At 45.5% G+C, this 127,125-nt stretch overlaps 2 protein-coding genes and 1 long non-coding RNA gene across 7 annotated transcripts; all 3 read left to right on the top strand.

Moving 5' to 3' along the window:
* Positions 1-72,044: 72,044 nt before the first annotated feature.
* On the top strand, positions 72,045-80,016 carry LOC309518228. Its single transcript, XR_014213386.1, has 3 exons — positions 72,045-72,247; positions 78,676-78,755; positions 79,958-80,016. It is a non-coding gene; the product is annotated as an uncharacterized lncRNA (long non-coding RNA).
* Positions 80,017-80,019: 3 nt separating this feature from the next.
* LOC309518198 (transient receptor potential cation channel subfamily M member 1-like) lies at positions 80,020-104,893 on the top strand (the record flags this gene model as incomplete). Of its 3 annotated transcripts, XM_082198072.1 has the most annotated exons (13): positions 80,020-80,156; positions 81,725-81,938; positions 83,343-83,467; positions 87,267-87,438; positions 90,023-90,197; positions 93,313-93,436; positions 95,204-95,276; positions 96,491-96,591; positions 97,172-97,345; positions 98,713-98,847; positions 99,679-99,729; positions 103,283-103,423; positions 104,225-104,893. In XM_082198072.1, the coding sequence occupies exons 1-13, from the start codon at positions 80,154-80,156 to the stop codon at positions 104,387-104,389; spliced, it is 1,653 nt and encodes a 550-aa protein (XP_082054198.1). In that variant the 5' UTR covers positions 80,020-80,153. The 3 variants fall into 3 exon arrangements, 2 of the variants coding, with proteins under 2 accessions (XP_082054198.1, XP_082054199.1); XR_014213385.1 differs by lacking the exon at positions 104,225-104,893 and having other exon boundaries at positions 99,679-100,828; positions 100,861-103,418; XM_082198073.1 differs by lacking the exons at positions 93,313-93,436; positions 95,204-95,276; positions 96,491-96,591; ... (3 more) ...; positions 103,283-103,423; positions 104,225-104,893 and having other exon boundaries at positions 90,023-90,201.
* An 11-nt stretch (positions 104,894-104,904) lies between these two features.
* Positions 104,905-126,003, top strand: TRPM1 (transient receptor potential cation channel subfamily M member 1). 3 transcript variants are annotated; one of them, XM_082198029.1, is made up of 12 exons: positions 104,905-107,140; positions 108,239-108,531; positions 109,116-109,344; positions 109,652-109,774; positions 110,673-110,804; positions 111,171-111,299; positions 111,562-111,813; positions 112,694-112,886; positions 115,913-116,057; positions 119,926-120,128; positions 121,339-121,404; positions 123,926-124,085. In XM_082198029.1, the coding sequence occupies exons 2-12, from the start codon at positions 108,356-108,358 to the stop codon at positions 123,943-123,945; spliced, it is 1,668 nt and encodes a 555-aa protein (XP_082054155.1). In that variant the 5' UTR covers positions 104,905-107,140; positions 108,239-108,355; the 3' UTR covers positions 123,946-124,085. The 3 variants fall into 3 exon arrangements, with proteins under 3 accessions (XP_082054155.1, XP_082054154.1, XP_082054153.1); XM_082198028.1 differs by lacking the exon at positions 121,339-121,404 and adding an exon at positions 121,174-121,306 and having other exon boundaries at positions 107,084-107,140; positions 112,694-112,868; positions 123,926-126,003; XM_082198027.1 differs by lacking the exon at positions 121,339-121,404 and adding an exon at positions 121,174-121,306 and having other exon boundaries at positions 107,084-107,140; positions 123,926-126,003.
* Positions 126,004-127,125: the final 1,122 nt, after the last annotated feature.

The raw sequence follows: 127,125 nt of genomic DNA, 5'->3' as shown, positions 1-127,125 counted from the left end.
ACATCATTTTGTCACCCGCCTTGGAGGTGACACCTGGGGCGGCCGGCACCCACCACAGCCACCTTGCTCCATCCCTGCCTGACCAGTCTGGGATAGGCAGGCAGATCTCGGTTTGAGAAATCAGGCTTGGAATCACAGAGGGCTGAATAATGACTTTTCACCAGCACATCCTTGCCATCCAATTCATTGCTGAGGAAGCTGGTGGAGAAAACAGTAGTGGCATTGCAGCTTTTTGGCTCAGAGAATGGGTGGATGTGGATAGCACTGAGTGGGCTTGGGAAAAGGGGTGGGGAATCTTCTCATCTCTCCTCCTGCATGAAACACAACTGACCACTAGCTAATAACTAAAGAAAAGATGAACTTATCCCTGTTGTTCTGAAGCAGCTTCAAATAATGAATAGACCATTCCATTCAGCAGAGAAACCAGCAATGGGTGTTAGATATTTGCAAATATATACCCAGGCTCAAGAGCAGTTTACAGGAGCAACCATGACAGAAAACAAAGGCCCTGGAACTGGCTCCAATGTGATCCTTAGCCAGTAAACTCCTCAACGGCTACTGTGAACTGGGACACAAAGAAGACCCAGGGCCCTCATGGCATCCTCCCCCCTCCCTCCTCCAATCCTGGCCAAACACCCCCACAACCATCTGCATAGCCCTGGCATAAGCTTCAATATACAAAGTCCCCATTGTATTCCACATGCAAGTAATACCTATGTATATTTCAACAGACGTAATGTACTGTGGTAAGTCAATGGGGCAATTACAGGCAATGCGCGCAGAGCAGATCAAAGGGGGTGGTTGGGTTTCTTTCCTCATGTCTGAAAGAATTGGATTTTGCCTACTTAAAAATATTTCAGGACACTGCAACATTTCACTGCTCATTAGCATTTTCCATGCTTCATCTGACGGGGTTTCAGATTTTATATATATTTATTATTTTTTCAGTTACCTTACAGTGGGACAAAAACCAGCCTTTTGTTTTACTTTGATTGTACTTAATTTCATTTTATTTATTTACTTAGATGACTTGCTCCCTCAATCCCCAGGACTTAGGGCTTTATGAAAACAGACACATAAAATACAAAGAAAGAAAGAAAGAAAGAAAGAAAGAAAGAAAGAAAGAAAGAAAGAAAGAAAGAAATGTAAAATGTAAGCCAGTTAAAAGCTTAACTCCCTATATGAAAAGTAAGTCCAAATAGAAAGTCTTGCCAAAGGGTTGGAGCTTCTTGGCACATGTCTGAGGAGGGAAAAGGAGTCCCACAGCCTTCAAGAACACCAATGGACCCTGATCGTCCATAATGAGTGCCGGGCAAATCAACCATATTCTAAGAAATTACAGTGTAGCAGGAATATGTCACTGCCCAGTGGAGTGCACTTGCCCAAGCCTCTTGGTTTCCAGAATCTGCAGGTGGTACTGGACATCAGTTTGTGGGATCAGAAGCAAGCAGCATTGTCCAGTGTGAGCATGGATCAACTTCCAGAGGGAACAGTCTGAGGTCAATAAGGCCAGAGGCAAATAACACAGTCAAAGGCCAGCAAGATGCCAAGTTCCAAAGACAGAAACCAAAGGTTTGATGGTGCAGAGGCAGGTAGCATAATCAAAGGTGGCATTACAAGGGGAAAGAGCAATATCTTACCTACTGCAAGGTTTGGGGTGAGACAAATTGCTCCGATTGAGGAAACTTTATACAGTCTAGTGAGCAGGGATTGGACAGCAGAGTCAGGTGACTGAGTGGTCAGGCAGACAAGAAGGTCTGTTCTGCAGTTTGGGAAGGGTCCTTGAATCATCAAGCTCAATCTGCAAAATGTGTGGCTGATACAAGGAGGTGATGTTGCCAACAGTCAAGTGAGGGAAGTTGGCTGCTGGACACAGACTCTTGGGCCTGTGTGTATATGGGCATTTGTGTTCACACACGGGCACTACAGAATGTGCAGAACTGTCCCAGTGATTACTGATGAAAAGGGATATGACACTTAGGAACACTTATTTAAAAAATAACAAGTGAGACATACATTTTCATGAGGGGTTCTTATTTTTTGTATATCAGTCTGGATCCCAGCTGACGTAAGAGGGCCAGGCTGGCTTGCTCTTTTTTATTCTTGCTGCAAATGATATTATTATCCCCAGTTTGAGAATTGGCTTAATTACACAATTCCATGTACAAGAAGTTACCACACAGCTACTTTTGTATCATGCCCTTGGGTAGGAATTGTGTGTGTGTGTGTCTTTCTACGAAAGGACGAAGACAGAATAACAAAACGTTAGTGCTCAGAATGGCAGGATTAGACAATGCATCGCTACCATTTTTAATTCTGTTTCAATAGCTCAGCACACGAAGGCCATTGTCTAGGCCCAGCCTCTCTGCGTTTCTTCAGCAGAGAGAGACAGTGAATAGAGGCAATTATTTTGGGTTCTGGCTTTGTTCCACACAGTTAGCAATTCATAAGTCTTCACTTTCGTTCTAAAATTTACTCTTGGCTGAAATGCAAATGTACAGTACAAGTTATGCTTTCTCATGCACTGCACTTTTTCCACAAAATGGGCTGTAACACAGTCTCATATTTGCTCTTCTGGTCTAACTTCAATAAATTCATTGGCAGTTGAGATTTCAGAGGCATGTTTGCCAGAGACACCAACACACACGCACATCCACGTATAGCGCGTCCATCTCCAACGTACGTGTGAGCTGTGTCCTGCACACTGGAACAAGGCTGCCTGGAGCAATGCTTTTAACACTGGTTTGGTCTCTGTAAAAATTTTCAGGAAAGCTATTATAGCATTCAATTCCAAATGCAAAACATTTTTTAATATCATCTAGGGCCATGCTAAATCCTAGCAAGAACTGGACTCGAGAAATGCTTCCAACAAGGTGGGAAAAGTCAGGCTGACAGAACCATTCTGTGCTTCTCCTCTGTACTGTCTCTCACTGCCTGATGACAAACTCAGTCCCGGGTTTCGGGTTCTGCCCAACTGTTCAGTGTATGAATCTGGCACAACAAGGGCAAAAGGCACAACAGGTGGATTGCATGGCTTCCTACAAGGTGCGTCCTCTTGCCTCTTCCTTTTGGAGAGTTGGGTACAGGGGTGTCAACTTGAACAAAATATTGGGGGGGAGTAAACCTCACCCCACATAATCAATCACAAGACACAGCACATGCGCACCATTTGAATGGCAATTCCCCATCAACTTGGGGGGGCAGGATCCTCAGATATTTTATTGGGGGGACCTCAGCCCCTAGTAGTAGGCTCCTGTGATCAGGTGGGCACAAGCCTTAAGGTGGCAAAGAGGATGCATTTCTGCTATATGGGCAAGCAAACGGGTACTCTGGCGAGTGGACGAGGTCTGTAAAGTTTGTTCAAGTTGGCACTGGCAACTCCATGTCCTTGGTGATGGAGGTGCCTGCCCAATATCCGACTTACTCTCAGATGCCTCCCCCAGAAGAGGCGCCTTATGGACAGGAATGGCAGGAGGGTCCAGTGACAGCAGCTTTTTCTGAGGTGCCTGGCTAGAGGTGCCTGGCCTGATAATCATGGGGTGGGCACCACTCTGACAGCCTTCCTGAGCCTTCCTCAGGATCCAGCTCCTGACCCACTTGACGCCTGACCCCCTTCGACACTTCTTGAGGCCCCAATTCCACCTCACTTATTCTGCTTGGGCCTTCCCATGGACCATCTATCTCCCATTCCCATATCTCTTCCCCCACTTCTTTGGAATAGGACCATCCCCTCCATGGTATCTCCAGGGGACTCAGGGCATCCTCCTCCTTCAACCTCGGAGAAGTCACAGTAATTGTGAGGTAGATGACTAAACTCTAAGGGGTCATTACAGTGGTACCTCAGGTTACTTACGCTTCAGGTTACATACGCTTCAGGTTACAGACTCCGCTAACCCAGAAATAGTACCTCAGGTTAAGAACTTTGCTTCAGGATTAGAACAGAAATCGTGCTCCGGCGGCGCAGCAGCAGCAGGAGACCCCATTAGCTTAAGTGGTGCTTCAGGTTAAGAACAGTTTCAGGTTAAGTACGGACCTCTGGAACGAATTAAGTACTTAACCCGAGGTACCACTGTATTCTGTAAAGTCTCTGAAACAACCACTGATTTGTTGTGGACTCCCTCCAGCATTTGGGGGGGGGGGGGGATTTGAAGACAGCCATAAGTGTGGAAGAAGCTGGATGGCTGAGTCAGGCCTGAGATTGCCATTTGCCTCCTTGTTGTCTGCCTTTCTCTGGGTGTGATGCAGGCATGGGCAGGATCCACATGAAGGTCATCCAAGAGAGTTTCCCTCACCCACCCACCTCCCTGATATTTGGACCAGACCACAGGCTTCAAGTTCAAAAGCAGTTTGCCGAGACTTGCTTGCCAAAGGCTGCAAAGCTAACAGAGGTTGCTCCCACGTCCTCCTGTGGCAGGCCTGCAAGTCCCAGTCAGCAGGAAAAAAATTGTAATGGGACTTACGAGAAAAAGGAGTGGAGGGCAACCTGGTAGGATTTATTTGCAGGCACCGTCCCATGTGAGCTAAGCAGAGGCAGGCAAAGAGCTACTTAAGCACCTCCCCCCGCCCCCAGCAGGAGCAGGAGCAGAAGCTGGTTCAGAGTCTGCCTTCTGAGGAGTAGCCACAGCCCATTGGTAAAGCAGCCATTTCTCAGGTTCAGGTTCAGGTTCAATCTCTAGCATCAAAAGGATCAGTTAGCAGGTGATGAGGAAGACTTGCCTCTGGTTGGGGCTCTGGAGAGCTGCTGCCCTCAAAAGCACTCCTGTGACAGGTGGACCAGTTTCCTGTGTGTGTTGCAAACCTCACTCCCTCTGGCCTGGCTTAGGCAGAGGTGTAATATGAAGCTACGGGTGTGAAGCTCAGAGTGTGCCTGCTCTTGCCATGTGCAGAAGTCTGGCTGATCCATTAGATGGCTTTGAGTCTCTCTTTCTTTCCATGTCTGTGTGTAAATGTTGCAATTGAGAAAGGCTGGGCAGAGCTATGGGGGAAATGTCACCAGCTGCAAAAAAAACAAAAAAACCAGAGATGTTTTTCTGTTCTTGTGGTTACCATACAGAGTTAGGCAATATTTCATTTCCCAGCAGAAGTGCTTGACGCCTCTTATGCCTAGCAAGTGTCAACACCACAAAAGGAGAGCGTATGTCAGGAATCCTGAGCAAACCCAAGTGGTTAAATTTCCCCCTCTTCTTAAGGTTAATTGATTTTAGACTTTCACAGAGGCTGGGGTTAGCAGGGTTAGGGAGGAGGAGATCTGCTAGGTGGGAACTACAAGATTGTGAGTGGCATGTCCTCAGTACTGAAGGGCCCTGCAGTTGTGTTCTGGGAAGAAGCTCTGCAAAACATCTGCTGATTCCAAGTGCAATAGGGTCAAGTTTCCCTGTACCCACCACACTACTGAAATGAGTGGGGAGCTCTGCAAGAACTTGGTGGAGCTTGCTCAAGGAAGCTTGTGGTCAGAACTGGAGGGCTTCTTTCCTCCAGAAACAGACAGAGTGACATCCGGATCATCTTCTAGGACAGCTAGAAAGATGCAGCTTGGCACAGGTTGCTTTGCAGATGAAAAAAAAAAAGCCAAATGCCACCCAAGAGAAATAGACCCAACAGATCTTTTAATAATGAGCACAGAATCCAGAGTGGGGATCCTATTTTTAAAAAATAAAAAATTATTACATTTAAATCCCGCCTTTCCTCCAAGAAGTTCAAGGAAGCATATGTAAATGGACCATGGTGCTTCTCCCCACCACCACCACTCTCACAACATGCTTGCGAGGTAGATCAGGCTGAGAGAATGTGAGTGGTCCTTGGGATTTCAACGTGCCAACACTCTGACCTCCATACCACACTGGCTATGACTAAATGCAAATGGCTTCATACTCTTCAGCCATATGAGAGAATTGGCCTGACCACCAACACCCCTTCCTGCTCTAATATTGCAGTTTCTGAAGTTTCTCCCATCTGCCAAATGCTCTGCACTGCTAGAACAGTCAAAGTGGTGTTTTCTTCTGTAGAGCAAAGATCTACTATGGGGAAAAATAACTGCCCTACAGTCTGTTATCAGTTGTCCAAAATGACCTTGGGCAGCATGTGAAATGACAGACTCTGCATTGCGTTTCAGCATTCATGCATGTACTTGTTATATGTACGTTCATTGCAGGTGAGATGCATCCGTCCTCTCAATTCAACTGAACTTTTCTAAAATCCGCAGACTTGAGGAATGCAGGTCTGGCAATTCCAACCATTTAACAACAGGGCATCTCTAAAACTTGGAACTCTGATTTAGCAGGGATAAAGGGCAAAAAACAGGAGTTGCCCTTGGGTTGGAGCTAGTGCAATATTGTAGTCGCTTTGCTGTTTCCCCCTTAAAGGTCATCGCATGTCTCAAAGTTAGCCATGGCCTGAGGGGGTGACTTCCAGGTCTGCATGCTAGAGCGCTTTTATGGCCTGACAGCACAGGCTGCAGCATAGAGGAGAATCAAAGAGGTGGAAGGGACCATGAGGATTATCTAGTCCAAACCCTACAATGTAAGAATATTTTGCCCAATATGGGGTTTGAACCCATGACCCTAAGATTAAAGGTCTCATGCTCTACCAACTGAGCCATCCCAGCTTCAGCACAGTGGTGGCCCCATGTGCCTTTAGACCATGAAGTCTCCAGAATATCCCTGTCTCTTAGGCAGCGCATTGGCTCTTCCTGGCCTGCTGTCCAGGTTCAGCCTTGCCTAGACTTGGGGCCTGTGGTCTCCTTGGAGGAGGAGCAAGAAGAGCAGTTTTCCAAGCTGCCAGTGACCCTGAAGAGTTGTTGGATCGAGGTGTCCCTTCCCCAGGGCTGGAGGTTTTTGGGTGGCCTGCCTAAGTTAGGCCTGCCTAACTGCCTAGGCTTTTGGGTGGCTTTCAGACCTACCCATCCGCATTTCCCACAGGGCCACAGGAGCAGAAGAGACAGCCAGGGCTGTTGCTGAACTGCCCACGACGTTACTCAGGAGGAGGGGAAAGCAAAATAATCCTGCCGCCTTCTCCTGTCTTCCTGTTTCTTCTGCACACTGCAGGAAAGGTTCACCAAGCACTGGAAGGAATCCTGAGTGGGGGAGAGTGACCCACCAGCAGCTCCTGCTTCAAGGGACATCTGTGCTTCCACTCATTTATTCATTCTTTCCCTGACCACTTGACTGAGTTAGGCTTCTTCTTCAGTTTTCTATGAGATTCTCTGGACTAATTGTCCCTGCTCAGAACTGTGCTGCAAGCGCCTTTGACTAGGCAATTAATTAACAGGTTAAAGTGCACTTGCCACCCCACCCACCGCCAAGCTCTGCCCGCAGGTGAGCTGCAAAATTCACCTCCATTCTCCCATTCTGCAAGTCAATTATTCCTACCTCTTTTCCCATTTAGCCACTTACTGACCCATGAAAGGTGAAAAGTGCCCGTTCTTATCAGCTCCACTTGCCAGAGAGCCATTGATTGGCAAGCGACTGGGACAAGGCATGTCTCAGCATAATGAGCCATCTTTGTCCTTGAGCAGTTTAGGCAGCCCCTGACCCCAGAGCCACCCACAAGTCCAAACAAGCGGGGGGGGGAGAGACATTTGTAGCCCAGGGGCCACTTTACCTTCTAGGGGCCACATGCTGGTGGTGCACGAGGGTCAGAGGCAAAACTGTACTTTTGTACCTTGGGGTACACTCTATCCACCACACTTTCCAGCCAAGCAAAACCACATGGAAGGTGAAGTGTGGGCAGCCAGGGCATGACTGGTAGAAATGGGGAGGTGGCCTGAGGGTCAAAACTGACATCTCCCCCCCAAAAAAATATGGTTCCTATCATTCCTACAGCTGCACCCCTCCTTCCAATGACCTGGGTGTACAGGGAACACCCTGTGGAGATAGAATGATGCTATAAATGGCGGGGAATCATTCTTAATGCCCGGGACTTTCCTCCCACTCTGAGCCTTTAGTGCTTTGTGTAGCTCAGGGAGTTTTGGCAGGCGCAACTTGTTGTGGCATGGGGCGAGGGGGCAGGGCTGAGAAGCCTATCCAAGAGTCCCTCCACTGCACAGGTACTGGAAGTGGAGGAGGCCTGCGTTCTGTTGTATCAGCTCACCCTCCAGCCTGCAGAGCCAGCTGTTCAGGGGAGACTGGAGACTGGGGGCAGGACTATTGTGGGAAAAGTGGCTTTAGCAGAACTTCTCAAGGAAAGAAGCTTCAGTTGTGCTCTTCCATAGAGCTCTGGTTGTGGGGGCCCCACAAGCCTCAGGAAGGCCAGAGGCTAAGTCATTAAAGCCTCCAGATTTTCAGTGCAAGACAGCTGCATGCGGGCTGTGTTTGAATGAGAAGTGAGCCCTGTGTGCGACTGGGTAGGGGAACCGTAGCCCTTTTAAGTACTGTGTTTTCAGCTGCAGCTGCTGCTGTCCTTAGGTGACCCTGCTGCTGAGTAGCTCCTCCATACTCCATGGAGCTATTAATACTCACACAAGGGGGAGGGCTTGCTCGCTGCTAAGCACGCAATGGGCGCTCCCCACTCAGCTTCAAGACACAGAGAGCTATCACTTGCCGGAAAACCCAACCCTAAGCAGCCCTTTTCTGAGCCAGCCTCCCACTGCACATAACTGGCTGTCAGAAAAGGCTTGAGAATTAAATCGCCCCACACTGCCAGCTTAGGAATCCTGAGAGGGGGACTGTTACGGAAGGGGGGGGCATGTCTTCTTCACTACAATATATTTGCTCAATTTCTCTAGGACTCCATCACCCCTCCCCTGTCCTCCATAATCTCTCAAGTAATCCAGTCAAAATCACTCTGCCAAACCCTTCCTCCAGGCGATGCCAGGTGACAGACTATGCAAACATGGACCATTGCCTTCTCAGGATGTGCTTATCTGCGCATATCTCCAGCTCTGCATATTCACCCCTCCCTCCTCCATATGTTAATCTGTGTAACCCAACCTCTTCTTAATGTATTCATGATGTAACTGGGATGTATTTTGCACTGTATTCTGGGATATGGAGGGAAATTTCAAAAGTTCATGTCACCCCTTTCTCTGGGTTCAATCTCGCCTTGAACCTGTTGCGCAATAAACTTGGATCTTCTGCAGTTTGCTCCTGCGTCCGGCTGAGCTCATTTTCTTCCGCAGGGACCCACGGACTTAGTCCGATGAGCTGGGTGGCAGAGTAACCCCGCACCCAGATTTTAGCCGTAACAGGGACAAACTTGTGTGGTTGTGAGATTAATTCTTAGCATTAATATACTGTACAGTATATCTTTAGAACAATCAAAATTGGAGTAGTAGAGCAAAATTGGGCTGTAGTAGAGCAAAATGGTTTGCATGCAGAAGCTCCTAGGTTCAGTTCCTTGCCATTGCCAGGGTCACCCCCCCCCCTTAAAGGACCAGGGGGCAGGACCTCAGCCTGAAACTTTGGGGGTCTCCTGCCAGTCAGAGTAAGGAACACTGGGCCAGATGGAGAAATACTTTGTCCTAGCCAGCTTCCTAAAACATTTTGCATACATTATTGTGCTCTAATCTTTACAACACTGTTTGGTGCACATTGCAGATGGAGGAGTGGGGTAGCAGGGTGTAAGCTGAGAGATTGTAGCCAATAGAAGGCTGCCTTATTAATTCATGAAAGAGTTTAGACTTAAGCTGGGGACTTCCAGATATCATAGGTTGCTCACTTAGTCTCCAGGCTATACAAACACTCTTTGAGTCAGTGGCAGAGGAAAGGGTGTGCGGGGCGCCCTGGGTGTCATCACTGCTTTGAGTAAAGTAAAAGGTATCCATTTCAATGCAACCTTAATTCCAGCAAAGTTCTGTGAGAGAAGACTCGGTGGTTGCTGGGTGTAGGAACAGGGCGGCTGCAATTGCTGATTGGAGGTGCAATTCAAATATCTGGAGGGCACCATATTGGCAAAAGCTGAAGTAAGTAATTGGAGCTGAAGCAGCAATTCTTGGTATGAAAGCAGGAGTGTTCCAAACAATGGTGGGCCCTAAGGTCTCAAATTTCAGTGGTGCCTTGTGCAGTGGCAAAAGTTTGGTGCCCCCTGCCTCTTGCACTCTGTAATAATAGTTGTGGAATCCCCTGCAGCACCCCTGAGGCTCCACACCCAGTGTGACCAAACTGGTTGCGCTCCCCTAAATCCACCTCTGGTTCCAAGCATGTCTCTATTTTCGTTTGTGCAACGTTGATATGTAGTCTTGATGGGGAAGCCTCTGACTGCAACCTTCTGAGCTCATGCAATGCTATGGAATGTGCACCAACATCTCCCAAGGGAATAGAATATCCATGATGAAACCAGTTTCTGTAATGGGAAGTTGGCCAACTTGTCTGAGATAACCCCTCATATGGAGTCGTCCTGTGGACAGTGATTGTCAAGCTAAGCAGGAACGGGGGGCAGGAGGAAGGCAACAGAAGGGACACAGTAGCTTATGAGAAGGGGCCAGGAGGCTCAGCCGTCTGGGAAACAGCAAGGGGGTTGGGAGGGATTGATGGAGGAAGAGGGGGGAGGAAAAGAACAGAGAAGGCAACTGAGGAAAGGAGGAGGCAAATGAGAAAAGGCAACTGTGGGAGAATCTTACCTGTCCTTCAGAAGTGGGTGGGTGCTAGTGAGAAGTATGCTAAGAGGACTGGGAGAGTGGCCAAGATAACTCAAGAAAGTGGGATGGATGATGCAGTGGGCTTGAAATCAGAGGTGTGAATAAATCCTGCCTATAAGGGTAGAAGAGGATGAGGTTGGGAAGGGGGCTGACAAGCAAAGTATGAAAGTAAGGGAGCTTTGGAGGCCAAGAAACCAAGAGGCTGCACCCCAAGAGCTGAATGCTCAAGGTTTGCATAGAGAAACATCCCACCAGGAACAACTTCTCAGGTCCCTGCAGTGCAAGATGCTCACCCATCTGTTAGCTAGAGGCATAGGCAGGAAGGACAGAGAATTCTGATGTAAACAGAAACAGGAGAAGAAATTCCCAATATTCACTTCCTGGAGCTGAAATCCATCCAGCAAATATAATCTGTATTCACTATTGCTCCTTTCAGTTCACAAATGATGTAGAATTAATTGTATTTCCCACCCATTTGCACTGAAATTAATGGGGTGAAACAATGTAATGACAATGCACCTTGCAAAAGTTATTTAATTAATCACATAACAAGTTACGTATTTTCTCCACAGCAAACGAGGTGAATAACATAGTTTTGGGTGGAAGGTGAACTGCAGTAGAATGGAAAAGGCGCTGTGTGCAATGAATACAGGTTGTGAGGTGAAACAGGGCCTTCTTAAATTCCTAAGCAATAGGGAGCAAATCTCAGGGATGGTTTGAAATAGGCACAGAGAAGGGGGGAACCCTGAGGTGTACAGTGGTACCAGGGGGCCACTAGGGGCGCATTGGAAGATGGCCGACAATAACATCTCTCCGACCCACACGAGGTAATTAAGAGGCTGTAATGGGAGTATGCAGCCTCCCTGCCCCCCCAAGGGAATGGGGGGGCTGCCTTTGCCTGCTGTGCCCATAAATCACACCCGGATTCGAGGGGGTGAGGGCACTAGGCAGAACACCCTTGTGCGGAATTCGGCTCTCCTGGACGCTGTCTCTGATCGCGCCACTAGCTGCAGCAACTTGAAAATAAACCATTAGGAAGAAGCAAATGCACATATTTCAAGTGAAGAATGGGGAGTAAAGACTGCTAATTGAAGGGACCTCTGTGAAAGAAGACGGGTCAGATAAACAGGAATATATCATGAGAAGACACATCAAGGCTCGGTATGTCGGCAGCGAGACTGGATGGGGGAGGGGGAAAAACTTTTCTTTCTTTCTTCTATGTGATTAACCAATAATCCCCACACACACAAGTCAGAAATGCCGATTAAATGACCTAAGCTGGATGATTTAAGACTGTGTGAAAATAAACTTTAACGAAAAGCATGTTTTAAGGAGACCGAGGAAAGTACAAGAGCTTTGGGATGACGCAGTAAAAAACAGCGTCGCCATTTTGGCAAGTTCTGTCAAAAGATTTATGTCTGGGAGGAGGAATGGATCTGTTTTTATACTGCGGGCAAACCTCCTCAGAGGACTAAAGAAGGCAACAGATTTGTGAAGATTAATGATGGAAAGAGTGCTTTTATCTATGGAAGTGATGATATATGGAAACCATCTCGATATGGCTATTGGACGAACGGAAAAATTCACACAGGATTACAACTTGTTTTTACCTGCTTAAGGAGATTATCAGAAGAGGTCGCAAAGAGAAAGGAAAAATATACGAAAATAACAAGATGAGATGTGGGAAACAGCAAGATAGGATTGGATAGAATTATGAACATTATTTGGACAGATTTGTGGACATTAAGGCAGCAGCAAGAAGATGATTGGACCCCCCTTCGGAACTTGAAATATGGGTACCCCCAACAAAAATTTAAAAATTCGGCTTTGTAATTTGGAATTTATGTGATGTGATTTGATTTGATTTGATTGGTCGGTTAATAAAAAAATTTTAAAAAAAGAGAGAGAGAGAGATGTACAGTGGTACCTCTGGTTACGTACTTAATTTGTTCCGGAGGTCCGTTCTTAACCTGAAACTTTTCTTAGCCTGAGGTACCACTTTAGCTAATGGGACCTTCTGCTGCCACCGCACAATTTCTGTTCTCATCCTGGGGCAAAGTTCTTAACCTGAGGTACTACTTCCAGGTTAGCAGAGTCTGTAACCTGCAGTGTTTGTAACCCGAGGTACCACTGTACTGCTCCAGGCAAAGGTGTATGGATGACTCCAGTTTAGAAGTGGCACAGTGAGAGCCAGTCACAGCTCTGGTGGAACCCTGCAGTTTACCAGGCTGTTTTTATCCAGGCTGTCAACTCAAACAATGGGGCATGGTGACAGCAGAAAAATGTTTCCTAGGCTCAAAGCTTGTGAGGACAAAAGGAAAGGAATACCCCAGTCATTGTTCAGCCTGAAGGAGTGGGAGGGAGGGGAAGGTGAGAGCTGGGAAGAAATCCAGACTACCATGTGAGTACAAATCTCAGCCACCATTCCTAAGGGAAGGGCCATAGTTCTGTGGCAGAGCATCTGCTCTGCATGCAGAAGGTCCTGGGTTCAATCCCCAGCATCTTCAGGTAGGAATGAGAATGTCCCCTGCCTGAAAGAGCCACTGCCAACCAGTGTAGACAGCTTTGAGCTAGATGGGCCTATGGTCTGACCTAGTATAATGCAGCTCTCCCCTTGAGTACCTTCACATGCACTGTGGCAGTGGCTCTGAAGCTCTTGCTTGGCTTGCTGGATTGTCTGCTTCTGTGGCCCTGGGAAGGTGGAGGGGAGATGAGAGCTGGCCAGGAATCTAGCGTCAGTGATAAGGTGGAGATGTGCTGGAGACTCTTGCTCCCTTTGCTCCTCCTCCTCTGAAACCTTGGTTTTGAGGGCTGGGCAGGGCAGAACCCAGAGAGCAGTCAAGCATCTGCTTTACATGCATCTCCAAGTGGAAAAAAGAATCAGGAAGCAGCAGATGATGCTGAAGGCCCTTCTCTGGATGAGCCTTTAGAGAACCTTTTTTTTTTTTTTTATAAAATTTTTATTGGGTTTTCACATTTTATATAGACAAAAACAAAAACACAAAAAACAAATAAACACATAAACAAAGAAAAAAAAAGAAAACAACAACAAACATATATAGTTTCCCGAAGATATTATTTCCTAACCCTGGTCATTGACTTCCCCCTACCCCCTCCCTTGCATCCCCATTTCCAAATTTATGTCAGCAAATTGGTATTTCCCTGTCCTAATATTAGTCCTTTTATAAAAGCAAACAAAATTAATTTTTTCTAAGTTGGACCTCAATTCCCTTCCATCGATTTCCCATTTTGTCTTGAATAATAATCTTTTTAACCAAATCGCATAATCATGAGTGTTGTTAGAACTTAATTTTTCCCTCCCTCCCATCCCCGGTTTGCGTCCCTTCCCGAAGCATGTCCAAAATAACAGTTCTTAGCCCGGGTTCCTCACGTCCGAGGCCCTCCAGTCTCTTTCAGTCCCTCTCCGCCGGTCTTGTTGGTAACCCTTTATACCAGTCGTCACATCTCGAAAGAGTTCTTTCACCATCAATCCAAAGTCTCTTCCCATATTTGCAAACAGCTGCTGAAGAGTTTCCACAAGGCATGAATCTTGAAGGTAATCAAAGTCAGAGTCTATGTGGAGGCCCCAATTATATTTCTTTATTTTAAATTCCTTAATTTCATAGACTCCCAGGGCCTCCACTTTCGTCTTCTGCATCTTTCGTGGATTTATAGTAGATTTACTCCAATAATCTCCTTGTTTGTATTCCACAAGCGTCAGCTTCTGCTCAATATTTTCCCACATCACTTCTTCTCTTTCTTGTTTTGTCTTCTCCTCTACTTTTATTATCATTTCTGGTTCAGCTGTGGATTCTTTCTCATTGAGGTCCTCTTTACATTCAGCAGGACTACTTGTTTCAGAAGTCAAGGTCATCAATTGTTCACTCATAGCCGTAGTCTGCTCTTGTAAGATTCCAACCAAATAAAACATCCTTTCGATTTCTCCCAGTATCTTTCCATCCACAGCCATTGTAATTCCACAGAATTCCCTCTAGAGGGAATCTGGTTGCTTAGTATTCTTTTCCCCAACAGTCCTCTGTCTTGTTATTGTTTCTTTATTTCCAACAATTTTAGATCAATTGTAACTCTTTTTAATCCAGAGGTAACTTAGGTAGCAATTTTCCACTATTAACAGTCCGTTTGACAGCTTTGACAGCTGTCAAACTCTGCACTTCTTAAACCAGCTCCAAAGCAGGACGCTCCCGGGCCCGGGAGGGGGGGTTGTTTACAACAGAACATAAAACATCCAACACTCCTCTCTCCTGCTCAAAATTTCCAAATCTTGGAAGTTACTGTCTTTTTTAAAACTCACCCTTTACAGGGTAGGCACTCCAGCTTAGTTCTTTTTTCGTTGCTCTAGATCGTCTGCAAGGTAGGGGGTGCGGACTTCCTTTTAGCACATCCCCCGATCGTCTCAAATTCAGTGGATAAATTTCTTAAAAGCCAAGTCCAAATTACTCACGGGTTGTTTTTTCAGCCGAATTTCAAGGAAGGAAGTCAGCGCTCTCCGGTCATGGCTCGCGGCTTCGCTCAGCAGAGGTAGCGATGGACTCTCAGTGCCGCGCCACCCCCCGTATCCCCTCCGCAGCCTTTAAAAAGGCTCTTCGCGAATCAGGGGGGGCGTTTAAGGCACCCGCCGAGTCTTCAGTCCGCAGGCATTCCGCGCCTGCGGTTTTAAGGGTCCCCGTGTCGCCGGCACGGCAAAGACCCGTCCCCTGCTGAGCCGATTCCCTCCGGAGCCTTTAGAGAACCTTGACAATGCTGGGCTGGGTGGGTGTCTGCAAAAGAAGTCTCACCTGGTCTAGGGCAGCTTCCTGTGCTCTTAAACACTGAATTACAAAGTGTGTGTGTGTGTGTTTAGAAAAGGGAAACTATTATGGCTGGATCACTAGGACACATGTTTCACAAGCCAGTACTGGACAGATGATTCCAGAGTAAAGAAAAGCTACCAGAGAGGAAGAAGGTGCAATGGTAGCGAGGCATTCAGGCTGTGAGCCCTGGTGTGTTTGTGTGTGAAAATAAGTGCCCGAAGGGTACAGGACTGTCCTAAATTGGGGGGGATGAGGCAGGCAGCACATTCAGCACCAGCTGATCATTGCATGTGCATAATCAGATTTCTCGCAGGTGTGATGCGGCTATCATGGACCATCTATCACAGATCCCTCCTCCCTCATCACCTTAGCCAATTATCTAACTGTGAGAGTCATGCTGGAAGGTGATCTAAGCCAGTGTTTCCCAACCGGTGTTCCGCGGCACACTAGTGTGCCGCCGGACGTCGCCTGGTGTGTCGTGGGAGGGAGGCGGGCGAGGCAGGCTAATCCTCCGACGAGCTCCACCTCCAGACCCATTGCTCAAATCCTTTAACCCAGGAAGGCAGGAGGGCGGGGGGGGGGAGAAAGAGAAAAAAGAAAGGGTGGGAAAAAAGAAGGGGAAGAGAAAATATTTTTTTTAAAAAAAGGAAAGAGAGGGAAAAAAGCGAGGGATGGAGGAAGGGGAAGGGGGAAGAAGATGGGGGGTCTTTGCGTATAAACAGAAGGGGAGGACAATGAAGAGGGGCGGGGCTTGGCAGGCAGCAGATAACTGGGGAGGGGGCGCGGCTGGCGGCGGCTCAAGGCAGGAAGGGAGGAGCTGCCTTGCGGAGAGTCTTGGGCTGCAGAGATTTCCCGTTCAGGAGCACGGGAGGCCACGCCGTGGATGGGAATCTCCTCCTCCTCTTCCTCCTCCTCCTCCAGGAGAGAGGGTGGTTCGCCCCACCGAGTCGGGCCTGCTCAAGCGTGGGAGCCTATAGTTAGAGCTCAGCTCCTTTTCTTGCCTTCCTTGCCCCCCCCCACGGAGCACATTTTCCTCGCCCCCCCAACCCCCGCATGTAGAATAGAAGCCCTCCAGCCTCCACGGTGCACAAACTCTCCCCTCTGCAATGAAGCGCTTTGTTGCATATCTTTGGTGAGGTTTTTAGGCAGTCTTGGTGCACCTTAAATCAGCGCTAATTGCGCCTGGATGCAGTATTTACTTCCGAGTAGGCCCCCTTCTCCCCCCCCCCCCGGTAGCACCTGACGTTGCTATTCATATCATCAGGTTTGTTTGTTGATAATTTAATTGTTTTAAAAGCATCATGCTAAAGAGCTCTCTCCCACCCCCAGACCCTTGGGCAAAACAGAAACACACACATACACAAAGACGGAGATTGAGCCCTGCAGGTTTTATGAAATGAATGGATTCTAAATGCCTGTTTCAGTGGCTTAGAATCATAGAATCATAGAATCATAGAATCATAGAATCATAGAATCATAGAGTTGGAAGAGACCACAAGGGCCATCGAGTCCAACCCCCTGCCAAGCAGGAAACACCATCAGAGCACTCCTGACATATGGTTGTCAAGCCTCTGCTTAAAGACCTCCAAAGTAGGAGACTCCACCACACTCCTTGGCAGCAAATTCCACTGTCGAACAGCTCTTACTGTCAGGAAGTTCTTCCTAATGTTTAGGTGGAATCTTCTTTCTTGTAGTTTGGATCCATTGCTCCGTGTCCGCTTCTCCGGAGCAGCAGAAAACAACCTTTCTCCCTCCTCTATGTGACATCCTTTTATATATTTGAACATGGCTATCATATCACCCCTTAACCTCCTCTTCTCCAGGCTAAACATGCCCAGCTCCCTTAGCCGTTCCTCATAAGGCATCATTTCCAGGCCTTTGACCATTTTGGTTGCCCTCCTCTGGACACGTTCCAGTTTGTCAGTGTCCTTCTTGAATTGTGGTGCCCAGAACTGGACACAGTACTCCAGGTGTGGTCTGACCAGAGCAGAATACAGTGGCACTATTACTTCCCTTGATCTAGATGCTATACTCCTATTGATGCAGCCCAGAATTGCATTGGCTTTTTTAGCTGCCGCGTCACACTGTTGGCTCATGTCAAGTTTGTGGTCAACCAAGACTCCTAGATCCTTTTCACATGTACTGCTCTCAAGCCAGGTGTCACCCATCTTGTATTTGTGCCTCTCATTTTTTTTGCCCAAGTGCAATACTTTACATTTCTCCCTGTTAAAATTCATCTTGTTTATTTTTGCCCAGTTCTCTAATCTGTCAAGGTCGTTTTGAAGTGTGATCCTGTCCTCTGGGGTGTTAGCCACCCCTCCCAGTTTGGTGTCATCTGCAAATTTGATCAGGATGCCCTTGAGTCCATCATCCAAGTCGTTGATAAAGATGTTGAATAAGACCGGGCCCAAGACAGAACCCTGTGGCACCCCACTAGTCACTCTTCTCCAGGATGAAGAGGAACCATTGATGAGCACCCTTTGGGTTCGGTCAGTCAGCCAGTTACAAATCCACTGAGTGGTAGCATAGTCAAGACCGCATTTTACCAGCTTCTTTACAAGAATATCATGGGGCACCTTGTCAAATGCCTTGCTGAAATCAAGGTAGGCTACATCCACTGCGTTCCCTTCATCTACCAGGCTTGTAATTCTGTCAAAAAACGAGATCAGGTTAGTCTGACATGACTTATTTTTCAGAAATCCATGCTGACTATTGGTGATCACAGCATTCCTTTCTAGGTGCTCACAGACTGTTTGCTTCATGATCTGCTCCAGAATCTTCCCTGCTATTGATGTCAGACTGACTGGGCGGTAATTATTTGGGTCCTCTCTTTTCCCCTTTTTGAAAATAGGAACAACATTTGCCCTCCTCCAGTCTGCCGGGACTTCGCCTGTTCTCCAGGAATTCTCAAAGATGACTGCCAGTGGTTCTGAGATCACATCTGCCAGTTCTTTTAATACTCTTGGATGCAGTTCATCTGGCCCTGGAGACTTGAATACATCTAAACTAGCCAAATATTCTTGTACTATCTCCTTAGTTATTCTGGGCTGTGTTTCCTTTGCTGAATCATTTGCTCCAAATTCTTCAGGTCGGGCATTGTTTTCTTTATCAGAGAAGACTGAGGCAAAGAAGGCATTGAGGAGTTTAGCCCTTTCTATGTCCCCTGTTTGCATTTCACCATCTTCTCCTCTGAGTGACCCCATTGTTTCTTTGTTCTTCCTTTTGCTACGAACATACCCATAAAAGCCTTTTTTGTTGCTTTTAACCTCTCTAGCAAGCCTGAGTTCATTCTGTGCTTTAGCCTTTCTGACTTTGTGTCTACACGTGGTGGCTATTTGTTTGAATTCCTCTTTGGTGGTTTCCCCCCTTTTCCATTTTTTGTACACATCCTTTTTTAATCTTAATTCAGTTAAAAGTTCTTTAGATAGCCACCCTGTCTTCTTTAGGCACCTTCCATGTTTCCGTCTCATTGGTATTGCCTGACGTTGTGCTTTTAGTATCTCCCTCTTAACAAACTCCCAGCCATCATGAACTCCCTTTCCTTTTAGTATTGTTGTCCATGGGATCTCACCCAGCACTTCCCTAAGTTTTATGAAGTCGGCTTTCTTAAAGTCAAGAAATTGAGTCCTAGTATGCTTGGCTGCTCCTTTCCGCTGTATAGTAAACTTCAGAAGAGCATGATCACTCGTGCCTAATGATCCTTCCACTTCTACCCCACTAACCAGGTCATCAACATTGGTTAGGACCAGATCTAAAATGGCTGTTCCTCTTGTTGCTTCTCCCACTTTCTGGACAATGAAGTTGTCTGCAAGGCCAGTGAGGAATCTGTTTGACCTTATGCTCTTGGCTGAGTTTGACGTCCAACAAATATCCGGGTAATTGAAGTCCCCCATTACTACTATCTCCCTTCCTTTTGCATGCTTGGCCATCTGTTCCAGGAAGGCATCATCTATGTCCTCCGTTTGGCTTGGGGATCTATAGTAAACTCCCACAATGAGGTCTTTGTTATTCTTCTCTCCCTTAATTTTGACCCAAATGCTCTCACTTTGGCTTTGAGGATCTAAATCTTGGATCTCTTCACAGGTATACACATCCCTGACATATAACGCCACTCCTCCTCCTTTCTTGACTGGTCTGTTTCTCTGAAAAAGATTGTATCCCCCCATTATTACATTCCAATCGTGGGACTTATCCCACCAGGTTTCAGTGATGCCTATTATGTCATATTTAGTTTGCTGTACCAAGAGCTCAAGCTCATCTTGTTTATTTCCCATGCTTTGCGCATTAGTGTACAGACATTGAAGTCCATTAATCATTCCCCCGTGTCTCTTATTTAAGGATTTTTTCCTCCCACCACTAGGTCCGCGTGCTGTTTGCTCCATTTGGTCTATGACATTTAGATGATCATCTTCATTAATTGATAGACTCCTACCTTCAGGAGCACTGTCTCCCTCCCCCACATTAGTCAGTTTAAAGCCCTCCTGATGAGGTTTCTGAGATTTTTGGCAAAAACATTTCTCCCAACCGTTGTGAGGTGCAGCCCATCACTTGCCAGAAGTCCATCTTCAAGAAACTGCAGTCCGTGATCTAAGAATCCAAACCGTTCCTGTTTACACCATTTGCGAAGCCAGCTGTTCACTTCCACTATTTTCCCCTCTCTCCCTGGGCCACGTCGTTCAACTGGGAGGACAGATGAGATGACAATTTGTGCATTTAGTTGCTTCAATTTCCTGCCGAGAGCCTCGTAGTCTCTTTTGATCTTCTGGAGGCTATTGCTTGCAGTGTCATTGGTTCCCACATGAACCAAGAGGAAGGGGTATTTGTCAGTGGGTTTTATGATTCCTTGCAGTCGTTCAGTTACATCTTGGATCTTAGCCCCGGGGAGACAGCACACTTCCTTGTCCGCCTTAGGCTGCTGGGCCAGACACCTGTTACACGGTGCAGTCCGTAAACTGTGAGCGCTGCTACCTGCCGCCGAGACCACGTAACGACAGTCTTGAAAGACCTACATTGGCTCCCAGTACCTTTCCGAGCACAATTCAAAGTGTTGGTGCTGACCTTTAAAGCCCTAAGCAGTTTCGGTCCAGTATACCTGAAGTAGCGTCTCCGCCACCATCGTTCAGCCCAGACACTGAGATCCAGTGCCAAGGGCCTTCTGGCAATTCCCTCACTGTGAAAAGTGAGGTTACAGGGAACCAGGCAGAGGGCCTTCTCGGTAGTGGCGCCCGCCCTGTGGAATGCCCTCCCATCAGACATCAAAGAGATAAACCAGTGTTTCCCAACCGGTGCGAGACGTTGCCTGGTGTGCCGTGGGAGGGAGGCGGGCGAGTCGGGCGGCGAGAGGCGGGGCGGCGGCGGCGAGGAGAGGCCGCCCAGCACGGGGCTCTCGCCGTCTGCCTGCCTGGCTGCCTGCGTGGCGCTGACGTCACGGGGCTGTAACGTGCCCCACATAGGCACACGCGGGGCGGTGAGCGAGCTCCCTCCCACATCCCATCGCCGCTCGCTTCGGCCGGCCTACTGGGCTGTCGCAGGCAGAAGGCCTGCGCATGCGCGAGGTTTTCGTGCCTTCGGGATTCCCTTCACGCCTTCCTCCTCCCGGGTCCTTGAGAGCGCGGGAAGCGGCAGCGCGAGACCGGCGTTGAGCCTGGTAGGTATTGCGCTTGCCAAGGCAGTCATTTGGGAAATGAAAACTTGCAAAGCAAGCAACCAGTTCAATCTGAAGTACGTGTATGCTTAATATCCTGTATCTGAAACCTGTTCTGCCCCCTCCCCCACACTTGGTGCCATTTTCATCTACACATGCAGCAGAGTAAGTTGACCCAGAATAGTACCAATTCAGATGGCAGATGGGAGAATGACAGTGCTGAATGCTTTCCCATGTAGAACAGTCCCTGCAAATAAAAACCTAGCATATTTGGAAGAGGGATGCTAGCCTAACCATTACCTTCTATGCTGTTACTATTTTTTTATTTTTATTTTACATAAGTAAAAAGTGACCTTTCCCCATCTGGCATGGTGGTGTGCCTCGAGATTTTTTTCATGAAACAAGTGTGCCTTTGCCCAAAAAAGGTTGGGAAACACTGATCTAAGCCTATCATGAGCTTCCCATGGCTTAAGCAGATGGTGTGAATGTACCTGGAGGCAGCTCAGCCTTGGCTTTGTTGTATTGTGGTGAGCCTTAGCACAGACAATTCATGCCCACTTTGTTCTTTGAGCTGGCAAGGTCTGGGGAAGTAAAACCACTCCAACAAGGAGGGGCAACATGGCCCTGCCTCCCCCCTTTAAATAAAAAAAGTTTTAGCACAAATTGTAAGCAGACACAAGAGGCAATGCTTGTCCAGAGCCTTTGAAACAAAAGCCTGCTTGCCTGGAAGGATTGTCTGCGCAGAGTCTGGAAAGTCCGCGGTACAAAACTCACCTTTGCCTTGAACTCACTAAGGCCAGGGACTTAGGCGAGTTGGAAAATTGTGTGACTGAGGCAGTCATACCTGCATATTTTTTTCTGTAAAAAATGTACCTAGCATTTATATAGCACTTCAGAATATTCAGGAAGAGACCATAGCTCAGTGGTCAGAGCACAATGAGGAAGGTCCTCAGCAATCCGTTGCAATCTATTCAAAATAGATCAGATAGGAACTGATGGGAAAGATCCCCGGCTGAGACCTAGAGAGCTGCTGCCAGTCAAAGTAGGCTATAAAGGACTAGATGGACAAATAGTCTGAATTGCTATGAGGCAGCTTTCTCTTTAAATACATCTTGCACACGATTAACTTGCACGATTCCAACCTTACATGGTTGAAAACTGGCTGGCTGGCTGAAATCCTGCAAATTAATTGCATGCAAAGTAGAGAACTGAAAGGCTCCTCGCATGGAAAGAGCTTGTAAGCTCTCCGACTTGCTTACCGGGCTCTGAAAGGCTCTTGCAGGAACTCAAATGGTCCCCTGAGGAGCTTAAAAGCTCTCTGGCTTGCATGGGGTTTCAGGTTAGACTCATTCGGCACACCAAATGCAAGATCGCTCGCATGGCACCAGTTCAGGTATACACATTTTTTCAAATATGAAATGTAAGCCCTGCACAAGACATGACTGTACTGTATTTACATGGATAGTGTCATTGCGCGGACAGGCGGAGTCCCCAGATCCTGCACGGTCCCCCCGTCATGTGGAATAACGACTCAAGACAACGTGCTATGGGATTAAATTGGCCACAACTTTATTAAATTTCAAATGTGGGTAGACCTTGGCTCAGGCATTGGGCGTTCTCCCTCCCCGGTCCCCAGCCGTGGACCTAGGGAGCTTCAGGGTTATCCAGTGTGGGGGGGGGATGGGCCAGCTCTGGAGAACATATGTTCAAGCAGAGATAGCCGCCCCCATTACGCCGCCGCAGGGGAGAGCAATGACGACCTTTCGGTGTACGGTCAAAGCCTCCCTTCAGAAACCCCTTTAACGGGGAACCCTGATATCGCCACCACAAAGAGGAAGATGGACAAAAGGATTCCGCCCAAGGCCTGATACCGCCAAAGTTGTGACGTTTTGCTACGGGAAAGGCAAAACCTGCCAATGCAGGGAAATTCCTTTCCGGCCCTTTAACAGCGACCTTAACATAGCAGCACCCGCATACCTGTGAAGAAAAGTTAACCTGCAAAACCTGTGAAGAAAAGTTAACCTGCAAAATAAGACATTAACTGAGGGTGGGTAGGGTGGGAGAAGCTCTGGAGCCAAGTGAGGATTCCCAGGTAAGATCCTTCCTCTATTGTGTGGGCAGGTAATCCCTCCCCTACCTGGCCTGGTCTCCTTGGCAACGCTTCCCCCAGGTGGGATTGGACAACTGACTGAGGTAGGCGGAGACCTCCAGGTATCCCACCTGAGGGAAGGCAAAGCCAAGCCTATGCTGTTGGGGCCGCTCCAGATCTAGGGGCTGCACGCATCCACACAAAGGGCGCCCCCCGTTTTAAGCGGGGAGCGGTCATTATGCAGTTGAGTCACTAGGAGACACTGGTCTTAGCAGAATCTGGCTAGAGTCAGGAACTTCCCATGTCTGCCCTTTTCTTGTTCAAGAGAGAACTTGTTCAATGAATTTCTCATCTAGCTACTGACTGGTGTGTCCTCTGAGCCTTCCGCTACACATGTGCCCATGTGAGCATTCCATGCGGCTTCTTTAAAATGATTTTCAAAGTTGATTTCCTTGAAATATTTCTACCCCAACTTCCAACAATCCAGCATTCAAGGTGGTTAATATCACCTTTAAAGTGTTTTGTTTGAATGGTGTTTGTTATCTAATGAACCTTCTATCTTGTTTGTGAAGGATTGCAATTTTCCTGGGAAGCAAACGGTCAGCATTGCACATTGGGCCCAGCTAGTGAACGTCACCCCCTGTGCTCATTTCCTCAAGGATGGGGTGTTCATTGACCCTGCTCCCCCAAGTATTTCTCTTCTTGATCTCCTCCTCCACAACAGCGCAGGTCACGCTCATGCTGGGCACCAGCATAATCGCAGATCAGCAGCTGCCAGAGAGCGCCTGATGTTCCTTTAACTTAACACCCATCCCTTTCTTCCTAGGTTGGCAGAGCAGTACTAATGTGTAAGGTGCATGAGTCACTAAGAGTGAACTGGGAGTGTTGTTCATCTTGAGCTTAACTTTCTGGGGTGGGAGTAATCATAAAAATGTTGTTGTTTAAATCAGTGCTGCTGATATAGAGAGCAGACCCCATTTTCCATCAGGGCTTTCATCCCCATCCACACACTTTCCCTTCTGTCTCCTGACATTCTCGGTGTGCAGCAAATCAGTCTGTGGTAGCAACAGTTTATGTTAACAGGGCAGAAGTAATCTTCTAAGTGCAGCGACGCCCTCGGCCCACTGAACTGCCAGCGTCAAAGTAGGAACCTCAAGCGTGCATTCATAATGTGCTGCCCTTTGCACTTGGCAGACGTGAGTCAGTTTGCAAAAGGCTTTATGAACCCCTAGAGACCTTAGTGCCATGATATTCTTCCAAAGTGTCTACCAGCAAATTCCCTGTGTGTTATAAACAAGGGCTTTCTGTCAGGACCTGTTAAAGGATCATGCAAACAAGGGGCCCCAGTCTTTCTAACAGAACTTGATCAGCCCCAGGGAAAAGGGAGGGGTCAGCACTGCAGCCTCACAGCCGAGAACTAAAGCAGGAGAGGATCAAGCAGATGGGAAGTGGGAGGAGACAGTGAAATCCATCCTTTAGGGGAGAAATAAGTACCATGGCCACACACAGACAAATGAGGATGTCATGGGGGAGGGAAGGTTATGGCACATGTGGGTATCCAGGGTATGTGGGGTGGATCTTTGCTTAGTAAGATGTACAAACATGCCTTTGACTTTTATATGACTTTGCGATCTGACCCCTGCATAATAATAATGCTTGTGTCTTCTTAAAACCGATGCCTTACATACATTTTGTTACTCATCCTAACAAGGTCCTGTAAGTCAGGCTCATTATTACAAATTCCAACTCTACAATTCTGTGATAAGTATGTTGTCCAGGAAGACAAGGCAGGAACATACTCAGCTAGTGTTGAGATCCTGGGCTCAATTAAAGGCTTCAGTGTTGATTTTACAGTCTGCATATCTCAGGAAACATTTCTTCCTGCCCTGGAGACAGGTGAGAACATCACTGAGCACAAGCAGAGCTTTTATGGTGGCTGTCCCAGAATCTGGAATGGTCTGTCAGAGGCTGTCTGGTTATTGTCTTTCCCTCTTGGTTTCTTAGGAAGCACATATTTCCAGTTTGTCTTAGGGAACCTCTTGCCACTAGACATTTTTGTGTGTGTCTCATTTACTTATTCATATTTTTGCCAGATACTTGATGTGATTTCTTCCTCTATGATTAGCTATTTCAAACATTAGGAGTAGAGGTGAGCAGAAATTTCTCAGAAGACATTTCTCACCATTTATTTATTTATTTAGGCCAGCCATTATTCCTCCACCACCAGCAGCTCCATCATGTCCTATGATGTCGGTGGCTCTAGGGCATTGTGAGGGATGCAAAATGGTGTCCACCAGGCTGCCAACAGAGTTGCTCCTGCCTTTTGCCACTGCTGATGATGAGTCCCACCCCTGACGAGCCACTGAAGAATTTGTCAGTTTTGAAAAATGCCACGTTTGTGGTACACGCACACACACACACACACCCGATTGAATTTTACAGTTCAGTCTGTCATGGGGCAAGCTCATTGTGAAATGTCCTCTTTTTAAATGGTCTGATTCTGTTAGTGTCTTCCAGAAAAAGCTTTGTTGTGCTGAGTTGGGTGCATATAGACAGGTGGTGCTGATTGTATGGCTGCCTATGACACCACAAACAAAGAGGGATCTGCCTGCTGGGTCTGCCAAAGTTTCCTCAATTCTCAGAGGGCAGCGCTTGCTTATCAGGACAGCTGGGGGGGGGGCAGGCAGGAAGATGCTCCCCCTAGATCAAGTAAAGCAATAGAAATACTTAACTAACTGACCAATCATGTCGGTTCTGCCCTGCCCGCAACAAAAATCCTGGCTACACCTCTGTCTTTCCCAGAGCCAGGGGCTTGGAGTTGCTCACCTATTCAGCATCCTTTCAGTGTGGCAGCCCTCTGGTTCCTGCCTTGATGTGTCTCCTGCAGGAAAACAATGTCTGGATGGTCCCTCTGCTGGGTTGCCTCCACTCCACTCTGAATGGTAATCGGAGCCCTCTAATGTTGGAGAGAAGCTTTATAGTTTGGTTTTGAGGAATCATAGTAATGTTGGTAGAGATATGGATAGGAGAGAGTTAATTTTTAGGGAAGCAGCTCTATTAAAGATGGTGTTTTCCAAGAAACTAATTTTTTTCTGCTAGACTTCTAACTTGAAAATCGAACAACACACTGAAAACAATGTACAAAAATCCTAGGGTGGGCTTCCCTGCTTGTCTGCAAGAACATGGGAGTGGTGGAGATCCCTCCAATGGAACCCAGGATCGATTAAGGGGGCAGGCGGGGGCTTGCTGCTAATCTCCATGCTTTCTCCTCCCACCCTGGGACAAAGGCTCTTCCAACTTACTGCTGCACTTGTTAATGGAGTCCAGATCCTTTTCATGCACAAGGAATGAAAATAAAACAATTTCTTACTTTCTAGTTGCAGTTGCCTGGTTTCTTTCTGCCTTTTTTTTGTTGAGCAGCCTGAGAGGGTCTCTTGCCTGCTTGAGCTGGGGAGAGGCGCTGCAGAGAGTCATCTGCTGCTTGGAGCTGGAGCTCTTGGAGCATGTGGTCAGCCAGCTGGTAATTACCCACAATCCAGGTTCTGCCTTTGTGCTGGACAATCAACTTAAAAGGGAAGTCCCAGCAATATGCTATACCTGCTTCTTTTAGTCCTGGTGTATAAGGCCAGAGAGCCCTCCAATGCCCCAGTGTGGCCGGGCTGATACCTTGGAATATTTCAATGGTGGCTTTGCCATATTTTAGCTTTCTAACATTCCATAATGCTCTGAAAATTGAGTGTTTGAGCCTATAGTGTTCAAAGCAAACACTATAGGAAGCCATCTCTCGGGGCTTCCCCAGATCTGCTTCTGCTGCCTGGAACTCGATGGGCTCTTTCTGTGTCATTGAGGGATAGTGGTATGTTTAAATTCAGGGAGAGTATCCAGTCAATAATAAATTGCACCATCCCCCCCACCCCGCTTCATCTTTCTCTGGTAGGTGAAAAAAATACCTCTTATCCCTTTCTCATTTTTCCTCCAGCTTCACAGTGAAAAGTTCAGTCATTTGTAAGAGCTGGATCTCAGACTGGTTGTTTAGATCAAAATTGTGTACATCATTTGCTACTTTAGAAATATCTGATAGTTAGAAAGCATATCAAATTTCTGCTCAAATGGAGCTAGGGCTGCTCTCCAGTCCAAGGCCAGTGCCTTTATGAAGGTACTCATCTGAGTCTATGTCATCCTCCATAATGGCAGATAATTTCCTGCCTTTTAGGACCTTCATGTTGCCTTTAGTGTCTGAGGCCTCCTCTGAAGCCTAAGGCAGAGCTTCCTCTATTTCTTCATGAAGAACCTTGCAAATTTGCTTTTAGTTCCCCGTATTTGTTGGATCATCATCTTGCTGAGTCTGTATAAAACTTTTTGTTTAGATGTCAATAGGATCCACTCTGCTTAGATTTTCGTCCCAGGGCGATTGCAGACACAGAATTATGCTGCCATTTAGCTTTCCAGGGAGCCCCCCCAAATCGTAATTAACTGGAGCCTCGGAAGCTGCCTCATCTCACGTCAGGGTTTTTTGTCCATCCAGCTCAGCATTGCCCACTTGGGCACCAACTCTTCAGAGTCTAAGCTAGAGAAGGTGCCTTCCCATTATCCGGTAACCTAACCCTTATAACAAGTGATGAGAAAAAAATTCCTGGGGTGGGGGTTTACTCTGCTGCCCAGCTTGTCAGGGTGCCACTCCCCACAGGTTGCTCTGGTCAGCAAAAGAAGGCATCTCCAGCCGAGTTAAAGAAGCAAAATGGCAGTCAGTTGGTTTATTGTTGCAACAAGGTTCAAAGACGCAAAGAGTAGGAACCTCAAACATGGGGTTACATGCTTTTAAGACTACCCCCCCTTTTCCCATAATACATTTCCAGTAGCATCATCAATACATCACAGATATGTCACAGCAGAGGAGTGGTTGGCATGAAGAAACATGAAACTGTCCCCCCACCCCTGTCAATCACTCCAGTTCCCAACACCCTTTAAGTACTTGCTTCCCCAAAAACAATAAAATTATTTACACATTTCTCTGGCCTTCAGGCTTTCCTGTTTGTGCGCTTTGAAAGGATCTGGTCTCAATCCACTCTACCAATGGATATCTGCTGGAACATTGTTGCTCATGAACACCTCCTGCCCCCCACTGTGGGGTTTGATTTCACACCTCGTGGAGGAGTGAGGGGTATGTGACCATATGCTCAAGGGATTATGGAGGAAGGCAGGAGCTTGGATCTGCCTTCCCTTTAGGAGCAATATGCCATTGGAATGGAGAGAATCAGACCAACCATTGATTTCTTGTGAATTGTTGAAGGTTTGGTATGTTATACAGTGTAAGGCAGGGGTCCTCAAACTACGGCCTGTGGGCCAGATCTGGCCCGCCAGGGTCCTGAACCTGGCCCTTCCGGCAATTGCAGAACCCACCGCTGTCTAAGGCGAAAGGAAGTATGGCATCCCGTGCGCAAGCGCAACCTAAAGCCTTATTGCAAGCAATATCAGCAATGTGGGAGCAGTTGCAAAGCATGAAGCAGCAGCAGAGGTGGTGAGAGAGCGCAGGACTGTCAACTGTGCACCTCGCTGGGCTGTGCAAAGGTGGCCCCGGGGGTCTCCGATGACCCGGCTCTGATCGTGGGTATGGCAAAGGCACGGGAGCCAAAGCAAGCAGCCTTTGAGGTGGCAACGACCTGCACCTGCTCACGTTCAGCTGCCCGTGGGAAGCTGCCACTGCTGCTGCCCCTGCCGTGGGCATCTCCGGGAGAGAGAAGCGCCATCCTGCCCTGGGGGTGAGGGGCGGCTGTATGTGGCAGCGGCAGCAGATTCCCTCCCAGCGCCAGTGAGGAGGCAAGAGTTCTGACTGCTGATATGTAGGTCAGGCTGAGCCTCACAGGAGCAGCTGATCCACTTTGGGGTGTGTGTGTGTGTGAGAGAGAGAGAGAGAGAGAGAGAGAGAGAGAGAATGAATCGCGTTTATCCATCGTTAATTTAGCTATCCGTGGGCAGCTGCCCTCCCCACCTAAATCAAGTAAATCAACCAAAATATTTAACTGAGGTCCTGCCGCCCCCCCCCCCATGAAGCCTGCCCTCCCTTCCATAAATCCTGGCTATGCCCCTGTAGCTATCCCTCCCTTGGAAACACCTTTTCTTCCTGTTCAGTCCATCCCTACAGCAATGATGTTTGTGATATAAAATATCATATGTGCAGTGTGCACAGGAATTGGTTCATATTTTTTTTCAAACAATAGTCCAGCCCCCAGCAGTGTCTGAGGGACAGTGAACTGGCCCCCTGTTTAAAAAGTTTGAGGAACCCTGGTTTAAGGGAACGGTCAGGCTCATCATCCTGGCCTTAGTTCAAGGCTGCGATGGGGACTTTGGATTTTCAAGGTATTGCAACTGCCCCGCCCTGGTTTTAACACTTGTGTTGGTAGGAATTGAACCGGGGAGCCTTCAGCATGTGAAACAGGCTATGTGCCCACTGAGCTCTGGTCTTTCCCCAGAGATTGCAGGCTGATGGCGAGTCCCCCCCCCCCTTGCACTGATCTATGCACGCATGGTCTGGTTTTATAGCCTCTGGCTGTTTGTTTAATCTTATTTTACATTGTACATGACTGTGGCCCCACCACCTTTTAACAGTTGTACTGTATGCCACCTTGCAAGTCTTTAGATGGAAAAGTAGGGTATGCACATGTTAAATGAACAAATAAAAGGAAGACCAACAAACATCAGCCTGCGGCCAGGGATGAACATTAAGCCTTGCTGCCACCACCCTTATTTACTCCACTTGCTTGTAAAAGGCAAACATTACAGCATGGAAGAGGGGAAACTTTCTCAGACTGTCCACCCCTGAAATTTGTCAGTCCTGAGCTTTCCCCTCCTTTCAAACAGGGCATCATTCCATGAAGACAGGGCTGTTCTCTTTTTCTTGCTTCTCCTTTGAAAGATCTCTGCTTTGGGCTTATTATAGACTCCTCCCTGGCAAGCAGACAGCTCTCAGGCTGCCAAAGGCCCAGAAAAGAAAAAACAACAACTCAGCTCAGACCTTTTCCTGTGTAGTCAAGACTTCCATTCCATCTCTGGGATGCATTGCCATATTCACTTCTTGTATTATGGAAGGATCCAGCTCCTTAAACACTCTCAATTAAGACGTGGAACACAAATCACTTGTTCTACCTTTTGGGGGGGAGAGGGGGGGTGCATGCCTCCTCCTCCCCTATCACGTTCTCTGTGTTTCCTGAGGCTGCCCACCCCCATCTGCCACACGCCTCCACAGCAGAAAAGAGGAGAGGTTATGAGTCATGTCAGCGCCACAGCAGCAGCCCGGCTTAGCAAAACAGAGCCCCACCCACCCCAGCAGGAACAAAGATTTCGATCTGCACAGCACCTGTTGTACAGTCAGGGTGTGTTTATTCTAGGGTTCCAGTGCTGAATGCAAAGAGGAAAAGTAGGTCAACCCTCAGGATTTGAATGGCAGAAGTGTTGTTTTTGGGGCTGGGCTTCGGGAGAGATAGATTTTGCATTCAGGCATCCGTTCCTTTTTCAGAATGACAAAGGAAAGAGCAGGAGGCAGAGAACGCACTGGATCCCCATCTGAATCTGCCAGAGGGGTTGTTGTTGTTTTAAGGTCACTCTTTTAGGGAAAGTGTGTTGTGCTAACAAATACGGAAGCCTCACCAGGAGAAGGTTGCTCCTGACATCACCCTCACCCTTGACTCTAGGCTTGCTTCTTATGGGCAGGTCCAGGGTGGATGGAGCATCCTCAGGCTGCACACAGAGGTGTGTCCCGCTCAGCAGTCAGCTGCACTCTCCACACCCAGTTCCAAGTACAGCAGGTTTGGTGAGTTCCCCAGAAGGTCCCAAGGGTGGGGGAAAGACACCTTCCGCTCACAGTTCTTCCTCCAGCCTCTGCCCACTTGTCCTTCAGCTGCCGAGCTCAGGGGGTGGCTGTGAATGGGCTAGGGAGGAGAACCGTGTTAATGCCTGTTTGCTGCCTAGGAGGAAAGACATTATAGGAATGTAATAGAGAAGAAATAGAATTCCCTGCTTGAGTCTTTCCCATTACATAGGCCCAAGAGGGAAGAGGTCCATCCCTCACCCCGCCCCAGCTTCCCATCACTCTTCTAGTGAGACACTTAATGGATGCAAATTCAGCATGGACAGTCATCCTGCTTCAGGCAGACTTTAAACAAACACACACACAGTTCCTGGCATGTTTAGTCATGTAAATGTCTATGCAGTAGCTCAAAACAAAAAGTGAATTTAAAAAATGAATTCAGGGTGGGAGGGACTTTGTGATTGCCGCAAAAGTCAGCCACTTAGGATTGGGCAGCTTCTCCTGGAAACAGGAAGGACTAAACTGGTTGTTCCTGGGCTCACTTCACTTTTGAAATGCTTCCATCTTCCCCTGAAGTGATGGCAACAAATCCAAAGCAAAATTACTCCTTAAGGTTCTGATGTTGTATGTCCTGAATAGCGCTGCCCCCACCAATAGCCTCTAATGATATGGAGCTGTTCTCCTCTTTCCTGCATACTTTTGGGGGAAGAGCTGTTCCTCAGGGATAGAACATCTGCTTGGCCCACAGAAAGTCCCAGGTTCAACCCCTGATTGGACAGGGAATGCCCCTTTGTGGCACTTTGTGACTTGAGTGACACTGTGGTCTAAACCACTGAGCCTCTTGGGCTTGCCAATCGGAAGGTCAGTGGTTCGAATCTCCGCAACGGGGTGCGCTCCCATTGCTTTGACCCAGCTCCTGCCAACCTAGCACTTTGAAAGCATGCCAGTGCAAGTAGATAAATAGATACCACTGTGGCAGGAAGGGAAACAGCATTTCCATGCACTCCGGTTTCTCTCACGGTGTTCCTTGCATCAGAAGCAGTTTAAGTACTGCTGGCCACATGACCCGGAAAGCTGTCTGTGGACAAACACCGGCTTCCTCAGCCTGACAGCGAGATGAGCACTGCAACCCCATAGTTGCCTTTGATTGGACTTCACTGTCCAGGGCTCCTTTACCTTTTTTACCTGCCCCTTTGTCTGAAACTCTGCCACTCAGCACTGCCCGTCATGAGCTAGGTGGACTAGGATAGCGGTGGAAGGGAGCTTCCTCTGGGCATTTTTTTAAAATAAAAAAGCAAAGTTTTGAGATTTCAGAGTACTCAAAGTTTGCAGAGTACATACAAAGTTCAAAGTAAATAAACAAAACAAAAAAACTCCTCCAGCCTGTGGGATTTGGAATTCTGTAAAGAGAACCTTGACCTATATGCACAGCACGGTTTCTTTTATATTTAAGTCTCATGCAGGATGGGGTTGGAGTGGGGGGGCGGATTCCTGCTTCCCAGAGGTGCCTGGTGCAGAATCTCTTATCCAGCTATATGTGAAGGTCACCAAACAAGCATTAGACTTTGTGCAGTAATAATAATGCCTATATATAAAATCAGAAACTGTTCAGAACTGCTACGACTTGTCCTAAACTGTGGCAGCCAGTAGCTTGCTAGCTCCGTCAGGTGGTGAGAAAAGGCATGGTAGTTAGAGGCTTCATGGGATTTGCCGATTTCCCATAAAAACACCTCAGTGCTCAACAACTTTTCTGTCTGCATTTTCACTATTTGAAATATGGCAACTCTACCTAATGTCATGTATGAAATGCCACCAGAATGAGGGCTTAATTTGTGCTAGAATTCAGCAGGATGCACTCTGGCACCTGTTTGTAGCTCAGTCCGAGACAGGTGAATTAATCTGTCCTCTTAATGCAGTTAACTACGTATCAGAGACTGGACTGAAGAGGGGGGCTGGGGATCACCCCCTCCTTCTCCTCTGCTTCCGTCGGAGGAGGGGGAGTGGGGGGGTCGCTCCCCCTTCTCCAGTAGTTTCAAGAGAAGAGGGAGACAGGATTGAATTATAGCAGAACCCAGAGCTGCCAAGCTATGAGGTGTTAGGAGAAGGAGGGGGAGAGGGAGAACTGCTAGCAGAGACATCCTTGGAAAGCATAGCAGCGCCACCATCCCCGCATACTTGCCACTCAATTAGAATTCAAGAGCAAAGGGCTCTTAATTTAGTTAACTACACCATTTAAAGCAACCAGTCCATAAGATTTAAAATCATTAAATCAGCATAACAAAAAAGACATAGCAGCATCAACAGATCACTAGCAACCACAGCAGCCACTCAGAGAGTAAAAAGTATGGCTGAAACAAGTTGTTTTCTAAAATACAATTTGGAAAGTGGAGAAGGAATGCTGCAGCTCACCCCAAGGGAGGTATTCAACAAACTAGGTGCCACCACAGAAAGGACCCTGTTCTTTATTCCTACTCACAGTAGAAAAGACTCTGATCTCAGGGTTCAGGCAGGTCCATTTGAGAGCAGGTGGTTCTTAAGGCATTCTGGTTGCAGGCCACTGAGGATTTTAAAAGGTTAACAGTGCCACGTTGAACTGAGCCAGGAAACAAGTAGGTGGAGCCGGAGGTGATAATGGAAAATCTGAGAAGAGGAAGCACTTAGGCACATGCAGTTGGCTCAACAAAGCTTTATTTTGATGCTTTAAGCATGTACAGGGAATCTAACAAGTGAATTACATAAATTTTAGTGCTGTGCATAGCCCCCACTTCTGATTCCATACCCAATCCTGCACCTTAGAGCAGCTCCAGTCTAACCCAGAATCATCCAACCTAGATTGGGGCCCCCAAACCAATTCAGGGGTCTTTCGCAGGGTTTAATTAGGGTTTTGAACCGCCTACATATGTCTCCTCCCTCCACCTCCTAGTCACCAAACAGCCCTACCTTTTGACAGCCACTGATAACTCCAGGTGGACCTGATCCGGGGCTGCCTCAGCCCATCCTGGCTAAATCCCAGGTTAACCCAAATCTATGCAAAAGCATAGTAATGTCCTCTTAACTAGCAACTGTTTGCATCTTCTAAAGGAGGTCTCTTCCTACTGAGAACTATGGAACTGGATTCTTGACTCTTCGAGCTATGACCAAGTTTGACAGCCAGCTGAACTCTCCCTAGCTGGGTTGCTTTGGGACTGAATTCACATCTGGCCACAGTAGACCAGGAGAATCCAGACCCCATAGGCTGAGGAGCCCATAGGTTGCTGTCCCTCCCAGTGTAAGAGAGGACCCTGTAGCAGAGGGACCAGACAAAAGGATTCTGGGGGTTTTCTCCTCGGTGAAAAAAATAATGTGATGTGTTAAATCAAAGGTGAGGTCTTGGAGCCTCCACCCCAGCTCTCGTCACTCTTCTGATCACCTCTGTTGTGAGTAAGGATGTGGCTGGGTGGGTGGGACTTTCATTCAGCTTCCATATAAGGACAACACAATACTAATTTCTCCAAATTCCTAAATGCAGTTTTCCAGCCAAGTAATGTGTAAAATAAATAAATAAATAACCATATACAAGAGTGAAGTTTGCATAAAAATACAAATATTATTGAAAATAACATGCAAAAGCACATTATATCAAGGGAAATTACTTTGCCAAAATGTGTATACAAGGCAAAATTTCATACTAAAAATCTATACTAAAATGCTGGTGAATTTTCACGAGAACTTATTTTGTTGAAAAAGCTAATTTGCAACTGAGTTGGAGAGCTGAACTTAAGCTTCAGAAAATGACAAACTGAGAATCAGAACTTGACAAGGTTCACCCACCCCGGTCCTGACCCAGCTCTGCTGTTTCAGGCAATGAGCGAATCTCTCTGTGTAGAGTGGTCCTTAGCAGCAGGAAGGCTTAACAAAGGGAATTAGGAATTAGCATTACCCTAATACCCCCATTTGGAAAGTTGCAGCTCCTCCCCAGCCTCTCTGCCCTATGAGCTCTAGGAAGCAGTCTAGAGCAAAGAACCATGGAGACTTTGGGATGTCCACATTCTCTCCATATATAAAGCAGATGAGCTCCAGGGAAATGTTGCTGTCCTTATGTCTGATAAGGTAGGATGTTGCCTTTTCCCTATGAATTTGAACCAGGTGGCAGTTGAAAATGTAATGATGTAGAGGCTGTCAGGATGGAGGGAATCAGGATGTTGCCCTGCTTTCAAAGATATCAGCTCTAAACCAGATGCCCAGGGCAAGCTCAGGACATTGTCGGAAGGGTTTCCTGGTGCTGCAGTGGACAGGATGAAATGCAAGCATAAAACATTCTTCTTTGTGGCAAAGTGTGAGTCCATGCAATGCTTTTCTCAGCTGCACAAGTGTGTAGTTTTGTGGCACAGGCACTTAGTATACAACATTTGTGAAGCCATTTCACGTCATAATCTGCAGGCATGTGGCACACTGCTGCCTATTCAAAATTCCTTTCTGTAGAGGAATACTGGCACATTTGAAGCAGCTTCAAGAACATATTTTTAAGTCTGGAATGTGTTGCTTGTGATATCAGGAAGGCACCTTCATTTTGCGCTTTTTGGCACCTGCTCAAACCATGTTTGTTTGGAAGCTTACCCAACTGCTGGTGCGCTTTTCAGTTTATTGCTGGTTTTAATTTTTTGAAAGTTTGAATTGTTTTTACTTTTGTTATTTTTGAAAACTGCTTTGAGGTTTTTTACAATCAAGCTGTATATAAATTTTATGAAATAAGTACATAAAATAAATTGAGAGATATCCTGTCAAATGTACACACCAATCAATGCAGCTGCAGGGAATACACACAGTCCTTAGAGACATTTGAGAGCTCAGCCTAACCACTCTCAGGGAGTCAGCTGCCCCAGCCAGCCAAAAAGCAGGACCTCCACGTGGACATTCCTTGCTGAACTGTGTGCTCAAAGAGATGCTCCATGTGAGGAAATGTAAGGAAATGTAAGGAAACTGAAGGTACATTCTTTCACCTATGGTGGACGTGCCCAAGGATTAAGGCTTTCTGGGAGATGATTTATAATGAATTTAAAAAGGTATTTAAATATACCTTCTTGAAGAAACCAGAGGCCTTTCTTAGTCGGCCAATCAGTGTTAAAGAAGGACAGAACTTTCTTTATGTATGCTACAACAGCAGCAAGAATACTCATTGCAAAGTATTGGAAGACACAAGATCTACCCACTCTGGAAGAATGGCAGATGAAACTGATGGATTATATGGAATTGGCAGAAATGACTGGCAGAATCCGGGACCAGGGAGAAGAGTCGGTGGAAGAAGATTGGAAGAAATTTAAAGACTATTTACAGAAATATTGTAAAATTAATGAATGTTAGAATGATGTTGGATTGAAGTTAAGGGGTTTCTAGCTGTAATGGTATAAAAGAATATGAAAAAAATGGATTCTTAACAGGTAAATTTAGGTTACAATATATCAAGATTAAAGATCAGGATAAAATAAGGAGGGAAAGGAATTGCTGAACTAATAAATTGAACTGGAATACAAAAAGGGGAGGTATGAGGAGGTCCGGGAAACAAGTAAATGAAAGATAAGTGATGAAAAGATTGAATTGTTTTTAATTATTTTTATTTTGTATTTTTTCTTTTCTCTTTTTCTTTTTGTAACATTGTAAAAACCTTAATAAATATTTATATTTTTTTTAAAAAAGAGATGCTCCATCCAGAGCTCTCCAGCCCATACTGCTGGGCGCATGTAATTTCAGTCACATATTCCATGGTAGCAACAACTAGGTGGACAGAAAGGAGGTGGCAAGTGCCGGGGGCAGAGAGGTGCTGCAAGGCAGAGAGATGTGTTTGTGCCCCTTAAAGATGCCCTGAAGATGCCATGCTATTTCCCCTGTCAAAGGAAGATCCAGCTGCCAGCTTGGTTGGCTTCTGTACTTGGACTTGGGGTTGTCACCTTGTCTCTTGGCAGCCATGGGCTGGCCCTCCTCAAACGGGGTTGCATTTTGCATTCTGCAAATCTCTGGGAAACATTATATATGTGTTTATCATATAGCACTTCTTCTCCAAAAATCCTATGCAGTTTCCCACCCAAGGCAGCTTTGAGATTCAGACCTGCAGAGGTTCAAGTGCTGTCAGACCACCAGGTAGTGGCCAAGTTCAAAACTTGCATCTGACATAATCTCCCAGATCAAATCAGGCAGCAAATCTTCTAGAGCTCCCAGTCCCATGTATACAAGATAGGGATTTAAATACTGACCTACTGTGCAGGACTGTTGTAATCATTAGTGAACCACTTAAGAATGCTCTTAAGTACTATATGGTGGTGGTTATCCTATACTATACAATACGATACTATATGGTGGTGGTTATCCTACAGTATCTGAAAGGGACATAAAGAAATCATGTTGGGATATTTCTTTTCTTCTGGAAAGCTATGAGTATATGTGAGCCTCTTATTAGAGGCAAATTTATATCTTGACATATTCTTAGCCTTTCTTGCTTCCTACTAAGATAGAGTCAGGCCTCAAAGATGCACTGGCAGTAAGACGTCATGCCAGGTGACTATGGTCAGGATGACAAACCAGAGGATCAGCTGGAAGGAAGGGCTGGAGCAGTAAGAAACTCCCTTGGCAGCCTGGCGAAGCAAAGGAGGAGATGTTTGCCACCAGGACGGAGGTCAAGGGGCAGGTAAGAGACCAAGAGCTGGGCCTTCCTATGCAGGCACAATGAAGTCAGTTCCAATCTATGTCACTGGCTAATCCTGGCACAATCCTATTAGAGCAAGGTCAGGGGTGTTTGGAATGACGACGATGATGATGATGATTAAAGGTTGTTGCTTTACTTCTCTCACCTCAGTTAGTGAATGGGCATATTTGGCATGTGCCTGCTTATCTTGGCACAACCCCTAGGGACTTCTCTTAAATCCCAGGAGAAGGTCTCTCTCTCTCTCTCTCTCTCTCCTCCCTAGCAATATGCCTAGAAAAGGCCCTGACATTAACCACATCATCAAACACTTAGCAGAAGGTGAAGAAATGTTTGGCATCAGTTTAGAGGTTGGCAGTGGAGAAGGTTGAATAATAGGAAATATTATGTGGCTTTACAAGGACAGCTTCAGATGGTGGAGCTCAAACAAGTGAAAAGAGCTAGCCATGTTCCAGCCCAGGGGCTAATGGACCACTGCCAGTGCAGTAAATATAGCCATGATAGTCAATGGTGATTTACAGTCTCATTGGAAGATGATGGATTAAAGGGAGTGATGGAACAGTCTGGGCAAAGCCACAAGGTCAGGGCGTTCCTGGGCGTGACCCAGGTGGTATGTGGTCAGCCAAATAGCTAAGAATTTGTGTTCAAACATACATGTTTCCTTACATACAATGGCATGTTGATTCCGGACATAAAGAATGTACAGTAATTATATATAGCATTTGGCTCTCAGAACAAGATCAAGGGCTCTGAGGATTCTGCATGATATGAAGTCTTAAATATTCCAGATGTAACTGGCTGTGCAAATTGGCTGCATATGCTTCCGTCACAATATCATATTATTCTTATATTGTGTTATGTTGTGTTTGTGGGGATTTTGCAAATGTGGGAATAGCTCTTGTGTGTCTGCTTGCCTGGAAAAGTAACATGCAAAACAATAATTACCAGGTCACATCTGTGGCGAAAACACCATAATTAAACAGTGATTTTGATATCCAGACCTGGCAGAGGAAGAGAAATTTGTATGCTCACTGCCCCAGTCCTCAAAGTAGCAGACTGCTCTGGATGTTCCTTCTTGCACTTACATTGTTTTCTGGAGATAGTTTTTTATATTTCCAAACAACCCATCGGTGGGGGGGGGGGTCATGCTAACTGCTAGAGGCTTTAATTTACCTACAGAAGGTGCCAGGTTCAGTCTCTGTGAATCTCTAGCTAAAAAGATCTCATGTTGTGCTGCGAAGGTCCTGTACTTTGGAGAGCCATTGCCAAAGAGAGGAGGCAGCTCTGGGTTCAATGCACTCGGTATAAGGAGCTTCATTTATCAATATGCACTCACCGTGGACCACTTTATTTCAGGGACATTTGGCACCAATGACAGCTTACCTTCCAAAGTGAGCCTCAGCTTTGGGGAATGGAGGGTGGTTGCATGACCATGGCACAGCAGAAAAGGCTAAACCCGATTGTGAAGGGAGGGGAGGCGGCTCTGTACCTGCTAGTGAAAGAATAATTCAAAAACAGATCACACATTTCACATATGATCTAGATTGGTGCTAACCGAAGTCTGCCGGGACTTCACCTGTTCTCCAGGAATTCTCAAAGATGACTGCCAGTGGTTCTGAGATCACATCTGCCAGTTCTTTTAATACTCTTGGATGCAGTTCATCTGGCCCTGGAGACTTGAATACATCTAAACTAGCCAAATATTCTTGTACTATCTCCTTAGTTATTCTGGGCTGTGTTTCCTTTGCTGAATCATTTGCTCCAAATTCTTCAGGTCGGGCATTGTTTTCTTTATCGGAGAAGACTGAGGCAAAGAAGGCATTGAGTAGTTCAGCCCTTTCTGTGTCCCCTGTTTGCATTTCACCATCTTCTCCTCTGAGTGACCCCACAGTTTCTTTGTTCTTCCTTTTGCTACGAACATACCCATAAAAGCCTTTTTTGTTGCTTTTAACCTCTCTAGCAAGCCTGAGTTCATTCTGTGCTTTAGCTTTTCTGACTTTGTGTCTACATGTGCTGGCTATTTGTTTGAATTCCTCTTTGGTGGTTTCCCCCCTTTTCCATTTTTTGTACACATCCTTTTTTAATCTTAATTCAGTTAAAAGTTCTTTAGATAGCCACCCTGGCTTCTTTAGGCACCTTCCATGTTTCCGTCTCATTGGTATTGCCTGACGTTGTGCTTTTAGTATCTCCCTCTTAACAAACTCCCAGCCATCATGAACTCCCTTTCCTTTTAGTATTGTTGTCCATGGGATCTCACCCAGCACTTCCCTAAGTTTTATGAAGTCGGCTTTCTTAAAGTCAAGAAATTGAGTCCTAGTATGCTTGGCTGCTCCTTTCCGCTGTATAGTAAACTTCAGAAGAGCATGATCACTCGCGCCTAATGATCCTTCCACTTCTACCCCACTAACCAGGTCATCAACATTGGTTAGGACCAGATCTAAAATGGCTGTTCCTCTTGTTGCTTCTCCCACTTTCTGGACAATGAAGTTGTCTGCAAGGCCAGTGAGGAATCTGTTTGACCTTATGCTCTTGGCTGAGTTTGACATCCAACAAATATCCGGGTAATTGAAGTCCCCCATTACTACTATCTCCCTTCCTTTTGCATGCTTGGCCATCTGTTCCAGGAAGGCATCATCTATGTCCTCCGTTTGGCTTGGGGATCTATAGTAAACTCCCACAATGAGGTCTCTGTTATTCTTCTCTCCCTTAATTTTGACCCAAATGCTCTCACTTTGGCTTTGAGGATCTAAATCTTGGATCTCTTCACATCCCTGACATATAACGCCACTCCTCCTCCTTTCTTGTCTGGTCTGTTTCTCTGAAATAGATTGTATCCCCCCATTATTACATTCCAATCGTGGGACTTAACCCACCAGGTTTCAGTGATGCCTATTATGTCATATTTAGTTTGCTGTACCAAGAGCTCAAGCTCATCTTGTTTATTTCCCATGCTTTGCGCATTAGTGTACAGACATTGAAGTCCATTAATCATTCCCCCGTGTCTCTTATTTAAGGATTTTTTCCTCCCACCACTATGTCCGTGTGCTGTTTGCTCCATTTGGTCTATGACATTTGGATGATCATCTTCATTAATTGATAGGCTCCTACCTTCAGGAGCACTGTCTCCCTCCCCCACATTAGTCAGTTTAAAGCCCTCCTGATGAGGTTTCTGAGATTTTTGGCAAAAACATTTCTCCCAACCGTTGTGAGGTGCAGCCCATCACTTGCCAGAAGTCCATCTTCAAGAAACTGCAGTCCGTGATCTAAGAATCCAAACCGTTCCTGTTTACACCATTTGCGAAGCCAGCTGTTCACTTCCACTATTTTCCCCTCTCTCCCTGGGCCACGTCGTTCAACTGGGAGGACAGATGAGATGACAATTTGTGCATTTAGTTGCTTCAATTTCCTGCCAAGAGCCTCGTAGTCTCTTTTGATCTTCTGGAGGCTATTGCTTGCAGTGTCATTGGTTCCCACATGAACCAAGAGGAAGGGGTATTTGTCAGTGGGTTTTATGATTCCTTGCAGTCGTTCAGTTACATCTTGGATCTTAGCCCCGGGGAGACAGCACACTTCCCGAGACATCTTGTCAGGCCCACAGATCACTGCTTCTGTTCCCCTCAGTAGGGAATCCCCTATCACCACTACACGCCTCCTCTTGGGTTTGGTGGGGGTTCTTCCGTGAGCTGTCCGTTCCAGGGTCGCCTGCACATTCCCTGAGGACTGACTTTGCTGCTTGTCTTCATATACCTGATCGACTGTAATGAGGGAGAGATCCTCAAATGGAGTCTGCTCTTCGTCTTCCATGCTAGGGGAGAGGACCTCAAAGCGATTGTGTATTTCTAAGCAATCAGAGTGAACCCTGGGCCTCCTACTTCTTTGAGTCACGTTTCTCCATATATCTGGCTCCTGTGTTGGTGAACTAGACTCCTTCTCAGGGGAGTCCCCTGTCTCCTCCTTGGTGGAGACGGTGTGCTCTGTTGCTTCCAAGAAGAGCTCCAGCTCTCTAATTCTTTGGAGCGTAGCTACACGTTCCTCCAGTTGCTGGACTTTGTCTTTTAAGAGAGCAATCAACATGCAATTGCTGCAGGTAAAGCTGCCTGCAACCTTTGGCAAGATGGCAAACATTGCGCAGGAATCGCAGGCGACTGCAGCTGTTCCCTCCCCTTCCATCTTGAGATCGTGTCGTTGGGGTTGGCTACAGAGGTCCTCCATCATAAAAAGCTTGAAGACAGGACAGTAAGAGTCTGGTTGGACTCTGATGGTGTTTCCTGCTTGGCAGGGGGTTGGACTCGATGGCCCTTGTGGTCTCTTCCAACTCTATGATTCTATGATTCTATGATTCTAACTATGCCTCTCTGACTTGGGCAGGATGGTACTGGGAGAGGTACTATTTCAGAGAGTTGGACCCCAAAGGGATTAGGCCTTCCCAACCTTAGACTTAGCGTCTTATTTATTGGTGAGGGGAGATCACCCAAGGGCTACGCCTTCATGCATGTGAAATGAAAATGCGCCCGTGGTGTACAGCTCATAATTTGTCTAAGACAGCTAAACCAAGAGCCCAGATTTAGACAACATGCTAAGCCAAACCACAGTTTACTTCAGCGCAGCAACAAAATGACTAGAGATTATTATTATTATTATTATTATTATTATTACCCTGCCCATCTGGCCTGGCCTCCCCAGCTACTCTGGGCAGCTCTCAACAGAATATTAAAAACACAGTAAAACATCAAACTTTAAAAACTTCCCTAAACAGTGCTTTAAAGTAAAAAAATAAAATTCCTTCCAGCAGCACCTTAAAGACCAACTAAGTTAGTTCTTGGTATGAGCTTTCGTGTGCATGCACACTTCTTCAGATACACTGAAACAGAAGTTGCCAGATCCTTCTATATAGTGAGAAGGTGGGGAGGGTTATTACTCAGAAGGGTGGTGGGAATGGGAGATTGGCAGATAGCTGAGATGAGCCTGTTGACGACTCTTAACGATTGTAATAGGTCTTACAGGAAAAGGCAATGGGTGAGAAGGTGAAAAATGGCTTAGTCATGTATAATGAGATAAGAATCCAATGTCTTTGTTCAGACCAGGTCTCTCCATGGTTTTAAGTTTGGTAAAGTAAAGGTAAAGGTACCCCTGCCCGAACGGGCCAGTCTTGACAGACTCTGGGGTTTGTGCGCCCATCTCACATTTATTGGCCGGGGGCCAGCGCTGTCCGGAGACACTTCCGGGTCACGTGGCCAGCTTGACAACGCTGCTCTGGTGAGCCAGAGCCGCACACGGAACGCCGTTTACCTTCCCGCTGGTAAGCGGTACCTATTTATCTACTTGCCCCCGGGGGTGCTTTCGAACTGCTAGGTTGGCAGGCGCTGGGACCGAGCAGCGGGAGCGCACCCCGCCGCGGGGATTCGAACCGCCGACCTTTCGATCGGCAAGCCCTAGGCGCTGAGGCTTTAGCCCACAGCGCCACCCGCGTCCCAAGGTTTAAGTTTGGTAATGAGTTGCAATTCAGCAGCTTCTCTTTCCTTTGTAGTAAAACAGCTACTTTGAGATCTTGTATAGAATGTCTTAAAGTATGTCAACAGGCTCATCTCAGCTCATACCAAGTACTAACTTAGTTGGTCTTTAAGGTGCTACTGGAAGGAATTTTTTTATTTTGACTATGGCAGACCAACACGGCTACCTATCTGTAACAGGGCTTTAAAGGTCAGCATCAATTGTGCTCGGAAACATACTGGGACCCAATGTAGGCCTTTCAGGGCCGGTGTTATATGGTCTTGGCGGCCGCCCCCAGTCACCAGTCTAGCTGTGCATTGCAGTAGTCCAAGCAGGAGATAAGCAGAACGTGCACCACTCTGGCGAGACAGGTAGGGTCTCAGCCTGCGTACCAGATGGAGCTGGGAGACAGCTGCCCTGGACACAGAATTGACCTGTGCCTCCATGGACACCTGTGAGTCCAGAATGACTCTCAGGCTGCGCACCTGGTCCTTCAGGGGCACAGTTACCCCATTCAGGACCAGGGTGTCCTCCACATCTGCCTGCACCCTGCCCCCCATACAGTACAGTGGTACCTTGGTTTACAACCATAATCCGCTCCAGAGGTCCATTTGTAAACCAAAACAGGTGAGGCCTCCAAAACATTTTTTTCGTGATCCTACTAAAAGGGTTGTAATTCAAATAAAGGTTGCAAACCGGGACACACACTTCTGGGTTTGACGTGTTTGTAATCCAAAACGTGTGCAAACCAAGTTGTATGCAAACCAAGGTACCACTGTACTTGTGTCTTGTCAGAATTCAATCTGTTAGCCACCATCCATCCTCCAACCGCCTCCAGGCACTCACACAGGACCTTCACCTCCTTCACTGGTTCTGATTTGAAAGAGAGGTAGAGCTGGGTATCATCCGCATACTGATGAGCACCCAGCCCACACCCCCTGATGATCTCTCCCAGCAGCTGCATGTAGATGTTGAAAAGCAGGGCGGGAGGACAGAACCCTGAGGCACCCCACAAGTGAGGGCCCAGTGGCATGAACACTTATCCCTCACCACCACTTTCTGGACACGGCCCAGGAGGAAGGGGCAGAGCCACTCTGTAACAGGGGCCCCAGCTCCAAGCCCCTCTAGACGGTCCAGGGAAGGGCAAAGTAGTAATGAACTCTTCTCAGGGAGTCCACATTTTTTGCTCATGCTAAACTATGGCTTAGAGTTGCATGCGAACAATCCCAGCATCTGAATGCCTCTCTTTTGCTTGGGGAAGAGAATTATTTTGTTATTTGTTGACTTGCATCATTTAGTCACTGTTTTGTGTATGTGTATGTACCGTGGTCTGTGTATATAGATAGAATCTTCTCATGTGTTAATTCCATTTCCTACCAGAAGTCTGCCATTGCTGGCAGAAAATGTAATATGGGATTGTTATAGGCCCAAAGGGTGTAAACCCAAGCAAATGTATGATAGCTCTTGCCATGCTACCACACAAGTTAATGAATAAATATATCAAATAAATATAAGAAATAAATACACAGAATAACCATTCTCTGCTTTTCTTGTTTCATCTTAGCACAAATCAGTGTGCAAACTCCAGTATCATTCCTTGTAACCCCGTGAGGTAGTTTGGAGGTATAGCATTTCAAAATGCTGGCCAATTGTATGGCTCCATGGATTCCTCACCTTGCAAGTAGAAAAAAGTGCATTCGGGAGATGGCTTCTAAAGCTGAATAAGATGTGTACAAGAAGTCTACGACACAACCATGTGATTCCTCCCCTACTGCTTCCTGCTTTCTGTGAGATATTCCGGCAATCTCGTATCAAGAGGACAGATTGCCACACCCTCAGCAGAGATGCAGAGCTGAATCCCGATGATGATGATGATCACTTATCAGCTTCAAGGTGCAAAGTCATTATGAGATTAGACCAGGCATGTCCAATTAGCATCTGGCAATCAATAGGATAGAGAATCGCAGTTGTCTCTGAGGCAATTAAAGATCTTGAGGAAAAGATAAGAATCATCTGAGGAACAGTGAGACATATGGCGGAAGATTTGTGTTTACCAATTTTTAACTTATCTGAGCAAAACTCCAGAAAAAAACTTATTAATGAAAAATGATGTAAGACTACTGTCCATAGGAATTAATGATGTACTAAATTATTGACCTAAACATTTTCAGGGTGAACGTGTGTTATTTGCCAGCAGGGGTGCCAACTTAAATAAAGTATTGGGGGGACAGGTAAGCCCCACCCTGCATAATTGATCACATGATGCGGTGCATGCACACCATTTGAATGTCCCCCTCAAATATTTTTGGGTGGGGCGAAGGCCCCTCGGCCCCTAGAAGTTGTCTCCCATGTTTGCCAGCATCCTCCACTTTTCTCCACATCTTCTTTTCTCTCCTATTTGCAATCTGATCCACCCCTGCCTTGGTGCCATGGCCCTAGGTCCTGAGCCCCCAGAAGCAGGGTCACCAAGCAGTAGTAGCTCCACAGAAGAGAGAGACCAGCTCCTCATCCCCAGCAGACCCGCTGGCACCAGAATTCACACTGTCATTTAAACTGAGAAAATTCCTTCCAGTAGCACCTTAAAGACCAGCTAAGTTAGTTCTTGGTATGAGCTTTCGTGTGCATGCACACTTCTTCAGAAGTGTGCATGCACACGAAAGCTCATACCAAGAACTAACTTAGTTGGTCTTTAAGGTGCTACTGGAAGGAATTTTTTTATTTTGACTATGGCAGAACCAACACGGCTACCTATCTGTAATTTAAACTGAGAGTTAGAGTTAAGGACTCTAAGGCTGCAGTACTGACTCCAGGATCAAGGAGGCCCTACAGAGTATCTATGGAGCAAAGTCCCACCACCAACAGGCACCAAAATACACTGAGCCATTAACTAACAGGCTGCAGCAACCAGAAGATCGGGCTTTAGCCTGGATCCTGCAGACCACATCCTGCAGGCAGTTGCAACAGGCCAGGGCTGAGACAATGTGCACCCTCCCGCTCTGCACTGCAGGATTGCTGCCTGTGGCCCTGACGCTCTGACTCCGCACCATTTGTCCCCACTTTGCTCCAGTTCAAAACTGGCTTGGGCATTTCTGAGGCCTCTTCCACCACCTTTTATGGACTCTTACTCCTGTGGGATGATGGAGATTGCTATGGATCAGGAGCCTTGGCTGAATTTCTCCACCCTGCCTGAAGGTTTTTTTTCCTTATCCAATTTCAGTTGTTTCCCAGCCTTGGGATCTATCTATTCTGGAGTAGAGCACTGTCATTGCTTAGCTCCCATCTCAGCCATTTCTGGCCTAATCTCTCTCTCCATGTCTCTGCTGTTGAGTTGTAAATTCTCCCTTAGTTAGCAGTTGTATTCTTGGTAGTTTCGAGTTAGTTTTTCTTAGCTCTAATTATTCAGCTCCAATAGAGAAAGGGGCAGAGAAGCACTAACTACAGAGGAGCCTCTGCCTAGAGATGGGACTCCATCGCCATCTGGGCTCCTTCCTTTTCTTCCATATTACTGTATGTGATCCTATTCTTTTAGAAATCACATGTCATAGTGTCTCTTGGAGAGCATAGCATGGTGCTGGGGAATGGTGGTTTGGCACACTATTTTTCCACTATAACACCACCCCCACCACCTAGCCTATGTTCATATTGTAAAGAGAAATATACTTTCCTGGAATTTAGGATAAACAGGAAGTAAATGAGCATAATTGGTCCTTTCATTCTTGCCTGACAGCTTTCATTCTTGCCTGACAAAGAAGAAAGTGCTGTAATATTGTATATCCCTTAGCAAAGATAAAATATATTGCCAGCTGATGTGTACCCAAGAAGAACCAAACCATCTGGCACCTCAGTCAGAGTTGTTGCTGAAATGTGCATTTCCTGGCTCAAAAATGCAAATATTGGATGGTTCATGATCAGGATTGGCTCAAGACACTTTGCTGCCGGATACAAAGGATAAGACAGAGCCCTCCCCCGAGGCGCATACAGAAGCCAGTTGGATTGGCGGTTGAATCCTACTCCAATACTGGTGAAAAGAAAGTATAGTGGTACCTTGGTTCTCAAACTTAATCCATTCCGGGATTCCATTTGACTCCTGAAACCATTCAAGAACCAAGGCGCAGCTTCCAATTGGCTGCAGGAGCTTCTGAAAAACGTTCGCAAACCAGAACACTCACTTCCGGGTTTGCGGCATTCGGAAGCCGAATTGTTCGACAACTAAGCCGTTCAAGAACCAAGGTCCCACTGTATCTTCCACTGCCCTTGAGGGCAGCAGTCTAGCAAGGAGGCACAGGGCAAGCCACATGGCACTCACAGCTCCATCCCCACCCCCCAACATCTACCGCCTGGGACAGCTGCCTCCCCTGTCTCATCATAGGGCCAGCCTTGCTTATGGTGGTTGCCTCAAATACGCAGTGAATATTATGGTCCACAAAGTCCTTCTCTGACTTGAAGAGAAGCTTAAGCCATGTCTGCTGCCGTGCGCCTTGGCAGAAGAGTGGGATAAAGCCCACATTCAATATTCGGTCCTCACTAAGCATGCTCAGTTCTCATTGGTCTGTTCTGAGCTCCCCCCTTGGGGTTGTTTTCCTTTCTTTTTGGGGTAGTTCTGCTGATCTTGAGGTTCACCTGAGCTTGCTGGTTCCTCCCTCTTGTGGTGCTTGGCTACATTCAGTGCCTCAGCACCAGAAATAGAGAGGGTGATATTTCAGTTTGGCAATACATCAATATGTGAATATAGAGAAGGAGATAGGGTGGCAGGTCTTCAAGTACAAACCCATAATTGTCAGAAATAATAAGCTACAGATTGAGAGAGAAAAAGATTACTGGAGGCCTGTGAAAGTAACATCAGAATGAGAGGAGGTGGTGAAAGGAAAGTAGATTACAGAATTAATCCTAATTTTCCCCCACCACACACACACACACACACACACATGTTTAGTGTGTGGGTACTTGTTCCATATGGCCAATCTTGTTTTGGCTACATGTATCTCTTTCCTAGAAGCTCACAGCATTGTTTCTGGGACTTTTGTTCAGTCACTATACTCCACCATGATGAGCATCATTTGATCAAACTGAGGATGAGCAAATCCAGAATTTTTTGTTTCTCTGTTTCTCATTTGTCCAATCTTAATATTGGTTCTCCACATTTCCATGTCAGTTTGCAAATATTTGGGTTTTCTTAAGTCCTCAGTGAAAATTCATTTTGTCTTATATACATTTTTGCAAAGCAATTTCCCCGAAATCTATTGCATGTTTGTATGTTATTTTCTTGATCAGAGGCATTGTGAAGAAGATTTTGTTATCTCCCAAATATGAACCTTGAGGGTGGTCCAGCAACACTTCTTGGCATGCATACCAGCTCACTTGCATAGCACAGCTTAAGTGTTGAAAGGATCAAGTTGCCCACGGCTGATGGCAATAAAACACTCATGGAAGCAGTAAAGCTCAGTCAGACATTGTTTACTTGAAAGGTAGAAAACTATTTACTACCACACAGATAGTAAGGCGCACTTCAATCCTACATGCTGCCTGCACACAGCTCAGCAGTCTCTTGCCTGTAGGAATCCTGCAAGGCCATAGCTAAGTGCTCCACACTTACTGCTGCTGTAGACTAAACAATCTTGCATGATGCTTCAAGAATCTTCAAGAATCTTCTCACAGTTTGTGGAAACGAATGGTTCTTTCTCACTTTAACACATTGCTATGAATGCTTTACCCTGGTATATGCATGTTGGTACACATTACATAGTTGGAGAACTGCATTACAAAATTTGGGAAAGTGCACATTTTGAAGAGGGGCTGCATTTGAGTTTATGTTATTGTTTCAGAAAGTACAAGTTAGGTAAGTTTGCATTCAAATAGGAACTGAATGGACTTCTCCACCAGCGCTAGTTCAAACACCCCCATTGAAGCAAATGGGTGTAAATGATGTGTGGAAGCTGCTTAATTCCAATCTCCTATCTATCCATTTCATCTGCACAATGCGTTTTTTACACACTTCTGTCAAGCACAGGAGATAATCTCACTCTGCTAAACAGCTGCTTCATAGATAACACACCCACCTCCTAAAATTCCCTTTATGCAGGGGTGCAAAAGAAGGCCATGGAAATAGGTGAGAGAGGAGAGAAGTGGTGGGCGGGAATATATTACTATTTGCAGCAAGAGTTATTGTAATGGTATTGGAAATACATGAAAGGTCTGGAATCTGATACTTGTTGAGAAACTCATGAATAAATTTAGGATGGTGCAAGTTATAAAATAAAAGGACTCATTTGCAGTAGAGTGGTACAGTTTTATTATGCATACAGTAATGAATCACTATAAAGGTCCTCATACTTCATATAAGCAGTGTATGTGTGGTTTTATCCTTCGTGGGCCTTTAGGACCCAGATATATGATATGGACGATAATAGACTTCAGGTTTGGATGCAAATTTCATCTCTTTCTTTTTTAAAAAATTACCAGATATCTTTATTGGAAGTTAAAAAGTACATAATTATATGTGCACTAAATATGGTGAGACATAAATAAAAGAGAGAAAAAGAGAAAACAGCACCCGTGTAGAAGGGAAAGTATAAGGGGGGGGGACCCAAAACTGTATACTTTACAAAGTTGTTATTGTACTTCACCAGATCTTAACCTCCTTCAGTATTTGTAAGAATGGATTCCAAATATCATTGAATTTGTCCACGACAAATCTGCGTTCATATGTTATGAGTTTGTATAAGGCTTCAATCCAATCATAGAAGGGGGCCACATTTTTATTTTCCCAATTCATCAGTATTAGTCTTTTTGTTGTGGTCATGTGCTAGGCATATAATTCAAAAGGATATTTTGATCTGTAAATGTAAGGTAAATGTACAGTTCTGTTGTTTCAGCTACCTTCTGCCAAAAATCTTTCAATATAGGACAATGAAAAAACCAAACGTTTTAGAGAAACATCATCCATGTTGCATCTCTAACAGATACCTTAGATAGCCCATTTTAAAATGAAAGTTATGGGGTCCAGTAATTCTAAATATATATATATATTTGTATTAGCCTCAATTTAAGGACCAGAGACACTCTTATTATAGCACTTAAAACAGTTTCCCACTGTGTGGTCAAAATGATCTCTAATTCTTTATTCCTCCCTCAATACCTGTACAGTATATCAAATTGGTTTGCTAGTAACAAAGATTTATATATGTTGATGGCCTTTTTTTCTCCTTCCTTTTTTTGCATAGGAATTAATAAACTGCTTCAATATCTCTGGGGTCTCTGAGGCCGTAAAAGCTGCTATAGTAAGGTTAAAGCTTACTGGGAAATGATATATAATGAACTGAAAAAGATGTACAGTGGTACCTTGGGTTACATACGCTTCAGGTTACTTACACTTCAGGTTACAGACTCTGCTAACCCAGAAATAGTGCTTCAGGTTAAGAACTTTGCTTCAGGATGAGAACAGAAATTGTGCTCCGGTGGCGCGGCAGGAGCAGGAGGCCCCATTAGCTAAAGTGGTGCTTCAGGTTAAGAACAGTTTCAGGTTAAGTACGGACCTCCAGAACAAATTAAGTACTTAACCCGAGGTACCACTGTATGATGTTGGTAAATAAATCCAGAAGCTTTCCTTTTGGGAATTATAGGGAAAGAACAACCCAAACTGTATAGAAATTCCTTCTATTCTTTGGAATCTCTCAGCCCTTTCACATTTAAACTAACTAACTTCATATCGTATATTATTAATTTCCTTCTGGCCCCTCTTATTTTGGTCATAAATCCAATATTCCTTGTTACAATGTTTCTTGCATATGCATACATATATATCACCTGCCATTCATATATCTCATATACAATTTGGCTTTGTATACAATAATAGTCATAACCAAGCAATTTCACTATTATTGTAGTTGAAAGGAGAGGTGGGGAAATAAAGAATAAAAAGTGAAGACAAAAAACAGAACAAACATAAGAAGAGACAGAAAAAAGTCCCCTACCACATGAATGTTACATAATGAAAACAAAAAACAGATTATCCAACTTAACCAGTTTTGAAAATATAAGAAAAATAAAAAGAGAAAAAAGAATCCAAATAGAAAAAGAAATATCCTGCCCTCCAGAGTGGGCTGAGTTTGCAGTTTCCTCCTCCTCCTTTCCTATCAGTTTGACTCTGACTTGCTAATATTTTTATTCAAAAAGGGGTGGTGATTTTTGCTGCTTCACGTTGATAAACAGGTGATATGAAACATTCTCTTGTTGCTTTTCACTTCTGTTTGCACTCCAATCTCTTGGCGGAGCAGCCAGACTGGCAAAATAATACCTTCAACAGTGTATCCTCTGTAGTTAGTTAAGCTTCGGTTCCAGGGTGTTCACCGATTTTAGTGAGGAATGCCTCTGCAAAATCCGGCTGGTCGAGTTTGTGAGTTTGACCTGAATATTGAATACAAAACTTTGCCGGGAACTGAATGTAGTATTTCATGTTCTTTGCCTTAGCAAGTGCTTTTGCTTAAACAAATTTAGAGCATGCTTGAATCACATCCTTGGAGAAGTCTGGAGAGAGAAACATTCTTTTGATTTTGGGTGGAATTTGCGTCAAAACTCATCTCTATCTCTAACTTGAACACACACTAACTTGACAATTACTGTATTTGAGGGAGCCTCCATCCTTCGCCCTTTCACTGGGCTTTTGAAAACGTGTTCTATGTCAAATTGACTTTGAACGGGCAGAGAGAACACCTCTTTGAATACCTGTTGCAGGTGGTCTGCCAGATCTATTTGGCTTGACTAGTTTTCAAGGCTGAAATTTTCAGGTTCTTTCATCTTTGCTGAGATTCTAAATTGTTAAGGCGACAATGGAGAATACTGTGAGAGGATTAAAAATGTCTCAAATGAGCCCAATCTGCCGTCACAATTCGCCAATTTGTTACTCTACAAAACTCATTACAGTATTAGAGTTTTCAACTGGACTTGTATATGGTTTAGGGTTTGAAGCTGGGCTAGGATATTTGGTAAAATAGCTGTATTTGGGTCTGCCTGTTTATGCTTGGTAGCCTCTGAGCTGCTGCTGCTTCTTCTTCTTTTGTATCAGCCGTGTTTCCCGCCCCAGCTTCTGCCACTTTCCTTCCTTCAGCAGCTCTCCTGTTGGTAGACATGGTTATTTATCTTAATTTGTCTTGTAAAGAGACAGTAGAAAGTTTATTTACCCTTTGATGTTAATCTTTTGGTGGAGCTGCTTTCCAAAGCATTTTAGTTGGGGAGATCAGAAGGGCGTCCCTCACGGCTCCATTCCCAGACCAGGAATTTCATCTCTTAAGGAAGGTGGCGGAGGAAATTTTTCGTTTCCATTTTCAGTGTGTTTGGCAGCAAAGAGAAACCTCATGGCCAATTGGGAGGACAAATGCTGTTATTATTTATTAGACTTAGATGCTTGCTACACAGAGGTTTCCAAGCAACCAATGTATTTTTAAAATAAACATAAATTCAATGTAATATTGACACATGCTTTAAAAAATAATGCAGTTCAAAAAATATATATGTATAAGATGTGTCTAGGAAGCCTTTCGAAAGCACCCCGGGTGCAAGTAGATAAATAGGGACCGCATACCAGCGGGAAGGTAAACGGCGTTCCGTGTGCTGTGCTGGCTCGCCAGATGCAGCTTTGTCACGCTGGCCACGTGACCCGGAAGTGTCTCCGGACAGCGCTGGCCCCCGGCCATTAGATGTGAGATGGGCGCACAAACCCCAGAGTCTGTCAAGACTGGCCCGTTCGGGCAGGGGTACCTTTACCTTTACCTTTAGGAAGCAGGGAGAAAAGGATGGGGTGTGTGTGTGTGTGTGTGTGTGTGTGTGTGTGTGTGTGAATAATGGAGACAGCGTTGTGGTGGGGGGCTGGGCGATTTCCCCCAAAGCCCTTTGCTTTCAGTTTTGAACCTTCAGTAAAACTACTTGTAGCTCGTAAGAGAAGTCATGGTACAAATAGACGCGCATCTTTTATTAGAGCCATATACTGCAATTCTTACTTTCGAATGTTAAAAAGAAGCAACCATGTATCAGACCTCCATAAATTGCAAAATATGAATTTAAACTTTACAAGAGTGAAAAACATTCTGTGCTAACTACCTGGCTTTGGATCCATTAGCATATTTGCTATCAGAAGCAAACCCTGAGGGCCAGATACTTGCATTATCTTTAACCGAACATTTGCTTTCTTGGGATTTGAGCTTGCAAGCCATACCAAATAAATTGCTCAGAGGGCCGGCTGTTGCAAGCTCCCTGCTACCTCCAAATCCCCTTTCTGGAGCCTTTCCTCATCACCTGTCTGCTGCATCCCACCAAGTTTCCAGTCCTTTGCATCCCATCTGCTCCTTTCCATTTCCTTTCTGTTTGGCAAGCCAGAAAGATTTCCATCCATTCGCTCTGTGCTTTATGTGAATAAAAAACCTTTTGGGTCTGCTGCTTTCTAAAGTAGATTTACCTTCAATCACCATTTATTAAATCTCCATCCATTAGAAACCATCGCTTGCAAGAACTGTGTGCATTAAGCCTGATTATAGCGAGGCTGGGGGAGGCGGGGGGAGAGCTGTTTGTGCCAGTCCATTTGCTCATTTCCCCACTTGCCTCCTGTGGGTCGCTCTGTCTTCAGACTGAGGCAGGCATGTCCCTTTTCCTACTCCCTCAAATGGGCATTTGCCAGCCCTTGGCTTCCGTGGACCGCTGCATGGAATACGCCTGAAGGAAACCTGGTCTGGCCTTGACAGCTGGGGTCTAGGCTGTGCATGGAAGGCAAAGGGCAGGGTACCAAAAAGGGCCTCGGAGGGAAGTTCAGTGGCTCCCTCCGGAGGATGAGCGGCTCCTTCAAACGCACTTCGCTGAAGGGCTCGGCATCAGGATCCCAGAAGGTAAGCCAGTAAAATTTCCGAGTGATCCGAGAGGGAGAGCAAGGGCTCCCACAATGAGCTAAGTCAAGCTGGTGGGCAGACTTGGTAGCAGGCATTGCAGTAGAGACATACAAAACAGGACAATGGTGTGGTGTTGCTATATCATGCCAAGGTTAGGATTTGGACCTGTTAAGTGGGCTCTGAAGGTGATGGCTCTTCCTTCTGGCCACAGCTTTGTGTTATGAAACTGAGCTCCATGTGTGCAAGGAATCCTCACCATTCATTTCAGTGGAGGAAAGAGAGCTTTTAAACCCTAACCAGCTTGGGACCTGCGTACTCAAAGGACCTCCTTCTCTCCAAAATCTGAGACCTGCTTTGGAAGTTCTGCAAGTTAGGGGGTGATGACTAGGGCAATGGATTTTTGTGATAGCTATGGAGTGCTGTCCCCAGACAGGTTCAGCTGGAAGCAACACCTCTGTCATCTAGGAAATAAGTTCAGGCCTTTTTGTTATCTGCAGCTTTTAATGAGGAATTGGTGGCTACTAATTTTATTGTCTCTCTGTATTTCTGTATTATTTTATTGGTTTTTCTTTAAAGTTGAAGCTACTGCAAACTCTTTCAGAGCTATTTTAATAATAATAATAATAATAATAATAATAATAATAATAATGCTGCAATGCATAAATCCCTCTAAACCTATAGAGCTATCCACTTCATTGAAACAAATGGGGGAATCTTTGTTCGTGGGGAATTTTGTGCACACTGAAATTCTCACTCCTGCAATAAATTACTGGGCTGGGTGAGAGAGCAAAGCTGATAGCCATTGTCTCTATCTACAGGAAGCTTTGCTGCTGCTCTTCCTCTCCTCACAGCTGCCTTTGTGACTGGAAGGAACCCCAGTGGAACCATGCCAGGGAGCACAGTTGATTTCCTGCTTTCAGCAAGGAGGCATTTCATGGGAATATTGATCTGGGACCTTGTGTTGTGTCATCCAGTCAGGAGTAGGCAGAGCTGCTGCATTTATCAAGCCTTGTCCTCAAACTTTTGCCTTGGAGGGTGGATACAGCCCTCACCTCCTACCCAACCCCCTCAAAGTGCTCCCATCTGAGATGTGCACATAGGTACACATGGTCATCTGAACAGTGTACCTTGGCCAGCTGAGGGTGGACAGCTGAGTAGCTGAAGGGAAGCAAGGAAAAGCCTTGCAATATGTTTGGGGGCAATGGGGTGTGAAAGCTCTCTTACCCATCTCAGTTAACTGGAAAGCAGTGAGTTACTTAGGACAACCCTTTACACAACAGGGAGGGGACAACACAAGGAGATAAACAGGGAACCTACCGCTACCTAATTTGAGTGCTTAAATATTGATGGAAATGGATTATATCTAGATGCAGATATAATGATATGATGCAGAGTTCTGAGTTTTTAGCATTCATTTTCAATGTCATTCAAAATTAAATCACCTTGGTACTTAAACCCATGAATTGTGCCTCAGAGAAATTTGACCATCTAGCGAGCACCGTCTTTGCCAAGTGGCAGTGGGTGGCTCTTAGGAGGGGGTGGGCAGAGCCAGACTGAGGCAGGCATGTCTAGCCTAATATTCTATAGCTGGAGGTAAACTCTGAATGGAACCTAGGACCTTGTGCTCACCGGAAGGGACCTGACCACTGGAGCCATGGGCACACGAAGCCCTGACCATTTGGCAAGGCTTCCATCACCTTCCATCCAAGAAGGACTTTAAAACAGCTGTTTTGCATGTTCACTTGGAATCAGCACAAAAAGGTGGCCTCTCTGTACAAAAGATTAATCTCTGATAATAGCACAGTAAAAGATGCAACAGCTGGTGTGGATTAATATCCTGAAATATCTGCTTTCATGTGATTAATAGCTGTATGGATAAAAAATAAGGAAAAACCCCTCCAGCACCAGTGAAAGCAAGCAGAAGTTCCTAAGCCCTGAACAATTTGCCAGCACAATGTTTACATCCCTCTGTCTGCCCACCCTGCCATCTTAGTTAGTTCACATTTTTTTATATTTTAAAAAAGTGCAATGATATGAGATACAGAGAGATATAGATATGGGAAGATACTTTCTTCATTTTTAGATTACTAAGCACTCTAGGTCAAGTGTCAAAAAGTCAAAAAGTCGGAAACAAAGGTTAACCCCAAATATCAGAGTGTCCAAGTTTCTTTAGCAGTCTGATCCTACAGATCAACTGGGGGCTAAAATTTTGTGACCGCCACCACAATTACGTAGAAAGGCAGAAGCAGGGTCTGATTTTAACAGCAAAGGTGACCTCTATGATGAGTGCAGGGGGTGGTTGAATCTGTCTGAGAGCTCTCAGTTTCTCACTCTAGGTTCCATCCTCCACATTTCCACACCAACTTGCAAATTTTGAAACAAAGTCTTACCATGAAAATCTGTCAGCGTTTTAGTACAAATTTCTCCTAATATGCAAATTATTTATGCAACTCCCCCATATATAACATTTTTGCAAAGCAGCTTTTTCCTGCATACATACACAAAGTAATGAATTTGTGTATGTTATTTTCACTAATATATGCATTTTTAGGCACACTTTACCCAACAAAGTTTTGTGAGGCTATTTGGGGAGCTTGATCATTTGCTAGTTCAATGCCCATAAAAGTCCATAAAAGGGTCAAGTCAGTCCTGCCTCAGAAGCAGAGTTTGTTCCTTGATGGGGTCTTCTTGATGGAAGTCCATCATGAAGCGTTCCAGAGTAGAGGCACTTCTGAAAAAGGAACATCCACACATAATCCTGATATAAGAGACACACCAAAAAGAAGTGAAACATCTACTCTTTTAAAGGGCAAATGGTTAGGAGATCAAACCTTTGATCCAGGATCGTCCTCAGCAAGGGGTGTGGCTATATTGATTGCAAAAAATGTGCATTTACTATTCAGAACTACATGGCAGACCCAAAGGGTAGATACCTTTTATTGAAAGGTTCACTAGGGCCCAAGAAACTAACTATAAGATGCTTCTATGCCCCCTGAATGAATGTTTAGATCCAATGCTTGACCATAAAGACTCCTCTTCTAGATCCCTAAATGTGATGGCCTGGGATTCGGACTCAGATGCTGGACCTGAGGAATCCCAGTCTGCACAGGAGTCCCTGCCTCCAGAACCAGCTGAGCCGGGGCTGGGGCATGAGCCTGAAGGGTCCTCACCTGTGCTGGATCCTCAGGTGCAGGCACCAGCTGAGTCTGCTCTGGCTCCTGAGGGGGTGGAGGACCCATTGCCTGCAGGTGCTCCACTCTCAGCCCTGTCAGGGGAAGCGGAGGTTGCCTCTGAGTCCGGTAATCCTCCAGCCTCTCCTGAGCTGCAGAGGCTCAGGGCAGAGAGGTGGAGGGAACTAAGTTCCCGCAGGAGGAGTGCTCGCTTCCAGGCCAGGAGAGGCGAGTTACCTGCCTCAGGGCAGATAAAAGCCAGCCAGCCCCAAAGGTGCAGGATCAACTTTATTGGTTGACAGTTCCTTCCTGAACCCTGTCCTGCTATCCTGCCGGAGCTCCTGACCTCACCTGACTATCTGCCCTGCATCCAGCTTCAACTTTTACGGTCTGCCTCCATACTGCACCTCGGACCTTGCCTTGCAGTTAGCCCACGGGACCAGCACACTAAAGGCCAGTGAAGCTCTTATTAAAAATCTACGTGACACCTGGCAGCTGGACCATCCCACTGATATGGAATTTACATTCCAGTCCTAGAGGTATGGATCTATGGCCCGTTTCAACTACATATCCAAAGATCTCTGGTGTAAAGTGACAAAAACATATATAGAAATCATTTTAGTTTCAGACCATGCTCCAATCGCCATCTCCTTAGCTATGGACTCACCCCAAGGTCACTCCACTGGACTTTTGATTTCCTCTTACTAACAGATAACTCAGCTAAATAAAGTCTACATCAAGTACTAAAGTTTTATTTCCTAGAAATGCAGGCCCAAACACTAAAATCTCTACCCTGTGGGATGCCATGAACCCAGTTATCAGAGGCCAATTCATAAGGCAATCCAGCAGGAAAAGAAAAGAAAGTGAAATTGTTTTTTCTTGATTACATAGGGAAATATGAGATCTGGAAATTTCTTATTCATCTAAAGGCGACCACAGTTCTTTCAAATTACTACAAGCCAAGAGAAATGAGCACCAATCCGTGGAGACAGATAGAACACTGCAAGCTCTTGCTTTTCCCAGAAACTCATATTATGAGTTCAGGAATAAAGCATCTAAACTACTGGCACATGCAATAAAAAGAAAGAAAATTGTCTAATTGACCCAGTGCATAAGGACACCTGAAGGCTCAGCTTCTTATGACACACCACCAGCAGGGAATTCTAACATTTTTTTCAAAGCCTATATACTTCCACAAAACCATCTCCAGATGGATCTCATGAACTGGACTTCCAACCTTGATTGATGACCATAGAAACTTTTAAAATAGCACAATCTCCAAAACAGAAATTCAGGAAGCAATTAAAAGACTGAAAAAGGGTAAGTCCTCAGGACCCGATGGGCTTACAGGGGACTTTTATAAAGCCTATTATTGTTGTTTAGTCATTTAGTCGTGTCCAACTCTTCATGATCCCATGGACCAGAGCACACCAGGCACTTCTGTTTTCCACTGTCTCCTGCAGCTTGGTCAAACTCATGTTCGTAGTTTCGAGAACACTGTGCAACCATCTCGTCCTCTGTCATCCCCTTCTCCTTGTGTCCTCAATCTTTCCCAACATCAGGGTCTTTTCCAGGGAGTCTTCTCTTCTCATGAGGTGGCCAAAGTCTTGGAGCCTCAGCTTCACGATCTGTCCTTCCAGTGAGCACTCAGGGCTGATTTCCTTAAGAATGGATCGGTTTGATCTTCTTGCAGTCCATGGGACTCTCAAGAGTCTCCTCCAGCACCATAATTCAAAAGCATCAATTCTTTGGCGATCAGCCTTCTTTATGGTCCAGCTCTCACTTTCATACATCATTACTGGGAAAACCATAGCTTTAACTATATAGACCTTTGTCAGCTAGTGATATACTAATTCCCCACTTAACTGTTCTATTTAATGCATGGGGGTGTTGCGCCACCCATTGAAGTTTTCAAGAATTGTAATGATCCCAAAACCCAACTCAGATCCCACGAGGATGGGATCATATTGTCCTATAGTGTTATTGAATACGGATGCCAAAATATTGTCTTATATTGCTCACAATCAGACAGGCTTTATTCCTCAAAGGAATATTGCTGATGCAATGTGGGTTATTAATATAATTCACAAGACACATATCTCTAATGTCCCTACCACTTTAATTTCCTTAGATGCTGTCAAGGCATTTGATTGCATTGAATGGATTTGTCTTAAATAGCTTCTATTAAGAATGAGGTTTGGAAGTAGATTTTTGCATTTGATTGAACAGATCTACTCCAAACCTTTTGTCTGTATCACTATCAATGGTTGTGACTCTGCCTATTTCCGCTGCTGGAAAAAGAATGGAAAAGGAAGAAATAGAAACTATTTTTTAAATAACAGAAAAGGAATGGGAAACCATGCTCAACAGGAATGGGTGTGAATTAATGATTTTACAATAAGTAAATAACTATGGACCATTGTCTTAGATATACCGCAAAAAAAATCTTCAGGGATTGATGACGAAGGACTGTTTCTTAATATTGGAGGAAAAGTTGTTATGTTGGTCTGGAGGAAGAGTATTGTTTACCTTTATTCATAATAATGATCAGAGAAGCACTTTTGGACTGCTTGTCTGGAAGGAAAAATAAATGAACTTGAGATGCCCAGACGAAAACTGGAAAAGCATCGCCTAGCAGAAGGAGCAACAGCTTGATAGTGAATTCACACTGGAGTGAATATTTGAATATTTTGGAATATGCTCATATATATGACTGACAGGTGGATAGTTGGAAGTCCTTTTTTCCTTTAATTATTCCTCATTTTTATTCCTTTAATATTTACCTCTTTGTTTTTTTCTTTCTTCTGCTTTGCTATTTCTTTATGTGTTTGTTAGCCTCTACTCAGGGTTAATGAGGGGTTTGAATACAGATGGAGGTCACCAATGGTTGGTGAAGGACCCTGTATGAGAGGCAGGGGAGGGAAAATCTCCCCAGGTAGGAGGCTGGAAGAAGAAAGGGAAGGTCCCAAGTGAGAGTTGGGAAGGTCCAGCTCTTTCTGGGTAGGACAAGTTAAGATCTACCTGTGAAAGAGGACTTTGTATTCTTCTTTTTTGTTTTTGTTAGTTTGTTTTTTATGGTAATGTATGATGAAAGGTTTTGAAAAAAAATTATTAAAAAACAACCACCACCCTGTGAGGCAGGCTAGTTTGAAAGATTGCTTAGTGAGCTGCAAGGCTGAACAATGGACCTTGTTGTTCTAGTTCAGCACTTTAGCTGCTGCACCACGCTGACCCTCACTTCTCTACCCATCTTCAGAGATGGCAAATGTGTACAGTACTGTAGCATCATCTATAGCTTGCTGATTTCTAAACCAGGTTCTTCTCAACCCCCTAGGAGAAGGCCAGCCCAGGTCAGCAACAAAGCACACAATTGCCGACTCAGGAAGGTGAGAATGGCCAGAGGGCCATGTCCCACCTCAGCAACTTTCCTCTGAACAACTGCCGAACTGCCTTGGGAGTCAGTGTGGTTAAGAGCGGTAGTCTCGTAATCTGGGGAACCGGGTTCATGTCTCCGCTCCTCCACCTGCAGCTGCTGGGTGACCTTGGGCCAGTCACACTTCTCTGAAGTCTCTCAGCCTCACTCACCTCACAGAGTGTTTGCTGTGGGGAGGAAGGGAAAGGAGAATGTTAGCCGCTATGAGACTTCTTCGGGTAGTGATAAAGCAAAGTCCAAATCCAAACTCTCTTCTTCTTGCTGTGGCCACACAGGAAGTTAGGAAGCTGCCTTTTGCTAAGCCAGGCCATTGATCCATCTTGTAGCCTGGCTGCTGTGGTTCTGCAGGGTTTTCGGCAAGGAGTCTCTCTCAGCCCAACCTGCAGACACCGAGGATTGAACATCTGCCTGCAAGGAAGATGCTGTCCCCTGAGTTAAGGCCCGTCTATGAATGGCAAGGCTGAGCCAGCACTGGATACTTTAGCAAGCACAGCTCTTGTGCAGCTAACATTCTTTCCTCTGAGGCTTGCTCCTGCACTCCAGAGAAGCCCTATTGAAATGAACTGACATTACATGACAGTTGTGCTCTGTGAATTGCTGCACAAAGCCTCGATCCACCTGAAATTTCCTCTGAGTAAGCCCCATTGAAATAAATGGGAGTTGTGCAACAACTTCCAGTAGATCTGTACAGAAGAACACCCCCAAGGGACTGGGCTCTCAATATGTCCTTTGTTTGATATTTTTTTTAATGTTGAGCTTGTTTCCCAGTTCCTGCCAATATCCTGGGCCCAGGCTGCTGGCTGAGTCTCTTTGTAATTCTCTTGAAGGATCAGCCACAGATTAGCAAGGAGCAGCTGGTATGTTCTGTGAGCCAAGGAGGGTTTTGGCACATTTTCGTTCAGTTTTGAATGCCCTTCTCTGAATAACTGCAGCCTCCTTTTTCCTCCTTCCCTTCTCTTCCTCCCACCCCCAGGGAGTTGGGCTTTGAGGGTCCATGCCTGGTGTTGGACCAGAGAGATAAATTGGGGGTGCTGGTGGTCTGTCAGCCACCCTATTGCCCATTGGCATCCCTTTCTGAGGGGGTCTCTGGCATGGTGTTTGGGGACCCCAGGATGATAGTTCTGGGTGACTCCAACATGCACACAGAGGCTGCCTTTGGGCCAGTAAGATTCTTTATAGCCTCTTTGACAACCATGGGACTGTCTCAAAATGTCATTGCACGGACATTGAGGGGTCCAAGTGATGTGAGGGATAATCCGAAGGTAAGGGAGGTACAATACCTCCCTTGTAATGGACCATTCCCTTGTGGAGTGGTAGCAGCAGTTGTCCCCTGTAAGGGTAATGGTCCTATAGGATGGCACACCCTCAGGGACTGATTGAAGCTGATGCCCTTTTGAACATCACATTGAAGGCCTGGTTTTGCTATGGAATGGAAAATTGAAATTAGCCACTGATACAATCGCTCCCAAGCAAGCACATACTCTGAAACCTGCAGTCAGTTCCAAACATAGCCATGCAGTGAGCCACTAGGGCAGGCTTCCTCAACCTCGGCCCTCCAGATGTTTTTGGGCTACAACTCCCATGATCCCTATCTAGCAGGACCAGTGGTGAGGGATGAGTCTCAAAACATCTGGAGGGCCGAGGTTGAGGAAGCCTGCACTAGGGAGATATACCTATCGTGTGGGCCACTTCCAATCACAATTTGAAGTATTTGTGCTGACCTCCTAAGCACTATGCAGCTTCAGACCAGGGACCCTGAAGGACTGTCTGCTCCCACATCAACCTGCAAAAGAAAGAGATTCAGCTGTTTGCTGTTGCTGGCTAGCGTGAAGCTTCTTTGACTGCATGCTTTTTGCTTTGGGGATGGGGGGATGCCTGAGTGTTCTTCTTCTATATATTTTAAAACAAATAAACAATTCAGCAACATTTCAAATTTATCAATCAATCAATCAATCAATCCACCTATGACTTCCCCTCCCTCCTTCCATGGTTCCCTCAAAAATTATGCTATTCTTACTCCAATCCTATTTGCGTTTTAATATGTTTACACTGAGTTTTTAAGTTTTCTGCAAACATTTTCCAATCTTCTTCTTCTTTGGCGATCCCTCATAGCCAAGTAAGATTGTCTTCCATGTACACGGTCTTAACAGTGAGTCTGAAAGTGACTGTGGAGGCCAATTCTGGATCCACACGTCCTTCCACAGTGGGGTCATAGGTTTCCGGGCGGGAGTTGATCATGGTGAGGGTTTGCCAAACATGCCTTCCTCTTAGCACGTTTCTCCCTTGCGTCCTGAGTTTGAGTGTCTTCAAAGCCCATGACACCTTTGGTAAAGGCTGTTCTCCAACTGGAGTGCTCGCAGGCCAGTGTTTCCCAGTTGTCAGTGTTTATCCTACATTGTTTTAGATTTGCCTTGAGAGAGTCTTTTGTTGACCACCAGCATTTTGCTTTCCATTTTTAAGTTTGGAATAGAGTAGTTGCCAGATTAGCATGGCACTGCACACAAATGTCTCTCGCAGTATCTACAGAATTCTCCAAGCTTCTCTCCTCACAATGAAACTGGCCCTATCAAGGGCTGCGTCTGAAACTTTCTAGCAGAAGTGGTATAGAAAGACTGCAAATCCTGCTTTCCCTTGTCAGAATAAACAAGAGTGGCACCGCCTGTGTAATTTAGCTGTGCGACGAAGCGTGTTAAATTATAGCTCACTTTAATCTGCCCCTTTTAAGCACCCCACATTCCATAACTGTTGTCTCAGCCCAGCATTCCAGCTCTCTGAAAGCTTTGATCGTGCACCCTTTTTTTACAAGAGGCTTCAGCCTTATGACACACGAATCAGACACATGGCACAACCACCACCCCTGCAAAAAGTTTTTGCAGAGCACCAGACGCTTCCAAACCTTTTCTCCTTTCTTTTTGGCTAAAAAGTAAAATGCATTGCATTTGCATCCAATGTTGTCCATACACAGGGAAACAAACATTATTTTAGCAATTATGTACCCAAAGCCAAGCAGGGCATTTTGAAGCCCAGCACTAAGGGCCCCCTCCCATTGCTTGTGGCTTTAAGGTACACCAGATTTCTCATAGCCGATGGCCAGAAACCCCTCATTAGTTCAATAAAACTGTAAGTAATTGGAGCCCTCATAGCAAAGTCAGTTTAGCCAGCACTTCCCACCCCAAGGCACAGCAAGGCTAGTCAGGCTTCTGTGGGAAATTCTGCCCCCATAATCAGGTTGCCAACAGCCCAGGACAATAGCCTGGTGCCTGCTCTTGTGTCTTTTAACTGCCTTCCAATCTGCAGGAATCGGCAAAGGCTGCTTTTCGCAGCATGGAGATTAGAATGTTGCCACCAGCTGCAGCCTGCAGATCATGTTGCAGTTAGAGGTACAGGAGCAGGGGCTGGTTGAAATGTTGGCAACTCTACCCCAAAGCCCCTCAGGGGATTGTATTTTTGTATATTAAGTTCTCTTTCCATTTCTTTTTTAAAAGCCTTTAATATTTTTGTATGCATGGGAATATTTGGGTGAACGAGTCCTTTAACTGCCCACATTCAGAACTGGGGAAGCAGAACTGGATTTATAACTCTGGATCCCTTCACAACTGCCTTTCTCCAAAGTACTTAATCTGGTTCTGCTTTTTTTGTGAATACCACAGTCACTATCTTTATCCCATTTCATCTTAATTCCCAATTTTCCCCATTTCTTATGAACATTCCTTGCTCTGCAACAACAATTTTATTATTTATACCCCGCCCATCTGGCTGGGTTTCCCCAGACACTCTAGGTGGCTTACAGAATGTATAAAACATAATAAAGCATCAGACATTAAAAACTTCCAATATCTTCTAAAAGATGTAGTTTTTTATCTCTTTAACATCTGCAGGGAGGGCGTTCCACAGGGAGGGCACCACTGCCCAGAAGGCCCTCTGCCTGGTTCTCTGTAACATCTCTTCTCACAGTGAGAGAGCTGCCTGAAGGACCTCAGAGATGGACCTCAGTGTCCGGGCTTAAAGTTGGGGGTGGAGATGCTCCTTCAGATACACAGGCCCCAGGGTGTTTAGGGCTTTAGAGATCAGCACCAACACTTTGAATTGTACTTGGAAATGCACCAGGAACCAATGAAGATCCTTCAAGACTGGTGTTACTCCTGGTCACCAGTCTAGCAGCCGCTTTCTGAGTCACCTTCAAAGGTAGCCCCACGTAGAGCGTGTTGCAGGAGTCCAAGCAGGAGATAACTAGAGCAGGCACCACTGTGGCAAGACAGTCTGCGGGCAGGGAGGGTCTCAGCCTGTGTACCAGATGGAGCTGGTAAACAGCTGCCCTGGACACAGAATTGACATGCGCCTCCATGGACAGCTGTGAGTCCAAAATGACTCCCAGGCTGCACACCTGGTCCTTCAGGAGCCCAGTTACCCCATTCAGGACCAGGGAGTCCTCCACACCTGCCCGCTCCCTGTCCCCCCCAAAATCAGTATTTATGTCTTGTCAGGATTCAACCTCAGTCTGTTAGTCACCATCCATCCTCCCAGTAACAGCTTTTGTCTAGGCACAGGAAGGCAGAATTTTACCTGGTGTGGTATTCCTTATTATGCTACAGCATAGGAGAAGCTCATCTGGTGAAATACTATATTCAGCAAGTTTTTTTAAAAAAACCCAATTGCTAAAGCAACAAAACATTCTTTGGCACCTTAAAAGCTCATAGGTGTGTGTTTGGGTGTGTAGGAGACAGTAACTGCACAAGCTTTTTGTAGTCCACTAAACCATCTACCACAATAAATCAATGAACCTTTAAGGTGTTCAGTATTTTTTATTGTAACAGAATAACAAGGAACTTCCTGTGGAATTTCTCTGTTCACAGGATTTCTGTGCAGAGAGAACTTGCAGCTGTTGGATTTCTCCTTGAACTCAGGGGTGTCTGGGAGGTAGGAACTCCAAGTTGGGTCTGCAAAAACAAGAAAATGCCCTGGTCTGAATGAGTAAGATACGCAACAGGGTAAAGGAAGAAAGCACATCTCAGAGCCAATCATTTGAATTGGAGCCGTGGGATGAAGAGCTTTTCTGGAAAAGAATAAGACTGGTATAACTGGGACGGTTTCCTTGGTTGAAGGAAGCCGCATCGTTGTTGGTAGGAAGGAGTATTGCTGGAGTGATGTGAGGGAGGTCAACTTGGAAAATGAATAAATCAAACAATTTGAGAATGTCTGAGATCAAGACAGAAGGGAAGCAAGTTGGGGAGCAGTTCAATGGGGGTTGGAGGGGTGAGGGTACCAATAGCAATAGGACAACACCTCTGGATGCAAATGGCCACAACTTCTTTTGATTACAGATGTAAGTAGACATTGGGTGTTGTTGTTGTTGTTGTGTAGTCGTTTAGTCATGTCCGACTCTTTGTGACCCCATGGACCAGAGCACGCCAGGCACTTCTGTCTTCCACTGCCTCCCGCAGTTTGGTCAGAAGACACTGGGTATGTATCCTGAATAAGCCAATCCTGATTGCTGGCTGATTGTTCTATTAGGGTCGATCCTGGGTTGAAGGATCCCCCATGATGCAATCAAATGGGGCAAACCCACCAGGCCGCCACTTGAAGTTTTATGGCCTGTTAACCCCCATCTGCAAATTTAAAGGGGCCTTTATAAAAATCCAGTACCAGTTGCACTTGGTTCAGTTTGCATGTAAAGGCAAACCTACCAAACTCTCCAGGATGGTGATTCAAGTCACGTGATTTAAGAGAGAACAAACCATTGATCTGACTGAAATTTGAGAAGATCTACAGCATGGCCAAGTAATAGATTTGTTAGCTGTTTCTAAGTGACCAGCATATATTTCTTTTCAGGCTGCAGCATTTACAATAAAAACTTGAAAATCTGCTTAGAGGTAAATGACCCCACTGTGTTCAGTAAGATCTGCTTCCATGCAAGTGTGCAGAGATGCAGCCCTTGTTGGTTCATCTGTTAGGTTAACTGGTTTAAAACAGTTTGTCAAACTGAAAAAGTGTTCCCAATTAATCAGGCAATAGAACTGTAATTCACACACACACATATTTATACAAATGGCAAATACCCTCAGAAGAGGCAGCCACTCCTGTATGAAAGAGGAGGATACCTCCTTCTAAAATATTGGTGTTTGTTTCTTGTAGAGTTGAAATATTCATTCCGAGCGAACACCCCTCACTTCTGCCAAGAATGAGGTGGGTGGGGGTGGCATTAGAACAGAAAGAAAATAATCTGACACATTATCACCTTGACTATGTCAGATTTATATGAGATCCTATACCCAAAATATTCCCAGGGAGGAACAGTAGCTCTTTTCAGGCATCTGACTGAATTGCAAACTCATCTGCTGCCAAAATTAAACTGTTTTCTTTGCTCGTGCAATTCTCCCTGGAGGGGGGCCAAGAAAGAAGAGTTGTGCTGTGAAATTATTTCATTTTTGCTTGGTGGGCAAAGACTATCCCATACCTAAATAAACTGATTATCATTTTGTATATGTTGTGAAAATATGGCTAGTCTCTATGCAAAGGAGTTCAACTGCCCAAGCTGAAAAAGACAAACCTGTTGCAATCACTTCCGCTTTACAAAATTGTAAACAGAATGTTCACTGTGATCCCCAGCCAACAGCTGGCCAGTTTCTGGTAGGCCACTGATGACCCACATCAAAGGGAAGGGATTCATTTTGCAGTACCATTTCTCATTTTTCCAACCTTAAGTTAAGGTTTCCATTTGTCTGCATCAGTTTGTGATTTTTCAAATAAGAAGTCTCATGAAAATTTGTCAGCATTTTAGTGCAAATTTCTCCCGATGTACACATTTTTAATGCATTTTTGTCTGATGTATACATTCTTGCAAGCAATTCCCCCCTGTGCATTCACTTTTTTGTATTTTTAAAGTAATATTTGTACACTTCCTCTAACAAGCATGCCTTTATTTTTTTTTATTAAAGATTTTCTTAATTTACAAAAGTGTGTGCAATGTCCCTCTCTTATATTTTTTCCCCCATGTAACATTTTTACAAATCGGTTTCATTTGTTGAGACATTAGGAAGGAAAGGGGGAAAGAGGTGGATGGGGAGAAAGATGAGTGGGGGTGGGGTCAGGTGGCGATGTTTCTATTTTACTTAATATATGTGGGGTTTGGTGTCAGCATTGCTTGTGCAGGTTCTTTGCTGTTCACTTGTGTTCCTTTGGTGGTGAGAGAGGTTGGGGTTGGCCTAGGGTGTGGTTGTTCATTTGTGGTTGGCTGTGGTGGTCGCTGTTTTCATGTGTGAGTGGGGTGGGTAGGTGTTTTGGATCAGACAAGCATGCCTTTATACACATTATTAGGTTGGAACACCACATTTAGAGAATTTAGAGAAGTGCACATTTTGAAGGCTGTGTTTCAGTTTGTATATTGTTCTGAAAATCTGAACCAAATTGAATTTCTCCCCCATTCTTAGTAGAGAGTAGGTGAGTTTTAGGTCATCTCCTTACGCAGCACAGTAAACTCAGAGATGAAACATCCCCAGGAGACGGCTACCCACCTCCTGTTGGACGGCCTCCAGTCAGGGAAGGCTCCCCCACTCCTCTAGATAGCAAACTGCTCCTACAGTCAAGAAGCCTCTCTTAATGTTCAACTGAAATATGCCCTCATTAGATCTAGTCCTGAATTATGGATCAGAGAGCAGATCATTGCTCTCTTCTCTGTGACAGCCCCTTCAGGTTTATGGAAGAGGGTGATAATACCCCACCTTTCACAGTCTTCTCTGAGCTAAACTTTCCCAGTCCCTTCAACCATTCATCACAGGACTTGTTTTCCAACATCTTCATCTCCTTCCTTTATCCACATCCTTCTTAAAGGGCAGTGCTGAGAATTGGACATAGTATTTCAGTTGATGTCTGGCTAGTGCAAAATAAGGCAGAACCATTATTTATTGTCACCCGGAAACATGGCTTGTCCTATTTTCAGAGGATATTTTACTGATGTGAGACCACATGGAAGAAAGCATAATGCGTGCTACATGTGCATCAAATTTCTGTAATTGTTTCTGAGGAGGATGCATTGTGGGGGTCAGACATCTGCACATGCACTCCAGGTGAAAGAGACATTGGATTCAGTTCCCACTTATAAGCTAACTAGCTCCCCAAACAATATATGAGCTGAAACACAGCAATCCTTCAAAATTAGCACTTCTCCAAATTTTGCAATGCATTTCCCCAGCAGACAAATGTATACAAAAATGCACATGCAAGGGTAAAGTGTGCCTAAAAGTGCTGATATTATGCTGTGAACCGTCCTGAGATCTTCGGATGAAGGGCAATATACTACTAGTAGTAATAATTATAATTATAATGCTTTCGTGAAAATAACATATGAGATTGCACTGCATAAGGGCAAATAAGGGTGCACTGTCTTGCCAGAGTGGTGCATGCTCTGGTTATCTCCTGCTTGGACTACTGCAATATGCTCTACGTGGGGCCACCTTTGAAGGTGACTTGAAAACTACAACTAATCCAGAACGTGGCTTCCAGACTGGTGACTTGGGGTGGCTGCCAGTCCTAAAGGATCTACACTGGCTCCCACTACATTTCCAAGCACAATTCAAAGTGTTGATGCTGACCTTTAAAGCCCTAAACGGCTTTGGCCCTGTATACCTGAAGGAGCACCTCCACCCTCAACGTCCAGCCTGAAGGACATCTGACATCTGAAGACATCTGAAGGCAGCCTTGTATCGGGAGGTTTTTAATGTTTGATGTTTTATTATGTTTTATGTGTTGGAAACTGTGCAGAGTGGCCGGGGCAACCCAGGCCAATGGGCAGGGTACAAATAATAAAAAATAATGTCATTATTATAAAATAGTGTTGCAAAAATGTTTTCTTATTTTAAAAATGTGCATGAGGACTTAAAAAAGAAAGCAATCACAAATAGATGTGGAAATGTGGAGAACCAATCTTAGGATTGGAAAACTGAGAAACTAAGAGAAGCCAAAGCCCCTACTCCATGTCTCCCATTACACTGTAGATCCTCTGCCCCCTCGAGTGCAAACATCATTGCCCGTTTCCAGATGGTGCCAATGGGCCCTTGTGGATTCCGCTCTTGCACCCAGCTCTCCTTGCAAGCAAGGGAAAGAGGACTTGCTCTACAGCGGGCAAACCATGCCATTTATGTCAAGCCATCCTCCTAAACAAGCTCCAAGCCTGACAGCCCTACCCACAGTCTAAGTGCAGGCATCCATGAAGGCTAATTTCTGTATCACTGCAGTTTCCCTGGGAGGCTGGCTCTTTGGCCATTCACCGTCAGCATTCCTTTCGACTATTCAGTCTGTACTTTGCTCTGACCCGGCATGAGTTTATTGTCAATTCAAGTTAGGACAATAAAGGGCACAGCCCACCCATCCTGTGCAAACCCGATTATCAATATTCGGGACCTGAGTGAGAGCACAGATCAACATGGGAAGCTGCTTTATTGTGAATCAGGCCTTTGGCCTGTCTAGCCCAGTGTCATCTGATCTGAACTCCGGAGCACCTGCATTTAACATTAAGAACTGGTGTCTGAGTTTGCTTGTTTTCATCTTTCCTCCTCATCTTTTTCCTTTTGTGCCATGTATTTTAGTTTGTAAGTCACAGGCCAAGGATTGTCCTTTTTTATTGATCTGTAAGTAGCACTGTGGGTTTTCTTATTTAAAAAAGCTTTAATGAAAGAAATTTGACAAATAAATGTAAAGCAATGCACTTCCATTCTGCTCTGGCTTCTCTACAACGTTATGCCTCAGCATCGCCTGAAAATGCCTTACAGCTCCTTGGTCCATCCATTGGTTCAGCAGCAGCAGCAGCAGCAGCTCTTAATTTTTCTCAAGCAGATCACCCACCTCAGCCTTTGCTAGTAGAGAACCTTCTATCTGCCAATGCCAAGGAAGTGAAAAGTGATAGCTCAGTAGTGGAGCATGTAGCCTGAGTACAGAACATGCCTTGACAGCTCCACAATAGATTTCAGGTAACAGAACTGGTGAAGACCTATGGCCCCTAGAGAGTTAGTGTCAGCCAGACTGGTAGGCAGTGGACCAGGTGATCCAAAAGTTTGGGTCATCCTAAGGCAGCTTCATGTGACCATGAAGAGCTATGTGTCCTCTCCCCAGGTGGATACTATGTTTGCAAGTGAAACACCCTTTGCTAACCAGAGTCTAGAATATTGTTGGAGTAGTGCTGAGTGGAAGGGATTGTTGCATTTAAGGGAAGTGTCATGCAATGCAATAATTCTGCTGAATAGGGGGCAGCCTTCCCCTATCGGCTGTCTGAGCATCTGGGGCAACTAGCAGCTGCTGATCTCTGTGTTCTGAGCAATATGTTCCCACATGATATTGTGCATTTATTTACTATGTGTTAATCCCCACTCCTACCCACAAGGGGCTTGGTGTCCCCCTCCTGACTCTCACAACAGCCCTGAGAAGCAGGTTATTGAGGAACAGAGATGTAGTTTGTGATTGTTTAGCTAGAAAGATCTGCATTGAACTTTGGGCTTGTATACACGCAGGAGTGGCTAAGGCTTTGCATGCAAATAGTCCCAGGTCCAGTCCCCTAGTGTTTCCACTTCAAAGAGAGCAGGCCAAGGGTAGATATCTGCCTGGACAGCTGCTGCCAGCCAGAGCAGACAATACTGAGCTAAACAGAAAATCAGTGCCCTGAATCATAGGTGCTGGAGCCCTGGGTGCCCAAACACCCACAAAATTCCCCATGAAGGTGCCAGACACCACAAATTTCAGTGCCAGGGCCATGCATGCTGCATGGCACCCATGGCCCCAGGCACCCATGGTCGCAGGGCCAAGCTGGCACTCCTGATTGCTATTGGGTGCAGCTCAAGCCAATATATTTCTTTTTGTACCATTCCCTGTAGTAGCGATAACAACTATGCTAACACCAAACGCTGTCGCTTGCTATTTAAAGTTGGCAGCCATATTCCAAAACCAGCTCAGCCACACAGCAGTAATGATGCTGTATGAGGGCGGGATATGTGTGGTTGTTCCCAGTTGTATGGCCTATTGACTGCTTTCCATGTTGACATCCAGCCCAAGTTCATTTTGCTCAAAAAAGGATTAGATAGAATTAATGCTATATGCCCTCCTTTCCCCTTTTTCCAAAGAATGTTGAGCTGTGCACCTAATGAGAACCCCATAAAGGGCTATTAGGTCCAATTGTCCCAATTATGCATATAGCGGTGAAATTTCAGCAGAACAGAGAGGGTGTGTTTCAGATTAGAAGTTGCAAGCTTCCAAAATCCAGCTGGCCTTTTCTGTTGAGCCAGCATTCTTACAAGTTGCTCAAAGCTACTTGTTTGGAAAAGGGAAAGAAGATTTAACAAATTGGAGATTTGGGTGCTATCAAAGTCAGTATGTTGTGCCTCGTTCTGGCATGAGATGGAAACTCCCTCTGGGCAGGGAGATGAAGAGTCATGAGACGTCTAAAGGATTACCTTTGAAAAGAGTCATGAGACTGGTTTGAACAAAGAATCAACTCACATGCTTATCATATGAGACACTCTTCTTAAAGTGAGGATTCTGGTGGACTTCAGAAAGACTGGGAGTCCTAGCCTTTAGAGGAGATTAAACAACTCTGTAAGCAATAGAAAGGAAAGTGGGACAAAGCTTAAACTTTAATTCTGGTTATCTCTGTTCAGTGTCCACCATCTTTCCATTCTTCAAAGTAAAATGTTCTGCAGAATAACAGGTAGGCTGACTTATTTCAAATTCCATGTTATTTCATCATTGCCACTGAAACTTATTTACGTGCATTTTGTTTATTAAGATGATGATGAAATATCTAATTTTGGATGTTGAAAAAGAGGGTGCAAGAGCTGCAGTGATTTACCTTTCGGTTTGTTGAATCTGGCAGAATTACTCTGAAAGATAGGATAGAGCAGCAGTGAAGTTTAGAGTCCAGCATGCTAAAGATGCTTTCATGAATATGTGTGGGAATGATGGAATGAGACCTTGGTTTTGCAACACCTCCCCAAATCTATAGCTCCTTCCAGTCTCTAGGATTTAAAAACCCTGACCTCATTGGTGTTTGCCAGGGATGTGCAGTGACCACCACCACATATTGAGAAATAGCCACAGTCTTCCAAACAAAATTCATGCTTATCTTAAATTCTTCCAATATTTCTCCTCGGAAGGAACCTCCAAATTTACCTTGATTTTGCTCTTGGCAAAATTTAGTCAGTCAGAAGTTCTCATTCCAGATGTGAATGGATAATTTCTTCATTGACTCAAAATTTCCAATAGGACAATCAGTGTAGGCAAGAAGCAGACAACATCCACTGGACTAATTAACAAAACAGACTGTTCTCCGTAAGTCACAAATGTGTGGAGGCAAACACAATTTTTCAGAAGTTATTGAAACGCTGCTTGCTTCCTCTGAAATTATTGTGAACCTTCTCCTGACCAGGAAATATCCAAATATGTCTTTAAAATTTAATTTGGGTGGTAACTAAATGAGGACATGCACACACCTTTAAAAAATATTTGGAGTCAGCTGCTAGAATATTTTGGAGGGGCCATAAGATCCAGGCAGATTTCGATGGAAAGATTCATGACCAGAATTGTGACTTTGTGGATTGGTGCTAAAAAAACACACAAAACAAAACTTGCTTTTCTCCAAAGTTATTTCATGGAGGAAGTATATTGTCTCCAAAACTGGCCATGGTTCATATTTAAGGAGGTAACCCCCTCCCCACCCTGCATATTTCTCATGCCATATATTTCTACCCTCTCTTAAGCATCGTAAAAGGAGCCCTGGCCAGTGGTAGCTGGTGGGGTCCTGCAATAGATTCTGATGGGGGAAAACCAACCCTTGTTGCCAGGGGGCAGGAGGTAGAGGTGGCAGGAGGCACAAAGTGGCAGGCAGCTGGTGTCAGAACCATGCAGATCCTCAAACGCTGGCTTGCTTTTAATTCTGGAAGGGAAGGGACCATCCCATGTGAGTTTGTCTTTCTAGCCTGCATGCATCATCCAAGCAAGCAGTTATTCCCTGGCCTTTACATGGCACCCCAAGGGAAGCTTCATGGTTGAGCCGCCTCCACTCTGTACATCAAAAACAGCCAGCTAGTAAGAAATTCAACAAAAGAGGTTCCAGTTGCATCCTCTTGGGAGCTGCATGATGATGGTGATGCTGACACAAGAGGACAGTCCATTGTTAACCACTGACCCGAGATGCACTTCCAAAGTGGCTTAAACTTTGGCATAAAATTTGGTGTCGCGGTTGATAGTGACCTTGCTGGCTGTGCTACATCTTTTCCTCTCCTGTTGAGCAGGGTAAACCCCTGAACACTGCCATTAATCTGCCATAATCCTTTCTGTGTTCCTTCATGCAAAGGCTCCTGCTGGAAGGATACTTAGTTTCCCCAAACACCCAGGAAGACTTCATCTTGCAGAACATCCCCTGGGCATCCCACTACTGTGTAGAGGTGAAGCCAAACCAAGAAGATGCCATTTCTCTAAGACTGTATATGTTTTCACTACAGTGTTTTCAGTGGATTATAATCAAGTTTTTGGTAAGAGGATTAAGCATCCTACAGCAGTGAAACTTCAAAGGCCTACTGTACATATGTTGGTTAGCTTTTCATTCCAGTGATTTATAGCACCTGCTTTTGTCTTCTCATTATCATGAGGAATATGCAGTAGGCAGGTACCAGCCATGGGAAGAAATTAGTTGGCTTTGCTTGTTGATGTGGACCTACCTAAATCACACTTCCCAAACCAAAATGCATACCAAAACAGCTGTTCTTTAACATTTGAATTTTTCCAAATTTTGTGATGCAGTTCTCCAACGTAGGAATGCTTCTTTTAAAGGGGGGAATATATTCGGGGGAAATGTGCACGAAATGCACGTATCAGTGAAAATAATGTACAAAAATGCATTATATTGAGGGGAATTGTTTTAAATGTGCTTTATACAAAAATGCATACAACAATGTGTATGTTGTGGTGCAACAGTTAAAGTGTTGGACTAGGAGGGAATGTTCCCTGTGTGCTCCAAGACTGGAGGGTTGTTATGGTCCAATCTCCACATGTGGTGTTGTTTCTTCTAGGGAAATGTAGCGGTTGGAGGGGGGTTGGTAATGTGTGTGGGTGTGTGATTAGCTGTGGTAATATGGGGGGAGCGGCACTGCATGAGCTCAAGGTGTCCGACACAGGCACACATGTCCCAGACCAGTGCACGCACACAGACTGGCAGGTGGGCATGCCAAGGGTGTAAGCACCCCAGCGGGTGAAGCGCGGAGGGTGAAGGAGCCCACCCCAGCACCTCAGCCCTCGCTGCTGACACTGCCAGAGCGACCAAGCAGGGCTGTGCTGTGCCACCTGCCCACCTGCGCAGGGGAGAGCCTGACCCAGCTGACACGGCACTTGACGGGCACAAACCAGGCGCCCCCATGCCAATGCCCCCAGTGCGGCCCAGGGCTCCTGCTTTGCACCCCCTCAAAAATCCATGCCTGGGGCCATGGCCCCTCTGGCATCCCTTGCGCGGCGCCCCTGTATGGGGGTTCTCAAGGGTGGGTGAATGCTGCTGGTATAAACACAAGTGTTTATAGGTTTTTGTTGTTATTATGTAAAACGATAACAGTGGACCTCTTCCTCTCCCTTTCCCATTTTGTCTTCACAACAGGCCTGTGGGGTAGGTTAGGCTAAGAGATAGTGACTGGCCCAAGGACATCCAGTGAGCTGAGTGGGTATTTCAAATCCTTTTTGCTCAAAAATGAAGAAAAGGGGGGGAATGATATATTTATTATGAAGTATTCCTAAATACCCACAACAAAGAAACACAAGGTTGCTTTTAAACTGCAGACATACCTCAGAGATCTTGCGGGTTTGGTTTCAGACCACCACAATACAGTATAGCAAATATCACAGTAAAGTGAGAAAGTTGTTTCCCAGGGCATCTGAACGTCATATTTCCAAGACAGTGCAGTCTGTTATGCCAGGCCACCCTGGCTGCAGAGGGGGAGGGGGGGACCCGGCTCCAGCCCTCGCCAGCTCCACTCCCATGGCCAGAAGAGGGGCGGCAGTCGGGGTGTGGGAGGCTGGGCTGCTGCAGCTTCACCCGCGTCCTTGTGAGGAGCATTATCTGCAAAGCACAATAAAACGAGGTATGTCTGCATTTAGATCTTGAATTTATCCAAGCTGGAGCATCTGCACAGAATTGCTGTAAATTTTAAATCACTTTTGACACTCCTCTATTTGAAACACCAGGCACAGTCTTGCATGGAACGTTTGTATCGCCAGCCTAATATCAGCTGGTGAAAGACTTCCAGAAACACAACTAGTTGGCAAATCATGAAACTTGAGATCTTTGCATGGTTTAAGGTCGGCATTAGAGGAGATTTTGTGGTCAGCACTGGATGTATTTTTAACAGCTTTGTTAAAAGAGACTGTAAAGAGTTCCCAAAGGACCTCTTCACCGGCAGATAATAAGCAGAGTAAGCTTTTTGGAATGACATGTATGGAGCTATAATTATGGGGAATGATTTACCTGTTGATTTTCTGTCTTTGGGCCTCTCGCTACCTGTGTGTGACCCCTGCTTGATTTTTGACACTGTCTGCACCTGGAAAAGAGGGTTCAAATTTGTATGTGATATCCATTTTATGGAAATTTGAGCCACCTTTGATAACTGTAGCAGGATCCAATCTACATATACAGTCCTCTGGGCCCAGAAAATCCCATCCCATTTCCACCCCACCCCATTCACATGCCATAGTCTTCAGGTAATAGATTCAGAGATATTTTAGTCATGGATAAACCTTCCAAAATTATTCTGGGACAGTAAAACCTCTTTCCAGCTGCCCAGAAAGGAGAATATTATATTTCTATACCTCATCATGTGTAAATGTCTTATCTATCCCAGACAGTGAGAGGACAATGATATTTCTTTATGAACAGAAGGTGCACCCCCACACTCAGAACAGAAGCTACCTATAGATTCTGCTTTTGCTACCTGTGACCACCTCGTCAGGGCTACTTTTGTTCCCAAGCACCTGGGTTTAGAAACATCACCATTTGAGAAAACACAGAACAAGGAATCCTAGTTTGGGATAATGAATGGTTTGGATTACTGGAATCTGGGGACGTGCACTTTCTTCCTTCTTCTGTGCAAGTTAATAGCAAAAATTACCCATGGTGCGCACTGGTTTAACATCTTTGTTAACTATGGCCCCAAATCTTGTTCCTGGTTCACTGAATTGCATTTGCCATTTTACTGCCCATTCTCTCAGTTTGGAGAGGTCTATTTGCAACTCTTCACAATCTCTCTTTTGTTTTAACCACCCTGAACAATTTGGTACCATCTGCAAACCTGGCCACCTCACTGCTCACCCCTTAACTTTAGATCATTTATGAACAAGTTAAAATGTGCAGGTCCCGATACTGGCCCTTGCGGGCTGTACATCTCTCCATTGGGAGAATTGTCCATTTATACCTGTACAACTCCATTAACCCCAGCTGGTCCAGGCTGGAGGGCACAGTTTGGCAGAGGCTGCTCTGTGGGTTTGCTTTGATTCCAGCTGTAGGTCTGTATAGGTCTGTATTCCAGCCAGTACTGTATAGCTCAGTGCCAGAGGCTATGCTTTGTGTGCAGAAGCCCCCACATTCAACCCCTGCCATTCCAGTTAGAAGACTCAGACAAGCAGGCAATGGAAAAGGCAAGAGCCTTTTCTGCCCTCTCCTAGGACTCAGGGGAGCTTCTGCCCATCAGAGAAAGCAATACATTAGCAGACCCTCCAAGGGTCCCTTTTTTCCAGGCACAGTCCCAGATTTACAGACATCATCCCAGTTTCTGTTTTGATTCCGGAATGTCCCACTTTTCCTTAGGATGTCCCTATTTTCAGTGGAGAAATGTTGAAGGGTATGGAGTTATCTGACCCCCAAGCCGCCTGAAGGCAATCCTGTATAGGGAAGTTTTTTTAATGTTTAATGTTTTGTTATGTTTTAAAATATGTTGGAAGCTGCCCAGAGTGGCTGGGGCAACCCAGTAAGATGTGTGGGGTATAAATAGTAAAATTATTATTATGGAATTGGCCGTCCCTATTTTCATCGGAGAAATGTTGGAGGGTATGCATTAGTTAGACAAATAATCTGGCCTGGTATATAGGGCAGTGTCTTGTATTCCTAGTTGGCTGCTAGATATAATATACCTTTCCCCCATAGGATTCTGCCCGGATCCTGAGGACTTTCTCTGCGTGTCCCCATTGAGGGAGGCCCAGAGGGGGACAATGAGAAAACAGGTCTTCTCTGCAGTAGCCCCCACCTCACCCGGTTGATGGAATGCTCTTCCCAGGGAGACCCACCAATGTTATCATAATTTTATTATAATTCTGGTGCTAACAAAGACATTTCCTAGGCATTTGTGCAGCACCAATGATATGACACTGTACTGCTAAATCTGGTTGCTGTTTTGTTTAAATACTGCTTATGTGATTCTTACTGAGTGTTTTTTTAAAAATACTTTGGTTGTAAAATGGTTCCAGACTTTTTTTAAAGTGGGAAGCAATGTATAAATTGAATTCATCTAACTTAACCCAACCTACTTGTAGTAGTAGAACTTAATGCAGGACTCCGTCTCCACAGTACAATGTAAAATTTGACTTTCCTAACAGTCTTAAAGTTAAGCACTCTGCTTAGCTGGTTTAAGTCTCGTCAAGATATATTATGCTGCTTTTGTTTTTCTTTTGTATTTGTAGTTCTTTTTTTCTGGGGAGGGGGGGTGATTCGTTTGACTTCTTTCAATCATTGTTATTTCGCATTTAACCAAACCTACTACCATGTGTCAGGACAACCCATCAAAGGGGCCCAGTTTCACACATGCAAGGACCATAGCTGTCAACTTTTCCCTTTTTTAAGGGAAATTCCCTTATTCCGAATAGGATTCCTTGCAAGAAAAGGGAACAGTTGACAGCTATGGCAAGGACACAGCATTTGAGACTACATTTGATCTTTGGAGCCCCTCTCTTTCTGGTTAATAGGAGGTAGGGAAAAGCCACCACAACAGATGCTCTTAAGATGTGCTGCATTTTTGTAAACTAGTCTTTAAATACATCCTTTTTTCAGGTAAACATCACTATCTACCATGTGACATCAAATTATTTCTTTCTTCCTTCCCTCCTTAGGGTCAAAAAGCTTGGATAGAAAAAACCTTTTTCAAGAGGGAGTGTATCTACATAATTGCCAACAGCAAAGATGCTACCAGGTGACCCATCTTCTGCTTCTGCATGTTGGTTTTGCGCACCAAACAAGCAATCTTTTGCCAGCAGCAGGAGGAGCAGCCCTCATGGGAAAATGGGGGGCAGGTGCTCTCCCTCCCCAGAATTTGAGGCAGCCACTTTCATTGCTCAGAAACAAGTAGGGCGTGTCAGCCAGGATCAGGCTCCAGGCAGCTGGGCTCCAGGATCAGGGGGGAGCTGGAGTCAGTGCAAGTGGGAAAAAGGATGAAGCTGGTCCAAACAGGCAGGTATTGTATACCAAGGCAGGAGTAGAGGGCAAGAGGGCAAAAAGCAGGTGCACATTAAAAGACAGGCAGGGGGCAATTTTATTTTTAAAAATTGGTATTTAGACAGCATCCTACATAATTAAAATGGTGTGGCAGTGTTCAGAAGCATAGGCAACTTGCTCTTGACTAGGGCTTTATAAGGCCGGGTAAACTGTGACTGGCCCTTGAGGTCAGCTGACAGGCTGCTCCGGCAGGCTGGTTCTGCAGCCTCCGTGGTGCCCTTGAAGCAGAGAGCTCAGGCTGCCAGTGATTCAGAAGGAAAGATGCTGGAGTCTGGCTTCTTGGAGCCCCAGCTGAAAACCTTCCATGGCACCTCATAACTGAGAGAGAAAGGGCAGACTTCTAGATGGTATAAGCAGATCTGACAGTTTTCTGTGCACCTGCTTGTGTGTGCAGTGCTGCATGGAACTTGGCAGAAGATGAGCATACCATTTTGGCCCCAAAACATGCTCTGATACGTGATTTTTATTCCCTCCTCAGGGTCTAACTGATTTGCTTCATCTTTTTTTATATAAAACCAACCCCCAAACTTGAATGCCTGAAAAAGTGCACTGATTAGTCAGGTGTCAGGATTCCCCCACTCAGCATTAAAACTGCAGATGGAAAGCACTGTCTTAAAAGAGGTATTCTCCCCCTTTCTCATTCAGGAGGGAATATCCATTCTAAGATGTTGCAAGCCATGTGCAGCAACCCAAAACAAAGGAAGCAAGCCTTTTCTTTTTACTTGGATGAAAATATATGCAAAATCGATCCATTAATTAATCTACTAAAACCCCTGTAATCAACTAAGTCCCTGTCTTTCATCACAAGGGGCAACATCCCTATTAGATTTTTAAACATGAAGAGGGGAATGTTCTAAGTCAACTGCTGGCTGCAGGCTCACAGTTGCTCTTTGCCCTCAGGTGCTGCTGCGGCCAGCTTCTTACACAACACACCCCAATTCCTCCGAGTATAACTGCGAACAAGAATGAAGAAGATGCAACGAAGCAGGTGGATACTCAGCCTGAGAAGTGGTTTGTCAGTAAGCACACCCAGGCACTCCCAACTGATGCCTATGGAAATCTTGAGTTCCAAGGTGGAGGCCACACCAACAAGTCCATGGTATGTGGTGACCTCTATTTCACCAATAGAGACAATATAGCCCAGTGAAGAGAGGGGTAGATTTCCGAAGCCTGGCAAGGGGAATGTCCTTAGAGTGGCTGGAGAAACCCAGCCAGATAGGCAGTGTATAAAAAATAAATAGATAGATGATATTATTATTATTATTATTATTATTATTATTATTATTATTATTAGACAATGACCAGATTCCAGTTTTTGTTTAAAGTGAGTTTGGGAAAGTGGATTCTTCCTTTGGCAACTAGACCACATTGAGGGAAGCCCAAAATCTTAAGACTGCTGACATTGGTGAAGCAGTGAAGATAAGAGTTGCAAGTGAGGAGGCTTCCCAGGAAGCAAGGATAGGGGAATCCTCCATATAGCAAATGGAGGGGAAAGGGTCGATTAACCCCTTCTTCCTTACACCTGGATTTAGAGATGCGTTTTTGCTGTTGTTACAGCTATCAGTTGTATCATCAAAAGTGGCACAGTCCTGTCCCCCACAGTCCACCTTTTGTTTAGACTGGGCAAAGACACCTTGTGTCTTTGGAAGGGAGCTGAGCTCCTCCCCCTCTTACTCTTGAAACATTAGCTTGGTCTTTTACGGTGCCACAAGACGCCTTGTTACTTATGTTGCATTACTGATTTTCAAGCCTGTCTTTGCTACCTTTGCTGTGTCCCTCTGATTCGCCTGCGCATGTGCAGAGTAGCAGTATCTTAGAATGATCATGGAATCGTAGAACTGGAAGGAACCCCAGGGGTCATCTAGTCTAGCCCCCTGCAATGCCAGAATCTCAGCTAAAACCTATCATGAAACTCTGCATTGCGTTATGCTCAGGGCCATCAAATAAAAAAGAACAGCAGTAGATTTAGGATAGACAATAGAAAATATTTATTCATACAACACATACTTTCCTTTCTGCGAGGCACAGTGCTGCTGGCCAGTGACTCTGATGGCTTTAAAAGGGAACTGAGTGATCGATCAATAGCTGTTAGTTGCATTAGCTGGCAAAACCTCCCTATTCAGAGGGAGTGTACCTCCAAATGCTAGGTGTTGGGGAGAAACATCAGGAGAGGGCCATTGCCTTGTGGATTTGCTTTGTGTTCACCTGCTTGACCATTATGGGAAGCTAAACTTGGTGAACTTTGGATCTGATTGAGGAGCATCTGATACATATATGCTGCTTAATCAACAAAACCCTCTAAGTGGTTTACATAAAACGACATGAAATATTCTTTTAAGATACTATTAAAATCACAGCTCAGAAAACAAATATACATAACATTTATCAAAACATAAGTAAAACCAGCAGTTTTGCAACAAATATACATAATAAAACTACATATCTGGCCAAGAAGTTTTTAGCAGGCACCGAAAGCAAGACAGCAAAGGCACCTGCCTAATATCAGTGGACAGGGCATTCCAGAATTGACAGTGTTGCCACACTGAAGGATAAATTTCTTGCAGACGTTAAGTGGCACTTACAAAGAGCAGGCATGGATGGGGTAAAGAGATCCTTTAAGTAAGCTGATCCCAGCTGCTAAGTTGTTTGTGTCCACCTGCCTTGCAGTACATCCGAGTGTCATATGACACAAAGCCAGACTCGCTGCTCCACCTGATGGTGAAAGACTGGCAGCTGGAACTCCCCAAGCTCCTAATATCCATCCACGGGGGACTGCAGAACTTCGAGCTGCAACCCAAGCTGAAGCAAGTCTTTGGGAAGGGCCTCATCAAGGCCGCCATGACCACAGGGGCTTGGATCTTCACCGGGGGAGTCAGTACAGGTAAGAAGTGCACTCTTGGCCTGCTTATTTATATGCTGACCTTTGGCTGATGAAAACTATGTTTTCTTGCCGGGGTGCAGGAGAGAGATGAGCAGGGATTTAATCCAAGGGGCTGTAACTGTGTCATTTTCACGCAGAATGAATTAACTGTGCGGTGTGCTGTGTGCTCTTAAGAACAATGCAGCCTTCCATCCCCTTTCCTCTCCTCCCTTGGCCCACAGGAGCCTTGCCAGAGAGCTGTATGTAAAGGTAAAGGTACCCCTGCCCATACGGGCCAGTCGTGTCCGACTCTAGGGTTGTGCGCTCATCTCACTTAAGAGGCCAGGGACCAGCGCTGTCCGGAGACACTTCCGGGTCACGTGGCCAGCGTGACGAAGCTGCTCTGGCGAGCCAGCACCAGCGCAGCACACGGAAACGCCGTTTACCTTCCCACTATAAAGCAGTACCTATTTATCTACTTGCACTTAAGAGTGCTTTCGAACTGCTAGGTTGGCAGGCGCTGGGACAGACCCTGAGATCGGCAAGTCCTAGGCACTGAGGTTTTATCCACAGCGCCACCCGCGTCCCTAGAGAGCTGTATAAATTCCCGTTTAAGAACCCTGTCTGTTTCCAACAGCCGGTAGTCAAGGTTCAACAGACAACACAGTAACAAGAGATTTTTATACCATTTTCAGTTTTGTGTGGGACACCTCATAGAACAAAACGAAATGATGACATCCTGTCCTTTTTTATATTAAACCTTTGTCCATGTGGATCTTCTTATTGCCAACTTTTGAGTTTTAAAATACTAAACCACCTCAAAACAGACTGAGTCAGGGCAAAAAGTGGAGTGTCACATACAAAGGTGGAAGAAAAGTCATAAACTTGCAGATTATGTGAAGAACCTGGCCAGTGGAACCCAGACCGCCGACACTGGTTGCTTGATAAGGCAGGGTTTATTGTGCTCCTGTGCATGCATGTGAAAGAGGGAGGCTGGGAGGGTGACTGTGAGAACACACTTTTAATGAGCTGTGACTCTGGCATGCCCATCCATGCACACAACTGAAATGGAATGGGACTTAGTCCCAGTTAATAAGTTCCATCACTTTCATTGGGAATAAGTCAAGACTCACTTTTGCTGGGTGGAGGCTTAAAGTGCTCAATTCTTTCTAAAGATTTGGTGCATTTAAAACCTTTTAAGCAACCTTCCTGAAAACACTGAAGAACATGGTTCCGGTAAAGTAAAGGCCCAGGTTTATGTGTCTCTTCCATTAAAGCAGATTCATAGCAAGTGCTCACTGGAGTATCCTAATAAATGAGAAATGAAGGGGGTGTTTTTACTGGAGAAGGCTCTTTCTGTCTCCCTCTGTGATGTATGCAGCTGCCCCCCAGGGAAGACTCTAACAGACTCGATCCCTCCTGTAGGTGTCATTCGCCACGTTGGAGATGCCTTGAAAGATCACTCTTCCAAGTCCAGAGGACGCATCTGTGCCATAGGAATTGCTCCGTGGGGCATTGTGGAAAACAAGGAGGATCTGATTGGGAAAGATGTAAGTTCCCACACATTCTGTGGATTTTTGCCAGATTCTCTTGCTCTCGCTGCCTTTGATTTGCTGGGATCCCTTGATTCTTATCAGCAAATCAGACAAAGCATTAAAGGGTTGCTTGTGCCGCCTTATGCAGCGCTGCATCCAAAGGTCAGGGCAGGAGTTTTGAAGGAAGGGGGAGGATGGTGGTTGCCACTTTTTGTGCATTCTTTTGTCAACCATGTTACAGGCAGAAATCAACAGACCATATGCAGACCATGTCCAGTCATTTAAGAGGAGGCAATCTTCCCAGAGCTTTGGAGGCCCTTCTCACAGGCCACATTCACACAATACATGTAAAGCACTGAAGTTTATTACGGGTGCTAAGAGTTGTTAGGGGACCCCCACCCATTCCCCTCTAGAGAACTCCAGTTCCCAAAGTTCCCTGGGAAAAGGGGTTGACTGTTAAATCGTTCGTTTTCTCTTTGCCTTTAGCCACATTTAGCTCAGGCTGAATGCAGTGCTAAATAATAATAATTATTATTATTATTATTATTATTATTATTATTATTATTATTATTATTTATTTTATGTATACCCTGCTCATCTGACTAGGTTTCCCCAGCAATTCTTGGGCAGCTTACAGCATACATAAAAAGATAGTAAAACATCAAACATTAGAAACTTCCCGATACAGTGTGGCCTTCAGGTGTCTTCTAAAATCTGTGGAGTTCTTTATTTCCTTGACACCTGAAGGGTGTTCCACAGGGAGGGTGCCACTACTGAGAAGGCCTTCTGCCTGGTTTCCTGTAACTTCGCTTCTCGCAGGAAGGGAACCAGCAGAAGACCCTCGGTGGAAGACCTCAATGACCGATGATAATCTCTTAGCATGAGGGGGAGGGCCCAACTTTTTCTAGCCCAAGGGCAAGATTTTGTTCTGTGCAGCCTTCCAAGGGCCAGCTGCCAGCAGTGGTCAGGGCCAAGTGCGAAAGTGAGCAGAGCAGCTACTGTGAATTTTGCCTTTGTGCAGCAAGCTGTTTTCTACACAGTCTTGCAGATCCCTCTTTATCCTCCAGGCAGGCGAGAAGCATCGTCCTTCCAGCCAGCTGCAAAGCAGGACTGGTGTTGGGCGTGGCCTCAGAGCCTGGAGAGAGCCCCCCCCCAAGTCAAGCAGAGGCGCTGGGGGGGGGAGCCCTGCATTTGGCCCCAAGGTCTAAGGATTCCCAGCCCTGGTTTAGTGTTACATGAATGACATATCCTCCAAGTATCTCGATTTTCCAGGGACAGTCCCAGAATTACAAAAGCTACCCCGGCTTTTGATTTGATCCCATTTCCTCCACTAGTGCCACCGCCACCAAGCTCCGGGAGGACAAGGAGCCGGCACTTCTCTGGAGCGACTGGGGGGGGGCAGCTGCCAGGGAGGGAGCAGCCTGTGGCCTCTCCAGGGCTGCTGCCAGTCTCCTCCCTTGGGCAGCTCATAGAGGAGGAAGAGAAGCCGCCAGCCCAGAGGCCCAGCCCCATGCGACGTGCCAGCTCTGAGGGGCAGGGGCCCCCTGGGCAGGAAACAAGGAGGAGCAGAGCACAAGGGGTCTTGTTGTTGTTTTTAATGCTTTGTGCAGCCGCATTTAATATTGCCCCTTTCTAACATTTATTTATTGGTGTGTGCTTTTCTTTTTGTAAATCTACCAAAGAAAAAAATAAAAGAAAACCAGGATTAAGGGGTTTTCTCAGGATGGTGGCGGGTGGGTGTGCTGTGTCCTGTTGCTGAGAGGGGTGGGGGTGGAAATGCTCTGTAGGGAGCCGGGACAAAAATGGGAGATCAAGGAGGATCGGCTGGGGGGGGGAGTGAGAAATGTCTCTATTTTCATCTGAGGAATGAATGAGGGTATGGAACGAGCCCCAGCTGCCCAGCTCCCCACTCCTCAAGGGAGGGCTCAGGCGTTTCCACTTGCAATCAAATGCGTGGATCAGAATATGGCTTATAATTCAGATTTTGCACATCTCTGGACAGTGTTCTTGTCTCTAAACATATAAAAATGCAATTTGAAACACATCTTTAAAGTTTAATCTGTTTTTAAAGAAATGTTTATTTTGAAAGGAAATAAATATTCCAAAGTATGTGGTGTATGAATATGCAAATATTCATGGAAGTTTGAGGAGGGGTGGGGATGCAGATTAATTCGGCAGTGGGACAGAATAGGTTTATGCTCAAACACATGCAACAATGACATTATGCACTGTCAAATCCACATTTAAAGTAACCACAGTTTCCCTGAATTTTTCAGACATAAACGGGACACTGCTTAGTATGAAAGCAATCTGCTCCTTGCCGCTGTGCCAGAGGAGCAGGGCAGGTGCAAGTCTGAGTATGGCTGGATTTCATTCATCTAGTGCTTTAGTATTAGGTCTCTTGTGTGCAGAAAAAAGCAGAATACAAATATTAGTATCGGTAAATCTTAGTGTTTGGAGTCTTGTGGCTTGGATAGCTGGGATAGAAGAGGAAAATTCAACAGCTGCATTTTTCTTATGACTGTATGACAAGCTGCAGCTAGCAAACGTCTGCCTCCAACTTCACTCTTCCCCTTTGCACCCCAGACAGAATGAAGAGCTACCCAGTGGCTGACAGCTACAGTCGTACCTTGGAAGCTGAACGGAATCCGTTCCGAAAGTCCGTTCTACTTCCAAAACGTTCAACTTCCAAGGCGCAGCTTCTGATTGGCTGCAGGAGCTTCCTGAGCTCAGTCGGTAACCACAGAAGCCCCATCAGACATTCAGCTTCCAAAAGAATGTTCGCAAACCAGAACACTCTCTTCTGGGTTTGCAGTGTTTTGGAATCCAAATGTTCGACTGCTAAGGTGTTCATCAACCAAGGTACGACTGTATACAGTCATACCTCGGGTTAAAGACACTTCGGGTTAAATCTTTTCAGGTTGCGTCCCGCAGCAACTCAGAAGTAATAGAACGGGTTATGTCCGGGTTTCGCCGCATGCGCAGACTCTCAAAATGCCGTCACGCGCATGTGCAAAAGCGGCAAATCGCGACCCGGGCAGACGCAGGTTGTGTTCTGCTCAGGTTGCAAACGGGGCTCCAGAATGGATCTCGTTGGCAACAGAGGTACCACTGTGTTCATCTGGGCCACTGAGATTGCTATTTACTACTCCAAAGACAGGAGCCTTTTATACTAAGCTGTCTTTCACTTTCTGAACGTGGCTTTACTGGAAATAGTGTCCAGAGGGGAGGTCCACATTGTAAACAGTTTTATACCAACTTAGCTTTATATCAGTGTTGGCTGAGCAGTGAGATCCTTAGCTTCAACTTTACCTCACACACCCACAAATAAGAAGATAATAATGCTGGCCTACTTTGCAAGTGAGGAAGGGCTGCTGACATAATGTACATGAAATGCTTCAAACCCTCTTTAAAGTGCCATGAAAATGCCAAGCAATTCAGAGCCCGTGTGGAAGAGTGTTTAGTGTGTTAGATATGGGGAGGCAGCCTAATCTACTTCAAAAGAAGAAAGAAAATAGAAGAATGGGGGTGTTGTGTGATGGCCGAGAACTTTACAGGGCAAAAAACAAGTAAATGAATAACTGCCATGGTTTGCCTCCCCAAAGGATTCTGGGAATTCTAGTTTGGCAAGGTTTTTGAGAGATCTCTAGCTCCCTGATTACAGTTCCCAAAGATTCCTGAAGGAGATGAAATTACTGTTTAAGCTAGTTGAAGTCCAATATTTCCAGAATCCAGATGCAAGTGCAAATATGACCCAGTTTTTATTTGTTTCTATTTTCTTTTTAAATTAAAAATGTCCTTTTCTTTTTGACAGGTGACAAGAGTTTACCAAACCATGTCAAACCCACTAAGCAAACTCTCTGTGCTCAACAGTTCCCATACGCACTTCATCCTGGCCGACAATGGCACCTTTGGCAAATACGGGGCAGAAGTGAAACTGAGGCGCCAGCTGGAGAAGCACATCTCACTCCAAAAGATCAACACACGTAAGTTGACCAGAGATATATAGCTCATTCACAAAACAGTCACTGCTGAGTGCAGAATAACCTCATGGGTATAACTCTGAGGGGCCTTCTGGCGGTTCCCTCGCTGCAAAGAAGTGAGGTTACAGGGAACCAGGCAGAGGGCCTTCCCGGTAGTGGCACCTGCCCTGTGGAACGCCCTCCCATCAGATGCCAAAGAAATAAACAACTATCTAACTTTTAGAAGACAGCCCTGTTTAGGGAAGCTTTTAATACTGGATGAGTCATTGTATTTCAATATTCTGCTGGAAGCCGCCCAGAGTGGCTGGGCAAACCCAACCAGATGGATGGGGTATAAATAAAAATTATTATTATTATTATTATTATTATGGATGGACCATTGGCCTGATACAGCAGGGCTCCTCTTATCATTCTTATGCCAGCTGGTGAGAGTGCCTCTGAGCATGCCCAGAGTGTCCCTGGAGACTAAGTAAGCGCAGTTTTCCTCCACCTTTCTGACCCAGTACAGGTTACATCCAGCTGATTGCTGAGTGATCATGACACACATCAGTTCCTAGGGGACTTGGTTCTGGCATCCTTTGCCCTACTTGGCCCAAAAGCCAAGGTGGGACTTTCACCCTTTTTTCCACCCACCTGCTGCCACAAACTCATAACTACATTTTAGCTGTAGATCCCCTTTTTGCAGAACAGGAGTCATAACTGCCCCTTTCTAGGGGTCAGACAAGGTGTGGCATTAGAGGTGTCTAAATAAATTTCGGTCGTCTTTTGATTTACAAAGAGTAGCTGCTGAAAGTAGCCAAGCTGTGGGCTCCTCTGGATGACAAATTTTTTGAGTATTCAAAGCTTGTACAGAGGTTAGACCATGTCTAATCTTGAATGAGCATTCGTTCTGATGTATTTCAATCTCTCCTGCACTTGGAGGGTCAACTCTTTTCATGCAGTTCATTTTCCTGATTAAAATCATTGGCAATTAAAGAAACAAATGGACTGCCTGTTTGATGGAGTGAATGGACTGCCTGTTTGATGGAGCTCAGCAGTGGAAGCGGGATATTGGTGACCTGCCTCATGAACCACTTCTGTGCGCATAGGGTCCATTAAAGTACCCAGGGGGTCGGAGTTCCTTATCTGAAGGCTACAAAGTCTGACCTTTTGAGCCCCACAATCTTCCAAGCTCCCCTGTAATTCTGCTTAGTTAGGGCCGGCCCTATCATTAGACAGAATGAAGTGTCCACCTCAGGCAGCAGATGGTAGCCCTTCCAGAGCCCTTCTCTTGGAAGGCAGAGCTGTATATGGCACATGGCCTGTCTCTGGTCTGCTATACTAAGCTGCCACCTCAAAGTGCAATACAGGATGCAAGATTCAGCTGCCACTCCAGCTGACTTCTATATGTGGAATGGAGAGAGAGAGAGAACAAACATACCATCTTGCCTTTCACCTCAGGCAGCAAAATGCTTGGCCCATGGATGAGGCATGGGGAGCCTGTGACACTCTAGGGTCACAATACCACTATAAATAGCCCCCCAAAGAATTAAGGAAGTCATTCTTTGTTATGGGTGCTGAGAGTTGTTAGGAGACCCCTATTCCCCTCACAGAGCTACAATTTCCAGAGTTCACTGGGAAGAGGGATTGGTTGTTAAATTGCTCTTGGAATTATAGCTCTCAGCACCCTTAACAAGCTACAGTTCCCAGGATTCTTTGAGGGAAGCCACAGCAGTTTAAAGTGGTAGTGAAGTGCTGTAGAGGTGTGGTGCGAATGTGGCCTGGGTTTTGTTGGACTCTGATCAGCCAGTACGGCCAGGAGTCAGGAATGATGGCAACTGGAATCCCATAGCTTCTGGAGGGCCACTGGGTTTCTCACCCCTCCCTAGAGAGACGTCTAAATTAAGGGAATTGCTGGTTTGGAAGTAGGGATGTGGTGCTCAAAGTGTTCTCTCCCCCATTTGTCTAATGTGCATTAAAAAGAGAATGTGGGTTTTCTTCTGCTTTTTTTGTTGTTCAGCTTTTACTACATCTTGAGAGTAATCTCCTTATAACTCTGCCTGACCCCCAGCATTTTGAATTTAAGCACCTACTTCCTGAGGACATATCATGCCAAGTGCAAGATCATTATTTTTCTACTTTTAGTCCTCCAACTTCCTGACATGTGACCAAGTCTGCCTGGATCCTGTGACCTATGGGCTTCCCTTTGTCATCCTATGCCTGGAGATCACAGTGAGGCAGGGACAGCAAAGGGGTGCTCAGCTGTCGTCTCTAACGCCGACCGACCATTATTTGCATCCTAACAATAAACAGCTGGTAGTGCTCCTTAGGAGAGCCTTTAGACGTCTGTCACTTTGCAGGCAGCATGTCTACACAACAAACACATGCCATTTCTATGCCACTGTAACTGCTGTGCCCTCTGTTGAGTTTTACGAGCAGGTTCTGCTGTTCCTCAAAAGTACTGTGCAGTTTCACAGATTATTCAGCAGCTTCTCCTTGTCTTATGCCCTGCTATTTGTACAGCATCCTGCTTCATTGAGAACTTGAAGTTTCCACTCTTTCAAAACATTCACTTGGTGTTTAATGGCCTGCTTGGTTTGTCCTCCAGGGCTGGGGCAGGGGGTCCCTGTGGTTGGACTGATAGTCGAAGGTGGTCCCAATGTGATATCCATCGTCTTGGAATGCCTGCGTGAAGAGCCGCCACTTCCTGTTGTGATCTGTGATGGCAGCGGACGAGCGTCAGACATCTTATCATTTGCACACAAGTACTCAGAAGAAGGAGGGTAAGAATAACTGACATGTTAGAATTGGTGTAATGTAGTGGTTAGGAGACTGAATCCCTATTCACACATAGTGCCAAAGCATGCTGTGACCAGTTACACAAAGAATGTTGTGCCTGTGCACACTCTCCTTCCTCTTGCTTACCTTATTTCCATGTTCTGGAGAAACCACAATTTGCCATTGTCCCGGTGCATTGTCCCGGTGCCATGAGTTTGAGTGCCCCTGCTCCCCCAGCACATGCCAGAGGAGATGGGAAGCATCCTGGTTTAACCTAACCACAGTTTGCTGCTACATACAAACTTGGACAAATTATGTTTAGTTTCAGCTTTAAACTTTATTGAAACAAGCCATGGCTAAACCATGATTTCTGATCTTGAATTGTTTTGATGAACCACAGTCTAAAAGAAACCACCGTTTCAGATTTGGAGATAACAACACATCACAGTGAGCTTAAACAGGGAAGTGGACACTTCCAATCTCTTCCTTGTGTCTGGACTGGATGAGGAGAGGGGAGGGGAGCTGAGAGTACTGAAGTTAGAGGCTTGTTCCTCATATGGAGCTAAACGGTGGGTTTAGTGTAACATCCAAACCAGACTTATGTTCAAACAAATCAAATAATGCATGTGAAGACTAGGAGAGGAGGGAGTGCACAATGGAAGTCTTATTTGCATGGTGCAAAACCTGAGCTGTTGACCAAGGTTCCAATATTGTCTCCTCTATGAACTTGCTGGAGGACTTTCTGTCAGGGGTGAGAAACTTCAGGCTTAGGGGCTGAATGTGGCTCTCCAAGCCTCTCTACCCAGCCCTTGTGACCTTCCCCAAGCTAAGACCCCTCCCCAGACCACACCCCTCACTAGCCCTGCTTCACACCCTTCACAAGTGTTTTTGCCTGGCTGGAATGCATCCTTCAGCTGCAATAATTCCTTGTGTGGATGGAGTAATGAAACCTCTGGCTTTTGCATGGCTGGGGTGTTGCCTACTCTGCATCTGTTGCTCTGCCCAGTTTTGCTGCTGGACATGCCCAGCACAGCTAACGTGGTGTTGGACTAAGAACTGGGAGACCTGGGTTCAAATCCTCACTCAGCCATGAAGCTCACTGGGTGACCTTGGGCCAATTGCTGCCTCTCAGTCTAACCACCTCACAGGGCTGTTGTGGAGATTAAATAAGGAGGGAGAGAACAATGTACAGCCCCTTGGAGAAAAAAGGTAGGCTATACATGCAATAAATAAATAAATGTGGCATCCAGAAAGTTGCCTGCAAGGGAATGCAGCCCTCAGACTCCAAAGAGTTCCCTCCCCCTGCTTTTTAGGCACTGCTCGGTTTCAGTCCTTTGTCCTCAAAGGAACAATCATTACAGCCTGTAGGCCAGATCCAATGTTAGTTTTGCTCACAGTAGAGCCACTGAAATGAATGAGCACAACTATCTTTTAATGGGCCTACTCAGAGTAGGACTACCTTAGATACAACCCTTAATTCACAGGGTGGTTGCAAGGATAACCAAAATAATGTATGCAGGGAGCTTTGAAAACCCTCAGGTATTATATAAATGCTAAGTATTACATTATTTAGATGTATTAATAAAAATGGGAACTTCTTCAGTATGCTCCAGAGCAGATGTTCCATTTTGAAATGTATTACTCACCAGCTTAATTTTCACAATTTCACCCCCACCACTTTTTTTTAGAGAAAACCAAAGGCCTCTTCTCCCTGAGTTAACCTCAGAAGCTTCCTGCTGATCTGGTATCTCTGTGCTGGATCTCTCAGGCCCTGTCAGGCAAAGCCCAGGATCTGATAAAGGTTCTCAGGCTAAACAGCTTCCCTGATACCAGGGGCCTTTGGGGAGCTCTCTCACCTCATTCTGATTAGAGAGCAGAGTTTCCCGAAACTCAGCAGACCCAGAGTCTGAGTGAATTGCCTGCTGGCCAAATTGAAATAAGAGGGAATTGGCCAAGGTTAGAGGGCTCTCATCACAGTGTGCTCAGGGAGGAGTGAGATAGCTTTTGAAGTCGTTTTCAGCCACATCTGATGTACTAGGACCTGTTTTTATGAACTAGCAAAATACCTGGCAGTGTGGTATAGTCGGACATAGATCTGGAAGACGAGGGCTCACAACTCCCACTTGGCCAGAAAGCTCACTGGCTGACCTTGGACCAGTCACTGCCTCTCAGCCTAGCATACCTTGCAGGGCTGTTGTGGGGAAGAACCATGTATGCTGCCTTGAGCAGCTTGGAGGAAAAGGTGGCGTATAAATGCAATCAGTCAATCAATAAGAAATAAAGAGAGTAATTCTTAAATACATTGTTGTTGTTGTTGTTTAGTCGTGTCCTACTCTTCATGACCCCCTGGACCAGAGCACGCCAGGCACTTCTGTCTTCCACTGCCTCCCGCAGTTTGGTCAGACTCATGCTGGTAGCTTCCAGAACATTGTCCAACCATCTCGTCCTCTGTTGTCCCCTTCTCCTTGTGCCCTCCATCTTTCCCAACATCAGGGTCTTTTCCAGGGAGTCTTCTCTTCTCATGAGGTGGCCAAAGTACTGGAGCCTCAGCTTCAGGATCTGTCCTTCCAGTGAGCACTCAGGGCTGATTTCCTTAAGAATGGAGAGGTTTGATCTTCTTGCAGTCCATGGGACTCTCAAGAGTCTCCTCCAGCATTATAATTCAAAAGCATCAATTCTTCGGCGATCAGCCTTCTTTATGGTCCAGCTCTCAATTCCATACATCACTACTGGGAAAACCATAGCTTTTACTATACGGACCTTTGCTGGCAAGGTGATGTCTCTGCTTTTTAAGATACTGTCTAGGTTTGTATTCTTAAATACATACTTGGGTTAAAAGTGGGTCCTGGGTCTTTAAAAAGTTGAAGACTACTGTTCTAATTTGAGGGAATTTGTCATGCACATGACGTGGCTTTACACCGTATGCTCAGACAAATAAAGATTAAACAGAATTAGTTAAACTGGTTAAAATTATATAATGAAGACTTACTCTGAGGAGAGCAACACAGGTTTGTACTCCAAGGGTTGTTTTCTGAAAACCAAACAAACAAATCCATTTGCCTTCATTTCTGAAGTCCAAGCATGAAAATATTTGTTTTCTGTTTTGTCTCTTGACTTTAGCATCATAAGTGAGTCTCTGAGGGACCAGCTGCTTGTCACCATTCAGAAAACCTTTAACTACAGCAGGAACCAAGCTCACCAGCTGTTTGTTATTCTCATGGAGTGCATGAAAAAGAAAGAACTTGTAAGCATCTTACACTTCACTTGCAAAACCAATTGAGTATCAGGGCCAAACATAGCATGGGGGACACTTCTCAAATGAGAGGCCCTGGGCACATTCTTTTTCAAGCAAAAGCAGCCAGAACCAGATCAAGGCCACTGCTGCACAGCGGGAGGAGAGAGCAAACCCTTTCCTCCCTGAGCCAGCTTCCTGCTGAAAAATCACACACCACGCGGTGGTGGAGGAGGAGGAGGAGGAGGAGGAGGAGGAGGAGGAGGAGGAGGAACACTCGTGATGGAAGCCACAGCCGGGGCAAAAGGTTGACAGGCACCTCCCAAAGCCTGACCCACCTTCCTCACTCGCAGCCTCCAACCCTCACTTCTCGTTTGGACCCAAGAGTGAGATCTGAGGAGTTCCAGGGATAGGCAATGTGGTGCCCACCGTATGTTGTTGGGCTACAGCTCCCAAAATCCCCGATCATTGGTTTTGATGGCTAGGGCTAATGGGAGCAGGAGTTCAACGTTGTTATCTTTAAAATTGATTTGTTGCTCAATAATGATTTGGGACATCAGAGAGCCACTGCTGATCAGTGTGGGCAATATTGCCCTGGATCAGCCTTCCCCAACCTGGTGCCTTCTAAATATTTGAACTATGATTAGAACTATGGACTAGAAAGACAAATGGGAATATGTTACTTAGCCTGATCCCATTTGCATCCATGTTGGAGTAACACTGGTAGGGAAAAACCCCTCTTCCACATTAACTGGATTTAAGTCAATACCATTCTTTGGCTAATCAGCATTTTAGGACTTTGCCACCCCTTTAGATATTTAGCCAGTCACGTGGCACCACCATCTGGGCTAGTAGGGAAGCCCTTCTGATTACATAATCTGTCCATCAAGCTTCTTAAAGGCCTCCATCAACAAATGACTTTTTTCGCATCTCCCTCCTCACAAAATAAAGTAAGCAAATTACAGAATGTACATTTTCCAGCAATAGCAATTAGAGGACATTTCCTCTTTTATTTATTTGTTTTTGACAAGAAGTTAGGAGACAAATTTGATCAGATTAAATATAAATCCCAGTGTTCCAGTCTGAGGATAAATTGTCTCCCTCTCCATCTCTCCTGTGCCAATTGAATGATACTCTTTATGGCTTTGCAGACCTCTCCGTGGACCAGAGCAGCATATTATTTAAAAACCAAGGCCATAATCCATGGCTGAGTGGCACAGCAGCCTATAAGGCAGCCTTATTCTACCTGACTATGCTGATTGGGGCTGATGGGAGTTGTAGTCCAGAACATTTGGAGGGCACGAGTTTAGCGAAGGAGAAAGGCTCAGGGCAGACATGATGGCAAAGTCCCGCTTGAACCAATCCTGCTGATACTCAACTTCACCCCACCATTTTAGTTCCTGCCAATGCTTCTGCCGTGCAACACAGCTGTGTTGTGCAAGAGGCATGCTCAGAATCCTTGGAAGCCCTTCCCTGTGTCCTGTCTCCATCTGAGGCCTGGCAGATGGGCACGCATGATGACATGGCTTTCTTGGTGGCCAGACCTCATCTACAGAACACCATGTCCTGGGAAGCCTGCCTAGGGCAATGCTTGCCTGACTTCCTGAGCATGACCAAAATTTGACTTTTGGGGACTGCTTTGGGAGATATTGTGTTCAGTTGTTCGGAGCATCACTGATACATGCAAGCAGTAGAGCTACACAGAAGAGCAGAGCTGCACCAGAGGGATATGGAGGTGTTGTGCTTACACTTTCCCTTCACTTTTTGCTGAACTTTTAGATCACCGTGTTCCGCATGGGCTCTGAGGGGCAGCAGGATATTGAGATGTCCATCTTAACAGCTCTACTTAAAGGTGAGCTATCCAAGCAACAATGTGGAAAACTGATGAAATATATCACCTCCATTTGCATATCCAGCTAGCAAACCAACTGACTCATGAATCTCTAGGTTAATTATGTACCAAATGTTAAATGTTTATTTGGGCTCACTTAGAATATAGAGAAGCACAGCATATAGAGGTTACATCTGCTACTGAATTTTCCCTTACATTCTTTTCCCTGAATTTTTCCTTCTACCCTGGGATCATATGTGCTAGAAGATAATTGTTTTTCTTTTAATGCAACACAATAAATTACATTGATGGCCACTTGTGCTAAATGTTTAAAAACTGATGGGAGGAGAAGTATGCTAATGAAGTTTTTTGATAATCTAATATGACTCAGGACATGGAAGAAAAGAGGAGCCCTTCTTTGGTTTTAAAATTTGAACATGTTTGACTCTTGGCCTGTTCCACCTTCTGCAAATGGTTTACGCTGAATACAGAGTCGGCACAACCAGTCACGTTGACTTTCTTCATCATCTGTGGTCTGCTCCACGCAGCAGCACTTGAACCAGCCATCTCCTACACAAAGGCCACTAGGTGGCCTGTAGTAGCAGTGATCTGATTTGCTGTGACCAAACAAGAGAACAGTGATATATGTGACAGCCTATGTCTTCCTCAGTCACCCTGCCTTTCAACTGTAAGAAAGCCACAATAGATCACAGTGCTGCACGGTGAGAAGTATTTCAGCAGCTTATGCAAAAGTTCAGAGGACAGTTCTAAAACGTTTTCAGTTTCAACTCAGTTCTTTGGATCCAAGCTGTTGTTTTTGACAGCAGCTGCTACAGTCACCCAGAGGCCTCTGAACACTTCAGAAGCTCCTGGATGAGTAAGACATTAATGTTGCAAGCATGTGTGCCTCCCTACATTCATACCTTCTGTGTCAGACGTGCATAGCAAGCCTACCAGTGGAGACAGAGGAGATACGCAGTTCCCCACCAATTCTGTATTTGCAGTTCACTCAGTTTGCCAAAGATAGGAAAAAGACATATCTCATTCTTGCCTCCCAGCTGAAGCTGTTTTTTCTTGTAGCTTTTGAAACTAACAATTTGATATATTTCTTGAGGGAGAAAATACTTCCATCGTAGTGAGTAGGACTGGAGTCCTGATTTGCTTGCTTGCTTATTTAATTGGCAGAAAGCTGAGATTCTATACACTGAGTGGTAAAAACTTGCTTGTTTGCTTAGGTACGAATGCATCTGCCCCAGATCAGCTGAGCTTAGCACTGGCCTGGAACCGTGTGGATATTGCGCGCAGTCAAATCTTCGTCTTTGGGCATCATTGGCCGGTAAATCTTTGCATAGAGAGGTTATTTGTTCTTTAAATAAAATAAAATGTCACCACACTCCCACTTCTAGGTTGGACAGCTATATGATGCTCTACATCAGGGATGACTGGGCAATTAGCAGTAGATCAGCATGGATTTCAGTAGCAAGTAAAGCTGTATCAGGGTGGAGAGAATCCTTGCAATTGCAGGGTTTGCATGCTAATTGCTTCTTTCTCAGCCCCAGTGCTCCTCAACTGTAAAGTGTAAACTGTAAAGTGTAAACTCAGTGCTCCTCAACTGTAACTGTAAAGTATCAGGAACACAGGAAGCTGTCTTCTACTGAGCCAGGCCATTGGTCCATCTAGCTTAGTGTTGTCCCCCAGAGTTTTGGGCAGAGGACATTCCTAGCCCAACCTGGAGATGCCAGGATTGAACCTGGGGCTTTTTTCAGCCCCTTCCATCAGTCTTTCACCTGGTCTACTGGCCAGTTTTTTGTTAGAATCCCTGATGCAGACTGAAATGTTGATTGGTATATGCATAGGCAGGGACATATGGGGCTCAGCAGCCCCTGAACCTCCATTTTGTGTCCTGTGAACTGCAGCCATTGGGAAGCCTTGCAGTTACGGATGGGACAGCCCCAGAAAAGGAGAAGAAATCTCCGGCACCTCAAGCAAAAGCAGCAAGAGGGAAAGGAAAAGGCAAAAAGAAAGGTGGGAAACAAAAAGAAGAACCGGAAGAAGAAACAGATCCAAGGAAACTTGAGCTACTGAACTGGGTGAGCTTAAAAATGGCATTGCCCTTCCATTGCTCTGAACGCCAATTGTCTTCACCGGTTCATTTACATAGGTGAGAAGTTAATAAAGAGATGAGGTCTGGCTCATGCTTGTGGGAGACCTTGTGTGCTTCAAGCATGCAGGGGATGGGCAGGGACTGCTGCCAGGCAGGGGCGGGGGAAGGAGGTGCGGTGGGGGCAAGCCACCCCAGGTGTCACCGCTGAGGGGGCACTCACTGCAGGGCCTGTAGCATGCCTGCAGGCTCCACGCTGCCCCAAACTGTCCGCCCACCCAGTGGCGTCGCAATGGGGGACGGGGGTGGTGTGCTCCCAGTGCCAAATCTCCAGGGGTGACAAGGCAGCGCCCCACTGCGACGGCGCGAGCAGCCATCATGCCATCACTGTCACCGCAAATGGAGGATCCTCTACATGACGTGCACCCAGGGGTGGGGCATCAGTATGTAGCATGCATGTGCAGCGTCGCTACACACGACTCATGCGCCGTACATAGCAAAGCCGCACAAGCACGCTACGTAGCAGTTTGCCAGTGGCGCGGTGTTGGGATCCTCTGCTTGCAGCTGAAGCTGCTTGTAGTGGATCCTCCATTCACAGCTGCAGCCGCGAGCAGAGGATCCCAGCACTGTGCCACCGGCAAACCACGTACGTAGTGACACCCCACCCCCAAGTGCACGTCATGTTTGCCGGTCCGGGTGCCCAAGCAGCTTCCTCCGCCACTGCGCCCGCTGCCTCCCCCTCAACTGTAAGGCAGCTGAGTAGGAGGAGGCAGGCAGACTCCTTGGAGGCCCCGCGGAGCATCCTGCCCTGGCTCGCCCTACCCCCGCAGGTGGCTGGCTCCACCCCTGGGCGCAGGGCATACACACCACCCCAGGTGCCCGGTCAGCTTGCTCCGCTGCTGCTGCCAGGCAGCACTTATCTGAGGACACTGTTAGTGAGAATCATCATCTTCACATGGGGACTGTCACTGTATGACTTGTACAGTCATTCACAGCAGCCCCCATGCGCTCCTGGTGCATGCACTAGGAAGTGGGGAACCACATGCAAATCTGTGCTCAATGTGAAATAAATGTAATGTGTAATGAAATAGACCACAGGCAGTGTTATTTTTCTGGGGAAAGAGGTGCCAGAACTCACCACAAACCCTTGTTATCTTAGAATGGCAATGGCAGCCACCTGAGAGGTGCCTGAACTGAGTTCTGGTGAGTTCCAGCTGAAAAAAGTTCTGACCACAAACGATGGTGACACCTCCCAAACACCAGCCTTTGACAAAGCAGGTCTTCCAACATGGTATCTTCACACTGTTTCTATATATTTGGAATTTCAATTCATAGTGCATTCCATCTTCTCTGTAGGTAAATTCCCTGGAGCAAGCAATGCTCGATGCGCTTGTGCTGGATCGGGTGGACTTTGTGAAGCTACTGATTGAAAACGGCGTCAGCATGCAGCGCTTCCTCACCATCCCACGACTGGAAGAGCTTTACAACACTGTGAGTGAACTTTCTAGGAGCCCTTCCAAAACATAAAGGGGGCGGGTGTGCTCTTAATGCTACGGCATTTTGAGATGATATGCGCACAGAGGTGGGAGTGCACAACTCCCATTGGTTGTGCTGCTCTGATCCTAAGAGGCACCAGTTGTCTTGGCAGATCTGTATTGATTCTGTATGCCTCTGACTGTCATAGACTAAACTGTTCAGACCCTAGTGAGGTTGACAGATCTTGAAGAGGAGGTGCTAGGCTAGCAGGTGTGGAAGGATCAGGGCCTTGGAAACAAAGGGCTGTATCCAATGTCATACTAAGTTAAAGTCACTTAGCAGTATGCTTGTTCCACTAGCAAAATGCTTTGCTCCCTTGGAATGTTGTGCAAGAGAAAGCACAAGCAGGTTGCTGGTAGCTTTGTTGCACAAATCTGTTGTGCAACAAGTTTCCACTAGTGCAACTGTTCCATTTGTTTCTTCTGTTGCTCTACATTAAAACTCGCCCATCCACTAGTGCAAGAGGACTTGTGGTAGTGGACAGAGAGTGTGGGATGCAGCCCCACTTTTGGAGGAAAGAAGTAAAAAGCAGGAGAAGGAGTTTGAGAGAGGGAAAGTATGAAAGGGAATGGGCAGCAATGAGAGGTGGACGTGGTCAGGAGCTGGTACAGTTCCCATATTGGTGCAAATGGGCCTTCACCAGCCTGGGACCCACCAGATGTTTTGAACTACAACTCCCATCTGCCCCACCAGCACAGGCTGGTGTAAATAAGAGAATGCTTTTTATTAAACCATTCCCATATTAAATATCCTCCTGACAGTGCCTGGCCATGTTGTCTTTTTCAGAGACTGGGTCCACCAAATACCCTTCATCTGCTTGTCAGAGATGTAAAAAAGGTATGGCAAAAATGTTTTCAGACTGGGAATGGAAGCAGAGATGAGCAAATTGTTTTTTCACACTCATCTCAATTGTACAAGTCAACAGGAAAATCATTTGTTATTTGATGGTGTGTCACATGTGGTCTCCAAAACATTTCTTCAAAAATTGCATGTTTTCTGTAATGATAAAGTGAGCTTCTTGCATATGTAGCTATTTGGAAGTGTCATTGCAAAAATATGGAATGATTAGAAAGGAGGATCTAAGGGAAACAAGGGTAAAATTTGGGAAGGGGGTAAAATGGGGGGGGGGTGAAATCATTCTGCATTTTCCCAAGAGTAGGGAGCTCCTATTTGTCTGACACATGAAGTAGACATATGTGTCAAACCCATTGGGCCCACAAAATACTACTTAGGGAGAGAAGAATCTGTCAAAGACAGTTTCTCTGTGTTTCTCACATTTCCAGTCTGTGTTCACTTCTCCACAATTCCACAGCAGTTTTGATGGTGGGGGATCCCAATCCTCATGAAAATTCATCAGCATTTAAGCTTGGATTTCTCTTAATAAATTTCTGTATGCAGTTTTAACTAATACACACATTTTGAAAGCAATTTTCCTTAATAAAATGCATCTTTTATATGTTATTATCACCAATATGTGCATTTCTGTGCACACTTTCCTTCATACGTATACATTTTTGTGCACATTACTTGGTTGGAGAACTGCATCACAAAAATTGGGGAACTACAAGTTACAAAGGATAGCTGGGATTCAGTCCATGCAATGGTTCTTGCAGTGTGAATTAGGTTATAATGTTTTATTTATTCTTTAGGACTACTTTCGTTATGTTGTAGTTATGAATTTTTTCATGCTGTAAGCCGCCCTGAGCATGCTTTGAACTCTGGAAAGGCAGCATTCAAATGAAATGATATATGTAAAACCATAAAAGAGTCACATAAGGGTTAAGTAACAAAGTCCAAGGCTTGAAAGAAAATAGTTGTGAATAAAAGTTGTCTTCTACTTATATGGCTTTTAAAAGTGATAAGACACATTCATGAAGAATGGAAGTCTTAAAAAGCTTTCTGTTAGCGATGATAACTAATGTGTGGGAAAGCCTGCGTTCAATGGCAGGAGACTTCTGAAGGGAAGAGCAAGGGGAGAGGATGGCCTCCCTGCTGGTGAGCCCCCAGAGGCAATGGGCTGGTTGCTACTGAAAACAGAAAGTGAGACTACCCTGGCCTCTGGTCTGATCCAGCAGAAGGGCTCATATGTTCTTTGGAGAGAAGGGAGACTAGCAAATAAGAAAGGACACCTTGCATTCATGGGGGTCTGGGTCACAGCTGGTCACATTCATGGTGTACTGGGTGCATGTTGTGAACTCATATCTCATGTTCCATGGCTACCATTTTTCAATGTCATTAACACATTGTTGTATGTTTCTCCATCTCTCTCTCTCTCTCTCTCCCCTCCATTGCATTCCCATGGCTCATTCTCATTCAGCGGCAAACTGGGGGATTTGGCTGGGTTAACATGGAGGTGAATGGCTTAGAGTGCTTCATTTTCATCTTAGTTAGCTATTGTCCCATGTTTTTGTAGACTAGACCTCATTGCGCATACTCTGGCACATAAAAGACAACCAGCTTAAATAAGGAGGCATTGTGTTCAGATCAGAGATTCAGGATGCATGCCAGATTTTTAAATGTAACCATCCAGTCTTCAGCAATATGACAGAGGAGGTTATACAACCTACCGTACTTGTTTACCAAATCAGGGCTGCAGATTAATCAAAAGCTTGTTTGGCATCGAGATGCTGCGAATTGTTATGAACATGAGTTTGCTTAATAGCACCAGGTGGTCAGAATTCTCTGTACCAAAGGGCCGTCCTGATACCTTTTGTGTGTCTCTGAAGAGCAGAAGTTGGGGAGAAGGGGACAGAGGAGGCATCTCCTGCCCAAACTGAGATGGGGAGCACTGTCTTCTCCCAAATTGTGGGAAGGGAATCCTTTTTCTCACTCTCCCTAACCATTAAAAAGCAGTGGGTCCCAGTTTGAGAATCCTGAGCCACAACATCCTGATGGGCTATTCACTCAGCAGTTCTTCGAAGAGATACGTTGCTGCAGTGGAGTGAATGGATGGGGATCAAAGGTGCTGGGAGGGAGGCTCTCTGTGTTGCCTGCAGCAGCTGTCAGAACCAAGAACACCCAGAGATGTGTTCAGGCATCTGCAGGCTTGTGAAGCTCATTCACAAGCAGCTGCATAGGCCAACACTGAAGCTAGTGACAGGAGAGGCCGGCTGCAATGTTTTGATAGGCACTCAACCTGGTTTTCCTGCTTGCTGTCCCAACTGTGTCCTGTAACAGCAGCTGACTACAGCACACACTCCTGCTCACACCATCACTGTGCTACTGGAAAGATCAAGGTCACAGATCCCAGTCGTGCTTTTACACAGCTCCTGCTCATTTCAGTGAGGGTTTTTCCAGGACAGCTTCCCATGAATGTGTTGATCCTTTCTCCCCCCCCCCCCCATCTGAGAGGCTGGTACAAATGTAATATCAACCAAGGGGAGGGGGGGCTTCCCTCTGCTGCATTATTGAAAGAACTTTGAACTGCCCTTAAGAAAATTGAATTCTTGAATGGATAAAAGCTTCAAATAGGCAAAAGCTGATCAGATTAGGTGGAAGATGTAAAGCCTAGTCAAAATACAGCCATTTCTAATGCTTTCAAAGATGCCATTTCATAGAAATAAAAAACAATAGTTTGCTACAGGGGGAGCCATCCGGGAGATTCCCTCTCTGGTGAATCAGTCCTAGGGCGAGAATGAAATTCTTGGTTAGCGAGAATTCTTGGTTAGCGAGAATTGACAGCAAAGGATTTTGCAAAGCAAAACATTTGTGATATTCCCTCCATTTTTAATTATTCTTTAAAATTGATAAGAAATGGGAGTTAGTCTGAGAGCCTCCTAGTCATACCCTGGTGTAGTTCTGTTTCAGTTTAACAGAGTGAATACAGACAACAATTTATTGTGTCAATTTACCATGGTGCATATATCCATGCAGGATCCTGCTTGTCTGCCCATCCCCAGAATAAGCAAATGAGCGCTCACATCTTCCTTTGTGGGCACCCTTTGCAGGGCCATGCACATCACCTCGGCCCGCATGGGAGCCACCAGCTGGTTGGGCTGGCCTGTCTCCCTGTGCTAGTCATTGGAGGTAACAGCAAAACTTTAAGCCAGTTCAATCAGATGTCAGTCCTTCTAATTCAGAAGTCATTTCTGCTTAGGCATACATTTAACCCCACTGAGTTTAATGGGAACTACTTCCAGAGAAGTGTGTATAGGATTGTAGCATTAATCTACCATATATTTTGGAAAGATGTTTGTGTGCATTTGGATACCTCTTGAAATATCATAACCACATTTTGCATGATGGATCCTGAGATTAAAGAGCAGATTTTTGTCTATGCTTGGGTACAATTAGACACTGTAAATCTCATAACTGTGTGTCAGATTGTGTCCTAAATATATACCCTCGTGCTTACATTTTGCTTCAAAACAATTATTTGGGGGTTTTCTAGGGAAATCTGCCACCAGATTACCACATCAGCCTCATTGACATTGGCCTGGTCCTTGAATATCTCATGGGAGGGGCATATCGTTGCAACTATACACGAAAGAGCTTCCGAACCCTGTACAACAATTTATTTGGGCCAAAGAGGGTAAGAATCTGTCACAAGATTGGTGTCTGTTTTCTCCTTCTGTTTGATCTCTGCATGCGCAGCAAGCACTGAATTTGGCCTGATCCCATCTTTAGCATTCTTCTATGAAACTAGATCAGATTTATTAGAAAAGAGGTACATGTTCCATTGGACTGGAAGGAAGGAAGGAAGGAAGGAAGGAAGGAAGGAAGGAAGGAAGGAAGGTGTTTGCAACTGAAAAAAGAAAATGAAGTGTGACACAGGTTGATGGTTGGGTGCAGGCTAAGACTGGCCTGCCTTTGTCGAAACCCCTTTAAGGAAGGGGGAAGGAGGCGTGTCTTGTGTTGTGAGTCCATGGATTACATGGACCTTAAGTCTGACCCAGCAAATTCCTTTGTTCTTAAGAGCAAAGGACCATAGCTCAGTTGCACAGCTCATTAGTAAAGCACATGCTTTGCATGCAAATGATCCCAGCTTCAATTCCTGGCAGCATCTCCAGGTCCAGGGGGATCTAAGACTCCCCCCTCCCCCCCCCCATAGTGCAGGGGTAGAGAACATCTTTCAGCCTGAGTTCTACAGTCTCTTCTGGAGCCGCATGCCAGTGTGCTAAATCTTGAGGTGGAGCGGGGGGCGGGGGGGGGCAGGGTGGATATCATTGTAATGGAGAAGGAGGAAGCTAGCATGGCGGCCTATGTCTGCTAACCAATAGCATGAAAAATAGGCTTTCTCTGAAACATGCAGCAGTATCTGCAATCTAGAAGATGGACAAAAATAACATTTCTTCACAAACTAAAAGTTTCATTTCTTTTTTGAAACATGCAGCCTAAAGCTCTCAAGCTTCTAGGGATGGAGGTAAGTCTTTTTTGTTTTTTTGTCACACAAGTTTCTTCTCTAATTAGGGGCAGAGGGAGTAAATTTTTCATATGGTATGTTTGGGCAAGACCCAAACCAATGGATTCAAATGACAAGAAAGGAGATACTGACTAAACATCAGAAAGAACTTTCGGATGGTAAGAGCTGCTTGAGAGTTTTAAAGCAGAGGTGAAGCGGCCCCCTCCAGGGGTTCTTGAACTGTTATTTCTGCATTGCAGGGGGTTGGACTAGATGACCCTTGGCATCCCTTTCAACTCTCAAGTTCTTTGATTCTCAAAAACCACTACCTTCTTTTTGGATCATCTCATTTTGCTTCCAAGTTTATCGGCACGCAGCAACTTGTGTTCAAGCTGTATGCTTTTAGGTGCAGTAGAGAAAATCCATATAGACTGCTGGAATCACATATAGATGGATTACCTCATTTGGTCTGATTCTTCCAGGACAGAGCAATGGATGCATACCTGCAGTGAGTGCCCTGGTAGCAGCTGTTCCACATGTGCGCTGCACCTATTGCATTTGGAAGGGAGCAGCTGTTTGCGTGCGTCCCCCCAACTTCATCCCGTTATGATCCTCTTAAATAACACATAGGTTTTCTGGAAACCTCAGACCAACCCATGCTTTCTGAGAGTGTCCCTGTGCAAAGTGTATAAGCCTTTATTCTAAATGGGCAGAAGAACTTATTGTCATATCACAGATATAAAATATATAAATACAAAGCAAAGCCCGGCGCCCTGAAAGCTGGTAAGCAGCTTTGCCGTGTTCAAAGGAGGCATCAACAAGGCTTAATCTTCTTTGACATCTCTTTGTCTTTTCTGATGAGTGCATGACAAAGCATTCATCCCTCCTGAGACAGGAGATGGCTGGGCCTAAAAAGCTTAAAATGGGCAACAGTGGCCCAAATCTAGAGATATTCCACGTGCAGCTCGCCAGGCACCACTGCAGGGCACATCTGCTCGTGCCTCTGCTCCCAGGAGGTAGTAGCATGTTCACATGTGAGTCTTAGAATGCCACTGCCTGTTCTGAGAGGGGTGGGAGACTGAGTCCACACAGGAAGAAACAATGGGACTAAATTCTGGCTGCTTTAAATAGTCATGGTCCCCCAAAGAATTCCAGGAGTTGCAGTTTTTTAAGGTTGCACTCCCTTCGAAGGAGCAGGTTCACAGTTTGGGGGTGCCTCTGGATTCAGCTTTGTCCCTGGAGTGCCTTTCACCAGCTGCGACTGGTTTGACAGCTACAGCCATTCCTGGACCAGCCACAGCAATTCATGCGTTGGTTACTTCAAGACCAGATTATTGCAATGTGCTCTATATGGGGTGTCCCTCACACTTGATCTGGAAGCTGCAGTTAGTGCAGAATGCTGCAGCATAATTGCTGGCAGGAGTGAGGCCTTGTCAATAAATAACACCTGTGCTCAGAGATCTGCACTGGTTGCTGATTAGCTACCAGGCCAAGTTCAAGGTGTTAATATATGAAGCCCTGAACAACTTGGGACCAGTTTACCTACAGATCGCCTTACCCCACATGTGCCAAATCGACCTATCAGCAGAACTGGCACTACTACAGGGGCCACATAATACCACTTCTGTATTGGGAAAAACGTGATCATTTAGTGTGGCAATGCCTATACTTTGGAACTCCCTGACTCTTGAGATCAAGCAGATGCCTTCACTGTACAGTCGTACCTTGGTTTTCTAACAGCTTAGTTCTCGAACGTTTTGGCTCCCAAATGCCGCAAACCTGGAAGTGAGTATTCTGGTTTGTAAAATATTTTTGGAAGCCGAATGTCCAACGGGCCTTCCACGGCTTCCAATTGGCTGCAGGAGCTTTGGTTTCCAAATGTTTTGGAAGTCGAATGAACTTCCAGAATGGATTCCGTTTGACTTCCAAGGTATGAATGTACTCTTTTCGCCCCATGATAAAAACATTATTGATTAGGAAGTTGAGGTAATTTTAATCTGTTTAACTTTTGTATGTTTTAAAGTATGTGATTTTTTCTTGATTTTACTGTTTTACCTTTTGTAAGTCGTTTTGAGGTTGTTGCTTTTGTTACAATTAAAGCAGTGTATGTTGTTGTTGTTTAGTCGTTTAGTCATGTCCGACTCTTCGTGACCCCCTGGACCAGAGCACGCCAGGCACTTCTGTCTTCCACTGCCTCCCGCAGTTTGGTCAGACTCATGTTTGTAGCTTCGAAGACACTATCCAACCATCTCATCCTCTGTCGTCCCTTTCTCCTTGTGCCCTCCATCTTTCCCAACATCAGGGTCTTTTCCAGGGAGTCTTCTCTTCTCATGAGGTGGCCAAAGTATTGGAGCCTCAGCTTCATGATGTGATTTTTTCTTGATTTTACTGTTTTACCTTTTGTAAGTCGTTTTGAGGTTGTTGCTTTTGTTACAATCAAAGCAGTGTATAAATTTTATTAAATTAAATAAATAAGGGTTTCTAGGATACCCCTGTTCCCCTCAAAGAACTACAACTTACAAAGTGATTTAACAACAAATCCCTCTTCCCAGGGAAGTCTGAACTGTAACTGTGAGGGGAATAGGGGTGTCCTAACAACTCTCAGCACCCTGATAGGTAATTCTGGGACTTCCACTTGTTCTCCTCGTTACCCACTGAAGAACAATAACTGTGGAAAGCCTCCCTGTTCTAGGCTGTCAAGAAATGGTTAGTATTTGGTATTTCCCCTCTAATTATGCTTCCCTGCCCCACCCTTAGCTGTGGCTCCACTGCCCCAACTGTCTTTCTGTTAGCTCCTTCCTCGTTGCCTCCAGTTCCAGTCGTAATGCTCCATCCTCCTTCCCCATTTAGGAGATGGGATAGTTCTCCCTTTGCTGGGTCCTCCGGCGTAAGATCTCATGTTCAAAGGTGAACTTTCCATTCAGCCTTCTTCGAGACGCTCTTTGTCGCCGCCTGCTTTGCATGTGACTTGGCTTGCCCATGTGCTCATTCTAGCCTTTCTCTGCACCAAGAGTGCCTGCATGACTCAATCACACTTGAAACAGGGATACAGCAGGATCAGCCATGCCTAGCAAGGGCTGGTTGAAAGGGCCCCAAGCCAGATCAGTGATTCATCCAGAGACAGAATAGGTAACCCCCTTTAAAGGCAAATAGTTGTGTTGCACCTCTGCACCAAAAGGCCGAGTCATGCGTGATGCTGAGATGCTATAGTATGACCTGTGTCCAGCAGAGGCTGGCTGGAAGGCAGTGGGAAGCGGGCAGATAATCATGCAGAGATGCAGGGGGTCAGCCTACTTTACAGAGGGCACTTTGAGCTCACAAAAGCCTGTAGATCAGGGGTGCACAACCTGCAGCCCTCCAGATGTTGTGGGACTACACCTCCCATCATCCCTGATCACTGGCTATGCTGGCTGGGGCTGCTGGGAGTTGTAGTTCAGAAACACCTGGAGGGCCACAGGTTGTCCACCCCTGCTGTAAATAATTATGGATTAATTTCTCAGAGATCTCCAGCAGTTCTCTCATGGCACTACAGTGTACCTCAGCCACAGTTTGGGAACTGCTGGGTCATTTATTTAGAAACCTGATATTTAGAAGGTTTAGGTCCTTTTCCAGTGATTTCATTTGAACTCCAACATCATGCCAAATGATTTGAAGGTAGGATGACTGATTCATCAGTCTGAAGGACCTGCATCTGTCTATGTGCCATTTGCACAGGTAACATCATAAGCTGTGATACCCACAGAAAAGCACATGTTGTGAATTTGCAGTGACGCTTTGCATGGAAGCATTGTCATCGCCATAAGGAGGCACTCTTCTACTAACAATTCAGGCACAATGATTCTGCATGCTTGTCTTTCCGGCTTAACCTTCAACTTAACAGCAGTGCATGGCCTTTTCCTGAAGTATCTATCTTTATTCATGGGCACAACCTGTAATAATCTGCAGGAACGCCAGTAAAATGTAGCCTAAATGTGAAATTACGGTAACTTAATTGCTCCTTCCTAGGATGATGAACCTCCATCCAAAGGGAAAAAGAAGAAGAAGAAGAAGAAGGAAGAGGAGATAGATATTGATGTGGATGACCCAGAAGTCAGCCGCTTCCAGTACCCCTTCCATGAGCTCATGGTCTGGGCAGTGCTGATGAAGCGGCAGAAGATGGCTCTCTTCCTTTGGCAACGTGGAGAGGAGACCATGGCCAAGGCACTGGTGGCCTGCAAACTCTACAAAGCCATGGCCCACGAGTCTTCAGAGAGCGAGCTGGTGGATGACATCTCTCAAGACCTGGACAACAACTCAAAGTTAGTCACCCAGAGTGTGGGGCTGGACTGTGTGGTGTAGCGGTTAGGTTGTCAAACCTGGGAGACCAGGATTGAAAACCCCACTCAGCTATGAAGCTCATTTGGATGACGTTGGGCCTGTCCCTGGCTCACGGTCTAAGCTGAGACCTTCTGAGCTAAGGCCCTTCTCCAGTTCCTGTTCTGCTTTTTTATATTTATATATTCTTAGTATATAGTTTATATTTATATTTTCTTAGTATTAAACATGAACCAGCCCCAATGTTACAATGATCTACTGACTGAGTCCTTCAGCTCTCTCAAGTTGAATCAGACAGAAGGGTCTTCTCTGTTGTGGCCCCTGGCTCTTGAATGTCCTCCCCAGGAAGTATCACCTGGTACTGAACCCGAAGTCCATTCAGAACCAGCTGAAGACTTTACTTGCCCTGGTCTTCCAGTACATCCTCAAGACTGGTTTTAATAAGCAATTTTAATAGATTTTACTGGCTTTACTGCTTTGACCTGTTGCATTGTTCCTGTGATGTTAATTTTACTGCCGTGTTTAATTTGTTAGCTGCTAGCCAATCTGGCATTCTTTATCTCTCCAGAGATTTTGGCCAGCTTGCTGTTGAGCTGCTGGATCAATCATATAAGCATGATGAGCAAGTAGCCATGAAACTTTTGACATATGAGCTGAAAAACTGGAGCAACTCTACTTGCCTGAAACTTGCAGTGGCAGCAAAGCACAGGGACTTCATCGCACACACCTGCAGCCAGATGTTACTGACAGACATGTGGATGGGGAGGTTGCGCATGAGGAAAAATCCGGGCCTTAAGGTAGGCATGGACTGCTTAGGCCTGCAGGCACCTGGGCTTGCTACATAGGAGGGAGGGGGAAACTGTACATATATGGAGGAGAATAGTACTGGGGGCAGGAATAATAGAGCCTCAGAGCCACAGTCCTGCTCCAGTTCCCCCTCCCTTCAATACATGCTGGCTTAAACAAGTAGAACCAAGAGACAGGTGATGTGATCACTGATCTCCAATCAGACATCTCCAGGAATTTCTTGTTTGGCTGTGAGCTGCATCCTATGCAACTGAACCATAAATTTCAAATCATAAATGGCTCTTGCCTCTCATGCAGGTTATCATGGGGATCCTCATACCTCCTACCATCCTGTTCCTGGAGTTCCGTACCTCAGATGACTATTCCTACCAAACATCAAAGGAAAATGAAGTCGGGAAAGAAAAAGAAGAAGAAAATGTGGTCAGTGGCAGCCCATCTCTATAAGCCTCTCAACACCACAAACATGTCTCACCTTTATTCCCTGTTTAATAGTCATCATGGCTTCCCAAATTGCCAAGAATGCTGAGAATTGTAACTCAGTCAGGGATGCTGAAGATTTTGTATTTGAGATTCTTGCTCTTCCTCAGAACTTCAGCAAGTTCCAAGGAAGGATATTGTCAATCTTTGTTTCTCTCTGTTTTCTTATTTTTCAACCTTAAATTCAGTGCTCCACGTTTCCCCAGCAGTCTGCTGAGAAAATCTCATGAAAATCCATCAACATTCTAGTGTGAATTTCCTTTGATGAACACATTTTATGCAGTTTTGAACAATATACACTTTGCAAACATTTCCCCCTAACTAATGCATTTTGAAATATTTATTTCACTAATAATTGCATTTTGATGTGCACTTTCCTCTACTGTTCGCATTCATCGCTTTTGTCCCACTGTTGTTGTTGTTTTGGCAAACAGGCTTTGCAGGTTTTTGAAGCATGAACAACCTATTTGACTACAGACAAGTCTACATACCTTAAGTCAGCCTTTCTCAACCTGTGGGTCCCCAGATGTTGTTGAACTACAACTCCCACACCACCCCTAGCTAGCAAGGCCAGAGCTCAGTGATGATGGGAGTTGTAGCCCAACAACATCTGGGGACCCACAGGTTGAGAAAGGCTGACTTAAGTAATGAAGGTTCTAGTATGGCTCTTACAACTGAATAATATGTGCCTGTAGAAAAACAAGCAAACAAGCAAGCAAGCAAGCAAACAGGACAGTTTGTCTATGTTCAGACATTTTCTCTCCCCCACCCCCTTTGACCTTGAATGGATGAGAGCCCTCCAGTGGGAACAATCTGTGATCCTAAGCTACCTGTCTTTCAGGATGCAAATGCTGATACTGGTTCCCGAAAGGGTGATGAAGAAGATGGGAACAAAAAGCAAAGGAGCCTTCCCATTGGAACAAAGATCTACGAATTCTATAATGCACCAATTGTGAAGTTCTGGTTTTACACAGTAAGTGAAAATTATTTTCATCCTTTGGTGAAAACAACATGTTCCATTCTCTCCTGCTGATGTAATGTGTCACTGCTGACCATTAGCTATGCTGATGGAAACAATGGCCTAGAACATCTGGAAAGCTCAGTGTTGTGGTAGGCCGGCCTCTCACTTCTTTATTCCCTACTCCAAAATTACTGGTAATTACTGGTTTCCAAAACACAACAAAAAATTGTAAATGGTGTAAATGGTGGGGGGAGAACCCTGCTTTGCGTTTCTAAGCAGAAGTGTCATCATCATTGTGCAACCACCATCACCCAACATCCCTACAAATGAATCAACCCGAAAATGCAGCGTGAGGTCTCTTTTTATTTCTTTTTCCAGATATCCTACCTAGGGTACTTAATGCTGTTCAACTATATAATCTTGGTACCGATGGATCGTTGGCCCTCACTCCAGGAATGGGTTGTCATTTCATACATTGTGACTCTGGCATTGGAGAAAGTAAGAGAGGTAATTTCAACCATTCTGGCAACTGTTCTTTTGAAATTCTCCACCTGCTCTGATGTCACAAGGAAGGAGGAAAGCAGTTAGGGATGCAAAAGCCACTCCCCCTGGCATAATCCTACAATCCACATGTTCACTGGGGTGTCTGAATGCCCAAGGGACCTGAAGTAGGATAAACTGGTTTTAAGAAGCTAGTAAGCCTCAAGTTTCTTTCTCCCATTACCACATTAAACACCTTCTTTCTCCCTTCCCACCACTTTGTTTTCAGATTTTGATGTCAGAACCAGGTAAATTGAGTCAGAAAATAAAAGTGTGGCTACAAGAATATTGGAACATCACTGATTTGGTTGCTATTTCTGTGTTCTTGGTTGGGGCCATTCTCCGTTTGCAAAACCAGCCTTATATGAGTTATGGAAGAGTTATCTACTGTGTGGATATCATTTTCTGGTACATCCGAGTACTGGACATCTTTGGTGTGAATAAGTACCTGGGGCCTTATGTCATGATGATTGGAAAAATGGTAAGTAACTATGTTTTGAAACAGGTGTCATGGCAGGTATGAAAGAAAGGCAGAGTGGCGCTGCAGCTTATCCGAAAGCAAGAAGCCCTAAGAAACTGAATGGAGAACTGGATACTTACTGGAGGACTAGGAGCCAGAGAGAATTGTTACAACCCCATATGAATTGGGGTATTTTTGTGCAATGTTTCATCAGATGGCTCTCTGCAACCCTAGCCCTCCATTTTAGCACAAATTGAACACAGTTGCAAGGGTTTGCTAACAGAAACTTGAATGTAGCCAAACATTAAGGTCACGATCCAGCCAAAGTGATGCTTTTTTAAGATCCATTGAAGTTGATGGGAATGTTAATTATGATTTACCGGTAAAACTTTTATAGCCCACCTTTCAGTTTTTTAAAAAAACTTACAACATGACTTCCAATTTAAATGATAACTATATCATCAAAAACACATTGCAGTTTTGTTTTGTTTTTAGCAGAAGTCAGAAACAATCGACTGTCATTATATGTGACAGGCAAATAAAAGCATTTAAGCTGGTTACTTGAACTCATAAACTTTGGTTCCAGATAAATAATCCTGGGGAGACTGTTTCATAATTGATACGACACCACTAAGAAGGCCCTTTCCATAGCAACTGCCCACCCCCAGTCACCTAGAAGATTACCCAAATTATATTTTAAAAGTTTCCATGGGAGTACATTGTCATGCCCTGAGAGTTGGACAGGTATTAATGAAGTGCAGATCTGAGGTCTGGAACTGATTGGCTTCATAGGAAGTGATTCATAAATGAAATATATAACAGATCATGTTCATATTGTTTTTCAGTAATTTCTACGCTGATCCTTTCTTGATATGTTGCTCTACGCTCTTTCTTGGTGTAGATGATTGACATGCTGTACTTTGTGGTGATTATGCTGGTGGTCCTGATGAGCTTTGGAGTTGCCCGTCAAGCCATCCTGCATCCCGATGAGCAGCCGTCTTGGAGACTGGTCCGCAACATCTTCTACATGCCCTACTGGATGATCTATGGAGAGGTGTTTGCTGACCAGATAGACCGTAAGAACAGAATTCATAGTAAGATTCTGTTTCCTGTTTCTGAGGCAGATGATCGGGTCCAAATTAATCAACATTTAATTTGGAATCGGCATCACTTTTTCTACTTACGATTATTGTAGCTTTGTCTTTGTGGCAGACATGATTGAACTCCTCTGAACTTTGCCATCACCCTCAATCAATTCCCTTTATTTTGTAGGTTAAACAGAAAGAACATGTATATCTTCTTGTTGTTGCTGCTGCTGTCATTACAATTATTTATTGCCCACCCTCCCAGGGGAGGTTGTGGCAATTTAAAATTCAGAATGACAAACAGTTAAAGCAGATTACATATTATAGGGTGGTTCCTGAAAACACACATTTCAGGTGTCCATAGACCAGGGCAAAGAGGCATATCATCAGCATTCGCTGAAAGATGCATAATGAAGGTGCCAGGCACACCTCTGCAGGGAGGGAATCCCTTAGTTTAGGGGCTGCAACAGAAAAGGGTGGGGTGCCACCATCACCAAATTTCAGAGGAATGTGGAACTACCACTAGGACTCACTCTGCTGATCTCAACACCTAGAAGGGTCTGTACAGAAGGAGACAGCTTCTCAGATATTTGGGGCCAAAGCCCTTTAGGGTTTTGAACACCAACATGAGCCCCTTGAATTGGACCCAGAAATGAACCAGCCTTGTAGCTTGTCTTTGTGGCAGACATGATGATGTCTTTCAAACTGTGTCTTCACCCGCAGCCAATTCCCTTTATTTTGCAAGTTAAAAAAAAGAGCATTCACATATCCCTTCCCTTTTACAGAAAACCTCTTTTCTGTCAGCAAATCTTAGGCAAATTTGTGTTATGGACCTGTGTGCATCTTGAGTCTTTTAAGAACCTGATAATACAGTCAACAGGGGGAGGAAATAGTCCCGTGAACACACAGTTCTCTAGTGAAGAAGCCCTGCCTGGCAGGGGAAGCTTTTGTGTGCCCTACACAGTTAAGGAGCAGCTGAGCATTTTTGCACAATAAAATGAGCATCAAGGAAATCACCACCACCATATTCTTTGTGAATGACCCTTGCATTTCTTTCAAGTGGGGTTGTTCAAAAACCATTGTCTCGTTTATTTATTTTTAAATGGCATGACTGAAGGTTCGAGCCTTCTGCATAGTTTTAATTTCTTTAAAAAAGAATGCCTCAATTTAACATGGTGTGCATATTTCTATAGAAATCCAGCTTCTTACGGATGGTAGCTTTCTTGGCTTTACAGTGTGTGACTGATGCTTGCTGAAATCTTCCACTAGCAGCTATTCCTCTCTCCCTTCTGGACCTGAGCCGTGTGGAGCCCCTGACCCTTGCTGTAGCCTGAGATCCCTCTCTGTGAGGCAAATCTAGACTCGAGTGTGTTTCCAGAGAGCAAAATGTGTTCCCAGGGCAGCCACACTGTCCATCTTGTGCAATTGCCTTGTGGTGCTTTGTGCTTGTGGTGAGAGTCTGCCCACGTCATCCTTACATAATTGAAATAGCTTGAATATTTACATGATCATCTGCCAGCTGCCTTTTGTAATTATCTTTTGATTGCCACAAATACGCTGCCATACATAATGTTTCGGAAAGTCCAGGAGAAAAGGAAATTGCAAGGCCTTCTGGAGTCCTGACAAGAGCCATTGTTTCAGAGCATGTCTCTTGCCTGTTAAAACATTTGAAGGCCTTATCTTTCTCTGGCAGCTGAAGAGCAACCATATTGTCAGTCACATGTGTGTTTTTCCTTCCCTACTGTTCTCTTGTTCTTTTATTCCTTTTTAAAATGCTTCTTTTTGCATTTTTATTCTTTGCTTTCGGAACGCTGGGTAGTCTATGCCATGGAAATTAATCGTAAGTCTTTGCAGGGAGTTGACAAAGCAATTAAATGTTTTCATTGGTGGATTCCACCCCACCCCCGTGACCCTTTAATTAGAGTTCATCTCAGCTTTAGTGCAATACCTGCCACTGCCATGTTGTCATGACCTGGTCCCCAAATTCGCCACCACCTAAAACCTCACACACCCACCTTTGCCAGCTGAAGATTTGAGGTGTGGGTCTTGACCCATCAGAAACCCAAATTATGCAACAAATCTCTGCAGCATCTTAGACAACCAGGGCAGGGTTTAGACCTATGCCATTTCCATAGCAATAGTCCAAAATCCCCAGAAGAGGCTTTTAAAGCTGTCCAGCTGTTTGTGTGATTGCTTTAAAAAAAGTTCCAATATCTGTGATAAAGGAAGTGAATCTTGGCTCTGTAATAGTCATAGCTGTCAACTTTCATATTTGAAAATAAGGGATCAGCAGCCCCAAAATAAGGGATCAGCAGCCTCACCTATCCTGGGGACAGTCTACGGGATATCTAACAATCTGGAATAGCAGCGGGAAACGGCACTGGAATAAGGGGATTTCCCGCAAAAAAAGGGAAGGTTGACAGCTATGGTAATAGTATGACTCTGAATGTCTTTAAAGGAGCCTGCTTCTGTGAGAAAGGCGCTTCACAGACCCATTGAAATGGCCCTAAGTTGGTCCTGTCTTATTAATTTCAGTGGGCCTACTCTGAGTCAAACGTACACTGACCTGGGTACCCAATTAGTTCTAGTCCCAGCCAGTAAAACTGTGCTTTCAGATGACCTAAGAAGCCGGAGAACTCTAGACTGCCAGGCTCCACCCACCTCATTCTGCCCTGGTCCTGCCCACAAGCCAACAGGCTGCACCCCCTCCCCTCACATTCTGCCCTGACCTGCCAGATTTCACCAGTCTGCCCCTTACCAGATTTGGCCCCACGGAGTTGAATGCCTGTGGAGGGCTGCTATTTTTTGAAATCAGAAATGTGCATGGGAGGGAGAAGGTGGTTGTTTGTGTAAACCCATCTGGGTGTGTTCAGAGGCTGGACTGCCCCACAAAAAGGACAGTTACTTAAGCGTGTGCCCTGGGCCCTACAACAACCTTGGGCTGGGTCCATCTGATTTCTATCTTCCCCCAGTTACACAGAGCCCTCACTGTATGTGCTCCATGTTGAATAACCATAAGCCAATTCCATCCTCAGCTCCATGTGGGGAAAACCTTTATGATGAGGATGGCAAGCGTTTCCCTCAGTGCATCCCTGGCGCATGGCTGACTCCCGCAATCATGGCCTGCTACCTCTTGGTAGCCAACATTCTCCTGGTCAACTTGCTGATTGCTGTTTTCAAGTGAGTGTTTTGCTTACAAGGGAGCTACTCACTCTGGGTTCCTTCCTACTGTGAAGAAGTCTGGTGGAGTTTATTAGGGGGACCCTGAGAAAGGTAGGTAAAGGATCAACTGTGGTCAAAGAGAGCGAGGCTGCATGCACAAGAAATGTAAGTTTTTCTCAATTTGGAATTGTTTGTGCTCTTCATGAGCATGCTATCACCCTGCTGTCAGCAAGGGTGGGGGTGGATACTTGATACACACTTGAAAACCCTCCCCTTGATCAGGTTATTCATGCCTTTTCCTCCCTGCACATGTCCCAGGGAAATAGAAAAGCAAGGAGTGACTGTGATCTTGGTACACACCAGACTTTGGGCAGGTGAGAATACACCCTGGCATTGCCAGGGCTGCCTACATCCATCTGTTTTCTGATTAAAATTTTGCAGGGTAACACAGAAGCAACCTGCAATGAACATTTCTTTTCAGAATGAAACCAGTTTCCCAAGAAGCCCTTTTCTGGGGTGAAACATATGCAACAGATCTAGACTGTGTTTGGACTGTGTACTCAATCTCCATTGATTCTAGAATAAAGTTATGTGTGTATGTAGGACAAGGGCAAGGGAAGGGTAGAACTTCATCTGTTTAGATTAGGACTGAAACATCTGTGGGCCTCCAGGTAGGAGCTGTGGTCCAGCAACAGCAGGAAGACCACATAAGTTGCCCTCCCTGGCTTTAGATGAGCTGCTACTAGCATTAGGTCTCATATGACTGCTTGCTTTAACACGTACACACAAGCAGGGGAGATGCCTATATTTACTGCTCAATCACACTGTTATCTTTTGCTGCCAGTATCCAAAACTGGATTGCTGGTGGGTGTAGATCCATGTCATTGTCCTGGGCACTGTGCCCGGTTTGGGTGCTGTCCTTTGAAATCAGACTTGCTCACAAAGCTATCTTTTATTTTGCTATCTACAGTAGAATATTCAATAGCTGAAAAGGTCGTGCATTTTAAAAGGAGTCACATGCCAGTCGCAGAGCTAAATTTAAAAGGGAAAAAAGAAGAGAGAAAGTGATTCTCTTGCATGCACAATGGTGGTTATCTGAAGGGACTGCAAATAAAATCAACATTGTAGGAAGTAGGTCATGCAGTTAACCCATCCTTGCTTGGTAGTCACAGGGGTGGGCCATGCTTTGTTGCACTGCTAATGCTTCTCTTCTCCTGCAGAAGACTTGGGGGTGCAATTTGTTGACTCTCACAAAAATGAAAAGAGACAGTGCAAGAACAGTGAAAGGGTCTACATGGCCAAACACCATTGCACCAAATTGTCAAGTAGTAAAATATAACCATCACCATTAGGGATGAGGGGAAAAAACAATACACAAGCTGAAATGCAGCTACCTTTCAAAATTTGCATTTCTCCAGTACCTCTACAGCCAGTTTTTGGCATCTGTCAAGAGACAATGGAGTGTGCCTCTGTGGGTGAAGTCCAATGGCTGCATTAGCAGCACTGAAGTGACCTCCCTGGGGTGCAAGCCTGGACAGTGGGTATGGAGGCTGCCTCTGGCTGCCCAGATCACAAGACAACCCTCTTGGCCTCACTGATGTGGTCCAAAGGAAAGCAGAGCAAGATGTTTGGCAGTATCCTGGCTGCAGGAGTTGCCAGAAGGAGGTGTACAAGATGCCATCCAACTGTCTTACAGACTCCACTCCAGATTTGTGTAGGGTTTGATCCTTAGACTTTTCTTCTCCCAAAGATATCCTACAAAGAAGTGGAGGTTTAGAATCACAGTTTTCCTTCTCCTAGAAGGGCTTCCTTCCCAGGTTGGCAAGCCCCATCTGCCCCTCACTTCTCTCTACAGCACATGCAGAAACCACCTTATTGGCCATTGGACCCACTCCTGTTTTCATCTGCTCCATCTGCTGGAGCCTGTCTTCACGTGCAGGGGAAGTGTCATAGACTGGTAGGGTGCTGAGAAGTGTATACCGGGGGAAGCGGGGCTGGAGAGGCAGGCAGTGGTTTGTGAGGGCCTATAGCAGCTAGGAGGTGAGAATCAGAGACTGGAGAAGTTTCAGAGCTGGAGAAAGAGGAGGAAAAGGCAGGCCAGGCAGGTGAAGGACCAAGTGCTTCCCCACCCTCTCCTGCACCACTGTCTCCCAGAATCAGGAGGGAATTGAAGTGGGACGAGCAGAGGAAGTTTCCATGCAGGCATAGTCTCTGGCTAGATGAGCACAGCCCAACTTGGAAAGGTACATAAACTGGTAGGGGGGGAGTGGTCCCCAGTTGCTGCAACTGCTTCATAGAGTGTGGAACTGGGAGTAGCTGCCTAGATACCAGATTGGTGTGTGTAGGTATCTGGAGCAGTAGAAGCAAAGCAACTATGTTATCTTTGACAATAAAGAGTGAACTCTCTGCCATGCGCATTCCTTTGACTGGAAGCACCCTTGACAGAAAGTCCCTAACTCACCAAAGTTTTGAGACCCATCAGCTACCTTCATCTGGTTTAGCTGACCAGTTAAAGCATTTGTGGACTCAAACCCAATTCCCTGAGTTCAGGAACACTTGCATCATAACAAATTTGTTAGACTTTAAGGTGCCACAAGACACTTTCATATTTTTGCTACCAGAGCGTAACACAGCTGCCCCTCTAGAAGTGTTTTTCAGAAAGAAGTGTTTGGGATCCATAAGCAAACAGTATCTGGGGGTGCTAGCTGCCTCTTTCCAGGTCTGGTGTGGGGGCAGTGGTCTTCTGTGCTTCTACCTATGCTTAACCTGTCCACTTGTGAATAAACTCAAATTATTCACAAGTGCACTATTGGCATGCAGCCCCCAACAAATTGACCCCAGGGGAATGCAGTCCTCAGCAGAAAAAAGGGTTCCCTGCCCATTTTCTGTGAACCAAGTTCACAGAATATATTTCTGAAAGAGATTTGCAAACCTTGCTATTTAGGTCAAGCTGATCAGCATTTTAAAAAGCAAGACAATGTAGAGCTTCTATGGGCTTTGGTGTTACAAAGGGCCTTTCATGAGTTGAATGTTTAATGTCACATCAAACGCCAGGAGGTGTTGTTTGCAATGTTCAGTTTGAGCCATGCTTCAAATAATCAGCTCCAAAAGAAATGATATTTTGCAGAGGTCCTTTTGGCAGTGGGCAACTGGTGCAACTCTCTCCCCAGTGGTTGCCCTTCTAGTCCATACTGAGACATTATGTGGGCATGAGAGCAGCAATTGTTGGGCACCACCCTACTCTTGAAATCTCAATAGAACAAATCTGCCCATTTCAGTTCCTCATTTTTCCAATCTGAAGTTCAATTTGCCTCATTTCTGCATCAGGTTAGGGATTTTTCTTCTGTCTGCACTTTTTTCTGCATCCCTTCTGATTAATTTTGGACATAATTTTACCGAATATATGCATTTCTGCAAGCAGTTTTCCCAATATAATGCATGTTTTTAAGGTAATTTTCACTTACAAGATGCACTTTCGTGCACACTTATTGGTTGGAGAAGTGTCTTGCAAAATTTAGAGAAGTGCGAATTCCATAGGGTAGCTGTTCTTCTGTTTGCTTATTGTTTCAGGAAGTGTGAATTAGGAAGGTTAACTATTGCAAACTGAATCAATCCCATTCAGTCCCTAAGCTCAAGGAGAACTGGTCCCAGATCTGTTTGATCTGCACTATCTATTTCTGAATGGATGCCATCATTTGCATGGCAAGGCAAATAGGCTTCACTCTGGAGGCAACTTCCCCTCTCTGTGCCATGTTCTTGTCCCCACCCCAAATGTGGGAACTTTAAACTGGCAACATGTGAAGAGACGACTGAGTTCTCACAACTTTTACTTAGCTCTCTGGCAATTTTGTAGTGAAGCTACTCAGCAAGGGTGTATCTTTTGCAGCAACACCTTCTTTGAAGTGAAGTCCATCTCCAACCAAGTCTGGAAGTTCCAGCGGTATCAGCTGATCATGACCTTCCATGACCGGCCGGTGCTTCCTCCACCCATGATCATCTTTAGCCACCTTTACATCATTATAGTTCGTCTCTGCTGCCGCTGCAAGAAACGAAGAGAAGGGGACCAAGACGAACGCGACCGAGGACTGAGTATGTGGGGGGACAGACATTCTCTCTGTGCTATAAGTCTGGGTTGACTGGGCACCATAGCAGGGGTCAGGCAGGGGTTTGAAGGTCCCATCCATAGACCATCTGCAAGCAGAAAGTCAGCACAGCAGGGCTCCAATTGGGATCCTTCTTGTTTTGACTTTCTGCCCACCTTTCGTTTTTGAAAGGTGGGGAGAACTCAGAAACATCCCCCATCTATAGCCACTTTACTGTCTCATGCTGCTGTGTGGGGAGACCAGGCTTAGTTGTACTAAATCAAAAGCGGGTGGGTAACCTGTAGCTGGACTACAACTCCCATCATCCCCGATTGCTATCCAAAGTGGCAGGGGCTGATGGGAACTGTAGGTGCTGGAAATGGTTGTGAAAGGGGTACACAGAATGGGATAGGATATTGAAGAGATAATCTGTGTCCCTGAGTCAGGTGAACCAGCCCTAAAGGGGCAACCTTGAGCACACTTTCTCACTGAGCGCAGTGAGTAAGCATGCATAGGGTTATTTATGCATGTATTTCATAAAATTCATAGAGCGCTTGAATATTAAAGGAAAAAACCCTCATAGCAGTTTACAAAAAGGATTGGGATGCATATCTCAATAAATACGGTGGGCTTGTTTCTGAGTAAACATGATCAGGATTGAGCTGTTGATATTTAAGACTACTTTCCAATAGTTGAAAAAGTTTTTCTGACACAGGACTCCAGATTGGATTTTAATTTCTGCAAGGGACAGTGTGAAAACTGACATACTAGAGAAATTCAGAGTGTTTAGCTACTGCCTGCTTGCCAGATTTTTGCCATATGGCTCCAGGCTAGAATATGCACCGAACTGTACCTGAACATTGCAAGCCTCACCATGTCTACTCAGATCTATTTACTCCCAGAAAAGTGGGGTTAGACCTGCAGCATTAGAGCCTAATGTTCATTACACGTAGCCTGAAAATGCACATTGAGGTGGTAGTAGTCTCTTCCGAGTTTAGGGGGTTTGATAGACAGGGTAAAATACATGCTTTCCCTGCCTCAATTTCTTTCAGAGCTGTTTCTAAATGATGAAGAGTTGAAAAAACTGTATGAATTTGAGGAGCAATGTGTTGAGGAATATTTCCGACAAAAGGAAGATGAAGAACAGTCATCAAATGATGAACGTATTAGAGTCACTTCAGAAAGGTAGCCAGTGAATTTGTTTATTTTCTTGCCAGTTGCAGTGGGCAAAGAGGAAGCATGGACTTCAACACTAGTGTCCTTTGGAGATGTTGAAGGAAAGAGTAAGGCAACACAATAAGTTTGAGATTCTACTTTAAGATTGCCAATAATAAATCATCCTCCTCCTTCTTTATATCCTGCTCATCTCACAGTGCAATTATATACATGTGTCAGGGGTTCAGGAGCAGAGGCGAGGGCAAGGGAGGAAACAGAGAGTGAAGGGGAGGAGTCCAAAGGAAAGATGAGCGATGACGACGACCCGAGATCTCCGAGTCTTTCCAGTGAATCGGAAGATTCACAGAAAGGAGCGCCAGTGACCAGAGCAAGGAGGGAGCTTAGGGGGGCACCCCAGGAAGAAGGGACAAAAGGGGGTTCAGAGAGCAGCAGTTGGAAATTGGGGCCAACATCCCCAACAGAGCGCAGTGGGGAGGAAGGGCGCCAGGCATCGGGATCAGGCGGCTCGCCGCAGGGGAGAGGACATGAGTCAGGAGTGGCCACACCTCCATCGGAGAGAGAAGAAACGGTCAAACGGAAAGTGGGAGGTTGGGCGCGCGCGCCAAGTTCAAATGCACAGGAAGGCGGCACAGTAAGCAGCCCGGAAAGGGAGCCAGGTCCTAAAGCCCGCCGCAAGGAGACAGAAGGGTCCGGGGGGTCAGCGTCAGAAGAGTCCCGGAAGGAAGAGACCACGGGGGGCAGAGGGACCCAGAGAAGAACGGTCAGGAGGAAAAGGTGGAGTAAGGCTAGGGTATTAAGTTGGTGTACAGGAGGCGGAGACTCAGACGGAGCTTCGCCGGTCTAGCTTATAAGACGTAGAGTTGCGCGCTATAGCTTGAAAATGGAAACTGTAAATCAATAAAGACTTTTATACAGTGAATGCTGGCTAGCGTGATCCTCTGTGAGCTCGGATCTGGAAGCAGCTCTGACAACATGTCTTCTCAAAGGCTTATTAAATTCAATGAGACTTACTCATAGGGATGGGGGAGAAATTCAATTCAGTTCACATTTAAAGGTAAATCTACAATATTTTGAATCAATATATGAACTGCAACATGACAATCCTTCGGAATTTGCACTTATCTAAATTTTGCAATTTATGGACGCGGGTGACGCTGTGGTCTAAACCACAGAGCCTAGGGCTTGACGATCAGAAGGTCGGTGGTTCGAATCCCCATGATGGGGTGAACTCCCATTGCTCTGTCCCTGCTCCTGTCAACCTAGCAGTTCGAAAGCACGTCAAAGTGCAAGTAGATAAATAGGTACTGCTCCAGCGGGAAGGTAAACGGCATTTCCGTGTGCCACTCTGGTTCACCAGAAGCGGCTTAGTCATGCTGGCCATGTGACCTGGAAGCTGTCTGTGGACAAACGCCAGCTCCCTCAGCCTATAGACCGAGATGAGCATGCAACCCCAGAGTCATTAGCGACTGGACTTAATGGTCAGGGGCCCCTTTACCTAAATTTTGCCATGCAGTTCTCCAACCAATGTTAGAAGTCATATATTGGGGTAAATTGTACATACTAGTGAATATGTTCATGAATATCCAAAAAAGTATATATTACATACATTAGGGTAAATTGTGCAGAGTGTACTTTCATGCTGCACACTTAAGACAAAGGGGAAGTAGGGGAGAAACAGGCACAACCTCCTCAGTGGTAACAAGAGTTTGCTGGTAGTTGCCCCTAGGTAAGGAAGGATCTGCCAATTTCATTTCTCTCTGTTTCTCAATTTTACCCATCTTAAATTCAGTCCTCAATTTCACCGCAATTTGCATTTTTAAAAATCTCATGAAAAATTGTCAGCGTCTGAGTGCAATTTTCTCCCAATAAACACATTTTGGCACATAGTTTTGACTAATATACTCATTTCTGAAAACAACTTGTGTGGTTTTTTGTGTTCTTTTCACTAACATATTCATTTTGCACACATTTCCTCCAGTACATGCACTGTTGTACGCACTACTTGGTTGGACATCTGCACCCCAAAATTCTGAGACACACAAATTTTGAAGGAGAGTTGTGCTTAGGATCGCATATTGGTTTGAGGGCTATGAATTAGATCAATTTTCATTCAAATGCAAACAAAATATAATTTCTCTTCCATCCCTAGTAGCCCCCCTCCCATGGCAGGGAATTAACCTGCAACTCTTGGGGTTCTTCTTACTCAGGAAGTTGGGATGATTTGCAAGGTGTCACCAAATATGCTGGGGTATCACAAACTGCCTGTGGGCCCTCTGGCAGCTTGGCAGTGCCCACAGTGCCATGCAAAAATATTCTAAATATTGTAAGAATTCAACCAAAGGAAACTGCAAGAGAGGAATGTGTGACGTCTAGCTAAAATACTGTTATAATCGTTCTAAGTTATTCTAACACTCTCTGGTTCTTTTTTTGGTTTTATTATAATTAAGTTTGTGGCAGCCAATGGCATGAACAAATGAGTGATTACTGATTAACTGAGTAAAACTGGAAGCTCTAATAATTAATAAAACAGCTGTCCTCCTCATAAGTGCTGTTCTGGGCTAATAATGGCAGTGCAGGATAAATCTGTGTTGCTTAATGAATTTATCCCCCCCCCTTTGAATTCTATAGAGTTGAAAACATGTCTATGAGATTAGAAGAAGTGAATGAAAGAGAACATTTCATGAAAGCCTCTCTCCAGACGGTTGACCTTCGACTTTCTCAGCTGGAAGAACTCTCTGGCCGGATGGCGAATGCTCTGGAGAAACTGGCAGGCATCGACAAGGCTGAGCTGACTCACACACGTTCCCGGGCATCCTCGGAATGCGATGCTGCTTACCTCCTCCGGCAAAGCAGCGTAAACAGTTCTGATGGCTACATGTACAGGTACCACGGTGATGATCTTGCCTATGATGACCTGCCTACCCCAATGTCTCCAGCCTTGGCATTGCGTAAAGCGGATTCAAAGCTACAGCTGGCTCCAGAACGCCAAGGAAGTATCCACTCTGCCACAAGCGCCTCTACAGATCACAGCAAAAACACTTTAGATGTTACGCAGAATGTTTCTCTATCCCGTTCTGGCTCAGTTGACAGGCAGGAACACTGTAAGAATGAAGAGACAACACCCCAAACTCTCAACCAAATGGATATGGTTGGGAATGGGCAGCCTGGAACTGGACCAAAAATTCAGAACCCTCATTTAGCGTTAGAAAAGGCCAAATTAGAAGCCACCATCTCCTATCCTTTGGACAAACCTAGGGCAATGAGGTACTACCCTTCTGAAACATTCAACGCTTGCGAAGCAAGCATGATGAAATCAAGGAGTTACATATTTGCACAAGGTGGAAATATGGTTGGAGGAGTTAACAACCGGACCATTATGGACCAAGAGTATAGGACCATCATGGATGAAGTGTGCCCTTCCACAATTGAACAATGGACTGCCGAGTGGAAGTATGAGGTTCAGCAGAAACTAGCTAGTGAGCCTCCTCCTGAATATCCTGGCATTGTGTCTGAAGCGGAGATGCAAGCTGAGCGGAAACAGCTACTGACTGACACCGAAGAGGACAGTGATGTTGGTGAAGTGGTGGGTCTCAGTGCCTCCCATCCTTCCTCACCTGTCACCAAAAGGATCCACACAGACAATTTGTTGTCAGTGAAATCTGACAGGACTTGTGGTTTTCCTTCCGTACGGTCAAAGAGTTTACACAGCCATTCTCGAAAACCCAAGTCCATTAAGGACAGGCTTAATAGACCAGGACATGCCAGCAGTGTCAGCAGCCTAGTGGTGACCTGTGGGACTGCAACAGAAGAGCAGAAAGCAAAACAAGAAAATGCCTCCGCAGAAACTGAATGCTAAAATGGCCTTTTCTCAACAAGCAATAGTTGGGAGATGTGGTTAAGCCAGGACACCACAGGTAGAAGTGACACCCCCAAATGCCCATCCTTTAAAGAGCCTGTTTGCATTTGGTAGCTCACTATGTTCGCTTTTACAGATGCATTCATGTCCAACAGTTCCTGCTTCAAAGCACTTCCTGCTTTTGTGAAGGGAAGGTGTGCTCTCCCTGAGGGTCATAGCTACCTCTGGAGGGCCCGGCCAACAGTGTCAACATGGATTCTTTAATTCATTATGTCAATGATTCTAAAAGCAATGTAGTTCAGTGAGCTGGAGGCTGGATCCTCCTGACCCATAAGAGCACCACTGCTTAAAACAACGGGTCTCATTGAGCGATTGACAGGCCAACAGCACTCTTTGTGGGCTTCAGGGCAATGCTGCAGAATGAATCACCAAGAGGCCCTTTTTTAACACACATAAAAAGTGGCACAATCAAAAGCTCTTCTTCTTGCAAAAGTGAATGTTGTGTGTGGCAAGTGTATATTCCCTCAGCACGCAGTACAGGTATTTATCAAGGATATACCCACATATAACACTGTATGTGATACACTCACTGCCTGCAAACTCCCTACACTGAGGATCCTTGAGAGACAGCAGTTTCCCATATCTATAGTGGCACCAAGGAAGAAAGTGGGGGCAAGAAGGAGTACCTTGTGGAAGAGGTATGACTTTGTGAGCGGAGTCTTACTGGCACTATTTTTACACCACTGTTGTTGTTGTTCTGGTCAGCCAGTTTGGGCTAGTGGCAATCAGATAAATATTTTTTTCAGGCACAGTTCAGCCAACTGCAGACTTAAATAAATGTGTTTTCAGAGTTGGTTTTTTAAAGATCATCAGTGTTGAGTTCAAACATATCTCCTTGTTCCAAAGCTGAGAAAGTCCTGTTCTTGTACCCAACAGTCTCTTAGGAGAGGACCAGACAGCAGGGCCTCAGAAGCTTCATGCTTAGGCAGACTCACTTAGGTGTAAGTAGGTCATTAAGATAACATGGTCTCAAGCCATTTTTGAGGTAGAAATGTCACCACAGTATTATTTCTTTCACAAGAGTAGGTGGTATTCTGGAACCGCAGTCAGCCAATTAGATAAAGTGCTTGGAAACAAAAAAAATTGAACTAAAAAACTTGCTCACGAGTATGTGACATGGCTTTGGGGTTTCTCTCACCCACCCACTCCAATGCACCAGTCCAGCTGGTGTGCTTATAAAAACTAGTACCGTATTGGCCCAAACAGAAGCTACACTTTCCCCCCAAATTCTGATTGTGAAAAGTTAAAGTGTGGCTTATATTTACTACCTTACGGTATCGATGCTGAAACAGCTGCCCATGAGGGCTGTCGGGGGTGCGGGGACAACAGCGCCCGTTTTGATCACATCTCCCAAGCCTCCCCCAAGCCACAGCAAGGAAGGGGGAAGGGGAAGAGGCCACCGGCAAAGCAGCGCAGCTACCACCGCCCCCCCCCCGCCAGGAAGCAGCCCGGGAGCATGGGGCAACAGTGCGCAGTCCACCTGCCACTCCCAAGCCTCCCTCGCTGCCAGTTTGGGGAAGTAGTGCCGGGAGGCAGGTGCACAGCACACTCGGAACCAAACACCAGCACCAGCCGCCCCCCCTGCCCCCCGTTCAGGGTGGTAGTGCCAGGAGGTGGACCGCACCCACAAATAAGCCTTGAACTTTAAAGATGCAGTTTATTTGCGGGTGTGTCTTATATTCGGGCCAATACAGGAACTTTTAAGCTTCTGATTTTACTGTTTGGGGACGCTTTCACTTCAGGTGATTCCCATACCTCAAATGCTATCATGTGACTCAGCAAGTAATGTCCTTGGTTTAAGGCAGGGGTGTTTTTTGGTGATCTGCAAGCAAAGGGTGAACGACAGCAATGGGGACTTGAAACTTTAATTGCATCTAAGGGCAAAACTAGATGGTACACTCAGCTGCACATG

The sequence above is a fragment of the Podarcis vaucheri genome (assembly GCF_965113315.1).
Source record: "Podarcis vaucheri genome assembly, chromosome: 14".
NCBI lineage: Eukaryota > Metazoa > Chordata > Lepidosauria > Squamata > Lacertidae > Podarcis > Podarcis vaucheri.
This window is presented reverse-complemented; position numbering and strand designations above follow the sequence as displayed.

Excerpts from the sequence above, each read along its gene's own strand:
- TRPM1 (XM_082198027.1), top strand. The coding sequence starts at position 108,356 with ATGGTCTGGGCAGTGCTGATGAAGCGGCAGAAGATGGCTCTCTTCCTT. Across the intron at positions 108,532-109,115 it reads GACCTGGACAACAACTCAAA|AGATTTTGGCCAGCTTGCTG; the intron begins GTTAGTCACCCA and ends TTATCTCTCCAG. Across the intron at positions 121,307-123,925 it reads ATTAGAGTCACTTCAGAAAG|AGTTGAAAACATGTCTATGA; the intron begins GTAGCCAGTGAA and ends TGAATTCTATAG.